The sequence below is a fragment of the Trachemys scripta genome, chromosome 15 (genome assembly GCF_013100865.1).
Source record: "Trachemys scripta elegans isolate TJP31775 chromosome 15, CAS_Tse_1.0, whole genome shotgun sequence".
NCBI lineage: Eukaryota > Metazoa > Chordata > Testudines > Emydidae > Trachemys > Trachemys scripta.
Window position 1 is genome coordinate 6,102,420 of NC_048312.1, and position 143,316 is coordinate 6,245,735.

The following is a 143,316-nucleotide window of genomic DNA, read 5'->3' on the forward strand; positions in this document are numbered from 1 at the left end:
TCATGCTTTAATGTCATGCCTTGTCTGCATGTCAGTGACATTTATAGGTTAAAGCTTGTTATCAAATCAATAAATGCCACTTAAAAGAAACAGGTGTGTTTGCATGGTACACTGTTCCACCAAATGCATGTCTGCTTAGTTAGGCTCCTTTTAGTGAAGTATATAGCAGTGGGTCTCAAACTTTTATACTGGTGACCTCTTTCACATAGCAACCCTCTGAGTGCGCCCCTCCCCCTTATAAATTAAAAACATGTTTTAATATATTTAACACCATTATAAATGCTGGAGGCAAAGTGGGCTTTGGGCTAGAGGCTGACAGCTCGCGACTCCGCCCTGTAATAACCTCATGACCCCCTGATAGGTCCCGACCCCCAGTTTGAGAACCCCTGGTATATAGTGTGAAGCGATTCTTGTAGTAAAACATTTTTTGCTATGGAACTGTAAGGCCTGAAAATGAAAAATGTCAGTGATAACAAATAAGAAAAAGGTTGGATTGAGGGGAGTGATACAGGTGATATGATACTTAAAGAGCTAACATTTATTCAGCAGCGGAAGGAAAGCTAAAGGAATCCAACTAATCTTAACTGTTACAGACTTTCACAATAGAACTCCACTCTCCTTATCCATCCTATTACCATGAGAGCAGCTTCGGCCTTAACTCTGCCAATATGATCACCTGCTTCTTCCACAAACATCTATGTGCTGTCTCCCATGCTGACCTTTCAGTGTGGGAAGAGCTTTTCAGATTTTGGCTGGGAGTTACCCCCTTACACGCCAGGTTAGTTGGCCTCCTCCATAATGCATATAGAAAACCCTCCTCTCAGACTGGTTAGGCAAGTGGTGAGTTGTGATTATTGCTACTGATTGACTAGGATTTGCATATATAAATCTTTTTATGCAAAACAATCCCATTTTTTTATTCCATCTTCCTGACTTCCTACATACTTGTTTGTCTCAGCCAACAATAGAGCTAGAATTGATCATTGTTCCACAGTAGAATCTAAAATGTTAGTGTAGACAAGACTATAGTGAACTCTGGTGGCAGAGATTGTAGCTTCTATATTTGGCTCATCCCCTTTTCTGTATGCCTTCCAGTAGTGCACTAAGTCAGGGGCTCTCAACCTTTCCAGATTACTGAACCTCTTTCAGGAGTCGGATTTGTCTTGCGCACCCTCAGGTTACACCTCACTTAAAAACGACTTGCTTACAAAATCAGAGACAAAATTGCAAAAGGGTCACAGCGCATTATTTCTGAAAAACTGCTGCCTTTCTCATTTCTACCATATAATTATAAAATAAATTAATTGGAATACAAATATGGTACTTACATTTCAGTGTGTAGTACATAGAGCCATATAAACGAGCCATTGTCTATAGAAAATGTTAGTTTGTACTGACTTTGCTAGAGCTTTTTATGGAGCCTGTTGTAAAACTAGGCACATATCTAGGAGTTGATGTACCCCCCAGAAGACCTCTGCGTACCTACCCCTGGTTGAGAACCACTGCATAAGTGACCTGACCGACATTATCACGTGGTGTTTGCTCGCTCGTTCTATCCCAAGAGGGGAAACTTGAGGATCTTTTGTGGCTTATTTATTTACAAGCTTGAACTCAGTAGCATTCCTCAATTTCTAAACGATAGTTTATAGTTACCTTGTTCAGACGGAGCTCTACGAGTATTTAAATAAGAAAGGGGAGGGGAAGCGGAGGTAACAGACACAGTAGCTGCTATGAGTGATTACACTTACCCCATCAACCCAGGGCTTTCCCATTCCGAGTTCAGGGAATACTGCACATACTCCTATGTATTTATTTGTAGCTACGGTGAAGGGTAGAGCACAACAACTGGACCAGAACAGAAAAGACGATAGCGTTTCCTCCCGCACTGGGCATAGTCCTGATCCGTGGCCAGGAATTAAGGGGAAATTGTCAGGGAGCGATTAAAAGCCATTAAAATAAATCACAAAATTATAAATTGTGTTTGTATCTAACTGAAAACAGGATGGCCTTTCCCCGAAACGTCTGCAGCCCAAACAGGGCAGGCGACGCAGGCAGTGGAGTGGAACAGACCAGGTTATGGTCACTGCCCTGCAGCAGGTGAAGCGCACACGACATCAGCAAACAGCAGCAGTGGGGAGTAATAACGGGATCGGCACGTTCAAGTCCCCCCAGCTGTTGTTAGTGGCCGGCTGAGAACGTGGTAACCCCCCCAGACGCTGCACGAACTCCCAGGAAAGTTTCCCCCCTGGCTGGGGAAGGCGGAATCCGCCGCAGCTGGCGGGGTTTGATGTTTCCCGAGCACTCGGGGCCAGGGCCAGTGGCTGAGTTTCGGGCGCACCTTTCCCCGGGGGACCGAGACGCCAGGTTTTCTTCGCCTGGCCTGCGCCACGTGGGGAGAGGCGTGGACGGGGGCGGGCTGGAGGATGCCAGGGGCCGAGGGAAAGTTTGCAGGAAGAATCCACCTTCCAGGAACCGGATAACGGGAAAGCGAGTCCACCCCTCAAACTTTGTTTTTTTCTCCACTCTCTGGCTTGCACCAATGAGGGGGAAGGGGTGGAGGGAGGCCACGCATCCGGCGCAGGGTTACTGCCAGTGGCAGCCCCGGGGCGGCGGAGAGCTCAGCTCGGCTCGCTCCGGAGCTCGGCGGGCGGACGCGGGCAGCCCGGAGACACGGTACCGCTCTGCCTGGCGCGGGACTGGCTTTTCCTGGCGCTCCGCGGGCGGGCGGGCTCTGGGCGGCCCCTGCCTCTGCTGCACCGGGCCGGGGCTCCGGGCGGGCGAGATGCCCCGGGTCCCGCAGCGGGGCTCAGCTCTCCGGCCGGGGCGTGGGGCGCCGGGCTCTGCCTGGCGGGGAACGCGGGTCGCTGAGCGGGCGGGCGCCGGGGCTGCTGCTTTCCCTGGCCTGAGCCGGGAGCCGAGAGACTTAATGAGTCCAACAGACCAGCCCCTCCGGGGGCACCGGCGGGCCGGGGACGGGGACGGGGCAGATCTCCGGCAGGGGAGGCGCTGGGCAGGCTGCCTGGCTGGGGGGGGCACTGGCCCAGCCTCCCCTCTGGGTCTGTGCTTGGGGCAAACAGCCTCCCTTTGTGCGCTACCTCCTGGTGCCTTCGGAGTGCCTGGGCTAACAGAGGGGGAGCATGTGAAGTCTGGCCTTGTGATGGCTCTTCAGGGAGCCCATCCCCATAGCCTCTGGTCTCTGCACCACACACCAACCGCTGCATAGCGCCCCCTGGGGGCGGAAAGTGTCTCCAAGCGGCAGAGGCTCTGATGCCATCTGTATCAAGACAGCCTGCTCCCTGCTGAGAGACAAGCTCTTCCCAGGCCATCTACAATGGACTAAACAAAAGCCGCCAAGTTATGCCCCTGCTCCTTATTTTCATTGATTTATATGTAGATTTAAAATAATAACAATGCCCGTCCACGGCTCCAGGTGCCTGTATGTAGCTAATTGTAAATATAATGAAATAGAAGCATTAAAATAAGTTCCATAGGCACTCAGCCAGCCACCAGTCCCCTTCATCGTCTAGGAAGCACCCCCTCCACTTTCTCCAGAGATCACCCCAAACTGGCCTTCTGCACTGGGCCTGGTCAGTGGCCAAATCTAGGTTATTTTGAACCAAGGAAGGAAGCAAGTTCCAGAGTCTTGGAGGCCCTCCCAGTCACCCCTTCTCTTGTGTAACAAGAGGGAGCCAGTTTGAGTGCAGGTATGGCATGGAGCGGTAGGGTGACCAGAGAGCAAATGTGAAAAATCAGGACCGGGGGTGAGGGGTAATAGGAGCCTATATAAGAAAAAGACCCAAAAATCGGGACTGTCCCTATAAAATCGGGACATCTGGTCACCCTATGGAGTGGGAAGGCTGGTCCCAGGCCGTTTAGGGCTTTAAAGGTCATAATCAGCAGGCAGCCAGTGCACATCCCGGAACCCTGGTGTCATTTGCTCCTGTGAGAAGCCCCTCGCAGCAAGCAAGCTGCTGCCTTTTGCATCAGCTTCACTCTCCAAGGGTACGTCTATGCAGCAGCTGGGAACGGGCCTCCCAGCCCGGGTAGACAGACTGGATGCTAGCTCTGCTCGTAGCATCCACACCAGCTCAAGCAGTGCCAGCGTGACTCTGTCTGCCCAGGCTGGGAGGCACAACCCCAAATGGTTTGAAGGTGCAGCTCCACGGCAATCACGTTGCAATAGTCTAATCTTGAGGTGACAAAAAGCATGGGCGACCGTGGCCATGTGCCCTTATCCTAAAGGAAAAGTCACCTCCTCCTAGCCAGGTGCAGGTGGTAAAAAGCTGACGGGGAGACTGCTGTAATGTGCAGTGTAATCTAATATTTAATGCTTGATCTTCATGCAGGGGCTGGCAGCAGCCTCTTTGGAAGAACCTCTCACAAACTTTCAAGCATGTTATTCTTTCAGTCCATTTTAATCAATCCTGAGTTGTGAACAGAGAACAAATAAGTGTGTATGGGGGGAGGGGGTGACAAGCCTAAGAGGGATGGTGGACAGGAAGAGGTTATTGCTAACTATTGAGCAATTTTACTAGTTAGTGGGTAAACTAGACTTGGATCTCCTGTTTATTTTACATCACTGCCAGTGATTCATGCATGTTTGAAGACTATTTCATAGTTTGCAGTGTATTTATTGTAACAATTTGAGACTTGATTTTTTTTTTTTAATATGTCACCTGATGACATTTTGCATTTGTTTTGTGGCTTTATGGGGCTGTTTTTGGCATAGCATTACTTTCATTTCTTCAATACTTCCTAATTTGGCAGCTGGGTGTAAGTATCGAACTTCTCTTAATGTCATGGAACAGCTGAGCATGTCTATATAAGAAGTGAGGCCGAACCAGTCACCCCAGGCCTTTGGGGAAGTTTGGACCAGCGTGACTCTAAACCAAATGTCCTGTGTTTCTGGAGAAGTTTAGACCAGGATGTGATCTTTCCATGTGGACCTGTCTGATTCATATGGGGTTCACTGAAGTCAATGGAAGGACACCCCACTGACTCCACTGGGTTCAGGCCCCGGTAGAGTAATTGAGTCCAGGAAGTCCAGAATAAGCAACCAACGAGGCAGATTACTAATTGGATTTCTATTGATGAAAGTGAAGCTAAGGATGTGCATTTAGCGATAGGGGTGGAAATGGTCCAGTAGATACAGCAGTAGACTGGGACTTGGGAGGCTTTTGTTCTGTTCCTGCCCTGCCATAGACTCCCTGTGTGATCTTGGACTAATCCCATAGTGCCTCTCTGGCTCAGTTCCCCATGTGTGAAATGGGGTAATAGCACTGCTGTACCTCACAGAGGTGCTAGGAAAATAAGTCCTATCTGAACTCTTCACAGTGGCAACCAGATAAGTATCTAACATAGATTAGTGGAGGCTAATAAAACAGTATCAGAGGGGTAGCCGTGTTAGTCTGTATCCACAAAAACAACGAGGAGTCCGGTGGCACCTTAAAGACTAACAGATTTATTTGGGCATAAGCTTTCGTGGGTAAAAAAGCCCAGAGCTCTCCATGCATCTGAAGAAGTGGGGTTTTTACCCATGAAAGCTTATGCCCAAATATATCTGTTAGTCTTTAAGGTGCCACCAGATTCCTCATTGTTTTAATAAAACAGTGACACCCTGACCCACTCCAGGCTGTATAACCCCCTGACCAAAAACCAAACACTGAACTGCAGCATCTTGCATTTTAATCTGAAATCTCCAATGATCCCAGGGACTGCAAAATTGACCACACCACTGCCATATTTCAGGAGCTATCTTCTTGTGAACGTCTGAAGACGAAATGGTAAATGTTTGACTAGGAGAATTCTGACTTCTGTAAGAGGAATCTTGTTCTTCTTCTTTTAGTACTGGGAATAAGATTTTTCTTTTGTTTATTGGTGCAGATCTCAGCCCATTTGGTAAGATGCAAGATCAGCTAAAGAGATGGAACAAAAGACAACACATAATAAAGTCAGGGAAATTTGTTTTCCTGCTTTTTGGAGCCACAGGCTGTCTTTGTAGCTGCCCTTGAGAGGTGCTAGGGAGAGCACTTGGAAAGGGTAAAGTCCTCCAAGACATGATTTCAACTGCAATTCACTGAGCTATTTATTCCCAGCCAAAGGGGAGTCAGAGGCTACAGGTTATATTGCAAGGCAGGGCAGAAGATGTTCTGTAGCAGCAAAGTTGACAAAGTAACACCAGATGCAGCACCCCCATCTTATCCCATCACAGGCTGGTCTAGCCGGTATTCTAGCCCAGTTTAGGGCCTGTTCCAAAGTCCACTGAAGGCAATAGAAAGACTCCCTTTGACTTCAGTGGCTTCTGGATTAGATCCTTAACCTGATTTAGTTTTAGTCTTCCCTTTCCGCAGCTACAGAAACTCTGGTGTTTACCTTGAACTTTCTCCTATAGCTTTTCACCTTTTGAAGGATTCTTGAGGAAGCAGGATTATCCCTGAAGCCGTAACTGAAGTTTGCTCAGTACAATATGGAGGCCTTAGCCCTGGTGAAAATAAGATATCATCATAGTGACAGTTTCACACAATGCACAATTAACTTGTGGAACTTACTGCCACAGGATGGTGTGAAGGCCAAAAGTATAATTGGGTTCAAAAAGTACAAGAGAGGTCCATCAATGGGTATTAGCCAAGATGGTCAGGGATGTGACCCCATGCTCAGGGCATCCCTAAGCATCTGACTGCCAGAAGCCAGGAAGGGAAGACAGGTGGATCTCTCCAAAATTGCCCTGTTCTGTTCACCCCCCCCCATGGAAGCTCTGGCATTGGGCTAACTGGACCACTGGTCTGTCCCAGTATGGCAGTTCTTCATTCCCAGCACTAAGTCTGCCTGTGTTGCTGGAATCATAGAAGCTCTCCACTCCCCCATTTATTTTAGGATAGATTGTGCTGCTCATTTTCCCCACCCCCCCCCCCCCAAGTCCGCATCCTCATAGATCAGGGGTGGGCAAACTACAGCCTGGGGGCCACATCCGGCCCTCCAGATGTTTTAATCTGGCTCTTGAGCTCCCCCTGGGTAGTGGGGTCCAGGGCTTGCCCTGCTCTGTGTGGCTCCTGGAAGTAGTGGCATGTCCCCCCTCCGGCTCCTACGTGTAGGGGCAGCCAAGGGGCTCTGTACGCTGCCCCTGCCCCAAGCTCCTATTGGCTGGGAACCGCAACCAATGGGAGCTACTGGGACGGTGCCTGTGGACAGGGCATCGTGCAGAGCCACCTGGCCGTGCCTCCGCGTAGGAGCCAGAGGGGGAACATGCCGCGGCTTCTGGGAGCTGCTTGAGGTAAGCACTGCCCGGAGCCTGCACCCCTGACCCCCTCCTGCACTCCAACCCTCTGCCCCAACCCTGATCCCCCTCCCACCCTCCAAACCCCTCGGTTCCAGCCCAGAGCACCCTCCTGCACCCACAACCCCTCATCCCCAGCCCCACCCCAGAGCTATCACCTCCAGCCAGAGCCTTCACCCCCCCACACACACACCCCACCCCTTGCCCCAGCCCAGAGCCCCCTCCTGCACCCTGAACTCCTCAATTCTGGCCCTACCCCCGAGCCTGCACCCCCAGCTGAAGCCCTCACCCCTTCCTGCACTCCAACCCCCAATTTCGTGAGCATTCATGGCCCCCCTATACAATTTCCTTACCCAGATGTGGCCCTCGGGCCAAAAAGTGTGCCCATCCCTGTTGTAGATAATCATGTAAACCAGGAGACTTGGAAAAAAACCATGAGCCATGTGCAAGTCTTTGCTTTAGATTTTTGTTGAGAGAAGTTTGACAGCCATGGTTAGATCTTCCTGCACTTCTGTTTCTGATCCACTGTTACCGTTCAACAAGCATGTGGTGGTCAGAGGCCTCAACCAGGTAGAGTCCATTGTGGTAGGTGCTGCACAAGCACAGTTTTCAATTAAATTCAGTGAGACTCTTTGGCATGATCCATGACGTAAGCATTGCCAAAGCATAGGGAGATGACAAGATCCCCCTCAGCCATCTGTCACAGGTGGGTACAACCCACCCCGGCTACACACTGTGGTGGGGTTTGATCCCTTCTGGCCATTAGTCACTGCTGTCTGGTCTGATCAGGTGGCCGATTGCAACAGCGTATGATGCCATTTCTCCTTTCTCACAGCTCTTCCGTGTCACTTTTTGAAGAGACGTCTCTTTATCGTTCCTGATTGTTTGATGAAATATTTTTCTGGCACTTCCCCATATTTGGGACATTGAAGTAGAAAGTGTTTCTCTGTCTCAGTCTCTCCCTCTGTCACAGTCACTGCATCCAGGGTCATGGTAAATGACAGCCCCAGCTCCAAAGAGATCCAATTGTTTCTATCCTTATATGTTCTCTGTGGGTCATGTACATCCTAATTTTTACCTTTCCTAGCCCAGCTTCTTAAAAACAAACCCTCGTTATTGCTCAGCTCTGAGGATAGCGACATTTGTCACAAATGGAATGATGTCCGTACCCATTCGATGCGCGGTAATATTAGAGAACCCTAATCAAGTTTAACTTCTCAGAGCCAATCTCCTCGTAGGCCTAAATTAATGATAAACAATACTTATTGGAAATCCTCCATAAAGGTCATCTAACTTCCCTGGGTTACATGTTTTACTAATTTTCCATTGTTGGTCATAGTAACTTGGTGCCTGATGGAAATGCAGCCGTTTGATGGATGAGCAGGTCAATTTGGGCCTTCTATTTTTCACCACTAGGTTGTGGGATAAGTGGTGGTGTTTCACCTCTGTCATTTTATTATTTGTTTTTAGACATTTTGAAGTATCTAGTTAGTCTCCCTGCTGTTTGGCAACACACAAGGAACAATTCTCAGACAAGTAGTATAAACAGATTAGCTGAGCCAGGTACCTTGCCCTCTTCAGGGGAAAGGACTTCCTGGCTCTAAAAACTTCCCTAAATCCCACGTTACCTATAGTGTTATATCAAGGGTGGTGGAGGGGCAGGGGGGTGTACAGTACCCTAGCCATGGTGATGGAGGGGCGGGGGTGTGTACGGTACCCTGGCCGTGGTTGTGGAGGGGTAGGGGGGTGTACCGTGCCCTATCCATGGTGGTGGAGAGGCAGGGGGGTGTACGGTATCCCGGCCGTGGTGGTGGAGGGACAGGGGAGGTGCAGTACCCTGGCTGTGGTGGAGGGGCTGGGGGGGTATGGTACCCTGGCCTTGGTGATGGAGGGGTAGGGGGGTGTATGGTACTCCATCCGTGGTGGTGATGGAGGGGCGGGGGGTGTACGGTACCCCGGCTGTGGTGATGGAGGGCTGGGGGGGTGCGGTACTCTAGCTGTGGTGGTGGAGGGGCAGGGGGGGTATGGTACCCCGGCCGTGGTGGTGATGGAGAGGCGGGGGGTGTACGGTACCCTGGCCGTGGTGGTGGAAGGGCAGGGGGGGGGGGGGGTGCGGTATCAGTGAGGTATGTGGGTAGCTGCAGAATGGAACCATCCAGGTTGATTGTCAAATCAGCTGCTAAAATCTTGAGATGATTTCCCCATAACCTGTGAAAGTTGCTGTGCCACCCCAGAAGGCAGCAACACTCCGATCCTGCAAACGGTGTCAGCAGCGCTCAGTGCTAGCCGGGGTATTTGCCAAACAGTCACTTGTAAGATCAGAGCCGGAGTGCCTGGACTTCATACTCCAGTTCCTGCAGGGGCGGCAGAGAGGATCTTGGCAAAGGAGTTAATTTAACCCCTTCCTTCCTATGGCCTAGATCCTGCAGTGGGTCTGTTAACTCAGGCTGTCTTTCTTGTGCAGATTCCTGATCCCCCTCATCCCTTAAAGAGAGCAGAGCACTGTGGAGTAGCCCTCTGGCTGCCAAATTCTCTTGTAAGGGATTAGCTCAAGGGCTGACAGGTTACATTCCACTAAGGTCTGCGGTAAAGGTGGGTCCACACCCACAACAAACAGTGATGCAATAATGATTATTTTAACTGTAATCTCAGTTAAGTGCTTCTCCATGTTGCACCAACAGAACCAGCCCTAAGGCAGTGGGTGCAGAGAAGGATATGGCAGGAAGGGAAGGAGTGGATGGATGCCCCCTATTGCAACAGTGACCTTTGATACAAAACATACTGGGGAAAGGAAAATGCACAAATTGGTCACCAGAACCTTTCTTCCTTGTTCTCCTGAAAAGACCCAGACAAGCAGGTTCTGGGTTAAACCCACCACCTGGTAAAGCAGCCAGGTCCAGGTCAGTTAACAGAACCCCTGGGAGCTGAAAGAGAATATGTCCTGGGGCACTGTCAGTGCTGTGGGGGATACCAGAGAATCATCCTTGCCTGTGAAGGGCATGGAGAAAGAAGACGGCACTAGAAGCAGTAAAGCACAGAGACCCCAGACAGAGCAATCAGGAAAAATGTACCCCAGAAGTGAGAGGCAGAAACTTAAGTTACTGAAATACACTGAGGCCTGATAGGATACATCTGTTCCTGAAAACGTGCGTAAAGCCTTGGTTAAATAACGGTTTGGTTCCAAGGCAAAAGCCTAAATAGACATGAGACCTGTTTCCGCTAAAAACTGTGCTGCTTGGAGACAGATGTAAATAAAGCATTTAAAGTGACTACTTTTTCTTGCACTATTTGTCCTGCTTATCTGTCTGCATGAGAAAATATTTGATTTCCCTCAACCCTATGACAACATGCAGGTTATGTTAAGCAAAGCAAATGACAATGTCTCTAAGCAATTTTTGATCAACAAGGTCAATTTCATGCTAGCCTACAAACTACTTGCTATCTTCTAAAAATAAGACCACACTCTTGTGAACTACCCTTGTGGGAGAACTTATTTGGAGAGTATCCCTAATGCCTCATGGAGCACTAGGACAAATTTGGAAACCTAGATACAATATACAATATATGTGATACCTGTAGTAAAGCATCTGTTAGATGGGAAAGCAGACCTGTGTGTTAACCAGCTTATCTTTGTGGTGTGGTTAAGAATCTGTCAAGATTGGAAGAGATCAAGCATGAAACAGATATAAGTTTCCATTGAGTTGAGCCTCACACGCAGAGATCTGAATGTCAGTGTGGTTCTGAAACCTGAGTTGTAAGTAGATACACATGCAAGTATTCAAAAGGCTGTTGTTGCTTTTCCATTTCAAAGCATTGCTGAGCTGTGTTTTGGGAGGAATTCAGATTCCTGGGATGTTTCAGGGCAGTGGTTTACATTGCTGAACTAACGTTCTGACTTGTGTATTCCCATAGTGTGTTTCTGCAGAGTAATGTTCGCTTAACCAAGAGCCATGTCGCTGTATCTGAAACACTTCACTGTTGTGGGAGATGACCCCGCGCAGTGGGGCAATGACTACAAGAAATGGGAGGAAGAGCAGGTGGAGGAGGAAGGTGGGCAGAAGCCGGAAGATTCAACGATTAACATGAATTCCTCAATCAGACCTCGTTCCTTTCAGGACATGATGAAAAAGCTCTTCAGCTCCCGCAAATTTCAGGTAGGGTTACAAGCAGCCAAGAAAAACCCTGACTCACCCAAGTAGGCCTGTTGAAACAATTGCATTACAAATTCATGGAATTAGAAGAGATGTAAAAGAAATAATAAACTCTAACACTGAAGGGGGAATGGGCAGATAACTCTTTAAAAGACCCATAATCTCCTATGTGAAAATCAGCAAAGCATCTGCTGAACGAGTACTGTGTGATCTGTAGAATCTGCTGAACTGGTACGTTCTTTCTCAAATCAACATGACTCAGTTTGAAGTGGGTCACAGCATTTCCTGAGCTGCTGAGCAATGGAAAGCTCTCCTAATGCTGATCTTTCTGTGAGGTGAAGGCTGAGTGGGAATTCACCCTGAGTTCCTACGTGAGGAGGGATTTCCTAATGAACTCCCATTGCTGAGTAAGGAGAAATCTTTGGTTGACCTGGAGGGACTTCTGCTTATTTTCAAAAAGAAGAACAGGAGTACTTGTGGCACCTTAGTCTCTAAGGTGCCACAAGTACTCCTGTTCTTCTTTTTGCGGATACAGACTAACACGGCTGTTACTCTGAAACCTGCTTATTTTCAGTACTAAACGAGGTCACATGTAAATGAAGCAATTTCATACATTTAAACAGGACTTTGCAAATTTAGTTATAAACTACTTATTGCGGGCAGTCATCTAAACTGGAAAATCAAGGGCCAGATCCTGCAATCCTTACTAAAGCGAGTAATCCACATGATATTAATGAGACTGCTTCCATGAGTAAGGAATTACAGCATTGAGACCGGTAAGTGTTCCTTTCGCTGCAGCAACTGTCTGCATTAGTGATGAGGGCACCTAGGGTCTTAGATAGTTTCCATTTGTGCCTAATCTAAATACAATCAATCCAATCAGCCATCCAGGGCAGCTTTCATAGCTCTGCTAGTTTTCAGGCTGAATGTCCTGGTAAGATTGTACATATGCAGGCTGGATAACTTTAGCATGAATTTGCACTATTTAGGGCAATTGACAAACAAACATTAAACAAAACAGAGTATTTATTATCCTGCTGTTTTCCTCTCCTCACAGATATTGATTGTTTGCTTGGTCATTTTGGATGCTTTGTTGGTGCTCGCTGAATTGCTTCTGGACTTGAAAATCATCCACCCAGACAAACATGAAATAGCACCAAAGGTAAAATGCAGACAAATCTCTGAGTGAACCAGTCTCTCTCCTCCACGGTAGTTCAAAGCCAGATAGCAAGATAGGGAGGCAGACACACAGAATTCTTCCTTCCAGCAGCCACTGGGATTGGGGAACCTCAGATCTATCAAAGTGGTAGTAGTTGGAGGCTACAAAAGATGGAGATCCCGTGCAGGGCCTAAGGATGGCACCCTGGCTTCTGCAATTGAGACCGGACTAATCTACACTTCCCCACTCTCTGGTCTGGGTCCTGCTCTGTAGCATTTGTCTCTACAGGTACTCAAAGCTTTCCCGAGTTGCAGAGTGAAATTACTGTGATCTCTGTCTGCTTTATGACTGCCCATAGAGTTCTGAAAGGCGGCAGTAAAAACTGACAAGACTTTGCTCTTGGGACTGCTCCACACAGCACAGGTCTTATAGCTGTTTGTCTGCAGACTAACGAAGATGACGCTTAGGCTTGGTCTATGCTAGAAAATTAGGTTGGTTTAACTATGTTGATCAGGGATGTGAAAAATCCACACTCCAACCGGTGTGGTTAAGCCGACTTAAGTCCTCGTGTACAGGTCAATGGAAGAATTCTGCTGTCAACCTACCTACTGCCTCTCGGGGAGGTGGATTACCTACACCAACAGACGAACCCTTCCTATCTGTATAGACAGAGTCTCATGGAAGTGCTACATTAGCGCAGCTGTGTTTTAAGTGTAGACAAGCTCTTCGTTATCCACTATTGTTCTCTTAAGACTTGCTTTTTCACTAGGAAAAAAGTGTATTTTTAATTGGTGTTAAAATAAGCAGTGTTACAATCCTAGTGAAGACAAGGCAGTTGTAGTTTTAACCCATGTTAATTGGTTGAAGTAATACTAAATGAGGTCCCTCCTGGAGTTGTGTTAAAGGCCTTGTCTACACTAGACTTTTAAAACATGTTAGCTAATGTGCTGACAACACTGCTGACATCCTAGTTTAGGTAAGGCCTTAGACCATCCAGAGATACTATGCAAATGTTTGGTGGCTTCTCTTCTTTCAGCAAGATCCTTTTGTTACACACATTTAATCACTTTGCCTATTCGCTGTTCAACCAAAGGTGCAGGAGTACTTCTAATATAATGAAGGACATGCATGAGACTAATGTTAATAGCTCTATGGCTTCTACTTACTACCTGGCATTCTTTTCCCAGGTATTTCACTACCTGAGCCTTTCTATTGTAACCCTCTTTTTGGTGGAAGTTGGGTTTAAAATATTTGTCTATCGCCTGGAATTCTTTCACCACAAGTTTGAAGTCCTGGATGGAATAGTGGTGGTGGTTTCGTTTATCATCGATGTCGTCCTTCTGTTTCGGGAACATGAATTTCAAGCGGCTGGACTATTGATCCTACTCCGACTGTGGCGAGTGGCCAGAATTATAAATGGTAAGTTTGTCAGTTAGTTTCAGGGAATTTGCTGGCTATTTTACTTGCTGAACCGTGTGTGTGTGTGTGCGCGCGCGCGTGCACGGGGGCGAAGGGTTCCAAAGACGTATGCAAGAGGCACATTTGCTAACCTGTGTCCTGATCTTGTAGCAAGTGCCATGTGGATTTTGTTGCAGGAGTTTAGCCCGAGTTAGTTTGTAAGCTCTTTGGGGCAGGGACCATCTGTTTGTTGTGGTAACACAGCTCATACGCAGTAGGGACCTGATTTGTGGCAGAACCCAGATGCCCTAACCAAATAATACCCATGTATCTAGCACACTACTCTTAAAACATTCTTAGATTACTCACGCTTGAAGAGGGATAACATATGCTTTGTTTTTGTATTACGTGAGTGTCTTAATAACATGTCAGGGGGGAATAGTGTAATCTCTCTGTCCTGGGATTCCAGGTCACTAGTAAAATATGCATTCTGCCACTTCAGCACTTCCTCTTGTCACTGTCACTTTTCCAGACTGCTGCTGGTGGTGATCTGGATAACGGCCCATGTGTTACTTGGGATCTTTTTCCAGTTGATTCTGGTTTGTGTGCAGTACTATGAAAATATGTACAAGCCTACCTGCCCTAAATATGTCACTCACAAAAAAGGATTTAGAATTGTTTACGTTTTTCCTTGAGATCAACAAAGAAAAAATTAAAAGGCTGGCAGTGATATTTCTCCTCCTCCCTCCCCTTCCAGACCTTGCTGCTACTGTAACAAAACAGTACATATAAAAAAGACACATACCCTATAGCTGGAACCATTTCCTTCCTGCATCACAAAGAACCTATTTTGGCATTAAATATGTGAAGTCCTGATCTTCCCCCATTCAAAGCTAAAACCTCAGACCTACACCTGTACTGTGGCCCCTGTTCACAGTGCCTACAAATTCACTTTACACAACTGCCCATTAGTTGACACAGTTGTGAATCACCAATTATTTAAGACAAAGCGAAGATATGTGTCCATAACATGTGGCTTGCACAGATTTAAATACAAAATGGTCACCTCTAGGAAAAAGGGAGAATAAATGAACTTTGAGGGTAGAAACAGACGCTGACCTTAAGCTGGAGTGAAGGTTGGAGATTAACAGTGGCCTAGAGTGAGTCTCTAATGATGCATATGTAAGTCACTGCTATCAGTCTTAAGATGTAATCTTAGTTGAAGCTAAACGTTTTAGTCCTGTCTCAAATATTTACAAGGAAGGGGAATTCTTATCTTTGGTGTTTTGCTTTCCCTTCCCTTTGATCCAGATCTCCCTAATGTTCATAACAGGAGTCTGTTGTACAAATAAATGAAGCCAGATCACTCACATTTCCTGAATTGCTGGAAGGAACAAGTTTAGACAGGGTGGGGACAGATTCTGGCTTTACCAGGATTCCATAGCTTTCAGGTTGTGTTCAGGCCAGGTGATTGCAGTCATCAGATGCGCACACATGCCCTGGGAGGAGGTGGAATCTATGCACAAAAGCCGTGTAGATGTTTCCATTCTCCTTTAGAGAGGCAAGAACTTGAAAATCAGGGCCGTGAAGTATGCAGAACCGGTTCCAGTACTACTGCATGTAGCAGCAGGTATACACAGCATAGGATGCCAGCTTTTTGATTACACTGCACTGTCACCCAACACGAGGCTCTAGCGGCTAGGAAGAATTTGGTGATGCAGTTCTTCGTAAAGAAAAGGGTGGTACGATAATTCTTGCCTTAGCTATGGGGGAGGAATTATATGCAATGGCTTAGTAAAGGAAAGACACTTGTATCCTGAAGGGAAATGGAATGTCCTCCTTCCAGGGGCATTTAAAGAGAAGTTAAAAGCTTTAAAGAACAAGTGAAACCCTGGTCAAGGCAGCACCCCAGCCTGTGGATCTAGACTGGATGGTCAGTGTTTTATCGGGTTCCAAAAGAGTCCTTGCTCTCCTCAGTTGCGCTTTATGCTAGGTTAGGTTAAGACCAAGGCCATAACAATGGAAAACCTGTGTTTAAAATGGAGGGACAAATTGTTACTCAACCACACATTCCCTTGAGTTCTGCTGAAGGACTAAATTCAAAGTAGAGATTTGAATGACCGGGACCTGGTCATTAGTGGCCGAGTGCCACTTCTCAGCAAGATGTTGGTGTTTGAAGTCCCTGTGGGGCTAATTTGAGAACCGTATTATGAAAAGCAGGACTTGGGGGCAGAAGCAGAGTTTGAGAGGCTACATGGATATAAAACGAAAGACTTGAGCACAAACCACAGATGCTATTAACTTCCTACTGGCTGCTGTTTTACATCATAAAGCTAATCCTCCCTGCATTGTTTCCTAGGAATAATTTTATCAGTAAAGACACGCTCTGAACAAAGGGTGTCGAAGCTGAAGCAAGCAAATCTGCAACTTGCTACAAAAGTCGAACAACTGGAATACAGCTGCACCGAGAAGGTAAGAAGGGTCATAAAAATGTAAACAGCTGCATGAGCTGGACTACAGTCCTTTCCCAGCAACTAGCTATCTAGGACACCAATGGCCAGCCTGATGCTCTAGGCTCTGTTTTGTCCCAGCAGTATGATTGGGGATGTTGCACGTTGGCCATGAAATCTACCCAGCTCCTATGCAGTTGGTACGAGAGCACTTTGGGGTGTCCTATAAACAAAAGGGTCCATTCAAACAAGGTCATGATATTTCCAATTCCCTCTACCACTTCTATTATGTAGGGTAAGCACATATTTGATTTAGCAATGCCTTGTTGAAGAGCTGTGCTGTTTCCCTGCAGGGATGGCTCCCTTTTCAGCAATGGGAGAAGAGCTCTCTGGTTATAGCTTGGAAAGTGTTTGAGGATGAGAGCTACATTAATAAGATTTTATTTCCAACAGGAGCAAGAAATCGAAAGGCTCCACAAGCTGTTACAACAGCATGGACTTGTCCGCCAGCCCCAATAAAAGACTGGCGGTCTAGGGCGAGGGAAATCCGTCCCTGAGGAAGTTCCAGTGCAAAAAATGCTGGTTTGACCATCCCTTGTTGACCTCTAAGATACTTTATATACCTCCGTGCTCTCTTGTATAGTATGGTCTAGATGTAGTTTCTACTTTACTACCCCTGAGATTTAATCAAGAGTCTGGCTTAAAGGTGTTGTTGTAAGACTACCTGTACACTACAGGAGCTTTGCAACAGATTATTGAAAAATTAAACACGCATTCTCCCTTAAACAATGTATTGCATAAACCTTTAATTGTAGAGCTGTACAGTGAATGCTGCACCACATGTAATAAAGTCAGATATTTACAAAGCGGTGAATATTGGGGGTGCAACTTATTTCAAGGAGTTGCTGTTTTTTGCTGCATGTTCTTCATCTGCAATACCGGTAGGAGCTTGCAGTTCAAGACGACAACCAAGATAAGAGTGCAGTCTGAGGAAGGTCATTTAGTTTACAGCTCAGCATTATTCGGTCTCTAAACCACCTCTTGCTCTATTCCCATTTGTCTTTTGTCAGAGTAGCTTCCTCGCTAATCTTTGCTCTGGCCATATTATCCTGTTGCTGGGTAGCACTTCCGGAGGTGCTGTTGTACTTAATTGTGCAATGAGTCCCAGCACGTGTCATTTTGAACAAGAGCAGAACCACATCAGCTACATCCAGATAAGGTAGGTGTCCTCAGCAACAGGCTTGAATACTCTGCAGTATATTATTTCTTCAGTTCTTGCTCTTCATTTTCATTTGTATGTGGGCTGGGGAAAAAGGGAACTGTGTAACTGAAGCTCTTAAAATAAAACATTAACGTAGTGGCGTGTGTAAAAGTTAGTGCGCTACTGAAGAGGATTATGCTCCAAAATAACCTATCACAACAGCTCATTCCAGCTAGCAGGATTGTTCTTTAGACTCAATGCAAACTTGACGAAGGTGCTGGAAAAGGCCCACTCAGTGAGTGCACTCTTACTACATGTGCAGGCATCGTTTTGAAGTGTGGAAACTGATGGGTGGGATTTCAAGAGTACTTGGTGTTGGCAGAACTGCTCTCGTTGATTCCCATGCAAGCAGGTCAGCCAATAACGAGGACATTAGAAAATCCCTAGCCTGTCTGTTTAGCTTTTTTTAAAGAGTTTAATTTCAGCCTTCAGAGTTACAAGAAGCAGCATATTTCCTATCTTTAAAAGCAGGTGAAGCTGAGGGCTTTATTCATCTAATGCTTGGTGATTACTTAGTTTAAGAAGTAGAACTTGAATGGGATTTGGATGTATACTTACGTTAAACAAATGGAAAGAAAAAGTCAAAGGGTAACTTGGCATCAATGGTTGGTTGAGCTTTATAGCCTGGCTCTGCCGGTGTAGAAACATCAATGAAAGTAACAGAACTTGCTATCTGAATAGTTCTTTCACTTCCAAAATTAGTCTGCAATAAAGATACAGATAAGTGTTAGGCTCACGCTGGTTTTATACTGCTGACTTTTCACTAGGGATTAAATATTTAGCTGTCACTGCCACATGCATCTGACGAAGTGGGCATTCACCCCGAAAGCTTATGCTCCAATACATCTGTTAGTCTTAAAGGTGCCACAGGACTCTCCGTTGCTTTTTACTAGTAACATCGGTACTTTGACATCACGGAATTTCCTTTTTGAGATGTGTGACAATTTCACTGGAAACTTGTTTGTAGCAAGGAGTCCACAGTTATGTTTAAGTTGCAATGAAAACTGATGGATACAATACATTCTAACAAAGTTTTATCTTGATCTCTTTCTGACAAACTAAGGGCTTGTTGTCTACACTGCACTTTACAGCGCTGCAACTTTCTCGCTCAGGGGTGTGAAACCCCCCCCCTCCCCCCCGAGCACCGTAACGTGCCAGTATAGACAGTGCACCAGCGCTGGGAGCTATGGCCCTCATGGAGGTGGGTTTTTTTAGAGTTCTCTCCCAACGCTGTGTCGCGACTACACAAGTCGCATTAAAGCGCTGCTGCGGCTTTACTGTGGCCAGTGAAGAAGTGCCCTAAGGGAGACAGAAGAGCAACAATGTTTATATAACAAGGCCTCTGTTATGTACAACTTAAAGGTAATGTATACTAAACCACCATCTTTAGTGTTCTAAATAAAACACATTCTTCCACTCTTAAAATCAAACAAGTTTACCACAGACCTGGGCCAGTATGGTGGTAATGACCGTTGCTGAGACGTTCACGATTTTAGCTTGTGGGTTCACTAAAGATCCATATTTACTCCACTTCACTTCTATTTCAAATGATACTGGGATTTGGCATAGGCCCTGAAAACATTACAAATTGGCTTATATTGATTTTTGTTTCATTCATTTTATTAAACATGTACAATACCCAACAGCTCAATGTGGGAGTTTTTTAAATTACCAGAGTAACTCCATAGTTCCCCTCAATAGACAATGCTGCTAGCCATGTGCTGTGGTACATTATTCATGCATGCATAAAAGCACTTGGGTCCTCACCTGAGGTTAATCACTGTAGCTTCATTGACTTCACTGTGGACTTCAGTGTCCATTTACAGCAGCTGAGGACTCAAGTGTGTGTGTTCTTAAAAGAAAAATTAGTTATTTTCACCTGTTCTGAAGCTTGGATGTGAGTGATTGGCACCCAATCCAATACATCTTGGGCCTGAGAATTTCCAAATGAAGCTACATATTCTGGAAAATTTTGTCCTTTCAGTACATTCAAGATGATATTGGCCAAGAGTTGACATTCTGTACTTGCTGTGATTCTTTCAGAAAAGAAAAGATCAATTTAAGTGAAATCTTGTGGGTTAGCATAGCACTGATTTCCCCTTGCTCTCATACAGTGCTCAATTCTTCTGACTATAGCTGATCTGTTATATACAACTATTCCAAGACAATTCCGTTAAATTACTTTTAAACTAAGTACTCAACACCCACCTCCACTACTGGTATATTGTACAAAAATTCTAGCATCTGAACAGATATTCTAATCAGGTAAATGGAACTATTACTAATGGATTATAGTTGAGAATAGATTGATAAATGCTCAATGGAAAGTTACCCTCTTACCTTAGTTTACAACCAGATATCATATTATAACCAAATAATACTGGGGTTCTGACTCCTTCTACAGCAAGACAGTCCTGGTTAGATGAGCTTTGCAAAATAGTAAGTTGACCGTATGTATTAGAACTCTGAATAATGCCAGATGTAATAGAGAGTTAAGGCATAATATTAAATATTCAGACTTATGAAGTGGAATCCTTAGTAAAATCCTCAAAATGAAAGTGAAAATGCTACAATAATACTAGATACTCTGTAGATAGTTTAGAAACGTTACTAGAATACGTAATTAGAGCCTGATCCTATTTCCTTAGAAGTCAATGGCAAAGCTCCCACTAATTATAGTGGTACAGGATTGAGCCAGTAGATATTTCTGAAATACGGGCTAGTAGGAATGCATAACTGTGGGAAAAGATAATGCTATAAACCATCCTTGACAAATAATCATGAAGATGTATCAACCCAGGCACAAAATCTACTTGCCCACCTTTTACCATGAAGATGGTCAATGCTTATGTCATTCATTGAGCTAAAGTTCTTGCCCTAGGCAAGAAGCTTTTTCAAAGCTGCTATAAACCACATTTAGATGTGAAAAGGATATCCAGGCGGTCTAAATCCTGCCCTCAGAGGCAATCCAATACCATAACCAGGATTTCCACTAAGAGGGACTGGCTTTGTGTTTAGCTGTAACACAAATTACACAACATTAGTTCTTATGTTTTACTTCAATATTTGGAAGCCAGAGACAGTCAATTCATTTAGGATAAGCGGTCTTGAATAGTTTGAAATATCAATCCATACAAGACTTCTGCCTAGGACTACACGAGTGTTTACAGAAATCAGAGCAACACTTTGCCTTAATTATGCACAGGTGTACAGCCACCCGATAAGCCTTCAAAAGGAAAAGCACCAAAGCATTTGGAGGATGTGAACGCACGGCTCTGAAGTTCTGCCTTGCTCATCCATCGAGTGTAAGCTGTGCTCTACTTTACTGGTAATTAGTTCTGATGGAAGTTAATTTAATAACAAACCTTATTAATCTTTCAGCAAATTCTCTATAATATGTTTAGACATTACCTGAGTAAAAGTGATTTCAAAGCTTTGTTGTATTGGAAGCATTGTATTGTTAATTGTCCCCAGGACAAAAGAAACAGCTGCAGCTGTTATTTCTCCTGCATCGGTGTACGTAATAGAATAACTCACCTGAAAACAGAGTTTTCCATATTAATTAGAACAAGTGAAAAATGAGCTAAAAAACAGACTATATAGGGAATCTTTCCACACTTCTCCCCTTCTTTAGGGATAAATGTCCTGGAAGATCACCACCACCATCATCTAAAAACATGCACCTTCTCAGTTGCAATACCCATGTAAAGTCACGTGGCTGTAGAACGGCAGGATTTGAATCACTAATCAGTACATGGCTGATCATTTTATAGTGGCCACATATTAGAAGTCAGACCCACCTGCATGTGGTTTTATAAAATGTTAATGGGTAGGGACTGATGGAGTCTGGGGGGGGAAAATAACCTCTATCTTCTGGCTTTTCCCCTCATCAGGAAGGAACTTTGGGGAAAAGCAAATAAGTAAGCACTCTCTCTCTCTCTCTCTCTCTCTCTATCTCCATTCATCTACTGACTACAGAAGTGACGTTGAAGGAAGTAGTTGTGGTCTAGCCTAGAGAAAAATGTGATACTTACAAAGATGCAAAGAGAGATCAGTATCCCTCTCAATAGATGTAGGAGATAAAGGACACAAATGTAACAAACCAATACATTAGTTATCAGTGTATAGGAATGATTTAATGCTTCCCAGTTTCCTCAAAACTGATTTCCTGACACCATCTCTCCTACTCACTGTCCTATACCAACCCTCAAGTTTAGTTATTTTTAAAAAATGTAAAGAGATGAACTAACATGCATTGTACCAACCCAACTAGCAGTTTAATCTTATTTTGTGTATTCCTTCTTCCCCCAAGCATCCTGTCTCAGATTCATCTTAGATTCTAAGCTCCCGGAGACCGAGACTGTATCTTGTCTATGTCAGCTGCCACACACGAATAGTAAATATTAAGTAGTATTAGATGGATTTGATCCCACGTCTCCATTTTGCATTAGTGTGCATTTCCAATCCAGTTGCAAGATATCATGCTGTATATTGTAAGGCTCTGTTCTCCCAAAGATAAAGTTTCTCTTCACCACATTTTAGCTGGAAGTGTCATGATTTCCAATAGTTTCAGAAGTAGGAGTGAAGTAGGAATGATCTAATACATACATGCCTTTAATTTAGTACAAAGGAAAAACAATTTGTGTACCTACCCCAAGAACTACATTTATGCACACTTGATCATCCAAATACCTGGGGAGCAAAAGGACATCACTACTGTTGAGCAGACTACGAGTTCCACTCAGAGACTGGATAGTTATGGTCTGGACAGTAACATTAACCTGAAACATAAACAAGTGTCATTTCTTAATACTGGGTATAACTGAACTGTTAGGCACATGATCCTGCCTGGATGACTGATACTTTTTCTTGTTTAAAAGAAATCCAACTGTTATAATTCAGAAGTCTTAGACCAGTGGCTTCCTGGAAAGTAGTAGTTTGTTTCCTAGAGACAGCTACATTAGCCAGGAGCTACAAGCATTTGTCTGTACCCTAGAAGGGCATGCTCTAAAACCCTCAAGAGCTAGCCTGAGGTTTCTGTTCCAGAGGGATAGAACAATGGTCGTGTTACATGAATTGCTGAATACCAGTCAGATGTTCCATTTTTAATAGCAAATATGAGCTAACCTAGAGTCTATAATTATATTTGGGTGGGGATTCAATCACCAGAATTAATAAATCCTCTCAGGGAGTAGCTCCAAGCTCTTGAGCACCTTTCACTGGTTAACTGTACCACTGCTGACAGAAGACATGCTAACTGGCTTCAAGAGTGAAATCCCGGCCCCGCTGAAGGCAATGACAAAACGCCCATTGACGTCAATGGAGCCAGGATTTCATCCCACGTGTGTCTCATCTAAGAAATAATGTTACTTACCATCTGACTTGACTTAGGTACCTAGGGGAGGGAACAAAAACAAGCTATTTCAAACAACAGCTAGATCATTAGCTAAAAATAGCAAATAAATAAAAAGATAAGTGGTTAAGACAATTGCTTTGTCTATTTCTTTCTTCTCTACCAACAATTATCTAATATTACAATGGCTTTCACATCAGGGAAGTAACTAGAAATACCATACATTATCCTCACTACCAAAATTAGCGGCTACTCATGACTTCAGAGTAAAATCATGTAGTCCTTATGGTCTGATCCAGTGCCTGTTGAAATCAGTGGAAAACTTCCTAGATTTCAATGGGTTTTGCAACAGGCCCTAACTTTGGCTAAACTCCCACAAATAATAATAATAATAAATAATAAATTCAGCAAGGAATAAGCGGCTCTACGATTTCCTTAAAAGGTCACCAAAACTTGGTGTCTGCTCTTATTATTTCCAGTCTTGCCTGCCTTTTTGCAACACAAACTCTGAAGATAAAGTGAGCAGGATAGATTATGAAAGTTTAGTTGTATCAAAAACACAACTTCAGAAATGGCACCTCTACTTTACATAACAGTTGTTCGTATGTCATACTGCTTAGCTTATTGACAAGAGTTTATGCTGCAATAATTCTGTAGAGCTCCACAGGCTCCAAGATTGATTCTTGCATTCTGCATTAAATCACCCACCAAAACTTGTTTTTTGTTGGCAGAGGCGCACAAAACAGAATCTGGAATGTTTAGGTCCTGGGTTCGTTTGCAATGCTGTCAAGACAATCAAGTTGGGCTTAGTAAATTGAGCAAAACTGATGGAGAGTTCACTGACAGAATAATAATGAATGCTCATGTGTTATTTGTGCAACCGTGGCTAAGTCCAAGGTCCAGTGCTTACAAAATGTCTCCTTTTCCCTTTTTTGGAAAATAACTAAGAAGAAGAGAAGAATAGGAAAAAATTAATTCTTGAAAAAGTAAGTTTTAAACTAGAACAAGAGTGGGGTAGATGGCAGCAGGGCTCTGTCTTGCTCCAGTAAAAAGGGGAACCGAGGGACAGTTATGACCATCCTGTCTTTTATTGGAGCATGAGGAGGCAGAGGGCACAGGTATGGTCCCCGACACTGCTATGCAAAAATATCCTATCTGGGCCCACGAAGTGCATGCGTATCTACAGGAATCCACACACTCAAAGAAGAACATTAATCTCACTCTACCAAAACCCTGGCCTCTGCCAGCTTAGGCACTCTAGCCCAGACCCCCCAAAGGTATATAGCCTCCTAACTTCCAGTGAAATCAAGTTAGGAGCCTAAATACTTTTGAAGATCTAGGCTCCTGGCAATAGGCTCTTTATGAAAGCCTAGGCCTGCATATCGAAAGCGGAAACCCATGCCTCTACAATAAGTCCACTAACTCAGCAACAGCAATCCTAGAATCATACACAAACTCATCTTCCAGGCTGTCTTTTGGTTATCTAAGCCCCCAACAAATAAGTGCTTCTCCTTTCTGAGCTTGAAAGGGGGATGGAGGGAATGGCTATTTCTACAAGGTATGATGGTTATGAAGATTTTTTCCAAATCCCATTTAAACTCCTATATAAAGTAAACTGTCATCATCCCACTTCCCTTAGGAAGTGGAAATTACGTAATTCTAAAGATGTGAAGAGGAGATAGGAAATAAATACCAACTGTCAGCCAGCAGCTGTGTTTCAAAATCCTACTTACTGCTAAAATGCTGAAGTTGGTGTAGAACAGCATACTAAGTGCTTGAATGGTGTTACAATTTCCCACATTTATCATTCTACTGCATTTCACAGCCTGGTTTACTAGAAAACCTGTAAAAAAAGTATTACTGAGAATACTAAACAAGACATTTATAAAAAGCAAAAGACATAAAAATCTCAAGTAAATGCAACACAGAAAGTGAATGTGAAGTAATTCTTTAGACAGCTGTCAATTAAAAGATTGTCTATTAACACCTCCACACAAGCATATGACTATATCTTAGAATCAGTGCCTATTATGTAGCCTATGGTACAACTGTAGATAAAAAGCTTTATCACTTTTATAGTGAAAATCCTCACGTTTCAGGTTAAATTCAAAACTAAGAGTTCACCTTTTCATTAAAATTTTAACCGTCATGGAGGGCAAAACAAAAAAAAAGGAATTTATTTTCCATTTCTTTGACATTTTGACTTTTGTTTAGAGACAGAAAAGAGAGCCACACTTTTTCACATAGTTTAAAGAGGATTTTCATGATGTGATCATCTATTACTAATTAGGTGCATGTATGCTCATTTAGGACATGATCGCATTCTTACTAAACATGATTTCCTAAAAATAGAAATTTACAACAAAATCTACTATTAGACTTAGGTTTGCATTTAGGGCTCTCAGAAGCTTATCTTTCTTCCTTTAACTAGGGATTTCACAGTTTCTCTTACCCCATTATCTACCAGATGCCAATACTTTTATTTGTCATCTAGTATCTTTTGTAACATACACCATCTTGTATTTATCTCTGAAGCATTTTCGGATATTGTTGGTATGAAACATATAAATTCAGGGCCCAACTCTACAACTCTTACTTAGGCAAACAGAGCTTACTTGTGTGAGGAACTTCCTTGGCTTCAGTGGGGACTCCTTCCAAGAGTTGCAGGATTGGGCCTTGTTTCATGTAATTCCATCCCACCTTGCATTATCACCCTCACACTAATTCTATTGCATCCATAAGGCCAAAGGGGCTCAGTTTCAGAAACGGAAAAGCAACCCATTAATGGGACTCAGTGATTTATATATGTGACTCTGAATGGCTCTGTCTACATGGAACACAGTTTCCTGTCTATGACCAAAAGGAACTAAAATAGCTAAGTACTTTTTTTATAAATGAAACTTTACCCAGATTTGGACAGGTAAGTGTGCTAGTTCATTTGAATCATCTATAAATTGGAGTGGCAGGATAACAAAAGCACACACTAAAGAGACGATAAACAGGAATTAGAATGCATTCTCCAACCTGCAGGATTAGCATCAGAGCACTGAGAGGAGACCAGGGGAGCAGGCAATCTCAGAAATGCATCGGCCGTCTGTACAGGAACACCATACTGCCAAATAAAGGGGCAAACCCAAGCTTGCAGATTTTCAGTACGCAGAAAGATTAATAAAATATACAACAAATTTAACCAGAACTATTAACATTGTTTGCTACTACCATGGCTCCAATATACCAAACTTCTCCACCCACCAATATCTCAAGCCAAGATCATGTTACCATTGTAAATTGACTGCTAAATTAAAGATTTGCTACAATCACTGGAAATTCTCCAACTCATCTGCTGTTATAAAAATAAAACAAATCTTCTCAAAGACTACAAAGTCCATATTTTAAAAATTTGCACTGACAACTGGCTAGATAAACCCTACTTGCTCTATTTTAATAGTATCTTGCCATTTTCTTTTTTTCTTGCCAACAATAGCGAAAGTAGCATAAGGAAGCTGCATGTTTCCCAGATGTTAAAAATTCACTTTGATTTTGGAGAAGACTAAAGCCAAATGCTGCACGTTAGTCTTTTGCTCTGAAATGTTTATATTTAATGAAGGACTATAATGAAGTCTGTATTTTTCAGAAAAGTAACTTTAAGTTGATGCAAACAATGTTTATTCAATTATATTCGGAAAGATTAATTAGTGAGAAAGTGTTTTATGATCAAAGAAAGTACATTTAAAATATTGCAAATATAAAAAGAATCAGATTATTTTTACCTCATATCTAGCAGTTTCATTTGCATCAGAGGAATTCTGAGCATCTGATTCAGTATTCAAGAGAACATCAGATTCAGCACTGAAGGTAACACCTTCAAACTGTTTAAGCAAACTATCAAAATTTTGTGAAGTGGGCATTTCAGGAGGAATAAAGGACAGTGCTTGTTTATCTGTGAAAAAATATTTTATAAGTAAGAAAGTTTTAAATTAAAAGTTATAAAAATTGTGTTTAGTAGCATACATTTCCATTGTGGAGACAGGAACATACCCTTATAATTTAAAAATGGGAAGGAAAATACCAGAATAGAATGAATATTTCTCAAAGTTTTCTAGGAGGTATCAGCAGGTATCCATAATTTGGCCCCGATTCAAAAAAGCACTTAAGCATGTGCTTAAAATTAAATACAGAATAAAATACTTTCCTAAATTTGGGACCTTTTAGACCAAAGTCTCGGATTTGCTCATACATTCTGATACCAAGACATACCAATTAATGGATGGTGCTTAAATTACTATTTCACAGTCATGATGAGATGAAAAAATGACAGCATGAACTCTATTTCATTTATGTGAAAGCCCCCACAAAACTGACACTGGAAGAGCTGGAAAAAATTTCACCAGTTGCAGTCACAGCTGGAGCTAGTTAGTTCCCCCTGCAGAAAATATCGACTTTTCATCTAAAAATTTAACCAGTTTTCGTTTTCTGATGACAAATTTAAAATTTGAGAAAAGCAAACACTGTCTGCAATAATCTTCATTTAGTCAAAAGCCCAATTTCCCACTGAAAAAAGTTTTGATGGAAATCTTCAACCAGCCCTAATTAGATCTCAATCCCATTCTCTCTATAGAGAGGCTCTGTATGAGGGCAAAACTCCTTTGATAAACCTGTTAGTGTTTTGGCAGGGCAAGGAGTATGGCACCAGACCCCTCAGCATACAGGATAACCAGTCTTCTTGCAAGTTTGGTTACTTGCAGTTTGTGTCTTTATTTTTGCCATCCAAAGAGTTTTGAAGATGACAACATTGCATTGCTCAGCATCAGTTACAGATCTACTTACAGTTTGTAGCGTGAATGCAGAAAATACTTGGATTGTTCTGATCAACTAACTTAAATATCCTTTCAGGTGGATGTGCTGCAACATCGATTGAATATATAGCTGCTTCCTGACTGCAAAGCTGGCTGTCACCTCTGCAAACAAATATACAGATCCAACAAAGTCAATCTTGACAGTGTTATTTTAAAATCTTTATATGCATGTATTGTTGTAACAGAAGGAAGGCAACAGTGGGGCTGGATAACTGCAGTAAAGATTTGAAGATCATTTATGCACCCTTACAACATTTTATACTGTTTATCCCAGGGACAAACAACAGCAATTAGCCATCCTCCAATATCTTTCCTTCATGGATTTCAAAACAGAGGGATGTGATAATAGCCACAGTTCAAAGTATGACAGCATTTGATGACAATGATATAAAAGATGACAACTCAGATGGGATCCAGTTGGCTTCAGACACCACAATGGCAGATGTGTTAAAGCCTGGACATTCCGAAAGTGCTTTTATTCATACTAGAGAGAAGATAGGGGATGGGTCGGAACGAGGTTGAACGTAGAGAAAGCTGCAAGAGGATCAGGAGAAAATGAGGTGCATGGACTTGAGATAGCAGCAGAATCATATCACTCATCTTCATAAAAAGAATATAATGAACTGCTCACAACACATAGGAGACAAGGGATGAGAAACATCAAAGAGGGGAAATATTGAGTTAGTTTAGGATAGGTACAATGTGTTACCAGGATCCTCAATGAAGATTAACAAGAGAATTTGGTTTTGCAGCGGTATGGTCAATAGTGAGTGGTGTTTTCCATGCACATCAGTGGATGGTAGATGTCACACTCTGAAGAGTACTAATCCCCAGTACATTGGCTGGTGGACTTGAATATGAGATGGTGATTCCTCATGTGCTAGAGTGTGTGGATACTGCAGAGTGGTCAAAGCAGTGAAAGGACATTATCCAAATTAAAAGAAATTGCATATATAGAATTTATATAATCCTGAACCTACATTGCTTTTTTATTAAGTGATGATAGTTAGACATGACCCATTAGGTAGACAGTTGTAAACTATTTCATAAGGTGAACCACATCATGGACCGTATTCCTGCTCCCTCAGGATCCCACAAAGTACCTCCCCCCCATTCATAATTATAACACACCTGTAACAACTACAGCTATTGCTTATATGAATATTACCACCTTTAAAATGAGAAGTAAAAGTGAGATGTAAAATTTGTGGTCATTGACAATCCCTTGACATGTCACAGCTTGAGGGGAAAAAAAGTACAGCTTGATTTTATGCATTTCTAGTTGACAAGAATAAAATATTCATAGCAGAGAAGATTCAACTGTCATTCAAAAAGGCTTTGATTACACCTTTCGGATACAGATATAAAACACCTATACATGGGTGGCAATATGCATTGTGGCAAGAACAAAGAAATACCAGTCCCAGGAGGCTGAATGATTCAAATTTCAAAGCACTGAGAATAAACTCTGCTATTCAGATTGGGATAATTTATGCAGGAAGTGGGTTGAAGAGCTATGCTTATTGTTCTGAGAGGTCACATTGAGCTATTTTAAATTAAGACTCTAAAATGAGCTTTCTTAACTCCTGTTTGAGAGGCTGAAGCCAGTGCAAAGCTACATACTCAAACAGGTTGTAAACAGCAACAAAAAAGAAACAATAATCCAGCATTATATTACTATCATGTTATATTTTGATATTTTACTATGTTACTTTAGAAAGGCATAAGTTGCCAATGAGATGAAGAGATTCTATGCTTGCTCCTAAAAGAGAGAGCAGAGGAAAGCTCACATTATCTAACGATGGCCATGATGCTCTCACGTTCCTAGTTAACGTGACTAGGACTCCTTACAGCAAAGGGTTCCCAAACTAACACTGATGGACTACTGGTGGTCCATGGAAAGAGCCACCTGCTCACCTGGTGCTAACACTCCTAATTTCCAGCTTCTACATTGGATTGATAGGAAGCTGCAAATATTTTACTCTTTTTCTTAAAAACAATGCCCTTAATGTCACGATAAGGCATTGAGTCAGTATTGACACAGAGGGAAAGGTGTAACTTACATCACTCCCTGCAAAACCTGCATTTTCCTTCAAGATCTCCTATCTGAGCAACAGACAGACATGGCCTTGCTTAGTTTGACAGGTATGATGAGATTACAATCCAAGGCACAGCACAGTGAAATTAATGTAGAAGTTCAAACATCTGTTCCAAATAGCCACCCAGTGCTATAATGGATACTAAATTACCTTTGCATCTCCATGTCAAGATGTAGGCTGAAGTCATTCCTGAAGTATTAATAAGAATTTAAGTGCTGGCACTATTCTTGATGTCAAAACAATTAGAGGTTCAGCTCCATAGCCTTAAATATTCACATCCCACTCAAAAGTGATCTTTTACAAACGTACAGCTCCCTTTTTTACTCCAGAAACAGTTCAGTGTAAACAGACACATGTCCCAACAAGAGACCATTATCCACCTCCCTTGGGACTTCTCTTCAGCTGTAAAGAGATCTCACTAAAACTAACTCCAGGCTGTGATGGGGATATGCAAACCCCACATTGGACAGGAAGGGGTTCAAAAGCAGGCATAAACTGAAGCCTCCCTGCCCCACCACATCTGTGAGGCATTTCAGGCCTGGATGAAGAGCCTTAAAAAGAGGGAAGCCCAGCCCAGCCTGGGGAGAAGTGTAAATGAGGACAAAGACTCCTCCATGACCACAGCCAGTCTGAGCAGAAATGGGCATACCCTGAATGTCCATTTCCGAGCTCCTGTCAGTGATTTACTGGTGGGCTTTGAAGCCTTATACAGACGGCTGGAGGTCCCTTGTTTGAAGGCAGGCCTGCTGCTGTCTTTCATTAGTTTCTTTATGATAGTCCCAGAAAGGGAAGATTCCCATGGGACTCAGGTGAAGGCCTGAATCTCCCAGGCCCAGTAGACCTGTGCTGATGACTGCCTAGGTGCTGAGGACTGGATGGCGGGGGAATGCAGTGCCCTGTCACACGGCAAGGAGGTTCTGTGGGAAAACATGCTCACGACGCAGACCCTAGCCTGAATTCATTGAATTCAATAGGTATTTTGTTACTGAATTCAATGAGACTATGATGGGACTCTGCAACTTCAAGCTGGAAAACAAAAAATGTTATTTCTGAACTTACGTGACAATGTGAACTGAACATGTAGTAAAGAGACTGAAATCTGCGGCACTGCAGTCTGGGTCACAGCAGCAATTTACATCACACTGTGCCACCGAGAGGTCACAAACACACAACGTAGCAACTGGAAAGAAGAAGATTTAAAATAAAATTAGGAATGAATTTTAATGCATAACAAAACATTCTTTATATTTTGTTTTCACAGTGTCCTTCTTTAACTGCAGTTAAATGTTTGTATCTAAATCCTAAGGTATTGTTGTTTTTAAAACCATGAATTATTTAAGATACACATTTTCTCAAGCAGTGACCATATGATGAGCAATTAACAAAATCAAGGGCATACTAGAGACCTGATTCTGTATTCCTTAGGAATCCAAAACTCCTAGTGAAATCAACAGGAAGATGTCAAAAAATATGATTTCTATATATTGATATAGAAAAAGTCATATTAATAAATGTTGATCTATTTGTTTAGAGTCTAACATAAATATAAAACATTTTGTTATAACTCCCACACAATTCCAAGGCCAAGACATGCTCCAGGTACAGTAATATATTTTCAATATGAGTTGATTTTTTTCAAGATGTGCTCTTTCTTTCTTTCCTCCTGTTTCCATATAAGCTTTGCAGCTTTATCTTAAAAATTCTTCTAGTTTCAATTAACTCCCTATAGGCTGCACCTGGAGGAAAGCCAGAGCATGCTAAAGCCTAATTTGCTGATGAAGTCCAGCTTGGAGAGGAGCTGGGCTGGGCTTATAAAGCCAGGATGCTGGCAACAGAGAGTTTGGCTATAGCACTCCCTGACAGAAGGGAGGTGAGTTTGAGGCTATAGGGCAGGGGTTCTCAAACTGGGGGTTGGGAGCCCTCAGGGGGTCATGAGCTGTCAGCCTCCACCCCAAGCCCTACTTTGCCTCCAGCATTTATAATAGTGTTAAATAGATAAAAAATGTTTTTAGTTTATTGGGGAGGGGGGTTACACTCAGAGGCTTGCTATGTGAAAGGGGTCACCAGTACAAAAGTTTGAGAACCACTGCTACAGGGCTCTGCAGTTACTCCCTGTGAGGGAGGAGTTTGAGCTGGTACACAGCGGGGAGGACCAGATGATATAGGAAGAAGCAACAGCCTCTGAGTCAGAGACCTACAGTTTGCAGGTACAGGGTCTCTGGACTGGACCCTGGAACAGTGGGCAGGCCTATGTTCCCCTACTGGCCACAAGGGAAACGGCACAATCAGGGCAGTGCTGGATAAGCCTGCCTGAGACCAGTTATGCAGAAGGACTCTGGCACCTCGCTGGAAGGCTGAGTCATGAAGAGGAGGCAGCAGCTCCTGAAGCAAGAGAGGAGCCACAGCTGGCAAGAGCGTGGTGGAGACAGTGCAACCCCAGGAAGGGGTGTTAGCTGTACAGGGGCAATCCTCAGAATGGCCAGGAGGGGGTGCTATCTGTGGTGAGTAGTGCACCCTGTCACTTATCAATAAGATTAGTTGCTTTTTCTTTCAATTCCCATAATTTAGTGTTTCAATTAGGACAAAACCAAAACATTCTTTGGACTGTCACTTTTGGAAGTGAGGGATTTTGACTGACCATATGAAACTGTCAAGTCCAGTTAGTAGTAAAATGGGCATTCTTTGCACATCCATAGTCACTTTAACAGGATTTCAAGGTGTCTAATCATTTAAGCTTCAGAAGTAAGCAAGCAATACTAGTCTAATGTTAAAGGCAGAGAAAGCCAAGGCTTGAACAAGTCTCCAGAGAGTCAGTTGCAAAGCAAGGATTACAACTCAGTAGTGCTAGCAGCCAGGTCACTGCTCACTTTTTTTTTTTTTTTTGGTGCCATTTGCTCTTGTGAGTAAATATAGACTGGAGGAAGGCACTAGAGATTGAGTCTGAAACCTCTGGAATTTGGATCAGTGATGTATTCACCCATGGACTGGAAGGGTCAAAGCCTAGAACAACAGTAAGTGAGGGATAACAGCTGGCAGTCAGGAGACAGATGACTTTTTCATATCTTTCTATTTTTTTAATTTCCATTTGTAAATTTTAAATGTCATTATGGCCCACTGGATGCTCTCTGATCACCTAGACAGTGTCCAACATGCTCTCATTAATGCCTGAAGAGCTCTGTGTATGCTTGAAAGTCTGTCTCCCCCTCATCAACAGAAGTTGTCCAATAAGCTATTACCTCACCCACTGTCTCTCTCAAGTTCTAACAGCTGAATTTGGCACCAGGCTTCTGAATGGGCTATGTAAAACAGGGATTACTTTTGAGGGACTTTTTTAAATTCCTCTGACCTTCGGAAAGGAGTGCACAGGGGCAAACTTCTTAATCCCTCAAGTGATGTGGGGTGAGGATGGGACAGTAGCAGCTATCCAGAGAGACAAATCAGGAGTGAAATGCAAAACACTGTGACCAGTTGAAAGACATTGTCAGGAGGAGCCTCTCTCCGCATAAAATTATTTGTATGGTAGTAGTGTCTAGGAGCCTTAGTCATGGTCCTCAACCCCATCACGCTAAGTGCTGTACAAACACAAAACCAAACACAGCCACTTCTTCAAAGAGCTTTCAGTCTAAGGAAATCCTGAACCCCACCAAAACAACCCTTAGCCTTTAGGTGTATCAGGGGAAAAGCAAACCCTAAAATACATGTTTCCAGTTCCTCATAGGAAAGTGGTTTTTTTAGTTTTTTTTTCCTCTCTGTATGCAGCACCATAAATGTAAACAGAGCTTTACAGAACATGTAAAAATGGCAGGCTCCCGGACCTGGAGAATTTATAATGGAACCCTGAAAAGCAGGATGCAAGGCACAAAAGTGAAAGCAAAGGTGGTATAGGGGCCCTTGCTAACAAGCAGCCCTGGGGTGAAGCCTTCCCCAGAGAAGTGGGGCTTCACAGGAAGGATTTCCAGGATGAATAGGGGGCAACTGGCCAGCAAGTGGTTGTTCCAAGTAATAGGCAAGTATGGAAGAAGGCATGAAGCCAGAGGGGGAGAAGGAACTGAAGGGAGTAGTTAAGAGGCAAAAACCATTTAAAATTGATCTTTTAAATACACTCAGCAGCCCAGTGCTTTAATGGAGGAAGTGCCACCTGGGACTTCAGAGAATTATAAAAAGCAACAGAGGGTCCTGTGGCACCTTTGAGACTAACAGAAGTATTGGGAGCATAAGCTTTCATGGGTAAGAACCTCACTTCTTCAGATGCAAGTAATGGAAATCTCCAGAGGCAGGTATAAATCCGTATGGAGATAACTAGGTTAGTTCAATCAGGGAGGGTGAGGTGCTCTGCTAGCAGTTGAGGTGTGAACACCAAGGCCTGGTCCCCACTAAGCCTCCACTTCGGACTAAGGTACGCAAATTCGGCTACGTTAATAACGTAGCTGAATTCGAAATACCTTAGTCTGAACTTACTGCGGGTCCAGACGCGGCAGGGAGGCTCCTGCGTCGACGGCGAGCACTTCCGGGATCAATTATCGCGTCTAAACCAGATGCGATAAATCGATCCCAGAACATCGATTGCCTGCCGCCGGACCCTCCGGTAAGTGTAGACGTACCCCAAGGGAGGAGAAACTGCTTCTGTAGTTGGATAGCCATTCACAGTCTTTGTTTAATCCTGATCTGATGGTGTCAAATTTGCAAATGAACTGGAGCTCAGCAGTTTCTCTTTGGCGTCTGGTCCTGAAGTTTTTTTGCTATAAGATGGCTACCTTAACCTCTGCTATTGTGTGTCCAGGGAGGTTGAAGTGTTCTCCTACAGGTTTTTGTATATTGCCATTCCTGATATGACTTGTGTCCATTTATCCTCTTGCGTAGTGACTGTCCAGTTTGGCCAATGTACATAGCAGAGGGGCATTGCTGGCATATGATGGCATATATAACATTGGTGGATGTGCAGGTGAATGAGATATTATAGAGATAGAAGCTACAGGTGCTGGGAGCAGGGAGGATTTCCCCCCCCCCCCCCCCCCCCCCCCCTGCATCCGTCCCCCCCGCCTCCCCCAGTGCCCCCCCCCTTCCGATTTTTCCCATCACACCCCTCCCCTCTGCCCCATCCTTAGCCAGATCTCTTCTCCCCCCTCCATCGCTAGCCAGAGCCTCCAGCCCCTGCCCCATCGCTAGCCAGACCCCACCCTTCCCCTCCAGCCCTAGCCTGACCCAGCTCCCATCGCCCGATCCTCGCCCGTCCATCCCCTCCTCAGCCGGGTGCCGGCTCCCCCAGCCGCTCGCCGGGCGGTACCCACCGTCTGTGACTGGGGCCGGCCCGGGCCCGGCCCGAGCCTCCGGAGCCGCTGCCGCAGGGGAGGCGGCGGGCGGAGCGGGGGTCTCTGGCGGCGGCGACTCCGGGGCTGGGGAGGAGCCCACGCCGAGCCCGGGAGCGGCGGGGCGGACGGGAGTCTCTCGAACGGAGGCGGCGGTCGGGCCCGAGGCCTGCGGGGTGGCACTGGCGGCGCGGCTCTGCCCCGAGACCCCCTTAACGGCCGGCAGCGGCGGCAGCAGCAGGAGGATCCCGAGCCTCAGCGTCACTGCCGCCATCCCGGCTCGCTCGCGCCAGCGCCTCGGTAACCAAGGAGACGCCGCGGGGCATCATGGGAGAGGCCAAGCCACCGCCCCGGGGCATGACGGGAAAAAGGCCAAGCCCCCGTCCCGGGGCCTTATGGGATGGGCTCAGTTCTTGTCATGGCGGAGGTCGGGGGGAGCAGGGCCCCCAGTGTTCGTCTCCGGCCTGGAAGAAGGGAGGGTGAGAGGGGGTCAGGCTGCTCATATCTTATTTATTATTTGTGTTGCTGTAAGAGCTAGAAGCCCTTGCCCTGGACCAGGACCCCATTGTGCTAGGTGCTGTACACCTCAGAGCAGCAACATGCTCCTGGCCCCACATAGGTGCACAGGCCCAGAAATTCTTCAGTCTCTGAGTCCTGCAGTTCACACCCAGGCTAAATTCCCACTGACTTCAGCATGGATGGGTAGATTTGGGCATATTGTACTCTGAGGTTTTGTCTACCAGCGATATTAGCATTTCCCACCATTGCAGCTCCAACAATGGTAACAGCTGTAATGGGCTCTCCAGTGTAGACTAGCCACTGGTATTTTAATCACCTTATCATGTATTCTACTCAGAGCTGGTCTATAGGACACATTAGTTAGAAAGGTGGTGACCCATTGACACTAGCACTCCCATCACTGCTACCACCAACAGGCCTATATCAGTGGTAGGGCAACTAGGGAAGGTCTTAGAACATAAGAACAACCGGACTGGATCAGACCAAAGGTTCATCTAGCCCAATATACTGTTTTCTGACAGGGGCCAATGCCAGGTGCCCGAGAGGGAATGAACAGAAGAGGTAATCATCAAGTGATCCATCCCCTGTCGCCTGTTCCCAGCTTCTGGCAAACAGAGGCTAGGGCCACCTGCCAATCCTGGCTAATAGCCATTGGTGAACCTATCCTTCATGAACTTATCTAGTGCTTTTTTGAACTCTGTTATAGTCTTGGCCTTCACAACATCCTCTGGCAAAGAATTCCACAGACTGTGCATTGTGTGAAAAAATACTTCCTTTTGTTTGTTTTAAACCTGCTGCCTATTAATTTCATTTGGTGACCCCTATTCTTGTGTTATGAGAAGCAGTAAATAACTCTTCCTTATTTAAATATCAGGGGGTAGCCGTGTTAGTCTGTATCTACAAAAACAACAAGGAGTCTGGTGGCACCTTAAAGACTAACAGATTTATTTGGGCATAAGCTTTCTTGGGTAAAACCCTCACTTCTTCAGATGCATAGAGTGAAAGTTACAGATGCAGGCATTATATACTGACATATGGAGAGCAGGGAGTTACTTTGCAAGTGGAGAACCAGTGTTGACAGGGCCAATTCAATCAGGGTGGATGTAATCCACTCCCAATAATAGATGAGGAGGTGTCAATTCCAGGAGAGGAAAAGCTGCTTCTGTAATGAGCCAGCCACTCCCAGTCCCTATTCAAGCCCAGATTAATGGTGTTAAATTTGCAAATGAATTTTAGTTCTGCTCTTTCTCTTTGAAGTCTGTTTCTGAAGTTTTTTTGTTGAATGATTTCCTTCCTTATCTACTTTCTCTACACCAGTCATGATTTTATAGACCTCAATCATATCCCCCCTTATTCATTGCTTTTCCAAGCTGAAAAGTCCCAGTTTTATTAATCTCTCCTCATACGGAAGCCATTCCTTAGCCCTAATAATTTTTGTTGCCCTTTTCTGAACCTTTTCCAAGTCCAATGTATCTTTTTTGAGATGGGGGTGATCACATCTGCACACAGTATTCAAGATGTGGGCTTACCATGAATTAATATAGAGGCAATCTTACATTTTCTGTCTTACTATCTATCCCTTTCTTAATGATTCCCAATAAGAAAATTGCTTGGGTAAACATAACTTCAGTGTTTATGCAAAACTCCAGTGACTTCAATGGAGAACATACAAAATGAGGGTACAATTTGGCCCTAAATTTGATCAAATCTCTTGATTCATAAATTGATGCAACTATTTGATGCTATCTTGAACTAAGTAATACTGAATAACTACTAAATAAACACTTAATGCATTATTGCAATTGTATTTTTAAAACTATAATTAAAAATCCCTTTTTCTTAGGAAGAACTCTAGGGCTTTTGGGACACTTTAATTGAATGTTTGTAATTAATTTTAACTTCACCACATCTCTGAGATATACAAGCATTATACCCATTTTATAGCTGGGGAAACTGAGGCAAACTGGTTAATGGCTTACTCAAGCCACAAAGTTAGTTGCATAGGTCAGGAGTTGTTCCAGACCTATGTTCTGACCAATAGAAAACATTACTTTCCCAGTTAAAGGGCCATTAATGACCATAGGCACATGATCAGTGCACATCAGCCACTCTCAAGTTTATTGGGGTAGCTATACAACAAAGCTCCTGCAAAAAGATTCTCACTCCTGTGCATGAGTCATTAGTGGCCACTTTTCCTAATCCCGTATGGTGTGCTGCATAACTGAGGTTAGGCTGCAGGATATTTTGAAAGGTCTGAAGCTTCCTCTTACTCTGTTTTGTCATAATCTGAAGATGAATGTTTTTGCAACAATTATTTTCTGCTTGTGACTTGACCCTGCATCATTATACAGGGCTTTCTTCTTTTTCTGATCAAGTTCATTCCTGTTACGGTAGAACCTCGAGAAACAAACACCAAAGTTACGAACTGACCAGTCAACCACACACCTCATTTTGACCTGGAAGTATGCAATCGGGCAGCAGAGACAAAACAAAACAAAAATACTGTACAGCACAGTACTTTGTTGAATGTAAACTACTAAAAACAGAGAAAGTTTAATTTTTTTTTTTGACAAGGTAAGGAAACTTTCTGTGCTTGTTTCATTTAAATAAAGATGGTTAAAAGCAGCATTTTTTTTCTGCATAGTAAAGTTTTAAAGCTGTATTAAGTCAATACTCAATTGTAAACTTTTGAAAGAACAACCATAATGCTTTGTTCGGGGTTATGAACATTTCACAGTTACAAACAACCTCCATTCCCGAGGTGTTTCGCAGTGTTTCTCGTATGTGGCCACCAGGGGCTTTTCTTGTGGCCAGAGTCTCCTGGGCTGTGATTTTGGGGGGAGGAGTGCCTCCTCCCACTCCTGTTTCTCCTGGATGCACTGTACTGGTATTTGGTTGCTGGGGCCACCAACAAGGGTTGTGCCCTGCCCCTATCTAGAGTCAGCTGGGGAACAATGCTGTAGGTGCAGGGAGCTGGTGAGTTCCCTGCTTTCCCAGGGGTAGTAGGACTCAGGCTTTGGGCTTCACTGCTGGGGTGGTGGGGCAGCAAACTCTGGTTCCAGGGCTTTGGGCTCCAGCTCTGGGCTCTGGCTGCATGACTGCAGACCCCACGCTCCAGCCACTCAACTTTGGGCTCTGTCCCTGGGCACTGTCCTCTGGCCATGGGGCTTCAGACTCCAGTCCCCTGCTGCTTCCCCCAGCCAAACACCCCCATCTCCCCTGGCCCCCACTGCCTCCCCTGACCCTCCATCCAGCTTAATTTGTCCCCAGGCTTGCCAGGGCAGAGTAAGTCTGCTGTGAAAAGTGACACTTGTATGTTTGATAATATCACTTTTCACAACAGACTTACTAGCTAGCAATGAATAAATTATAATGATTTGGACGTGTTTGTGTGTGTGTTTATTTAGTTTTCCTAAAACTAATTCAATATTTTAGGAGAAAGTACAAGAGCAGCCACCAGCAAGAGTTGGTGGCCCCACACTGAGGCCACCAAAAAAAATTGTTCTGAGAACCCCTTGCTATCTTTACGACCACCAGAGGGCGCTTGTAAATAGCACATCAGAATCCTTACAGTGCCACTAACAATATCTGAATAACAACTTCCAGTTGTAACTTTTGTGTGCAAATTCTTAAATTTTGGAGAGGTTTCAGCTGTCATAGTGGAGACGGAAATATTTCCATAGACTAGGTACAGCATGGGCGGCAGCAGTGCCAACTTCTTCACATTGTCCTTTGTCGACATGCTTCGCACCTGATCTGGACAGACCACATGTAAAGTCCCTATGGTCCGCTGAGACTGCCAGCAAGAGGACTAATTAGTGCCAATTGTGTTTGAATTTTGTTAGGCTAACAACTGTCTGCCTGTAACTGTATCAAGACCACAAAATGAATGGTTATCTATTTTAAAAAACAGCCCTCCATTGGTAACAACTGTGAGTCACTACTGATTTAGGCTGGATTTGAATTTATTTCTTATGTGACCGTTTCCTTGAGTCATCCTGCTCCCTAGAAATTCATTATTCTGTTAAGGACACGGTCTCTTCAATGCACTGCACTCTACCTGAAACCCCAGAGCAGCTTACTTGCTACAACTGTATCACTTGGTTAGCCCTTTAATACAGTGTTCTGTTAAAATGTGTATAAACCTACTTATTTCCTTCTATAAGCAGAGGGAGGAAAGCTGATAGACACTGACATTTTGGGTTTTTTTGCTACTTTTATCGTTCTGGGTTTTTCTGAGTTTGATGCAATTGGTAACAAGTCTCTGCATTTCCTTTAAATTAGGTCTAAGGAAAAATCATGGTTCTTTTTATGCTTAGTCTTCACATTTGGGAAAGAAGATCCACAATGACTTAAGATATGGTGCTACTTTGGAAAGTGACTGTAAAAATGACATTGGGGGACACCATCCTTTTTACCTCTCAGTGATTCTATATTGCATGTGCTCATTTTACAATCGCTTTCTAATTGCAGCTTTCTTAGTCAGCTTTAGATCTGAATTAAATCTATGGTTTTGTTGTTTCCCTCCACCCCCTTCTTGTGTATAGAATAGTTGTGTAGGCTGAAATCTGCCCTCCTTCTTTGAAGACAATGTGATTGCACAGGTGATCTTCACTGATACCAATGCACTCCCACCAATTAGATTTACATATGTCTAATGCATTGGCACTTAGTGAACAAATCTGATGATGCACAAAGAGAAATGGAATCCAACTAACTCTCCCGTAGCTGTGTTGACTCTGCAGAGTTAACCTGAGCAAAAAGCAATCACAGCCTGGGTGAAATCCTGGCCCTAGTGAAGTCAACGGGAGTTGTACCGTTGAGTTCAATGAAGCCAGGATTTTGTCACCTTACTGTTCGTTCTTAGAGCACATGGAACTCGGAAGACGTGCATGGAGCAGCTCTGTTTAGTAAAAAGTGCCATTTTTACAGCGTCACTTTTCAGAAGAGAACCACACTTTAAAAATCTCATCAGGATGACCCTGCTGCTGAAGCAATATCTATCTTTATTTTTATTTTTCAGTTCAATTCCCTAGATTGATTATATGGAATTAGCATCTATATGTGCTTCACGGGGAAAGCAGTCTTTATGACCTATGTATGTGACTTATTAAATAAAGGATTGTCTTATTTTCACATGTTCTGTAGACATTAATTCTCACACTGGTATTCTATATAATAGAGGATGTTGAGAAATGTGGCTATCTAGCTGAACAATGTAATTTTGGAGGTTTTGAACAGTATTCTTCTATACATAACTCTGAAACACTGTCCTGCACCTTTTCTGTTTGAAATACTGAAGACATCTATCATCACATGTACTGTAATGATAAAGACTTACATTTACATAGCACATTTCATCTGGAAGGATCTTAAAGTGCTTTATATTCTTTTTTATTCATCTCTATCATTGAAATGCTGCCACTTCTGAAGAGAAACTAGAGAACTGTCTAACACATCATGAAGTGTTTTACCGAAGTTTCTCTGAACCTATAGGAACTGTGACACTGACAGGCCTCTTATTTTAGTTATTTTAATCAAGCTGCTTTTAGACCTCATTAGGTGTTGACAAAAGTGGGCAGCACTGTTATACTAGATAATTTAGTAAACTAAGATTTCCCCCCCCCCCAAAGATGTACACATACTCGAATCCACAAGAAAACCGTATACAGAACTAAAGATAAACACAAAGAAAACAGAAATATAAAACTTCCTCCTACACAAAACAAAGGCAAAATCTACCCAGACTATAAGAGGAACAAAAATAAAAAACCCAGCACACGTTAGACTTGAAAAGCAGGTTCCAAAGAGCATGCTTCAGAGTATATAGCACAGACAAACCAGGCACAATATTAATATTTAGCTCCTTCACAGATGTGCTGGTAGATTAAATTATTTAATGATTATGAAGTGATCTTCACATGGAAGTTAATATAACATGCTAAATCAGCCAGTTAGGTCACAAAATATTGTAGATTTCAACAAATATTTTAAATCTTGATACAAATAAAAAATCATCAAATTTAAAAATATAACTTTTTTGATGTGCATTTAAACATTAATTTGCAATATTTATAACCTAAACACTGCAGGATTGAGCAAGTCACATCAAACACACTGCAACCAGAAAGTCAAACTGACTATAAACAAAAGTTAAATTGACACATCTGTTGTCACTCCCTACGTGACCTTGGGCAAGTCACTTAGCTTGTCTGTGCCACCATTTCCGGGTGATGATAAAGCTTTCTTAGCTCACATGGGTGTTGAGGATAAATACATTAAAGAACGTAAAGTGTTTTGAGATCTACTGATGAAAAGTGCTATATAAGAGCTAAGTGATAGTATTAGTACCTGAAAGAAGTGCAAAAAGAAAACAGCATTACTTTTAAAAATACTTCAGTTCTACCAATCTAATCTCTTATTTAATAGCATAACTAACTGTTTCATTTTTAATACTATGATTTGTAACTTAAATGTCCTTGTAAAAATATTTCTATGCATCAGAGCAAAAGATTCTAAGATTCCATCCAGCCATTCCATCAAGAGACATTTAGTAGCACTGTTACTTAAGTGTAAATCTTGGCCTGGCTCTGTGTGTTTTGGCAAAGTCAACACGTTTCTTTATGCTAGGGTGAAATTGAGGAAACTTGTTAGATGGGGTCAGACACTTTCCTGGCTACATCTTTTAATTTTTTTTTTAAGGCACTTGCACTAAATTTAGAACTGGATAAGGTTCATACTGATATCCATACTTTTGAGGAAGACATTAATGTGAGATAATCTTCCTATTGAATATGCCACATGAAGGACTCTTAACCAGCCTGCTAAATGTTGCAATGTCTAGTATCCTTTTCTTAGGAAAAACTTCCTGCCAGTAAGATCTACTACCATGAAATAGCTTCCCAAGGGAAGTGGTGGAAGACCCGTTATGGCAGACTTGTAAAATCAGAATGGACCAAATCCTTAAAAAAAAATCCTGTATTTGCATAATTCTATCTATAATTCTGATTTCACACAAGTCATGATTCCAAGTAATTCTAATGTTGACCAAAACATACTCCAACTGTGTTAAACCATCAGTTGTCCTCGTTTTACAGGCAAGAAAACTGAAAGAGAAATTGTGATATGCTTAAGATCACACTGCAAATCTATGAAGAAGCTGCAAACTGAACCTAGGTCTCCTGAATGCCTTGTCCTGTGCCTTTACCAAGGCAGGTAAGTAATATTATCCCATATAACTGGTGGAGCAACTGACACCAAAATTAAGTGACTCCCAAGGCTTCACTGAGAGCCGGTAGCTGGGCTGGAATTAGAATTCAGAGATCCTGGATTTTGGTCCAGACCATTAGATTGTGATGCCTTCCTAAATACTTCTCCAATAGGGGCCTAATCCTGTTGCCATTACTCATATGAGTTTCCTCTTTGACTTAGCTACAGATAAAGATGAGAATTTTGTCCTTAACAAAAACAACAAGGAGTCTGGTGGCACCTTAAAGACTAACAGATTTATTTGGGCATAAGCTTTAGTGGGTGAGGTTTTTATCCACGAAAGCTTATGCCCAAATAAATCTGTTAGTCTTTAAAGTGCCACCAGACTCCTTGTTGTTTTTGTAGATACAGACTAACACGGCTATCCCCTGGTCCTTAAACTTATTTTAAACCAAACATTGTTCCCACTCTGTAATAGAAAAGTTTAACAATTCAAGTAGACAGATGGTTCTGATGCTAAATAAAAACAAGTCAAATAAGCCTAAAATAAACTCCATTCTGGTCTAGCACAACATTAGCCTTTAAATAAATACTAAGGAGCCTGGGAATGACAGTACCTTTCTCTGTACAGTGGATGGCATTACAGGTTATATTTATCAAACTTGTTGACGTCAACAAACTCAAATCCCTAAAATAGCAGGGGAGCGGGATAGTAATGTCAGCTGTTCTTCAGACACAAATCAGGTTATTTTAAATGTCTTAGTTGGAGCTGAAAAACTGTGTGTGTCTGACAGTTTATTACACTGCATGCTACCTCAGCTCTTAATTCGCTGCTCAGTTTATTTATCTGGTTGAGAAAACTTCACAGAAATACTTCATTTTGTTTTGCAGCTTTAAATGAATGGGTATGAATGAGTCTTGGACTTTGAGGTGGGAGGATTCAACCCAGCCACTGTAACCATGGGGGATACACTTTGCTCCAGTTTTTGTGCCAATTTTGTGCATTTTAGAATTGTAAGCAAATGTTATTTAGTAACGGTCTAACCTTCTCTTGAGAGTAAAATTATAGGACAGCAGGGGGCGCATTTACAAGTACAATTAGGGCATTTATATGGAGTGTCACCATCAGCAGGGATCCTAATTTTTTCCCATGATTTAAAAAAAAAATCCCAAATTCTCTGATTTAAAAAAAAAAACAAAACAATCTGCGTTTTTCTGCAATTAAAATTAAACGCTGAACTTTAGTGTCCTTAGCCAAAATATATATAGGTATCAATTGAACATGATATTTTATTGATTATATTTACAATTTTTAAGCAAGTTCAAAGCCTACCAGTTCCAGCAATCATGATAATAAAATGATCCATTCACAGTGCATTGTTTCTTTGCTGTTGTCAATGGCCCTGCTGTTCCAGCCTCTTGTTTTAGTTTATTTTCATTGTTTTATGTTTAGCACATTCCATGTATTCTACAATTGTCTGCCTTTGAATGTCATCTAAAGCCTTGCTGCACACAGTAAGAAGAGCAGATTATCATCAATGTGAAATTTGTCCTTGCCAGACTCAGTGACATGGAACGTAGGGGTGATTTTTAACGTTTTCGGCAACTTTTCATAACTGTAATTACGTCTGGAGGCTGAAGTGAAATTTTAGATGCATTAAAACACAAACCCCTATATGCTGTTGAGGAACCTTTATATGCCGGAAGCAGTTTATCGGAGTATGTTTAGCTGTGGAAATGTAAAGCACATTAAAAAAAATCAACCACAAGAAGAGGAGGGTGTGCACGTTGAATAAGTGACACTGGTACTTTCAGTAAAATTTAGTTAATATGATTTACATATTGCAAAAAACAAAATAAAAAAAACTAAAGATTCTCTGTACAAACGCAGATTCCGCGATTTTCTGTGGCAAATGGATTTCTAGGATTCCTGTTGAAACTATCCAGCTCCATGGGACTGATTCGAGGATTGTTATTTTCAACTAAAGATAATTGTGAAATTAGTTGTTTCTTCCATGCCATGAATACTCTCTGGTTCTTTTGTAGCAGCCCAATAATCTTCCAGAACAGAAAACAATAGTAATATTTTACAGGGGTAAAGCACCTGTCATCCTGTAGGATTGTAAGGATTGAAAGACATCAGCAACATTTAGTTACTATGTAAGGCTGTGTGTGTTCTCCCCTTGGTCTCTGTGCAAGGCTCAGATCTGATGTGGACTGAGGGGAGTATGAACTGAAAACTTAGTCTGCCCCAAGGACCATACTTAAACTTGGAACTAGGCCCTCTCCTCCAAATGAATTTGATGCCCCTTCCCTAATATCAAACTAGTGTAGGACAGCCCATTTTGGAATTAATGCCCTGTCATCCAGAAGCCTAACCAGAAAATAGCCAAAGTAGTTTTTGAGTAAGTTTTTAAACGAATTTGTTCTTAGGTTGAAAATCTGCAGCCATACAGTTACACAGCCTTTAGCAGTTTTAAAGTGAATTTTAAAACCCTCAAGATATACCCCAGTTTAAATATTGACAGCCCCCTAGTGCAACAGTAATGCTGTTAATTTCATAAAAAGGTTCCTTTTGAGTTGTCAGTGAGCTGTTAATGTACCATCAATTTTGTCACTCTCACTTGAGTCATCTGGGAATCTGAGTTTCAGCCCCACCTTTGATTTTTCCTTGTTCATTGTTTTGCTGTTTGCACATTCAACTGCTTATATATTGCAGAGACAACCTCTTGCAGATAAATGTTCATGCAGAAATTTGTCACACCTGGAAGATCCAAATCACAGCACAACTGTTATTTTAAACTACAAAGGACAAGATTTTCAGAAGTGACTAGCAGTTGTGGGTGCCTAACTTGAACACCTAACAGGGCTGATTTTTCAGAAGGATAGATGATCAGTGCCTTCTCTGAACGGAAGCAACCAAAATCACAAGTAATTATATATTAATGTTAGGCCCTTTTAATACAGTGATTACTTTCAGATGTATGTGCCTTTTGGAATACATTATTAAAAGAAACTCAATAAATTGTTGCCACTGTAGAAGAAAAGTGTAGTGAATCTTTTAGAAAAGACATAATAGGTTACTTAATATTACTCCATATTTGGTACTGATTTTAAAGAAATAATAAATTTGAGGGAGGTTGTTTCTTTGTGTGTTGTTTTGCCTTCTGGTGTTTGAGCCTTTAAGTTTCATGTTTTCCAGATTTACTTCACAGCCATGCCTGCTATAAACTTACCTGTTTAAAGCTGAAAGTTTCCAAGAGGGGGGACTTATCGAAAAAATAAAAGTATCCCAAAACTTGCAACCTTGTGCTCTGGGTGTCCCTAAACCTCTAATTGCCAGAAGCATTGGGCACTGGCCCCTGTCAGAGATAGTGTTTGGGGCTTGATGGACCATTGGTCTGACCCATTATGACCATTCTTATGCACAAAGCACAAGAGCTGGCAATGCAGAGACCATAAGGTGTCTAAAGTATGGTTCATGGGTAAGGTGACCAGATGTCCTGTATTTAAGCCCTCCTGCAGGTGTCCCGACTCTTTCTTAAAAACAGGCAAATTGTCCCATATTTTCTGTACTGGTGGGTCCTGCTGCTGGCCAGATCCCTGCTCACTAGCCATCTGTCCACCAGTGGTGGGCGGGCAGGAAGGGCGGTGTCAAGTGGCTGACGACGGATGTGGGTGTGTAATGCTGGTGGCGGGGCAAAGATGCAGCATGCAGGGCTGGCTGCTCCCCCTGCTGGTTCATCAGCACCGCCCCTGCTGCGTGCTGGCTCTCAGCCAGCCAGGCCCGTCCTGTTTCCGGCTAGCACTGGCTGCACGCTGCTATGGTGGCTGGTGAGTGTGGTCAGGCGCCAGGCAGCGGCCAGTTATGTGTTGCCTCTGCTGCCCATCCGTCAGCCCTTTACATGCTCCCCCTTTTGCAGTCTTCTCCCTGCTTTGCCCCTTCACTCCCCCAGCCCTGCTGTTTCTCCATCTCCACCAGGCAGGACCCATCCCACTCCCAGCGCTGGGTGGAGAACCAGCCCCTGGTTGGAGTGGTCAGCTCACCAACAGCTGGCTGGCAGCCTCCTTCCTTCCCCCACTGCTTCAGGTTTTCCTGGGGCATCAGCCCAGCCAAAGACATCTCTGGGCCCTGGTGCACAATGCCTCTTTAGGGCTTAACCCCTTCCTGCCCATGCTGTAGCTGGAGGCAGCTGGGTTATGTTGGTAGCCAGCAGCAGGTTGGTGGTGTCAGCTGCCTTTTGACACCGTGCGGGCAGGAAGGGACAAGTTGCTTCCAGCCACACTGGGGAAAGGAGGAGGAAGAAGAGATGAGCTCTGCAAAGACGGGCCAGGTCATCCCTCTTCCCCCCCCCTCTCCCCCCCCCTCTCCCCTGGAAGCAGCTCCTGTCCCTTCCCTTCCACACAGTGCCTAAAGGCTGCTGCTGGCCACATTCTAGGGTGAACCCTGGCAGAAATCTGGGGAGGGAGAGTGGGCAAGTGACCCTGCGTTGTTCCCTCCAACGTGTTCCCTTGGGAAGATGTGGCGCAAGGCACCAGGAGGGGTGGGTCCGTCCCGGGGTCCTAGCTAGGCCTGGAGGGTGGAGAGTGCCGGGCAGGGATGGTCGCATAGGTCGGTTACCCACACTATGTGAGAGAGGTGTACAGGAGTTTGTGTGTGTCATCTCTCCCTGTGTGTGTATGGGGGGGAGGGGTTAGGGGTGTGTGTCTCACCCCTCCCCATGTAAACCCGAAAGCTTTAAAGATAAGCAGCTAAGTAAAAAGAATCCAACTATGCAGTATTTCTTTTTAACAAGGGCTCAGTCAACTCGATGTTAGCCCTGCATAGTTCTGATTGATTACCGTTGAACTCACTTGAATACGAGTAATTTTACCAGGTGTCCCACAATCAGCATAGGGAAATATGGTCACCCTAGTCATGAGCTACAACTATGGAATTACAACTTGCAGCTGCCTCCAACTTGACTGGAGAGGGGGACTCCAATCCAGGTCTTGTCTGGGGGGGACTACAACTTCCAGCATGCCACGCTCCAGCCAGACTAGAACAGCGACCGTTCGTTGCCTAAGGGCGCGCTTTTTGCCGCACTGCACCTTGGGAACTGTAGTCCTCAGCCTGTTGCATACTGGGACTAGGAATCACCTTTAGCAATAGAGGTGATGGGAGCGGCAGACATCTTTTCCCTTTTTATGCAAACGAGTTGAGGCCGGTAGCTCAGGCGGGTCCAGCCGGACGCCCGCACAGTACAGGCGGTCGCGGCGAGGTCCCGGATGCTGGGGGCGTGTCCCCAGCCGGCGAGGCGGGGTCAGTGCCGGGGGCGGGGTTGACCTCACTCTCTCCCCGTAGTCGCGGTTGCCGTCCGGGCCTGACCCCTGGAGCACGCGAGCTGAAGATGGCGGCGGAGCGCAGCGGGCTGCGGAGGCGGCGCCGCGACCACTGCCGGCTTTGACCGACCCGCGCGCCGGCTGCGAGCGGCCTCTCAGGCGGAGCGAGCCGGCCGGCCGGGCCGGGGGAGGCGCTGAGGGGATCCCAGGGAAAGCCGGGGCTGAGGGGGGCAGAGGCTCCGGGGTGCCCCGCGCGGGGACCCGGCTCCGAGGAGCGGAGCGGAGGTCAGGACGCCAGCGCTGAGGGGGAGGAAGCCTGGCTTGGCCGTGGGCAGCCGGGGGGCGGCTGCAGCTGAGGTTCCCCTCGTGCCGGCTGCCGGGCGGCCCGCGCCATGTTCTCGGTGCTGTCCTATGGCAGGCTGGTGGCCCGGGCAGTCCTGGGCGGGCTCTCGCAGACGGACTCCCGCGATTACAGCCTGGTGACCGCCAGCTGCGGCTTCGGCAAAGACTTCCGCAAGGGCATCCTCAAGAAAGGCATGTGCTACGGGGATGACGCCTGCTTCGTGGCCAGGCACCGGTCCGCCGATGTGCTCGGTAAGTGCTCCCGCTGCTTCCCTCCCGGCCGGCCTCCCTCCCCGCTGCCGGCAAGGGGCCGCCTTTCACAGCCCATGTGCGGGTCACTTGCACCATAGACACGGCCCCCCAGACACGTCAAAAGAAAAGGCCTTTGCCAAGCCGGGCTCCCGTGGAGGGGCCGTTCCTAGCCCAGACAAGGCCTTGGAGAAGTGGTGGACTGACTGCTGGGTGGTTAGGCCCAGCCTTTGGTATCTGACCTGTAATTGCAAGGCTGAATGTCTGTGAAAAGCAGAAAGGCAACTGTTCATGCAGTGCTCTTTAAGTGGTAAAAACTGAACAGTGTGGTAAATAACTTTTAACAGCAAAGGTCATTGAAACAGACACTTCCTATTTTCAGTGCACACGATGCCCTTGTCAGTTGAAAGGCAAAGTGACATTGAGACGGGTTTCAAATGTCAGATTTCACTTTCAGCACCCGGTTTACCTTGGTTACACAGTACCGTTTTGATTTATATGCAGGACTACTCTGATTCAGATGTCATCACGAGCAGTGAATAAGTCAGGATAATTGTTGTCAGTCTGTAAATAGTAATATTGTGGGGGCGCATGATCTTTTTCAGACATCATTGAGGTTGAATTTTAATCAAAGTTCAGGGGTTGAGCTGCTCAGCAATTGAATCAGCTTTGCACCATAACTTTATAGTACTAAAAAGATCTTAATGGAGTTCCAGCCTTTTTTGATTAGACCATAACAGTGGGCTTGTGTTGGAATATGTCATGACTTTGTGATATTGGCAGCACTTCAGAATGTGGAGCTTCTGTGGTAACTTGATTACTTGACTATGACGGAGACGTTATTTCAGAAAAATATCTAACTTGGTGATAGGAAACAATGTTTCCGTTCACCTTTAAGAGAGCTGTGGATGATGCTGTGGCTGTCCGGGAGACATGGAAATCCTATCCGTGTGTTCAGTACTCTGCATCTTTTCCACTGGGTCTGAGTCTTAGTCTTTCCCTCTCTTCTCTTCTTCTTCTCCCCTCTTCCCCCCCATTAAAAGTAGCTGTCAGACTGCTGTATCTGTGACCCATATTGGCTGTTTTTTAAAGTTCAGTACAAGTCCAGTGCTGATTGATCACTGAATGTTCAGTCATCCATCTCCCCAGAAATGAAGCACCTGGGGAATTTGTTTGTCAGATAGGTGGACTCTGTGCATGGGAGGGGGAGGAAAGGTGAAAGGAAGGTGGCATTTTCCACTTAGTGGATCTACTGACTCTTCATTTTTTTTTTTTTTTGGTACCATAATTGGTAGCCATACCATATTTGTGTGCTGCTCTTTTCCCAGCCCATCTTGCCTTCCCGCTGGACTCAGCAGAGAATTACAATGCCGAGTTCCTTTGCATTAATTTTTATGGCAACATGATGACAATCACAGGATTGTAACTTTGCTGCAGGGTCAGGCAGAAGAAGAGTTATTATTCAAATTCAAATATACTAAATAGGAAAGCGAAACAGAAAATTACTGGCAGACTAATAGAATTTATAGAAGAAGCCATCTTAATTAGCTTTTTATTTTTCTAACATTAAAATGTACCAATAACTTCAAAATTACTTTATGCTCTGCGGACATCAGAACCCAATATAATTCTAGATGACGTAAAAATTCATCCTTATATCTCAATGCATATTGCTTTAAATCATGGCAATATAGGACTGGAAGGGACCTTGATAGATCATCTGCACTGAGGCATGACTAAATATTATCTAGTCCAGGGGTCGGCAGCCTTTCAGAAGTGGTGTGCTGAGTCTTCATTTATTCACTCTAATTTAAGGGTTTGCGGGCCAGTAATACATTTTAACGTTTTTAGAAGGTCTCTTTCTATAAGTCTCTAATATATAACTAAACTATTGCATGTAAAGTAAATAAGGTTTTTAAAATGTCTAATAAGCTTCATTTAAAATTAAATTAAAATGCAGAGCCCCCCGGACTGGTGGCCAGGACCCAGGCAGTGTGAGTGCTACTGAAAATCAGCTCCCGTGCTGAAGGCGGCACGCGTGCCATAGGTTGCCTACCCCTGATCTAGACCATCCCTGGCAGGTGTTTGTCTAACCTGTTCTTAAAAAGCTGCAATGACAGAGATTTCATGACCTCCCTAGACAATTTGTTCCAGAGCTTAATTACCTTTACAGTTAGGAAGTTTTATTTTAAGCCCATTACTACTTGTCCTGTCCTCAGTGGTTAAGGAGAACAATTTATCACCCTTTTCTTTACAACAATATTTTATGTGCTTGAAGACCGTTTTCATGTCCCCTCTTGGTCTTCTCTTCTCCAGACTAAACAAACCCAGTTTTTTTCAATCTTTCCTTGTAGGTCATGTTTTCTAGACCTTTAATAATTTTTGTTGCTGTCCTCTGGACTTTCTCCAATTTGTCCACATCTTTCCTGAAGTGTAGTGCCCAGAACTAGACATAATACTCCAGGTGAAGCCTTATCAATGCTGAGTAAAGTGGAAGAATTTCTTCTTGGGTCTTGTTTACAACACTCCTGCTAACACATCCCAGAATGATGTTTACTTGTTTTTTTTTTTTTTCCAGTGGTATTATATTAACTCATATTTAGTTTGTGATCCATTATAATCCCCAGATCCTTTCCTCCAGTGGTACTTCCTAAGTAGTCATTTTGTATTTGTGTAATTGATTGTACTTTGTACAAAGTGTAGTACTTTGCATTTGTCTGTATTGAATTTCATCCTGTTTAGACCATTTCTCCAGTTTGTCCAGACCATTGTGAATTCCACTTCTGTCTTTAAAAAAACTTGCAGTCCCTTCCAGTTCGGTATCATCTGCAAACTTTATAAGTGTACTCTCTATGCCATTATCTAAATCATATATGAAGATATTGACTAGACCAGACCCAGGACAGATCTCTGCAGGACCCTATTCAATATGCCCTTCCAGCTTGACTATGAATCATTGATAACTCCTTTCCAGCTAGTTGTGCATCACATTATAGTAGGTTCATCTAAGCTATATTTTTCTAGTTTGAAACGGTCATGTGAGACAGTATAAAAAGCTTTAAAATAGAGATGCATCACTTCTGCTGCTTTGCCCCATCCACCAGGATTGTTACCCTGTCAAAGAAGGATTTGTTTTTCACAAATCCATGTCAACTGTCACTTATTACCTTATTCGCTTCTAAGCGCTTACAGATTTGATAGTTTTGTTATTTGCTTCATTATCTTTCTGGGTACTGAAATTAAGCTGACTGGTTTACAATTCCCTGGGTTGTCCTTAGTTCCCTTTTTGTAGATAGGTACAATATTTTCACTTTTCCAGTCCTCTGGTGTATCTCCTGTCTTCAATGAGTTCTCTGAGGTAATTACTAATGGCTCAGAAATCTCTTCAGCCAGTTCCGTAAGTATTCTGGGATGTATTCGGCCCTGCTGACTTGAAGACGTATAAGAATTCCTTGGACAAGTTAACTTGTTTGTTTTCCTATTTTAGCCTCAGATCCAATGCCATTTACACTGATGTGAGCTATGTTAGTTGTCTGATCACTGTCCGTACTGACCTCCTCTCTTCTTCCTGTGCTCCTCCCAACCCTGTCTCCTTTTTTGTCTTGGTCTCCCACCTCTTGTCCATTTGGCATCTTTTCTTTCCTTAAAATTCTCTTCTGTAAACTCTTCCTATGTCTCCAGACCCTCTTGCATTTGAAGTGTTGCTTTGTTTTTTTTATTTTGGTTTCCTGTTTTCAGAATTTTTAGGGCTAGTTTTTCATTTAATTTGTTTAATGAAGGGCCTTGTACATTTAGTATTATAGTGGAGCAGAATACTAGCACTTTGGTTGGTGTTTGGAATAAAAAACACACCCCTGATCGACATAAGTTTCACTGACAGAAGCACCAGCACTTGTTGGGGTGGTTTAATTATGCCAATGGGAGAGCGCTCTCCTGTCAGCATAGAGTGGCTACCCAGGAGACCTTACAGCGGCGCAGCGGTACAGCTGTGCAGCTCTAAGGTCTGTAGTGTAGACACAGCCTATATAAATATATTTGGACTGTTTACATTTATCCTTCAACTGCAAAGTCTTTTTTTCCATTTAGATTTGATTTTTCCTATTAGTCACTCAGTGACAAAAGTCTGCCAGATACTTTGGCAGAGTAGTTTATGAAGAGCAAGCCTGAGTGGGTTGAATGTGGGTGTGGAGCCACTCCCATTCAGTGGAAAATTTGCATGGGTACTTGGGATTTATTCTTTCTTGGGTCAAAAAAGAGTTGACTAACATCAAAGAGGCTACATATTTTTTCCTCTTTTTAATAGCCAAAAGGTCAGACAGTTTTGTTTTTTAGCATAGAACTGTTCAAATAGGAGCATTGCCAGCAGATCAAGGGACATGATCATTCCCCTCTATTCGGCATCGGTGAGGCCTCATCTGGAGTATTGTCTCCAGTTTTGAGCCCTACACTACAAGAAGGATGTGGAAAAATTGGAAAGAGTCCAGCAGAGGGCAACAAAAATTCTTAGCGGGCTGGAGCACATTACTTATGAGGAGAGGCTGAGGGAACTGGGCTTATTTAGTCTGCAGAAGAGAAGAATGAGGAGGGATTTGATAGCTGCTTTCAACTACCTGAAAGGGAGTTCTAAAGAGGGTGGATCTAGACCAGGGGTCGGCAACCTTTCAGAAGTGGTGTGCCAAGTCTTCGTTTATTCACTCTGATTTAAGGTTTCATAGATTCTAGGACTGGAAGGGACCTCGAGAGGTCATCGAGTCCAGTCCCCTGCCCGCATGGCAGGACCAAATACTGTCTAGACCATCCCTGATAGACATTTATCTAACCTACTTTTAAATATCTCCAGAGATGGAGATTCCACAACCTCCCTAGGCAATTTATTCCAGTGTTTAACCACTCTGACAGTTAGGAACTTTCTAACTTTCAGTTTCGCGTGCCAGTAATACACTTTAACGTTTTTAGAAGGTCTCTTTCTATAAGTCTATAATACATAACTACACTATTGTATGTAAAGTAAATAAAGTTTTTAAAATGTTTAAGAAGCTTCATTTAAAATTAAATTAAAATGCAGAGTCCCCCGGACCGGTGGCCGGACCCGGGCAGTGTGAGTGCCACTGAAAATCAGCTCGCGTGCCGCTTTCGGCACGTGTGCCATAGGTTGCCTACCCCTGATCTAGACTGTTTTCAGGGGTACCAGATGATAGAACAAGCAGTAATGGTCTCAAGCTGCAGTGGGGGAGGTTTAGGTTGGATATTAAGAAAAACCTTTTCACTAGGAGGGTAGTGAAGCACTGGAATGCGTTACCTAGGGAGGTGGTGGAGTCTCCTTCCTTAGAGGTGTTTAAGGCCCGGCTTGACAAAGCCCTGGCTGGGATGATTTAGTTGGGGGATTGGGTCTTGATTTGAGCAGGGGGTTGGGCTAGATGACCTCCTGAGGTCCCTTCCAACCCTGATATTCTATGAAATACAAAAATGCTGGTCATCACTCTGTTTCATGTGTGCTGTGTAATTCAAAGCTTGAAAAAATTACTACTAAAGTATATATCAATCTATATCAGAGACTACTAAAGTATATACCAATCTTTCATAGCAAGATCCAGGACAAAACCCTGATGAAAAGTCATGTCACACTCATCTTGCAGCAGTTGGTAAAGGGGACGGGACTGGGATTACTACCAGTGTTCTTGAGGCTTTATCTTTCCTGTTAATCAAGAATTGATAAGTATCTGTTAAACTTGCAGCCATACTCCCTGTCTGGAAGGGAGAACAAACTCCCCAATTCAGACTCCTCTTCGTGGTTTTCTTTTCTGGGATTTCCTTGGCGAAAAGAAGCCAATTTCTATTACTATCCCTGACCTCTGTTTCTGTTACCTTCATGAGTATTTCCATTGCATGCTGCTGCTATCCATAGTTTTCGTGTGATCGTTGCCAATTTCATGGCTGTCGAGGCTTCCAAATGCTGGCCCAGAGCAGGGCATTACTGTCCAGTGTAAAATTCAAATTTGGCAACTATTCCCTCTGCTTAAAATCTAGAGCTTGGGAGAATGTAGTGTAGTTAGTTAGAACTTTAGTGAATAGTGCTGTATTTGAAACTGAATGTGGCAGCAGTCTGTCTAGTTACAAGGTAGTCCTGCTTTCCATTTTCTTTTTTACACTGTAACATATTACTGTAGGTAGGTTTAAAAAAACTCCCACTTTGTGTCAGTCACTTTACTGGGCAGGAAAAAGGCCCAAGGGAAAGCAATCAATGGAGGATCTGCAAAAATGATCAAGATAGTGTCAAACTATTTTGGTAGATGAGAACAGGAATGTGTTCTCTATCTGATGCCAGAAGGGCATGGAAGGCAATGTTAAGATTTTTGTTTCTGAAGACGTTGTTCAGAGAAACTTGTGCTGGATCAGACCAATGGCATGCCTAGTTCAGTATATTGAGTGTAATCCAGGGAGGTTAGTGGTTGTGTTTAAAAATAAACACATACATTAAAAGTTGTAGACCCATGAATTAGGTGTAACATTTTTACTTAATATATGAAGAATGAGCTAAACAAATATTGTCTTGTCAATAAGATAGTTTCTTTGTAGGTATGTCAGGGAATATGGCTTCTAGCAGACATTTTTCTCTGAGGGATAATGGATATGTCAACAGAACTCTTAAATACTGCTTGGATGTAGCCTTTTGGAAACATGATTCATACATCAGCAAAACAGCTTTTATTTGGTCTTTTTCTTAACCACCGTTTCTGTAACGGTGTTGAACATGATTTGTTGGCCTGTGCTTACAGTTAGACGCATGTTCAGCCACACCCACGATTGACATTCATGAACAATATGCAACTTTCCTTGCATACCCAAGGCATGAGTGTGGCTGCCTGAAGGGAGAACACTGTTCTGTCAATTCTGTGCAAGGAAACAAGAAGCAAAACTGAACGCAGTAGGCAAAGATCAAGCCTTGTCTATGCTGGTGAAACTTTGCAAAAATATCCCACTGTTGTTTACACTAGTTCATCTGCACTTGTTAGCAATATTGGGAGCCTTAGTGTAGACAGGTGACAGCGTTTTAAATACTGGGTCAATTAGATCTGTTCTGTGCAGGGATAGATTACAATGCTTCCAATGCCCGCAGCAGCTGGCAGTCCAGGTACACAAGAACTCCCAATATTGCTCAACACTGTGATGCTGAACTAGTGTTAGCTATGCTGGGAAACTCTTGCAAAACTTCCCTAGTGTAGACAAGACTTCACTGTGTTCCTGTAACTCTTAAATCTGTTGATAAGCAGTTCCTCAAATGACAAGTTTGTGTTAAGCATTTGGAAAGTTCCACTCTCTCCTATCCGTCCTCCCTCCCCCCACCCAAAAAAAATGGCCTCCTACTTGGCTATTACACTGATCCCTGCTCTGCTGTTGAAGTTAGTAAAAATGTTGCCACTGAGTTTGAGAGCTAGATCTGGTCTTGCATGGAAAATTGACCTAAAGGGGATATAAATTCACCTCAGTTCCCGTGTCCAGTTTGTGATGCACCTTGCCACTACTCGCACTTAGCATGAAGCAGTCTTTTCTATGCCTGATGTGATTCAGCTCCCTGAAACCACTAGCCTTTGGCCCCGCATGCACTGACTTCCAGGTCCCCTCACATCTCACCCTCTCTGTACAGGCAAGTGCTAGGTACACATCAAACCTTGAGTCTTTGGAGAGCTCCGTGCAGTATCCAGTTTTTGTCACTGACCACTCCCGATAAAGTGAGAAGTGTATCCACAGTTTGACGAGTACAACTGTGGGTCAGGTCCTTTACAACATCACAGCACTGAGCGAGAATGAGTAGAAACAACAACTGGTTACACATATAAAACAAAACATAAAATGCAATTGTAGATCTATGCTTATTAATGGTTACATTTCCTATTCTAGAAAATAGATTTTCTCCCAAGGATTCAGTCTTTGACAAAGCTGCTGGTTTTCAGTCAAAACCAGGATTCAAGTTTCCATGAATATCCCTATGCCCTACAAGGAATTTCCTCAGTAAATGGATACCAGAATGGTGTGTTTGCTTCTTGTTTCCCCAAAACTCATTGTTTTGACCCCAGACTCCCTGTTTGTTCTCCAGTGTGCTGGCTCCAAGTTGTCTTCCTATCCTTGGATTGACTTGAAAGGAAAATGTAGCTGCCATTGTGTTTGGCTTACAAAGCTTAATCTACATAGGAACCTACGCAAACATGAATATACATTCCTTTGTCTGGCAAAACCAGTTCTTCACTTCTGCTGGGGAGTAACACATTGATATAAACTATAAGGACATATTTTCAGTATATAGACATACTTTTAAAAATCTGTACATACATTTCACAATGATATTAATAGGTTTCAGAGTGGTAGCCGTGTTAGTCTATATCAGCAAAAACAACGAGGAGTCCTTGTGGCACCTTGGACTAACAAATTTATTTGAGCATAAGCTTTCTTGGGCTAGAACCCAGCTCATCAGATGCATGGAGTGGAAAATACAGTAGCAGGTATAAAGGAAGGAAAAAAACCACTCCGGTTTGGCCAATGTGCATGGCAGAGGGGCATTGACTCCAATGTGAAACTGCAGAACTGGAATTAATTTGCAAACTGGTCACCATTAAATTAAGCCTGAATAAAGACTGGGAGTGGTTTGGTCATTACAAAACCTAATTTTCCCCCATACTAATTTCCCCCTACTGTTACTCACACCTTCTTGTCAACTGTTTGAAATGGGCCACTCCCATTACCACTATAAAAGTGATTTTTCCGCCCTTGGTATCCTACTGTTCATTAAATTGTCTCGTTAGACTGACTTTCCACGTGGTAAGGCAACTCCCATCTTTTCATGTGCTGTGTATGTATACCTGCTACTGTATTTTCCACTCCATGCATCTGATGAGGTGGGTTCTAGCCCACAAAACCTAAGGCCTAATAAATTTGTTAGTCTCTAAGGTGCCACTATGATATTAATGACCAGCGCGATCCCAGTTTTCATTTGAGAGCTCTCACAAGATTCTTTATAGATAAATACTATGACACCAATACGTTGGGTGTGGTGAGTTTGTCAGGCCTGATAGCTGTTGCTGTTACAGAATAGAGAACTTTTGCCAGTTGTAATCGAGGGGGATTTGGGGTCACAATGGTTTTTAAAGTATCTTATATATGTTGGCTGAGTATGTGGAGGGGAGGAATGTGCACAACTAACCCATCCGTTGTTAGCTTTGTATGTTTGTTGTTTTCCCCTCCAGTTAATTTATAACTATTGCTGAAGTTTATCCAGCATGCTGAAAATGTAATAACTTCAAGTGGTATTTGCCACATTTTGATTCCCTTGGGTTTGGCACTGCAGCCTGACTTGCTTCATGCTTTGCTCTGAGACTTCTGAGGGTCCTCGATGTACTCCGCCGGGTACATCTACACTACAGCGGGGAGTCGATTTAAGATACGCAAATTCAGCTACGTGAATAGCGTAGCTGAATTCGACGTATTACAGCCGACTTACCCCGTTGTGAGGACGGCGGCAAAATCGACTTCTGCCGCTTTTTGTCGGCGGTGCTTACTACCACCTCCGCTGGTGGAGTTAGAGCGCCGATTCGGGGATCGATTGTCGCGTCCCGATGGGACGCGATAAATCGATCCCCGAGAGGTCGATTTCTACCCGCCGATTCAGGCGGGTAGTATAGACCAGGCCCTTGAGAGGTTGGATGAAGCCAGCTTCACAGTAACTGGTGCACATGCAGTCTGTAATTTGGCAGTAACTCTAGTTTAGCAGGATAACTCCCATAAATGAATGCTGTAGGAGAAGCTGTAATCCAGGGAATCTTGCCCTTCACATGTTTTTCTTTACCCGCTGACGTTATTCCCTTTTGCCATGATTTATGTTCTCCTATACAGAAGCCCTGACTTAACCTTTTGCATGCTTTTGAAAATAGAGTAATACATATGTCCAAGGAAATGGGCTTCTGTAGGTGTTCTGACTTTTACTGAATATACTGACAAAGTCAAAGAACTTAAATTTAGTAATTCTTCTGTCACTTAAGCAACATTTTAAACTTAACTAATTACTGGGTTATATAGGTGTTCAGGGTTTGAGGACATTGCATGTTATGAAATATGATGGAAGTATTAAGTAAACTGAAGTTTAACAATGCTGTTAACTCAAGACAACTACAGTTTTGATTATCTTTTTGTATTGCTGTTCTGTGCCCAAGGTGAAAGCCAGGTAAACAAGGATAGTATAAATCAGTACAGCACATTCCGATTTCTCAGCAGCAACATAACAAGTACCAGTAGATTAGTTTTGAATTTTATTTCAGTGAAATCTGAGTTGATGTGCTATTATACTCCTAGAAGTAAGTCTTATCTATATATCAGTAGCATCTGAAGTTGTCTTAAATTCTTCCTTTTTACTGATCTTGGAGTGTCAATTTTTCAGTCTATTATTCAACGTATTGAAAAATATTCAAAATTTCTTTGCTGAACTTCAGCCTCCTTGACCGCTGAAGAAAAGAAATAAAATAAAGTAACTCTTTAATCTGAAGCTATGTCACATTCCTTTCCTGTACAATAACATACTTTACCCTGACAAGTTACATGTAACTTTCTTAATTTAAAAAACCAACTGGTCTGCAGGACTGCATGGCTCAGGACTGGGAATTAAGAACCTTTTAGTGCAGGTCAGAAACTGCTCAGGTTGTTACTGTACATTGCAGATGTTACTATATAATGGCTCTTTGACTTGCATTAAATGAGCTGATGATCTGTCCTCTTTCTGGAGAACACAGATGTCCACTGCTACATTTGGTCCCCTTGTTGGTGTCTTAGAAGAGAGAGGCAAAGAACTAAATGAGATGGGGGAGAGGGGAGTGAGTTATCCTCATTCCTAATAGTCCTTGTAGGGCAAAGTTGAGGCACACAGGTGGTCCAGTTTGGGAAGCTTGTACTAACAGGATCTTGACAAGCACTAAAATTACTGCACTTAAACAACAGAACCTAATCAATAGTCTTTGATTCTGGAATAATAAACTAAATGTCTTGATAAATCTGTGGTTGCTCAGAATTTTAAGTTGAATGCCATCACCTTTAAGGAAACTGATCTATTGATATCCTCAACCCTCTCCCCCATAGGAATATTTCAGAGTATTTCACTGGAGTCGTTAGGGTTGACATGTTTAACTGGCACCAGAAACAAAAGAGTTAAACTATTCTTAACCTGAATTTATGCCTCTTGTGGAGAGGCTGTTTTTGAAGGAACTAGAAGAGAGGTTTCCTGGGATTCTTTCTCGTGAGCTCTGCTCCAAGTTCTTAGACGGATGATCTTCTGTGTTTTTTTTTTTTCTGCTCAGAGATTTTAAGAGTGGGGTTTGGCTATTGCATAGTGTACTTTAAAACAACAACAACCCCCCCGTTCCCCAAGCAGGTGTCTAAAAGGTTGTGCACTATTTTTGGGAAAAATCTGATGAATGTCGATGAGTTATACAGAATCTGGCTCTAACCTGCTGTTGGATTATGTAGTTCATGCCAAGGTCAATTCTAAATCTTCCACTTTGATTTCAAATGACATCCTATGTGAAGAGCATTTGTAGATGAACAAATTGCATTTTACTGTTTAAATTTTCACTCAACTAGAGGTTAGTTCTATCCTTTTTCCAAAATACATCTTTTACTTAAGCATGCTCTGAAAGAGTGACTCATCATGCAGTATCATGAATAATAGCTTCATCTATTCCCAAAAATACCATACAATACAGAATATTCCTTCAAATTATGACTTACATGCTGAAGATCAGACAGATCCACCAAATTAAATAATGGAAACATTTTCAAATAGGATTTTTCTTATTGGGTATCTGCAATCTATCTTAATATGTCCCTCAGACAATATTTGAATGCAGTGGTGTTAGCATTAAGAAAGGATTGTGAAAGACTGTACAAATATTCTAGCCAAACAGACAGCACTTTAGCATTAGCTGTTAACAAACCACCACACTGCTATCATTTAAAAGCTTTAAAATCACTATGTGGTCAGGTGAGCCGGTCATATCTTATAAACTATTGTAGCTCAACTTTCTTTTGTAGTAATTTAATTCTATAACTTCCTTTTTTATTGTGATTTATCTTAATCTTTTACTGCCCTGTCACTTTAAAACAAGTCTTGAAACGTTTTTGCTCAGCACTTATAGGGTGGCTGGTAGCCTTGGATAGTAATTTGAAGAAGTAAATTGGTTGTGTTTGTAATGTTGTCAATCTGCTACTTAGTTATTACATTTTTGTTTTTAAAGTGTCCCTTGTTCTACCTATCCCTCTGGGCTTCACTTTTTTCCTTCTCTCCCTCACCCCTTGTATCCCCTTGTTTCCTGAGTATGAATACCTTATTGCTCCCTTATATTTTTCTCTCCCACTCCCCTTGCAAAATAAACAAACAACCCCTCCCTACGCTACTTTTGGTCAATATCTCCCCCATTGCCATTGTCCATGCACCCCTTCTGCCATAGGAATTGTAAATTTACCGTGCACCTAATGGCCAAATGACTAAACTTACCAAAGATAATACAGAAAAGGGAAGAAGTGTGGCACTGTCAAGGAATGCACAGCCCTGCAGGCTTTTTGGAAAAAGTTAGGATGGTGGGGTCTTTACTAGAGTCCTCATTGGATCCAGTTCCAAGGTTCATCTCTTGTAGCCTCTGGCTAATAGGTGCCTTGAACTTTCCTCCCTCTACTTCCTATTCCTACTAGGAGAGAGAAAAGGAACATTCTCTCTCCTCACTTTCACATCCCAGAGACTCCAGACGGCTGCTGGAAGTGAGGGACTCTGCTAATTTCCCCCCTCTCCAGCTCCACTGTGCTCTAGCGTTAGCACTTGCCTCTGCTGCTGCTCAAAGCTTGGAAGAGCTTTATCAGAGTGAAACTGACCTGATTCACGGGCGATTCAACGCTGTTCTGAATAGCTACAGTGAGCCCTAGTGCACTTTAACTCTCTCGCTTGGTTAAAGGTGTAAGCAACCACAGAAGCGCTGGAGTGCTCTTTCTGCTGGTGTAGAACACAACATTGCATTGATTTGAATAGTTCACATTTGGAAGCCTTTCTTCAAACACTTTTTATTGATTGATTGATTATTGGAAATTTACTTTCTACAAAAGTTGCCACTCACGAAAGGGACCACCTCACCGTGACTGAGCAGCAAAAGAACACCTATCTGGCGATATTGGATGGGGAGGGAGTTTTTTCTGCATTATCTTCATTTCTGTTCTATTTAAAATCTTCTTTACCCTCTTTCTTCCCCAACACTCATTAGCCCACACAGAGGAAGGGATGGAAGTGTAATTTGTATCCCTGAAAAGCTACTTAACTATCCAAGAAATCTATCTTTATAGCAAAGTCAGTCTCTTCACAGAACATCATTCTAAGTTTTTTTTTTTTTTTTTTAAAGCTTTAGACTTTTAATCTGTTTTACTAGCTGTCAGATGTGTCTGGACCTTTACCCCACAGCTAACATTGGAAATTCACTTAAATATGTGTACTTCTTTAAAACCAAAAATTCCCTTCCAGGTCTCTCATGATATTCTGTTAGAATATCTCTGTCATCTCACTTCATAGTAAAATTGTAAATAACTATTCGGGAAAAAAATGTTTAATACAGAAATATGGTTAGCAAACTGTGGTGTGTTTTTAGCTATTGGACCGTCTATGTATATATGCTAGAATGAAATGAATATCAAACTGTTTGAAACTTTTGTTTTATTAACAGTAAATTGTTTCCCCCCTCTTTTTAGGGGTAGCAGATGGTGTAGGCGGCTGGAGAGACTATGGGGTTGACCCTTCTCAGTTCTCAGGGACGCTAATGCGAACATGCGAACGTTTAGTAAAAGAAGGACGGTTCGTACCAAGCAATCCTGTTGGAATTCTAACCACAAGTTATTGTGAGCTGCTGCAGAACAAAGTACCTTTGCTTGGTAAGAGCAGCAAATATTGTTCATTGTGCATGTCCTCTAGACACAGATTTGTAGATTCAAAATGGTTTTAATGTTTAAACTTAGTACACCAGCACGACAAACCAGGGCCAGCTTTTTAATTTAAAAAGGAAAACGTGAAATGAAATTGCAGGTCTGTAACCAGTGTGTCTTGTGAGCATCTTGCAGAATGGATACAAAATAAGTTCCTACTGAAGTCAGCTACTCACTATATGTTCAACAAACTCCTTCTCAATTTGAAACCTTTTAGGCGTTTGTAGTTTTGTGACTAAACTCAGCCTGAACCCATATTTTTCTGAAGATAGTAACAGGATACTCTGGTTACTGGGTCTCCTTGCCTTACTGCTACTTTTGAGCTTCCTGTGCAGTGTGGGTTTTAGACTTCACTGAATGTCATTTAAAGGGACTGTACGCTAAATGGCTTGTGCTGCACAGTCATTGGTATCCTACTGTATGTCCTTTTCTTTGTGGGAAGAGATTATATGAAGCACAGCTAAAGAAATATGCTACAAATAATGGTTTGTTAAATGTTGTGCACCTAGTATGCCTTTGGATATGTACATTAACTCCCTTGGAAAGCAATGGGAATTATGAGTGGACATGAAGGCAGAATTTGGCTCTGAATAGGCAACCTTGGAAACTGAACACTAAGGGGACACTTAAAAGGTTTCAGACCAAGAGCGAGTTACTCTGCCTGACTCACATGCTTCTCACCTGACCTTAAACTTCTTTGCCAAAAGAGCTCTATGTAAACTATATTTAGCTAGAGTTTGCTGAGCTCAGAAACAGATGTTCACTTTTTATTATACATGTAAAGAATGGGTACAAACCCCAGAAATGACCTTGTCACTTAAGAATAGCACTGCTTAGTAGTTCCTTCGGTGGGTTTCAGTGTTTAACGATACTGGGGCTGTTTGTACAAAACAGTCAAAGTAAACAAGTGATCTACAAGATGGACCACTGGTAATGAGTTCTAGCAGCTCTTTTATAGAGGGAGGCAACTTTGTGCTGCTTGACCTTTCAAATTCTCAAGAGCCGCATATGTTGTCACAAGATCTGCATTCCACACATGGATTTCTAGTTACAGTACCTGTTAGGTTAGAATATGAAACTAATGAACCTTAGTCTTTTCTGCCCTTTCTTCCCTTCAAAGCACTGTAAAGAGTCACTTGTGGTGGGAGTTATTCTCCATGTTTTTATTCTTTAGCCCCCCCACTCCCTGATCTTTTTATGCCATATCTTGCAGTAGTTCCTCTGCTTAAGAACACCAAAGTATGAACTATCTTTCCTTGCTTGTGGCCTGATGCTGGTTTCCTCAGTGCAGAATCCTGCAAATACTTGGACATGAAATAATAAGGGAGAGGGAGGAAAACTGAAGTTATTCCAGGCACAATATTTGTGTTGCAGTGCTATTTTGTCCATTCTGTTTTGGACTCCATTAGTTTCTTAATTCTGGAGTCTAACCGTCTACTTTTTGTAAGTGTAAAGTGATTTTTTGCTAATCTTGCTTTCTTTTAAGCTGACATGATTTTTACTTGCCCTTCTCTAAGGTTTGGGGGAATCAGGGTCCTATATGAACCCAAGAGTTAGGACTTCATTGCTCTTCAATTGGAACAAAGACCTCTGTCAAAGGTAGAAGAGTTAATGGCCGTGTGCTAAATAAAAGTTCTGGATCCTGAGTCTAGCTCACTGTAAACACCAGGGTCTATCAAAAACGCAGCTGTGCTTTGAAATGTCTTCTAGTGGAAAATTCCAATTTTTCACTAATGTATGGTATCCGCACGGCTGCTGGAGATGGTTTTGAATAGTGTGAGAGAACGCTTTAGCTTCAGTTGTACTTCACATTCTTTAGGAAAGATTTGGTTTTTCTAGTTAGAATTACCACCCTCTTTAAGGAAGTCAGTGTATTTCCTTCTCTATGAAGGACCTGGACAGTGTTGGCCCTTTTCCAATATAATATTTGCTGTGGTTTATCTACTGTCACCATGAGCAACCAGTCACAGGTGCTACATTGGAATGAATGAAAACTCTACAATGCCCTCAGCATGAGTGGAATATTTCTGAAATTATCAGGGATGTTTCAATTCCTCCCCTTCTTATTCTACATTTTAATCCATTTAGAATGGTAATTACAAAAGTGTTTCACAAAAGGAAATTTAGTAGGAAGTTAATATACCAAAAACAAGACAAGAACTTTCTTTAAGACCCCCCCCCCCCAGAGATAAATACTGAAGACAATTGCAAAACTATCAGTTACAGAACAAGTGATCATGTTTGAATGAACTTCTGATAGTCCTAGTTTAAAAACTTGGCATATGCTGTTGTAAATGTTACAGAAACTTGCCCAGTTGTCAGGATGTTGATCAGCCAGCTATAAAGTGTCTAAGCAGCTAACCGTATATTGGAGCTAATTTCTTGAGCTTTAAAGCAATGCACTTATTTCTGAATGAATTCTATTAATATACCGTACATTCCTCTTAAAATCTAGACCTCCTTTGGAGCCAGTCTTACAAAGTTTTTTGTCTTAATAGGAAAAAGGAGCACGTTCGTTGCTCTGCCACCAGTACTGGAACAATGTCTACTGACCACTTTCATTAATCTATTTACTAGTTACAAATAATTTGTAGTAGTGAATGAAAGCATGTGGACAACACCTAGCCTAGTGTAAGTGCTACAGAATCCTGCTACTAATACCTTCACACTAATCAGAGTTTCATTATTTAGCTTCAGAGTGGTACTGCCTGTAAAATAAGCCTCCTATAGGAGACTCTGCTGACATAGCAACACCTAAATATTTTGTAATAGGAAATGTACTGGAATGTAGCAGCACGATATGATGAGACAAAGCTGTAGCTGGGGTTGGAAATGATTGCAGTAATCTCAGTGCTTTGTTCTTCCTCTTAATGCATATTCACTTTGTTTTGTATTAATGGGTATTTACTTCTCTCTTTTGCCAACAATGATAGGTAATCTAACAGCTGGCCTAAGAAGAAAATCTGTTGAACAGACAGATCCTATAATGTATATGCTGCTACTTCTAGTCTATCTCCAGTTGATCTAATGTAATTTATTTTTCCCCCCTAGGAAGCAGTACAGCTTGCATAGTAGTTTTGGACAGAACAAGTCATCGTTTACATACAGCAAACTTAGGAGATTCTGGATTTCTGGTAGTCCGAGGAGGAGAAGTAGTACATCGGTCTGATGAGCAGCAACATTACTTCAACACTCCATTCCAGCTGTCAATAGCTCCGCCAGAAGCAGAGGGAGTCGTCTTAAGTGATAGGTGAGATGGGGAATTAATCAGAAACATGGATCAGGAACTTGAGATTTTCTTCCCAAGGGTTCACGGTTCTGGTCTTTGTACTGAAACTTCACATACAGGCTTTTAATAATGCTCCCATTTGAAATGTGAATCCCCTTCCCCACCTGCTTTTCTTCAAGGTAGTGTACGCATTTCTCAGGCTTGAATTTATCAAATCTTATAGGCTGTTGCCATGGTCTAATCTCTGCTCGGGGTAGCAATGATCTTGATTACATGCAAGTGATTACTTTCTGTAAAGTTAGGTGCACACTGAATATAAAGCGTTTCTGATATCCTCACAGGGACTTGTGTATTATGGAACTGTTCTGATGAAAATACAAATATACCTGTTTCTGTACATTGTACACCATAAACATTTCCTAGCAATGACTTCACCTGTCATGCGCTGCAATATCTAGACACAACAGGAAAAATGCAGGTTGTTGTAACCTTCCTGATAAATTCGATTGCTTCTGCGATTTAAGTTGAGCTCTTAACATTATTGCAATTGCAAATAGCTTTTGGCTGCTGCCTCTTTATTTAGCAGCATTTGTAGGAGCCTCAAATGCAAGTTAATATTGGCCTACTAATGATTCAGTATTTGGTGCGTTTTCTTTTCTCCTCTTTGTAGCCCATCTAGGGTCAGGGAAGATGGCATAAAATGTTACTCTATAGTAAGCTTTATTTATTTATTTTAAACTAAAATAGGTTCCATAAAATAATTCTCCTATGTAAAGTACATATTATGCCATTATCTGGAAGAATATTGAAGCATGGAAAAGTAACTGCCAGGCATCCGGCTGCAACATATCTGCAATGAGATGCAAATAAAGATTGACATAGTTATAACACACAGTGCACAACTAGCTAGCAAAGCTGGCCTAATGTATAACACTTTTTTTTTTTTTTTTTCTCTTCCCATTTGACTTAAGTCAAATACAGTGTTCAGGTTGTTGTATACTGCAATAGTGCCTCATTTTTATTGTGGGTTTTCCTTCCCAACCCCCATGCATCATTTGGGACTGATTGGGAATACACTAACTTACATAACCAGGCAGTGAGGTAGTGAATACTTGAGGAACAGAGCAGGGAAGCATGTGACTGCAGCTTGCATTTCAGTACAGTTAAGTTTCCAGCAGCACACTCTGTTCAATCAAAATGAGCAAAACTCCCTTTTGGCAGAACTCCGAGCTCAGAGATGGGAATGTTACAGAAGTACACTCTGTCCAATAGAAACGAAGTCATTTCAAAAGAGAGGACTAGCAGAGGACATGATTTCAAAGCAATCTGTATTTCAGTGCTGGCTAATAATTTTTCTAAACTAATGAAACTTCACTAGTGAACTCTAAAACACAAAATGCAAGACATACCTCCTTGTCTAATGTCTGTCCTTGGGCTATTTTTATAATAAAATAAATGCTTTTTGTTGACTTATTTGGTAATTATTTTATATAAACATTGTACAAGTTACATTTCTTAAATCAAAGATTATAGACTCATTAAAGTGCTCTTTCTCTCTTTTTTTTTCTTTTTCTTTTTTTTATTTCTTTCTTTTTTTTTTTTTTTAATCCGGACTATAGAAAGTGATAGAGCTGTGTCCAGGGAATGCAGTATGAATCTGAAGTTCTTATTCTGAGGTTGTAGATTCCAAATTGGGCAAGGTTTGGGCTTTATAACTTTTAATACCAAAAAAATTCTTTTGAGGATGTTTGGAAATAGTTCCAACTACTGATTGTTCTTTGTGTATGGCTTTAATTATAGGAAAGTATACAAAGAGTGAAGGGAGGAGAGCTGTCATAGGAATTTGAAATCCGTGCACTTTAAAAGTCCTCTTTATTGCACAGTAACAGTACATTGTTCTAATAGTTCTTGAGTGAAATCTAGGTATCTGCAAAAGTAGAGTCCATTACACGAAAAGACAAAAGTAGCTATCAAGAATAATGTTCTTGGAAATTAGAAAAACAAAGACTAGTCATCATGAAATAAGGGAAGTGTGAGATGATCAGCTTTTAAGATGCCCACACTTCCACTCTGACTCATGGTTATATCAAGTCACCTAGTCTGTTGCACTCTTAACATTAATTGCAAAGGTAATTAAAAGTCAGAGTAAATCTCAGTATTTTTCGTCTATCGACTAAGCTTAATGTTAAACTGGTTCTATCCAAGTGAGAGTCAAGTGACCTAAAACTCTAATTCTGAAATGCGAACCTTTCTGAAATTACAAGCTTAAATCACAACCCTGCATCCTTCGATGGTGTGCTATGCATTTTTTTAATCCAAAAATCTCCCGGCAGGATCTTGTCTATGCCAAAATAAATACTTTCTCCTGTGTATTCTGCACCAGTGGACTATCTGGCTACTGCCCACTGTTGGTGATGTACCTAAATAGGCTGAAATACTTTGGAATCCTTCTTGATAAAAGGTGTATCCAGTAAGCAGGCTTGCCGTTTCAATCTTAAATTAGCCTTTCGGTTATAGCCTTGTTCTGCATACTTCAAACTGCAGTACCGCCTGATGGTTACAATGGAGATATACTTGCAAAATATATTAGACTGAAGAACTATCCCAATCAGGCATTTTCAGTGCAATTCTCTGGTGTAGTGTTTCAGATGCCACCTATTTGTGATTATACTTCTGTTATACTGGCTTTCATGACAAACTACACTGCTGTATTTTTCCAGAAAACAGATTTCATAACATCAGTGAATTGCAAAACCTATTGATGCTGTAATTGAACAGGATTTGGTACCATTAGCATAAGCTAATGTCCATTTCTTTGACATGGTGGTGTTCTCTTCACAGCCCGGATGCTGCTGACAGTACTACTTTTGATGTTCAGCTAGGAGACATTATTCTGACAGCAACAGATGGACTTTTTGATAACATGCCTGACTATATGATTCTTCAGGAGCTAAAAAAGCTGAAGGTAACTGAAAATGAAGTGTGTGCCGTTGAATTTCGATACTATAACTCTCATCTAGAATATGAATAATGGGCAAAAGTTGTTACTTCCTCTTAAATGTTCCAAGAATGGCTTTTTTACGTAACAAATTAATACAATGGTGTTCTGATTCAACAACTTTATCTGGGGTGACAGGATTGTTGGGCTTGAAAATACAATACAATTCAGCTGTAAAAGCTGAAAATGGAGTATAAGAACTAGTATAAACCTGTGTAACATCCTTGAGGAAGCTATTTTGATATTATCCTGCATATTAACTTTTCAGTGGCCTTTCATTTTGTGGTTTCGAAAGAGGCTTGTCTGCTGATAGGATCTTATCCCTGAGATACTTTCTGTCTACCAACAACTTTCAGTAATTTAAGTGGCTGCCTTGTAGACAAAGTGAGTCGGAGATGCTCTAGGAATTGTCTGAAGGCTTGCCTGAAATTTTGCTCTTTTGTGGGTAACAAGAGAAATTCTCATTATTTTCCACCAGAAATCTCTAATCTTTCATCCATTTTTCCAAACAGCATTCAAATCTGAAAGGCTCCATTTCAGTCTAAAGCTATGGCTAGGTTAGGCATTGTGGGGTTTTTTTGGTTTTGTTTTTTTTAAAAGGTGTAGTAGACGGGGTTCAACACCTTGAAAAATGTGTTGGTGGGGTGCCTAGGGTTGACCATTATCTGCTAACACTTTTTTAAAACAACATATTCTTAGTCTAGAATGGATATACATGGCTCTAATGTTGCAGGGGAAACGTGAGCTCCACCTATTGGCACATTTGGGTAAGACCGCAAATAGAGATGTGGGTTATGATGGAAAGTTGAGCCAAGAATTGTCAAAGCCTGTTCACTCCCCAAACTGTTAAGGAAATTCAGATATGCTCAGAAATTTGTCCTTTGTCAGATTTAAATGACCACTGTCTACAAAGACAGGGAGGGATAGCTCAGTGGTTTGAGCATTGGTCTACTAAACCCAGGGTTGTGAGTTTAATCCTTGAGGGGGCCACTTAAGGATCTGGGGCGAAATCAGTACTTGGTCCTGCTAGTGAAGGCAAGGGGCTGGACTCGATGACCTTTCAGGGTCCCTTCCAGCTCTACGAGATAGGTATATCTCCATATATTATTTATACCTACTATCTAACTTGCAACAGAAAGATGTTTATTTTCACATCATGTTAATTGTATCACTATTCCAATAATGTGTATGTGCCTGAATAAAATTCCTGTGGTGGGCTGCTCTTGTAAGAATAACTTGTTCTTCCATCAATTTAGAATTCTAATTATGAGAGTATACAACAGACAGCAAGAAGCATTGCTGAGCAAGCTCACGAACTGGCATATGACCCCACTTACATGTCACCTTTTGCACAGTTTGCATGTGACAATGGATTGAATGTGAGAGGTAAGATTTCCTTCTCTTGGGTAACATAAATCTGATGGTGTCAGATGCAGTTCCTTTGTTGAATGCATGCCAGAGTTCCTGAATAGTAAGTGATCTTGGGTATGTTCTGGGAAAGAAGGATGCCAGTCATAATTGGGAGGTAGTGTGATCCAGTGCATAGGACACTGACGAAATAGTCAGACGTGTTCTATTTTTGGCTCTACCATTGACCTGTTGTGTGGCCTTGGGCACAGCATGTCTCCCCTCTTTATTTTCCCTCCCATCCTCTGTCTCGTCTGATTAGATTGTAAACTCTTCTATAGGCATTACCAGAATACATATAATAACTCTTGTTTTTATTTTAGTAGTCTGTTTGTAGAATGCTCCCCGTTCATCTGACATTGTTCAGTCCCTTTGCCCTCTGTGATCTTCCTCTTCCATTCTCTGGAGAGGTCTCTAGTACACCTGGCAGAGTCCTGAGGGTTCCATTTAATAATTCACTTTAAAGAAAGGAAAAAGTCTTCCTAATGTAGTGGGCAAGGCTGCCTTCAAGGCCCATTGAAACCCCCTCCTATTGTTGGGGGGGCTGTTAGCCTGTGTGCCTCTCTCATCATTCCATCTGCCTTGTGGGTGTGACTCTCTAATCTTAACTCCTGCCAGCCAGAGAATTTATTGCTAGCTGTGCAGAGCACCATCATTCGCTGCTTCCCTTGTGACTGCTGGTCCTTTGTATCCACAGGCTTAATGGGAGTTTGTGTAACAAAATACCACTTCACAGAGTAACTTCACCAGAACCTTACACTGCATTCTTACAGCACCACAACCCACAATCCTTTTTAATGGGTTTTGCAGCTGAAGAGTTTGGTAGCATCTTGCATTAGCAAAATAGATCAGTAGCCCTCTGAGATCCTTGCAATATATCATGTGGGTGTGTATACACCTGCATTTTGTATAGTACAAGTCATTTTGTTACTGCAGACACATGCACTACAAAATTATAAGTTTTTCAAAGACTATTAAACCCACTCAGCTGCTTTTCAAATGTGAATAACAATCCCCTTTAAGGGGAGGTATCAAAAGACATTCCTTATTTTTGAGTGATTTACTAGGTCTGAGTTCAGTGATGTACTGAATCAGATTTTAATATATGTTCAGACTTGGAGGGGGGAAGAAAATTCTTTTAAAAGATCATTTGAAAAAGGCTTTCCACTTACCTGTTAAAAACAATGCTGACGGTTCTCACTAATGCTTAAAATAGTATATAGGAAAGTGCTTTTCTTATAGGTATCTCTGATGCCATCAGTTACTTTGGAAAAGGAAGTAGAGGAGTTAAAGGCTTTTAGATGCATGTGTCTAAACATGTTACTAATTTTGAATCTTGACTATTTTCTTAACCAACCCCCCCCAAAAACCTCCATGTAGAATTGTTTCATCAAACTATCCATGCCTTATTTCATTATGTAGTTTCCTCATCTGCTCTTCAGATTAAAACATCTGATTTTCTTCCTTTACAGGGGGAAAGCCAGATGACATCACCGTCCTTCTTTCTATAGTAGCTGAATATACAGACTGATTTGCCTAAAATGTCAATGTCTGTTTTTCATTATTCTGGAGTTTCTAGCTTCGTGTGTACTGTTTCCTGCTGGCAGGATCACGTTCTTTCTTTGCAGCTGATCTCAATGGCCAGTTACTCAAGCCTGTTGCCTCTTATGACACAATTGAGATCCTTTAAGAACCACTATTGTAGTACACTGGTCTTCGTCTGCCAGCAAGAAATGAAGAAACTTAAGGCATGAAGCTTGTCTCTCAAAACTTAGTAATCATTTCACAAGGTGGGGGAAACCAGATCCATATGGTTACTACTTCTAAAATGTGACTAGTTTCAAATGACTGATATTGATTGGTTACAATTCAAAACTAGATTTAATAAATAAAATTGATAAACCCTCCACAAGAGGGTGTATTACTATTCTGCTAGAATCAGCCATTCTCCAACAAAGGAGATGTTACAAAGCATACTTCCATAAACATAATCTTGTTAGTGATAGGTGAGGGTTTGTTTATATATAAACTCCAATTTTCAAGGGGTTTATAGCTGCTGTAAACATTTTGCTCTTGGCATACATGGTGTCAGCCTTAGCCTTTTCTAGTACAAAATTTGAAAAAACAAAATTAGTTTGAGCTGTATGGATGCACAAGTGTTTTGTGATTTCAGGTGCTTAATCGTGATCTTATACATGAAAGTTTTTTTGCAAATAATTCATCCGTAATGGAACCTGGTATCTCTGGATGTTTTTTGGCAGAGGGGAACTTTTTGTTTAAAAAAGGTTTATTAATATATTAAATTGCAACTCAAATTCACAAAAGCCAGAATATTCAAAGTTGAGGTTTAGCATAATATCCTTAATCTGTCTCTGATCAGCATGTGGTGACATGCCATTATGCTGCAATATCTAAGAATGATGGGTTGCATTAAGAACAGATAATCCTCAGTTCTGAACTTCCTTGCTTTTGTTTGCAGAGAACTTTACTGTTAACTAGGCATAGTTTGTGTTAATATTGCCATTCTTGCTTTGTATAAAATAGAATCTGTACCAAATTAATTGGATTGTCATGCTGACTCAAATGTGCACCTCTGCTTATGCTGTGGCGGCAGCAGCAGTAAGTATACAAATGGAAAATAGTTAACTAGCAAAATTTACATTTCAGTAACTGATATTTAGGGTTTTCAGAATGAACCTTCATGATGTTTACAATTATTTAATAGCCACTTTGCAATATAGCATTTCCTTATGAATTTTAGTAGCTCGCAATTGTTTCCCCAATTTCTGCAAGCTCTCTTTCTGAGGTGCATAAAAGCTGATAGCTATAAAGATCATATATATTTTTGGTCAGTTTTTCATTAACTTTTTTTGCTGGTAGAAAAGTACTTGGAAATAAATTAAAGCCATGTTTTATATAAAAGTCAGGTAACGATGTTTAGATGAGTGCAGTTAAACTTGGTCAGTAAGGAATCTCTCCTTATCTGAAAGGAGATTTTACTACCTGGTTCATTGTATTAAAACTGTTAAGTTTTTGAGGAAATGTCAAATTGTTAAAAGATTTTTTTTTTGCTGGAGTTGTACTGTATATTTGCATAATGGTATGTCAAGCTTTTATTTAAAATCACTTAACATGTACCATGTACATGTCATTTTACTATATTTTAATGCATCATGCTTGTAACAGGCATTTCATTTATGAGAATGAGTGATTAATTTGGAAGCTGTTCAGTAATTTATCTGCTAGTCATAAATTGACCTAATTTAGATATATTTTCAATCACCTTGAACTACTTGTCAAAATGCCTTAACTACCCTAACTTGGCCAAAATAGTAGTAGTTTGGTGGGGATATGGGAAGGATTATACTAATGAAGAAAATCTTAATGTTACTTTTTTGTATATACAATATACAAAAAAGTAAGTGAGTGGCAGACAACTTAGCACAAACTGTTTGCAGTCCCTTTTTAATTTTTAAAATTTGAGCAAGCTGTATCTAGGTACACGTTGGTGGAAGGAATGTATTCATGCTGCGGTACAGGGCTTCATTTCTAGTGTTTGAGGAATGTTTCTCAAATCTGGACATTCTCTACACTAAATTCTCCAGTATTTACTGTCACAATTCCTTGTTAGAGCAGACTTGATCAATTACAATCTTTCCCTATTCGTGAACTTACTCTGATATTATGCCCCTGTAGAGCTGGACTGTTTCCTTACTGTATAATCCTGCTTAGCCCTCCCTGTTCACTATTTTCTAGAACTACAAATTAGGGTATGTATGTGGATCAGATAAGTGAGTGGCAAAGGTGCTTTTTTCTCCCCTGAGCTCAGTTGTCACTGTGCTCTGCCTCTACTGATCCAGGGTCTGGAATCCTAGGTCATAGAAATTCAGCTGTCCTGTTAATGGCTGAACTGTCTCACCTAATGGGTCTGATTCTAAATCTTGTTTTTATGTTAATGCAGTTTTTAGTCAAATAGTATATATAAAGCCATTTGCGTCATAGATCTTTTTTTATAAAGAACAAATTTGGATTTTAATTTACAATTTGTAAATTTATCCCTCACTGGACACACCAAAGACCAGCAAAGTTTATAGCTTTTTCCATCTGTTAAAGCAATACTGTATTATAAAGAGTTAATATTTTTATCACATGCTTGAGAATTTTGTTTTTGTTTTAAGATGTGCACTCTAAACATATCAGAACCTAATTTCTTCCTATGAATTTAAGCTGTCTGCGCACAATAAATATTTACAGAAAAGGAAATGATAGGACCCGTGTATTTAAAGTAACCTTAAAATGATGCATGAAGCAGTAATCCTTCCTAGGAATTAGGTTATTGTAATTTTATCATGAGAGGGACACACAGGAAAGACATTTCAGGTGTATTCATTTGAGCTGGAAACATGAAAGGTGAACAGGCTTTCACCAGCTAGAGAGGGTTTGCTCTGTATCAACAGTTGTTTGGTGGGGAACAGTAATCTGAAAAGATGGAACAGCTTTGTATACCAGTAACCTATCACACCAAGTAATGCAACAGCAGTTGCAGGAGCTAGGTGTCTGCAGGTGAGAGAGGCCTAGGATAATACTCTTTTGGAAGGTTTGAAATGTTCCTGGTTCCTTGTCCCATTAATAGCTATCTTTGGTAGAGCTGCAACATCCAGTTTCATTTAAGAGTTGTTACCTTTGCATCCATAAAGAAGGAATGGGAAAAACTATCTAGAATTTGGGACCAGACTGGATAATAACAAAACTATCTGAAGGGGTGTGTGAAAGTGTAGCAAAGATGATGTAAGTATTTTGTAATTGGAATTCATCTCTCTTGGTAATAGGTAACTTCTCAATGGAAAACCAGACTATGAATGTGTAGAAGTTGACTGTGTGTGGTAGTTTCTGACAAAGATAGCTGAGATAACGAAACAAATCTGAGTCTGTATCTAATGAGGATGCTTTTGTGTTAGACTATCATTTTACCTATACTTACCTAAGAGGCAATTATGGGAAGTGGATGTCTGAAGTATGCAGGAATAGTTCTGTAAATACATTTAAATGAACTGTAAAGATATTTAATAAATATAGTATTTATACTAACATGGTTTTAAAGTAACTGACTTCAAACTTATTTTCCATTTATGCAATAAGAGCCCTATTGTGTGTTGCAGAGGAGCCCAGCCACTGAGTCTCAGCTTTGGAGTGTGTCTATAAGATGTTTTATTTTTCACATGTTCCATTGTTCTAGACTTCATTTTCACTTATTCAATCCTCTTCAATAGTGAGTCACCTATACAAGTAATAGCAATCCTATAATCAAGAGATGTAACATCCTTCTGAAGATGATGCTGGTTTGCATTACACACTGATAGGCAAGTTCAAAGAACATGTTTCTTAAATTGCTGAGAGCCTAACCGTTGTAATATCTGCACCTTAAAGAACTACCACCTAATAATCTTGCCAACATAGTTGTGAACAGCCCTCTACCAAGTCATTTGGCTTACCTAAAAGCCAACTTTTTAAAACTGTGTTCCATATGTGCATGAAAGAGCTGTTTGTTCTGAAGTCTCCTGAGTTCTATATTACAACACAAACTACAAGGCTGTGTTCTCTCTCACTCAAATGAACGGCACCAGACATTTCTCTTAGAGTGACTAAATTAACCATATTTATGGTAATACAGAAGAGGTCCACTCAGCTTTGCCAAACAGTCCCAGAGTACCAATTGTATTCCAAAATGTGTACATAAGGACAGTATACTGGCAAACGTTCATTACTTTTGGCATTTGGTAAAGATACATTCTAAGAAACTACACAAACCCCCGCCCTCAATCAAAGTACAAGTCAAATGGAGTTATTCTTTTGATGTATTGAAAAGGCAGTCCTATGTCCTTTCTCATTCAGTGAAGCAATCTTGAGCAAAGAATGACAATGGCGAAGTCTGACTACTGTTTAATAGATTGCTGTGGGTAACACAGTTACCGGGATCGAACAACCAAACTCGTTCTGATTTCTTTGGTTTTTGGCGGGTGAAGAATTACTAAGTTCTAAAATTAAACTTTTTTAATTCACTGCATCTTGTTCCATGCTTCACAAAATGTCCTACAATATACAAGACAAGTAGATTAAAATACTTCTAATTTTAAAAAGATCTATTGCAAGATGCTGTGGAAATGCAGATTGCAACCAGTTTTACACCTAAAAGCTAGTCTTGCAAAAGTTACTGGCCATTTATTATAGCAATAAATGTGTCTGGCTGTGCTAGAATTAGGGCTGTCAAGCGATTAAAAAAATAATTGCAATTAATCACACTGTTAATAATAGAAAACCATTTATTTAAATAGTTTTGGATGTTTTCTACATTTCCCAATGTATTGATTTCAATTACAACACAGAATACAAAGTGTACAGTGCTCACTTTTTTTGATTACAAATATTTGCGCTGTAAAAACCAAAAGAAATAGTACACCTCTACCCCAATATAACGCTGTCCTCGGGAGCCAAAAAATCTTACTGCATTATAGGTGAAACTGTGTTATATCGAACTTGCTTTGATCCACTGGAGTGCGCAGCCTCCCCCCCACCACCCTCCTGAGCACTGCTTTACCGCATTATATCTGAATTCGTGTTATATTGGGTCGCATTATATCGGGGTAGAGGTGTATTTTTCAATTAACCTAGTAAGAGTACCATAGTGCAATCTCTTTATCACGAAAGTTGAACTTACAAATCTAGAATATGTACAAAAAAACTACATTAAAAAATAAAACCATGTAAAACTTTAGAACCTACTAGTCCACTCAGTCCTACTCCTTATTCAACCAATCGCTCAAACAAGTTTGTTTACATTTACAAGAGATAATGCTGCTCACTTCTTATTTACAATGTCACCTGAAAGGTGAGAACAGGCATTTGCAAAGCACTGTTGTAGCTGGCATCACAAGATATTTATGTACCAGATGCACTAGATTCGTATGTCCCTTCATGCTTCAACCACCGTTCCAGAGAACATGCGTCCATACTGATAATGGATTCTGCCTGATAACCATCCATTCTGCAGTGCAGACCGACGCATGTTCATTTTCATCATCAGAGTCAGATGCCACCAACAGAAGGTTGATTTTCTTTTTTGGTGGTTCGTGTTCTGTAGTTTCTGCATTGGAGTGTTGCTCTTTTAAGACTTCTGAAAGCATGCTCCACACCTCATCCCTCTCAGATTTTGGAAGGCACTTCAGATTCTTAAACCTTGGGTCAAGTGACGAAACTATCTGTAGAAATCTCACATTGGTATCTTCTGTGTTTTGTCAAATCTGCAGTGAAAGTGTTCTTAAAATGAACAACGTGCTGGGTCAGCATCCGAGACTACTAGAACATGAAATATATGGCAAAATGTGGGTAAAAGAGTAGGAAACATACAATTCTCCCCCAAGGAGTTCAGTCACAATTTTAATTAATGCATTTTTTTTTTTTTTAATGAGCATCAGCATGGAAGCATGTCCTCTGGAATAGTGGCGGAAGCATGAAGGGGCATATGAATGTTTAATTGCATAACGGGCACTTATGTTGCCGGTGTTGCAAGGTATCTAAGTGCCATGTGAATGCCTGTTCTCACTTTCAGGTGACACTGTAAATAAGAAGCGGGCAGCATTATCTCCTGTAAATGTAACCAAGCTTGTTTGTCTTAGCGATTGGACTGAGTGGACTAGTAGGCTCTAAAGTTTTACATTGTTTTGTTTTTGAATGCAGTTATGTAATAAAAAAAAATCTACATTTGTGAGTTGCACTTACACGATAAAAAGATTGCACTACAGTACCTGTATGAGGTGAATTGAAAAATACTATCTTGTTTGCCATTTTTACAGTGTAAATATTTATAATAAAAAACTGAGCACTATCAACTTTGTGTACTATGTAATTTAAATCAATATATTTGAAAATGTAGAAGAACATCCAAACGTTCAATAAAATTCAATTGGTATTCTATTGTTTAGCTGTATGATTAAAACTGCGATTAATCGCGATTAATTTTTTTGAGTTAATGGCCTGAGTTAACTGCGATTAATTGACAGCCCTAGCTAGAATGCATGGATTTGCTACCCCAGTACTTTGGATGTCATATGTATAGCCTTAATTCTCCTGAAGCAGTGTACTCAGTAGTTCAGGTGACTATAACAACTATGGAGCCTCCAGAACAGTGATTCTCAAACTGGGTTGAGACCCCAAAGTAGTTCGTAACTGTTTTAATGGGGTTGCCAGGGCTGGTTTAGACTTGCTGGGACTTGGGGCCAAAGCCTGAGGGCTTCCACCCTACGTGGTGGAGCTCAGGTTACAGGCCCCCCTACCTGGGGCTGAAGCCCTTGGGGGTTTGGCTTTGCCCCTCCCACCCCCGGGGTGGTAGGGCTCTGGCTTTGGGCCCCTGCCAATTGGGGCAATGGGGCTCAGGCAGGCTCGGACTTCAGTCCCTCCCCCCCCCTTCGGGGATTGTGTAGTATTTTTTTGTTGGCAGGGGGTTGTGGTACAATGAAGTTTGAGAACCCTTGCTCTAAAACACCACTCCTAACCCATTTTAGGGCTATCATGTGTACTTGACAATCTAAAATTCTTAATCCAGCACTACACCAGTACTGAGATGAAAATGAAAATTTCAACTACAGTTTCAAGAGGACATATCCATACAACTGGCTGACATAGAATGGTAATGACAGAGGGTAAAACACTCATGCTTAAAGCTTTATGGATACATATTACATATTTGTTAAACTTCCACATAAGTTGGAATATGTAAATATTTACATGTTTTAACCTGTGACTATAACAGGAAATGATAAAACACTGAATCATTGAAGAGTCTTAACCAGTCCCTTTTATGTATTTTTATTGCAGAAGAGGGAACCTGCACAATCAAACAAGCTCTGTTCACTTGAGCTTGAAACTCTAGCCTTCTTAGGTGTTAAACTCAAAATCACTAACACTAGTAATAGGCTAGAATATAAAATACAAATATCAACAGCAGTTTCTATTTACTGTTCTAATTTCTATGTAATCTAAAAATAGAAAACCCTAGGAAATTTCCATAATGGAAGTGTTGCAACAAGTTTATAAAATAGACCATAGCTATTCATTATGCATGTAAAATACACTTTAATACCTAAAGAGAATGTAAACATCTGTGCAACGGTTGTACAGGCACTACGTATCCCTAGACAACGTGGGAGAGCTGCTCATTGTCAAAATCCTCTTCGGCATCACTAGCTGTGGCCAAACTATGGAGTGTGTGGCTGATGACATCTTGCTCCTTAAATGAAACTGCTCCAAAGAAAAGTGAATGAAACTGGAAAATGCAATATTTAATAAAGTGAGTTTTTGTACACACAAAATATTCCTGGAATTTTGTTTGTTACTGCTGATTAAGTCTTTTTGGCAAGCATATTATTAAAAAAAAAAATAAAAAAAAAAAATTAGTAACCAGTGTAGACTAACCAACACATTTGGTATCTACAAATATTTCCAGCTGTCATTAGAGATGTACCAGTGTATGGTAATTTGCCAGCTGATTTAATTGCAATCATTGTAATTCAGTATTTAAAGCAAATTTGAAAGTCTAGATATGGGAAAACAGTTGGACCTATACATAAGGCTGCCTCAGAGGTTTGAATTTAACAGGGGAAAAATGTGAATATTTAAATCCTAAATATTTAAAATATTCACACATAAATGAAACAGCAGAGATTATGCTTGTCTGCAGCTATGGTATGCATAGGGCACCGTTTTTGAATATACAGCACTCCTATAGATACACTTATGTATGGTAGGAGGACATGAAGACACCATTGCCAGACCTGGTCTTCCCAACCCTCTGGAAACAGGTTGGAAGCAGCTACTGCTAAACCTTTTCAGAATGGTAGAGAGGAAAGGGTCAGGTGGCAGAAGAAATAACTGACAAGCCGCCACTCCTCAACAGGGGAGGAGAAGCAGCTGATACTGTAAGCAAGCACATCTGCCATTTTTGTGAAGACATCTGCTGATGCCCTGGATTTTACTGCTGCATCTTCACAAACACTACTTTTAACAGGTAGTGATAATCGTGGCGCCTTCCACTGCCTTAAAGTAGACACTGAAAAGGCTCTGTGGGCAGGTGTTTGCTGGCATGTATGTGTTCCTGTGAGAGTTCTCTGCACCAAAAAAAAAGGGGGGGGTGCAAACGGGTCAGAGCATGAGGTGTGGGTAATAGGAAGCATACAGGTGTCCTCTAAGGGGTGGAGAAGGAAGAATTCGGCTCAAATCCTGGTATGAGTAGGAAGGGAGGAAAATAATAAATCCAAGAGGAAACGTGGACTTTTAATTTTAAATATTTTCTCATACTCATGTCTCAGAATACTACCTATTCAACTTGATTAAATAGTCACTCAGAAACAACAGTAAGATTGCTCAAAAACACTGAACTGTGACCATGTTGGTCCATGGAAACCAGCAAGCACCTACATGCACAAATTGACTTAAGTGTGGGGGGTGGAGGAAAACTAAAGAGGGAGGGATTAGGGTTCAGGAGCAAGCATAGAACTGGAAATGCTGGTTTCTAGTACCAATTCAACTATAGTGAGGCTCTGGACAAGTCACCTTCCCTCTGCTTCCTCTATCTGTAAAATGGGGACAATATCAGGTGTCGGTGGCTGTTCAGCAATAAGTATTACAAGAGAAAAATTTGATTTGAAAAGACTTTGATTTTATGTTTAAGATAATAGAGATAAAGCTAGTTTAAAAATGCAATTGTTAATATTCCTTTATAGATCAAGGTCTTTTTAGAACTTGCCCTGATGTGAAATGATTTTTTTTAGGGGATTTAGTCTCCAGCCAGTCAGATTTATTTGTGCTGGTTTCCAATGTAGCTTTTACTTTACTGTTGCCTTAACTAAAGCATACTCTCAAATCCATAAAGCAATAGGCATCACATAAAGCTCACTACTTCTCAAGATATCTATAGATCAGGCCAGGTGGACGGCATAGGAATTTACCTGTTACAGGAAGAAAAAATTCTAGTCCTTTATGACAGAAGAACCTCAAAAAGTGAATCAAGCATAAACTGAGCCAGTGATATCAGCCGTACTCTATGTAAAACCTGCAATATCCCATTCATCAAAAGCAGGACTCTGTTGAATTCCACAATTTCATAGCTGTGAAATTACAATTTTTCCATGATGATATGGAGGTCAGTGTTTTGCTGCAAAATCTGCCAATTTGCTGAAACCTATCGCCTGTTATCTTGTTCTGTCTTCGTGCTTTACCAGGACTGCCTTAAGCTGCCTCTTGCTCTTTAGCTTTCCTCACAAGAGGAGTTAATTGGTTTATAGCAACAGAGGGTCCTGTGGCACCTTTGAGACTAACAGAAGTATTGGGAGCATAAGCTTTCATGGGTAAGAACCTCACTTCTTCAGATGCAAGTAATGGAAATCTCCAGAGGCAGGTATAAATCAGTATGGAGATAACTAGGTTAGTAATTGGTTTATAGTCCTTGCTGTCTGTAGGATTGTATAGGCAGTTGGGAGTGGGGTGGTCGTCTAGTAGCCAGAACTGGCATGGGGGCAGCCAGAGAATAGCCCCACTTAGCTGCTTATATCTGGAGAACAGCACAACAGTTAAGGTTTGAGGAATCAGGCAGATACGCCACTGAAGCAGTTACAAGCCAACCCACCTCCTCCACAACTCCTTGGCGCACAGTGGACAGGAAAGATGCTGAGATGGACTCCTATACCACATAATGGGAACGCGGGAAGTACAGCATAGCAAAAAATCCTCACTCCAAAAAAATCCTTGTAAAAATAATTCTGTGGTTGATGAACTTTTTCAAATATGAACTTATAGGTAGGTGTGAAGGAGAATAAAGGGCATTGTGGGGCAGTAGACTGAAATAACCTTGCCACAGAATTTGGGTCCATTGTACTGCAAAGTACATGGGGACCTGTCTATAGGGGAACTGTTTAATTGTAGATTCTACATATATTGAAAATCATACTGTTGCTCTGAACTTGACTGAAACAGCAATTTATATAGAACTGAACACTGTGGTGTGATAAATGTGGCTACATTTAGTAACTAAATACTAGTTTAAGTACTAGTTAAAAGTATTATTTTGCTGTCTGGGCAAAACTCATTTTTCTTTAGCTTACAACGTAGATTTGATTTGGAATTCTTCTTACCTTGTACTGATCAGAATATGAGGGTACTACTGCCTCCACAATTTTAATGTCACCTGCTGCACTCATGTCCAATACTTCTATGTTCTTCATGTCTTTTTTTGAGATTATGGGAATAATAGCTCCTTTTGACAGAGGTTTCCTAGACTCCACAGGTGACTGCGTGTTGCTATGTGCTCTTTCAGTCCAACAAGGCTTTTTTGAAGCTATTGTTTCTTTATTACTATCATTATCTGCAGAGTTGTTTGAGACATTTTCAACATTATCTGCATAGGCCTTCATCAAGGTAGGCCTGAGGGATTAACAGACACGTTAGTAACCTGACATTGGATGTCTTACTAGATAAATAATAAAACCATATAAATAAACAGATATTACAAATGACTAATGAAAAGCATGATGACTCTAGAACTAAGCTTTCATCTAGTCTGACCCTTCCCCCAAGCTAAGCTTCATGGATCCCAGGCAAAACTGACAATAGTAAGAGTGCTGCTGTTTGTTCTGCCGAAAATCCCTGATGCTGGCTCCTCTTGTACTCCTAAGGAGAGGGTATTGCACCAGTCTATTTCATGAAACGGGAGCATGTGTTTGAGAAGGTAATGTAAATCTACAGAAAGCCATCCCCACAAACTAGAAATAGGGAGAGATCTGAAAAGGCAATGAGAAAGATGAAACAGGCAACTCAAACAACATTTTAAACACGTATTGGCTGTCAGAAATTATGGTGACAAGTGCCACCATAGTATTGGAAAGCTAGATATGTACTCTGGATAGGAGCGGCAGCAAGTAGGAAAGAGAGTGTCCTCTCCTCATAATTGGTGCACTGTCTTGGGTCTCAAGTTGTCATACCAGCTCTTCATCTTGTGATCAGGCTCCTTAATCTGAACCTGATCGTCCTTTTAATCCAGGGGTTCTCAAACTTTTGTACTGGTGACCCCTTTCACATAGCAAGCTGCTGAGTGTGACTCCCCCTTATACATTAAAAACACTTTTTTATATATTTAACATCATTATAAATGCTGGCAGCAAAGTGGGGTTTGGAGTGGAGGCTGACAGCTCGCAACCCCCCCCTGTAATAACCTCATGACCCCCTGAGGGGCCCCAACCCCCACTTTGAGAACCCCTGTTTTAATCCAATAAAACATCACTTGTGTGCAAATGCCCTAATATGAGTTATCATAGCAATGAATGCTGTAGAAGAACCAGTACATCTTTTCCCTCACACCTCAAATCTAACATAACTGGAAATTGCAAAAAAGGACAATGGATGTTCAACCTTTAGGAGCAGAATGCCAAAACAATCCTAAATCCTGCATTACCTTTTCTGTCTTTGTGAAAGGCATAGAGATTGCTGAGAGGATTCCCTATTTTCAATGTCAGCTAATGTAGCCAAAACAAAGCTGGCTTCTACCATCATGTCCTCAATACTGAAAGCAATTGGTCTAAAAATATAAAATCAGAGACTGAATTGTATGTGTAAACATATATATATGGGGTTTATTTTTGAGGGGGAGGAAGGAGGCTAGTTCATATACTTCTATATATAGAGAGAGATACACACACAAAGATGCTTGGTATAGAGACTATTTCTATTCACTACTTAGTTAAGAAACATGAGAAACTTCTTTGTTTCCCATTACAGCTTTATATACTGCAGTGAGTAAATACTATGGAATTTTGTGCTTAAAATAATTTAGTACCAAAGGTGCTTCCACACTTGTGGACAACTGCTCAAAGTTCAGATTTAAATAAAAAATGGTTTCCTTAACTGTTCCCAGAAAAGGAGACTGATGGCCTGATATTCAGAGCTATACTGAGCACCTGAAGTTTCCCTTGAGTTCAGTGGGATGTGGGGTGCTCAGCAATTTAGAAAAATCAGACAAATTATGTTTTGCATAAGGTCTATCATATAAAAGTAACTCCTTAAATCTGATAACAAACTATTCAACTTTTGTACTACTGTGGTTAATTACAATCACAGCTCTTAATAAGTGAATGCTATTGGTTATTTTAAAGGGGAACCACTGATATACAGTAGAACACCAGAGTTACGAACTGACTGGTCAACTACACACTTCGTTTGGAACTGGAAGTACGCAAACAGGTAGCAGCAGATACAAAAAAAAAAAGCAAATACGGTACAGTATTGTGATAAACATAAACTACTAAATAAATAAAGGGGAAGTTTAAAATAAAGATTGGACAAGGTAAGGAAACTGTTTTTGGTGCTTGTTTCACTTAAATTAAGATGGTTACTATGCAGAAGAAAAATGCTGCTTTTAAAGTTTCAAAGCTGTATTAAGTCAATGTTCAGTTGTAAACTTTTGAAAGGACAACATTTTGTTTAGAGTTATGAACATTTCAGAGTTATGAACAACCTCCGTTCCCGAGGTGTTCATAAATCTGAGGCTCTACTGTAATGGCTAAATATTACTCATAAACCAGACTGCAGATGAAAATCGGACGCAGAGCTGTTACTAAAATACTACTATACAGGTAAGTTCCCAAAAACTTACTTTCCAGACACATCAAAATGAATTGAGACAGTAGCGCTAGTAGCCTCTGCAAATAATAGTAGACCCTACAAATGGAAACGAAAGGATCATTAAAGTATCTTAAAACACAAATATTAAACGCTACATTTTCCTTTACATTATTCCCATGGATTAATCTTTATGGATTAGGGATACCAATCTGCTGTTACATGTATACATTCTTGCCTTCTATGCCCTGAGATTTTCCCAGAGATAATATTTTCCATATCTAGTATGAGATGCATTATTATAGCTATAGATTATAAAATCTTCAATACATGTCTAATAAATTATTTTTTACTCAAACCTCAAGCTTTTACCAAAAAATTATCCTCACTTCCCTGTTCCCCACCATACCCTCTGAAAGTAAACCTCCAGTGCTAAAAGGAAGCCTGCTTTTATGACAGGTTTCAGAGTAGCAGCCGTGTTAGTCTATATCCGCAAAAAGAACAGGAGTTCTTGTGGCACCTTAGAGACTAACAAATTTATTAGAGCATAAGCTTTCGTGGACTAAAGCCCACTTCTTCGGATGCATATAGAGTGGAATGAATATTGAGGAGATATATATACACACATACAGAGAGCATGAACAGGTGGGAGTTGTCTTACCAAAGCTGAGAGGCCAATTAGGCTACCCCTCATCCAGGTAGTAAATACTACCATGCACCTGAGGCACTGTAAAACAGCTGCCTCAGTGAGAGTCCTGCAGCGCCGTAGTTAAACATTATATATATTACACAAATATCCTACTATCAAGAACATTTTATTCGTATCTTTACCCTCAGTTCTTTAAGGCAAAACGTTACTTCAGAGTCTACTCCAATTTGAAAGTAGTCAAATTCATCTGGATTAAGATGTATTTTAGTGTGCATTGCCTTTGAAAAATCTGTTCAAAAATTACAAGAAAGGCAAGGATTAAAAACAGAGGGTGAAATTCTAGCCCCAGTAAGTCAGTGGGGCCATGATTGCATTCACAGGCCCTGAAACTAGATGTCTTCTGGACCAGCAATTGTAAAAGTCTAACAAATAACTTACAAACATGTATATGAGTATTTATTGTAAATATACAGTATACTGACTCTGATATTGATAATTATGAAATATCAATCACAATATTTACACCTGTTATCTTCCAAGAGTAACCCTACCAGCACAATTACAGTGGAAAACAGTGTATTAGAAAAAAGATTAAAATAATTCCATCTAATCACAAAGAAGAGTAAATCACTTTTTAAACTAATTTTAAGCTTATCAAACAACTAAAAAGAATTAACAATCAAACTGGAAGTTACTGTCTTGACAATGTCATGAGGAAGACTGGAATTCAGAAAATTAAGTTCCATTTAAGAGAGCTGTAAATCAGATGTAAAAGTTGTTTTAGGTAAAATACTCTTGAAATGCTTTGGTTAATGTAATGGTTTGTCTAACCATTTTTTAAAACTATTTAAATTCTAGAATTTACCCTGTGACCTAGAAGTTAAAGACAAATATTTTTGATTATTTAAGTTAGCTTAAGATGACTATTAAATTAAATAAAGCATTTAAAAATATTGCTTAAAACAACTTCTAATGCTGATTTCCAATTATTTTTAATGCACTCTACATTTTTTTCATCCTATGGTTTGACCCTGAAGTTCCTTGTGCAAAGTCCCACTAACTTTAGTGTTGATAAGGTGTTCAATATAAACCCGGTATTCAGCAGCTTTTATTTAAGAGTTTATTTTAAAATGTAAACATTCATTGAAGGCAATTGCTGTGGTGAGTTTTTTTTAAATAGACTTAATCGTAGTTGACAGCTATCTGAAGTATAAAAGAAGGCAAAAAAGTAGTCTTTCACTGACATTGTACAATTGATGTAAACAAGGGAAAATATTATGCAGTTCATTTTTAAGTATTAAATTATATCACTTATAATGAACATTGCAATTCTCTTAGTTACTGTAAAACGAATGAAAGATGTTCTTCACTCATAGGTGCTCATCTTTGAAGGGGTGCAGAAAGAAAATATAAAGACATTTTTATTATGTGTGTGTGTCTCAGAGAGGTGCAGAAAATATTAAAGCAGTATGAATACTGAACTCCTGTGGAAACCAAACTCTTTCAAAGTTAACTGTCTAACAGAACAGTACTATAAATTACTTCCAGTCTCAAGTCTTTTACTCTTCCTGTTGGAATTTTCTTCTCTTAATCTCCATCCATGCACAGTTGAACATGAAATAATAACCCTGTAGTGTTCTATAAGATAGAAAAACCACAATTTTGTAATGTAATTGCCAACTCACAAAATGTAGGACCTATAATAAGCAAATGAAGGCAGGTCTACGGAGGAGGTGTCATCCCTTCCCTCTCCATCTCCAATACCAGGCCATTTTTCAGGGTTTATTTTTTCTATAGACATTCAAACCACAACTAAATCATATATTCAAAGGTATAAATATTGCTTTCGTTGCACAAGTTTATATATAGAATGTGGCTTAATATGTTCTACTAAGCAAATGTTTTATAATACAAAAAAAAAAAGTACTATGTCTCCTTTGTCCCTCTCTTCTTTCTCTTCCTACTGTGCTCTTTTAGTTCTGTTTCTTGATGAATCTTTATGCAGTTTCTTTTCTCAAATTATTTATCCTCTTTAAATGTATGCTTGTTTCTAATAACGTCTCCTTCTTGAAGATGTAATCTATTTTCTCTTCTCTGTTTCGCACTCTGCTCCATTTCTACTACTTGAGCCTCTCTGCCCTCCCTTTCTATAGCCTTCCCTCATACCAATCCATACACCCCCCACTGCTTGCAAAAGCAATCTTTTTCCTTAACTGCACCACCATCAAACTGGATCATTTCAGGAAGGATGCAAAAGCGTGGGGTCTTTCTCTCCAAATGCAGTGGCAAGTGTTTCACACGAGGCATGGGTGACAAAGTACATTTATAGGTGTCCCCCTCAAAACGTTTATGAACTGATTACACCATTGTAAAACTGTATTATAGCATCACTTTCTGGTGCCATGCATGAGAACACTATGCTTTAGAAACAGTTATATCTTCAAAATACTTCCAAATCAGATGTCAGGAAAACACTCTCTCCATCTTATATTCTCACACATTAGTGCACAACATAACACTTCTAGACCAGCTAAAATGTAATATTGCTGTCATACATTCACATTTAGAAATATGCTCACTGCTGATGATGGCCATTACAATGATGTTATTTATGTTTAAATATTTATTTCCTTTTTAAATACAAAATTCTCCTCTTCTCCCAGTTTGTTGCTGTTTCTTTACAGTTATCGTAGAATAATGATCTCAGTTCAAGCATGCAGCAAATTGCGTAATTTTAGCTTGATGTACTGCTCTGGGTGTCAAGTATCAGGGGGTAGCCGTGTTAGTCTGTATCTACAAAAACAACAAGGAGTCTGGTGGCACCTTAAAGACTACTCCTTGTTGCTCTGGGAGGCATCTACTATTGATACCAAAAAAAATCTAACTGATGCACCAGTACAGGTTTCCTCAAAAACTTGTTCTCTGACCTGAAACCCTCTGCACACCTTTAACTTCATTTAAGATATCTAAATAATCAGTTTAACTTTCAGCCCTGTGATACCTTTTCCCACCATGATGCGAAGTTATTATTTTTTTCAATTGTTTTAAAGCACTCTCATCCTTCAAAAATATTGTGAATTAATTCTTACCGATTTCTTCCTCAGTATAACTCTTGAAACAAACTTTCATTGGTGTAACAGCTACAGTTACTTCCTCTTGACAGGTTGGAAAATGAATCATTACATCAGTCAGCAGCCTAAGATGTTTTGTATAGCATGTTAAGATTAATGTAGACAACAAATTACTATCTATTCACATTAGTAACAAAAATTAGTGTCACTTTGCCATAAGAGTTGAAAACGTTGCAAGAGAAAATATAGGTTGTTGTGTATTATCCCCCCTTTTAAATGTGATTTAATTGTATTTTCTTTTCTTTTAGTATGATTATGATTTTATATATTATACTTCAATAATGTATAATAATTGTATTTTAATCTAACCAGTACTGTTAAAACAGTTAATATCTAATTATCATGATAATTATGACAATCTTAATGTGATTTTGTCTTCCTTTTAGTATTAATATATCAAGAGCCAAATAAACATTTTAGATATATTTTTATTATTTTTACTTTGTTCATAAATTTGCAGGTGATGGAAAAGCAAAATTCTTGCATTAAATTTTGTTTACTACAGACAAACAGGTTCAATTGATGGCTGTCTCTCCATATACTGATTGCAAAAAGAAATACACTGATCATTCTTTTCCCAAGAAATCCTGACATATCTCCTCCCATCCCCAACGGCTTTGTGCTGTCGTTGTGGCAACTCTCTGTCCAGAAGAGGAAGGCTGGGACACAGCTCTCTCCAAAACCCCTCAACACTGCTTCCTGAGTTGATGTGTTGTGAGTAATCTCATTAAGTTGAACAATAGAATGTAAGTACTTCGAGGCAATGACCCTCTTTTTACTGAATATCTGTACAGTCTATATAACAATGGAGCTCGGAGCCTTGAGTGGTGTCCCTAGGTCAGACCTACTGCAATATAAAAACTAAGTGGGCAAAAATCCAAGACCACTCCCCTTTCCCCTTTTTTTACATTGAGAATGATTCCTCCCAAATCATAATTAAAAAAAAAAATGACCCATGATAGAAGATATTTTATGCAAGGCAGAGAATTATTAAGACCCTTAAAAATATTCCTTATTGTGTAGCCTATCACGACAGTATCAACTTCATGATATTTTAAAAAAAGATGACCTCTTACTTTACATCCTTTTTACTGTTCTTTTTTTAAAAAAGTCAAGTGTGACAGTTTTTCCAGCTTGGCAAAAACATATCTATTTTACATCATGAACTGCTTCAATTTTTAAAAATAGGTTCATGAAAAATTTAATGGATGTTTACCAATTTGTCAACTCTATTGAATTAATGTTTAATTTTTTAAAAAATCTACTCTGCACATACTGGTGTTCAGAGTCATGCTATAGGTAACATTATAAATATTTATAAACATTTGGCCTTCACATGATGTGTATCCAGTCACTTCCTACTGTGAGCTTTACACCAAGTCTTTAAAAACACTTATTTCAATTCTACAAACAATATCATGTAAAGTCTGTTTTGTGGCTTTATAGACTTCTATTTCTATAGAACAATGAAACAATGAAACTGAGATAGGGAAAATAGGGAATTTAGACACATTATCTATTAAAATTAATGGAAGATATGGACCTAAATCCCCTAGACTGTTTTTGAAATGCTACTAACTTAAATATTTAAAAATACTGGAAGAACTGTAGCTGTTTATGTCAAGCATTCAAAATGGTAGTGATGTGCTTTTATCACAAATGATATTAAGGAGGATCTTCCAACCCGCCTATGCAGCTGTTGTCTTGTTACCAAATTAAATGATGATAATATCTTGTTTTCCTACAGCATTTTCAATATGAAGATCTGAAAGCTCTTTACAAATAGTAATTAATTCTTTTAAGAATGCTGTGTGTTGGGTAAATATTATTACCCCCATTTAACAGATGAGGAAACTGAGGAACAAAGAGATACAGGATCCTATTCAGTGCACACTGCAGTCAGTGGAAAGACTCTCATTGACTTTGATGGATATTGGATCAAGACGGAGCTTGCTACAAAACTCAGTTTGTCTATCTTCAAGTCCTGTATTTAAACACACTAAACAGCAGCTAATGCATTCCAGAATGTCACTGGCATGATCTCTGAAAAACAGCAAGTTTGTCAATATAAGACCAATTGAGATATAACTTTGTCAGGCTAATATTCATTTGTATAGGTAAATACTTTTAAAACCTATATACACTTTTAATGGCTACAGGAACAGACTGCTCTTGTTCACTGTTCTAGAATTTGCTTTTCAGAAGACTAGCTAAAATCTTTCTATATATGTTCAGTTGACATGGCACATTTAAGAACTGTACTTGTAGCACCCTTACAATGCTTGTTCCAAACTTCACAGTCCCATTGGTAAAAATATTTAGCTTTTTTCTACTTTTGCTAATATGATCATTGGATTTTTTTTTCTGACTTGTGCTAAAAGCAACTATACACAAAAAAACAATGGACAATTAAAAACCTTTCTATCTTCATACCACAACAAAGGCCTAATTCAAAGCTCAGTGAAGTCAATGAAAGGACTTCTATTGACTTCAGTGCACTTTGGATCATGCTCTAAGTCTTTGAGGTATCTTCTCAAGACATATTCTCCCTGACTGCAACTCTCGGTTCTGACCAAGTCACTGGTGTATCTTAGCTCCCTTTTGTACACTAGAAAATATGTCTGCCTGATGTACAAATTTGTATTGGACAAAGACTATTAGATATTAAATAATCCTTTAATTATAGCATTTGCACCTGCAGCAACTGACCTGTTGTTGCTAACCTCAGTTTGAAAACTGTATCTTTTGTGAATTAACGAGACTGCTGAAAGCAGGGAGCACTTAAAAAAGAAATCCTAAAAAGAGCGCAATATTTCAGCCAACAGTGTAGAAAGGTTTGGCGTATATATGTTTGTGATACTACTGTTGTTTTTACTGAATGTCCAAATATTTCCTAACTAATGATGACTTCTCCCAAAAGCAATATTTAACCAAAAGATTTCAAACTTCAAAAGAGTGACTTTTTAAAAAACCTACAGATAAGAACTATTTCTTTACTTCGAAGAATTGACTGAGATAAATAAGACTGCACGTCAAAATCCCTGGTATTTTCAAGTGCATAGTATAATTACTTCTGTGTAGTAACCAATGTACATTATAATATGCAGTGTTGCTGATATTACCTCAACCATCTTGTCCCTCTAATGGCTATTATAGAAAGGTTGATATTTCATTTTGAATTAGTAACCATTATATGAATACATTTTTGCTATAACATTCCACTGCTTATATTCTTAATACACCTCTATCCCGATATAAAGCGACCCAATATAACACGAATTTGGATATAACGTGGTAAAGCAGTGCTCCGGGGGGGGGAGGGGGGAGAGGGCGGGGCTACGCACTCCGGCAGATCATGGCAAGTTCGATATAATGCAGTTTCACCTATAACGCAGTACAATTTTTTGGCTCCCGAGGACAGCGTTATATCGGGGTAGAGGTGCAGTAATTTTTAATAAGAAGGTCTTTGCAAACAAGGCTTTGTGAGAGAAAATCAGTCTACTCTGCTGTTTTGGTAACTTTTTAGTTATTTTTCCTGTTTCAAAATATGAAATGCAAGTGCTTTGCTATCATTTAGTGTCACTGTAGCACCATGATTAAATATCTCATATCTTCTCCTGAACTGGGGGAGTAGTGTAGCTGCCACAATCAGGATTTTAATTGCCAGGAGTAATCAGAATATCACAGTCACACTCCTCACTCCTGCCATATACCTCAGTTCCCTTCCCCAGAAGTACACAACAAAGGGTACTATTTTTCTTTTCTCTAATGGTAAAAGAACACCTGTTTCACAAAAGTTCCAGTAATCTCTCCCCTATGCCAATATTTAATGTATTTATTGTGAATATATAAAATATAATAACCATCCTTTAGCATTATTGATAATTGTATAAGGTGAGAGAAGTTGACTATGTAAAAATGAAACCTTACTCAACAGCAATGTTGAATATATACAGTCAAAGCTTATTTTTTGTATAAAAATAAAATTTTGCTCTCTCTTACCTTTGTTAGTGCTGCCACTAAGGAAGAATAACGTGATTCATATCTAACACATTCATCATCACCAACAAAATTGTTCACTAAGTTCAGTTTTAGAATCTTTATAATAGCAATAACGCAGGAGCCAAAATAACCCAGCTCAATTTTCAGACTGCAGGTGGAGTTTGCAGCAATGACAGTCAGACAATCATCATTTTCTAGATTAAATTTACTCAATTTAACAAAGAAGTCATGGAGAGACAATAAATGTTGAATTCCATGCTTGTTACAGAAAGCCACTTTTCAGAGTAGAACTGCACTGTAAGTAGCTATTACAAATTTTGTAATTTTACCTTTATATTCCTTTGTCTAAACAACTCAAGCAAACTCCAGTATTTAACATATTCTGTAGGAGCTTCTGAAAGCTGCTAGTTATACATTATCATCTTTACTCAAAGCTGGATTAATGGCAGTGCTGATGCAGCCGTGACCTAAGGTCCCCAATATGTTGTATTATTTAGTATAGTACTGTGAAACTAATCAAACATTGCTTATTACTATATGACATTTAGGTGCTCAAAATATGTTCATCCCTGATTCTCTTAATTGGACTCTGAGTGCACTACTTCCTCCTATATTATTTCTAAAACAAAGAATATATTGAATTCATTACCTTGATTGGATCTTCAGTACATTAGGACACATAGGCCTTGAAAAAACAGCTTGTAAAGGTTCACATTCATGAAAAGCCAGGTTATGAGTTTTTACAATACCTAAAGATATAGCATAGGTGTAGAAATTAACATATGTTTGCATGTTATCTTAAACTTAACAAATTTAAATTAACACGTTCATTAATCTCTGTAAAAAAAAAAAAAAAAAAAAAAAAAAAAAAAAAAATCAAATGTCCCATTCTGCCCTGTGTGGGAATAGCTTGCCTAAGTATAGGAAACTCCATGAATTTTAACTCAGTTTCCTAGGAATTCTTTCATCGTGTAAAAAGCTGAAGGTTCCACTTCCAAAACTTGTGGGTCTCAGGAGTTCTCTGTGAATCTCAGGTGATCCACAAGAACAAAGTGTCAGGCATGTTAGCTCCCAGAAAGTACATTTGGTGTTTGGGATGTAAAAGAAAGGCAGAGTGGTTGGCTGGTATAATAATAATGAAAAAAAAAAAGAAAATAATAAACTTCTATAAACATTTACTGAATAGCTATCTTAATTACCATTTACTATTGCAAACAAGTATACCAAATACTCTGAGGCTTAGGTTTTATGAAAGATGGTGTTTAGTGCTCTGTGGTGGATAGTGAGAGATGTCACAGGCTCGTTTCCACTATCAATGTATGTGTTGGGTTCTCTTTACTCCACTGTTCAAATTAATAATTTTTATTAATAAAAGCATGAAAGGTTATCAAATAATAACCTTTTGCTATCAGGTCCTCTGTGTATATATATATAGCAAGTTTATAAAAATACAAACAAATTTAAAACAAATTTAAAAAGGGAAAATGATATAGTTACATTTTTCCAAATACACCTCTAAAATGCAAACTTTCAAAATTAAATATAACCCAAACAACAAATGGCAAGAAATCTGTTATTTCAGTGGAGCACGCACATTAAGCTAGCACTAAATCAAACTTGTTGCCTTGAGCCTTAATACATTGTTTCCACTTATTAATATAAAAAAGTATGTTACAAATATTAGAAAATGCATTATGTACCATACTGGCAGAAATAATTATAATGGTACTTTAAGGGTTTATTTTCCAGCAGAAAGTGATTGTGCATCACTGTCTTCTACTGGACAGAATATGTCAGACCTGTTATAAATTCACAGAACCATGTAACTTGGAGATGGAAAAGACTAATTAGATCATCTAGTCCATCTAACTGCCAAAACAGGTGTTTTCCCCTATAATACATTTTCAGTATTTTGTCCCACATAGTTTTTAAATGTGCATGCAGTAGAGCATTCACTACTTCCCTGAGGAAACTATTCCACTATTATACAATAACTCCTTGCTTAACATTGTAGTTATGTTCCTGAAAAATGCAACTTTAAGTGAAACGATGTTAAGCGAATCCAATTTCCCCATAAGAATTAATGTAAATGGGGGGGGGTGGGAGGTTAGGTTCCAAGGAAATTTTTTTCACCAGACAAAAAGCTATACACACACAGAGTATAAGTTTTAAACAAACAATTTAATACTGTGTGGGATATTTCCCAGGGAATGCCTTACTGCTAAATGATGAACTAGCATTCCCCTGAGCCCTCAAGGGTTAACACATTATTGTTAATGTAGCCTCACACTACAAAGCAGCACTAATGGAGGGAGGGGAGACAGCATGGCAGACAGAAACACACACCCTGTGTGTGGGAGAGAGAGAGAGATACGTGTTGCCCCTTTAAATATGCTGACACCACATTCTAAGTACATTGCCTTTAAAAAGATCAGGAAGTTGAGACAGCAGCTGCGGCCAGCTCTCTCTGTCCTGAGCCCTGTTGTATCTCCCCCCTGCTCTAGGTGGAGAAGGGATAGGCATGGGGCAGGAGGACACCCTGACACAGCAAGCAGGCGGCTACTGGGAGCAGTTCCAAGGAAGAGGGCAGAAGCAGCACATGGCAGTGGGGCGAGGGACAGCTGAACTGCCCGCAATTGATAGCCTGCTGGGCAGCTGCTGCACAGGGAACTTAGGGGAGCAGGGAACTGATAGGGGGGTTGCCGGTCCACCCTGGTTCCAAGCCCCCACCAGCTAGCTCCAACGGGCTGCTCTTCCTGCAAGCAATGAACAAAGCAGGCGGCTGCCAAACAGCATTATGAGGGAGGATTGCGCAACTTTAAACGAGCATGTTCCCTAATTGATCAGCAACTTAACAATGAAACAATGTTAACCGGGATGACTTTAAGTGAGGAGTTACTGTACCAGATTTCACTATCCAAGTTTTCCCCTGATATTTCTCCTACATTTTCCCTTTCTTAACTTCATCCAATTACTCCTAGATACATCTCCTTGTACTATCCCAAGACCTCTTCAAAGGTATCAGTTTCTTATACTGTCAGTTAGTGGAGCAACTCCTTTATCTCAGTGCGGTAGTATCCTATGTTTTGGGAATTGAAATTTGAGAGTTCTATTCCCCATGCCACGTGCATTTATTTGAACGATGATCACAGTATAGGATATGCCACCATGGATCGTTCAAAGAATTTGAGGCATAAAATAAATCTTGTTATAGTCACCATGTTTCCTGTACAGGACCAGGTGCATGAAAACAAAGATCATTAATGATTATGATGTGAAACTGCTATTCCATCTACCAAATGCCTATTTTGTAGAACACAACTGTTATGACAAGTTCCCCTAAATAACTATCAACAAACATCAACCTTTTTTAAAAGTAATAATGTTATATACTGTGAGGAAATTAACAAAAATTAATCATCTATCATATGCGTAATTGCAGCCCAAAGAGAAAATCAGTCTGTAACAGCAGAAGAGAACTGAATACACTAGTGTCTTATATTATACAAAACCACTTTAGATTTTATTAGGTTGCAAAGCTTTTTAGTTTGCAAAGTCAAGCACCCAAAAGATAGGAAACGGTTGCAAGAATCGTTTATAATGGAAAATGTTAGGCATAACATTCTGCCAATGACAGAAAATATGTTTAATAATCAAAAGTACAAAGGTGACAAAATATTTACAAGTTTAAAGTACTTAATGTTTCTAAAAAGTCATATACATTTAACCTACCATGTTTGCAGAAGAGCTTAAAAGTTATATGACAATCATTAACATTTGTATAAATGTTGCACTTCTCTACATTCCTTTCTAGTGTGTTTAGACATCTAAACACAGGGAGGACTGACTGTAAGAAAAAGTGCATTAACAGTGTGCACCATAAGAGCAACACAAAGAATGCTAAATAATTGTATGTCAATCACAAATGGAAACATTAAAAAGAAAAGCAATGACAGTTACAGTCAGGCAAATCTACACAACCACACAATTAAAACAAATTAAATTAGCAAAAGCACAAGAGAAAGATGGATCCATGAGTTAGTTCTGTACATACAAATATATTTGTATTTTTATCTCCAAGAATAGTATTTAGTGTACAGCAGCAGCATCAATTTTTTCTAATCTGAGGACCAAATATATTATTTCAAAAGGTCAAAACCCCACAATCAATAGTTTGTGGCAGATTCTCTGCTGTGTTCTGTTTCCTTTGGAAAGCTCAGGTAGTGTAGAGAGAAGAAATAGGGTTTCAGGAGGACTCCTCAATAGCTGTAAAGCCAACACAGCTAGCTCCTACCCCTTCCTTCCCACAGCCCATGGTGCGGGAGGGGGCATGTCAGGGGAGGATAGGGATAGGAATAGTGGCTTGAGTGTGTGTTTCACTCTGGATACCTCCAGCTGATCCATGACTAAAGACTACTGTAACCTAGGCTAGGGTAGAGAATCAAGGAGTCCTATCTAGTTGTTGGTTTCCAGCTTTGTTTTTTTCCCCTCTCCTGGGCTGACCTAGGTGGCTGTGTAGTAGAAGTGAGCCACATTTTACTACCTGCTGCTCTCTTAGTCTCAGGCAGACCCTCTGAAGCTCCTATCCTGATATCTTTATAGCTTCCACAGACAGGCAAGTAAGCAGGGAATGAAGCAACCAGAGTGCCCCTCTCCTCCCACCCCTACAATGTAACAGGTGGCCAACAGGGCAGCTAATGAACAGCTGAAACAGGGATGGGACAGTAATTGCTCAGAGTGTTCCTGGCTCACACCAGCCCTGCTCTTGGGACAGCAGGGTAAATGGCCAGAGGCAATTAGAAACATGGTGCTCCCTACTGCCTCTCTGTAGTGATGAAGCTATTTCAAACACTTCAGTTTAGATGAAACTGCAGGGCATAGCTCAGGAAACATGTCTAATCATAAATAAATACAAATTTTGTTCCTGCCTCAGTTGTCTTGAGGGCTACAAGTTAGAACTTTAAAGGCCACAAATGGTTCCCAGTTCCATAAAGGATGAATTCTACTTAAATAGAGTAATATATCATTCTGTCCCCTACAACACTCACAATTCCATTAGAAAGTTGAATTGCCTTGCTGTTTAAAAAGTCATCTTTACTAGTCCATTAAGATTTACCTTCATTACTAATTTACACGTAAGGTGTAACTGTCTTTTTTTCTGACACAGTTCAGGTTCAGCTGTCCAGCAGTAATGTTGAAAAAACATAGATGAAAAGAAGACACATGCATACGCTGACATAGAAGAATTCACTGATCTTAGAGCAAGCTAAAAATATAATTAAAAATTAATATTTTATTATCTTGAAACTATAATAAAAAATGGATGAAATATATATTTTTATTTAATTCTATACTCCAATATCATATATAAGAACAAAACACATATATGTATGTATACATCTAATAATAAATACAGCAGATGGTTGGTTGGTTGGTTGGATGCATATACATACATCATCATCATGTTTAAACAAATCAGTTTTACTCCTCCTACTAGTTCAGAACTGGTTGATAAAATCTAGGGCCTCAATTCAGCAAAATGAATGCATGTGAATAGTTCCACTTTACCCCACTGGGACTATTTATATGCTTAAAATTAAGCTTGTGCTTAAGGGCATTGATGGATCAGAGCCTCTGGTAGCAAAATCTAATAGTTCCTTTCCCTCATCCAAGTGGGTGTGCATGGGTCTATTAATGCCTATATGAGAAGGCTGGTTTACATTACAAATTAAAAATATAATATCTTCATTTTTTTATCTGATGGCCTGCAATCACCCCAACTTAAGCTATGATCTTTGCACAAGTTAAGTAGGATTGGACTGGTCAGTGCATGACTGGATGAGACCACCACAGAAATGCCAAATTCTGCAGGAAGTGGTATTGACGATTCTGCAGGAGTCAGAAATGAAGAAATGCTGGAATATGGTCTTAAGAGGTAATTTTAAATTAGATGTAAAACTGAGACCCTGACCATCTGTGGCACTGATCCTACTGTCATAGACAAATTCTAGTTTGGCAACTATGAAAAAGCAGGAAAACTATAAAAAGCAGGAACAGAGTTTCCATGATATCATTCACATAGGTAAGATGATACCCAAAAAATGGAGTGTGGCCATGCAAAAAATGAGACGGTAAGGAAGATAATTTGAATTATGCTTTAAGGCGTGTATAGAAAAATTTTCAAAAAGCTACTTAAATTAATGTTGAGACTGTATTTCCCCATAAAAAGCCATTTAAATGATTAAAAAAACCCAAAATGCACTTACACCTTTTTCATTTGGGTCAAACCAAAACTCATCACTAATTCGTGCTATGGCATGTATTGCTCGTCCAAACACTGTAAGAGAAGACAAAAGAAATGTGAAATTTGCATTTTGTAATTTTTAAATAAAAAAAAAGTGATATAACATTGTCTCCAGATTAATTAAAGAAGAGAAAAATTCTAACTTTCCTACATCTATTTTAAAGGAAAGTTATGATGTAATGAGGAGCATAAAGACAAATATTACTGTTTCACAGCAAATCTCTTCTGTATTGCTCACAATGGCAACAGGAATGCACCACAGGTTGAAAAATTGCCACCAATGCTGGGTACTTCAGTTTCAGGAGCCTGACTTGAAATAACCTGGGCCTGATTTTCAGAAGTGCTAAGCACCCACAAACCCAACTGCTCAGCACTTCTACAAATCAGCCCCATGGTACATTAGATTGGGCACTTAAAACCTGAGACACATAAAACCAGTGGTCACAGCTGAAAAATCTGGCGATGGAGCCTTGAAGCCAATTAACAAAAATAAAAAAGCACAACACCAAATCAAGACTGCTATTAAAGGCAAAATTTCCACTGAGTAGGACTCCAGTATTTGACCTATTGAGTCCCTACCTCCCATACTTAACACAAACTTGAAATTACCAAGCTGTATTTGTTTTTATTTTGTGCACCAGGTCAGCAGTGGCGCACTACTCAATTAAGAGAGTTAGTTCTTGAAATACTGTTACAAAGCCATCAGGAAGCACAAGAGCAATGGTTTTGGTCTAGGTCTTATACTGAAATTTGCTATTAGGACTACTAGCTTTTAGGCATAAAAACAGCCAACTTATTTAAAGATTATTGCTGTATATATTGAAAGAAACTTTAAGGTTGCATGGCTGAAATAAAATAGTTTTTGAAACAATATAGGAGTACCGTGATAATTTACATTAATGACTGGGAAACCCACCATAATAATCTTAAAATAACACCACGTCAAAGATGATCACCAGAATAATGCTTCCTTAAGACTGGCTTTCTTTAAAATCAAATTTAAATAAGTAGGGATAATCTTGTATCCAAAGAATTACTAATAATAATAGTTTGAACTTGTATCACACTTTCTTTCATAGATTGATTTTTACAAGAGAGTAAGAACCAGTATGCCCATTTTATAGATGGGGTAACTGAGGCACAGAGAAGTTACGTGCCTTGCTGAAGATCACACAGCAAATCAATAGCAGTCAGAATTAGAGGCCAGATTTTCTGACTCTCCCTTGGCACTGGCAGCTGCAGCACTTCCTTTGAAACACCACTGAAACTAATGTAAAGAAAGATTCTGTTGTGGATATGTAGAGCCCTAGTTGCTCAAATGAGCGACAGAGTCTTTATTTAAAAGCAGCCATTTTACATACCAAAAAGTCCTCCTCTTTCTAATAACATTTTAAAGTCCACCAAATCACACTTTGTCTTAAAGTACATGGCAACAGGCTGTTTAAAGTATATTTTGTATGACCGAAATAGACAGGTCTTAAAACCCAAATTCTAGAGGCCTTTGATAGAAACAACACTATAAGTAGCAGTACTTTTCATCATGTTGCACAAGGGGCTGCGTGTTCTGCATGCATGTGAGGAGACACTGAGCTCTGCTCACAGGTAGGGACAATACGATTTGAACAGAGCTCCCATCAGGTGCTCTCCAGGGAGACCTTTTGGTTGATGAAAGACCTCATGTTGCCGATCTTAGGCAAAACACACTCACAGGGCTCTGTGTGTGTGTGTGGTGGGGAAGCACCTTTCAGCAATATGGCGTCATTGGCCTCCACATGCTGTCACACCTGTTGTTCCAAGAGATCTATGTAGGGTGACCAGACAGCAAGTGTGAAAAATTGGGACAGGGGGTGGGGGGTAATAGGAGCCTATATAAGAAAAAGACCCAAAAATTGGGACTGTCCCTATAAAGTCGGGACATCTGGTCACCCTAGATCTATGTAGCCTTGGCTCCCCACTCTCTGCCCCCGAACATCCACTCTGGAGATCTGTCACCGTGTCCCAGCAGCAGGTCTCAGCGCAGCTCCCTATTTCATGGTCCCAATGATGTGCTCCCCTGGGTGTAGCCCCCTGGCCCTGCCCCTGCCCCTGAGCAGCCCCACACATCCCCCTGCTGCAGCGGGTGCTACCTCTGAGGTGGGTCCCCCCAATCACACACTTCATGGTCCGGGGGCTGGGCGACAGCACCTCAGACAGGCCTTCCCAACCCAGCCTCGCCCCAAAAGGGCGGGAAACCAGCCAGTTGCCAGGGGGGCGGGGCCAACTGCGCCTCAGGAACCCGGATGAGGCTCATCCCTCGCGGTCTGACAGTGACGGGTGAAGCGCGAGGCCTGACGGCTAAGGAACGCGCCCTCGTGTGTACCGACTTGGAATGATCCCTTCTCGCTGCCGTAGACTGTAACCGCCCTTGGCTTCCGGAATCCGTGACGTCCCGCTGCTCCTTGGCCCTTTGCGGAGCGGAAGGGAAGGAGGTGACGAGTGGACTGGAGCAGGATGGTGAGCCACCCCGGGGGCTGGGGGCCGTGAGCGGGAGCTCCCGACCCGCTGGAGAGGGCCCAGCTCCCCTTCCCACCCCCAGTGCGTTGTTGCCCCGGGGCCCCCGTCCCGCCCCCCTCCCGCTCCTGGGCCAGAGGCGTCCCTGCTCCCCTGGGATCGGGGCTACATTAGCCTCGGCGATACAGCAGAACCGGGCTAATCCTCCCGTCTCGTGACGCTCACCGAGAACGGACTCCTCGTCCCAAAGCTTTAATTGTAGGGACAGTTCTGTATCGGGGCCTTGCTGTTCTTTACACTGAACTTGACACAACATCTAGACTAACCCGCTTATTGCGAAGTAACAGAATAACTAAAACTAAGCAACTGTTTATGACACAATCCCTGCCTTTTTATCTCTTGTTCACGTGCATCTTAATGCCAAGTTCAGAAATTCATATTGGGCCCCCAGGAATTTAGGCAAATTAGCAAGGTTCCTCTGTATTTCTTTTGAATGCTGTTTTGTATTAACCATGTAATCTTCAACATTGTTTGCTTTAATAGTATTCATTTATATGAATAACCTTTTTGGGAAGTATATGTGACCAATTTCTTGGAAGAATAGAAATCCATGAAATTGACATCAATAGAGATTCTTGTTTTGGGGGGGAAAATTCTGATCAGTCACTGTTTACTAAGTCAGTCTAATGTGAAATTCAAAAAGATTGGGGTAGAAGAAAAATACTCAAAAGAATAACTGGTTCACTGGAAAGTTACAACCAGTGGTATGAATATTTTGTGAAGTGGTAGCTTGAAAAAGTCTTCCACTATTGTTTCAGACAGTTTCAGGAAAGCTGATTTTTTAACACTTCCTTTCATAACATTAAAAAAAATCATTGGGCTATTCATATGTCTATTTTTTTCTTTTCTGTTGCTTTCTTTTAACATTGTTCATGTTTCACCCTGTTTTTTCATTGCCCCGTCTGCAATCAACTTCTTCATTCCAATAAGGCTGGGCACAGAGTAAGTTTACTCCTCTTGGCTCTTGCTAACACTGGTGGTAGATGATTTGTCAATGTTACTAAATGTTAAAATAGGTATGAATTATGGAATAGCTGCTAGCCAATCCATAGTCAAGACCGCAACTAAATTTCTGTTGAAAGCCAAATTCTTAGGTGCTTTTTGTCATGATTGTTGTGTCTATCAGAGATAAATGTGATACAGTTAGTACAGCAGAAAATGCTGCTTGTTGTAGTCTAGCAAGTTATCTTGATAGATGGAAACTTGAATCTGAATTAGGGGCTAAAATGGTTTCTCTCAATTCATCAGCACATATTGGATTCAGCGAGGTTGAGTGTCTCTGAGAGCATAATTTGGGGGAAGGCGTTACATATGTAACTAGCTAGTGTTGCATGTAAATCTTGTAAGACTTGATTAAAGATCCCACATATTGTTTTGTTGCCATCAAAATCAGTTATGCTACAAAATAGGCCATATTCGGAAATTGTTTTAAAACTGTTTTAGTTAAGATGGTTATGCTATCAGTACGTAGAGGGTATAACATTGTTAAAATGTAAATTTTAAAATTTTCTAACAATATGGGAGCTCAAGTATGTTAGCTCACTTTTTTAAAGTTTGTAGCACAGGAAGTCCAGAATTTAAGTTTCTCCCTCTCTTGCCCTATCCAATTTTTAATATAAACAAAGTGCTGGTGAAAAGCCTAACAGCCCTGAGGAATGAAGGCCATCCAGTGAACAGGTATAACACTAACACTGGCACTAGCCCAGCAAACTTCTCTGTCTTGCCACTGTGCTTCCTTTTTGAGCTGGAGGGACCATCTTTAGGAGTAATAAGCCATCTGTCCACTGGGAACTAGTGGAAGGCCTTCTTATTTCTGAGACTACCAGAAGTAGTAAGTGCTTTATATCACTACTGACTTGGACTTGAACCGGTGGCTCACAGGTTAAAGATTCTGTATCACTTTACCAATTCTTTGAGTTATAATATTCCCCTCTCTTGCATAGTTTGGATACTTAGATCGATTCCAGCCCCCCAGTGTAGACCAGGCCTAAGATGTACAACTTCAGCTACGAGAACAGCGTAGCTGAAGTTGACGCATCTTAGATCGACTTAGATTGACTTACTTTGCGTCCTCACGGCACAGGATTGATTGATGGCCACCGCTCCCCTGTCGACTCTGCTTCCGCCTCTCGCAGCGGGGAGTGCGTTCGGGGATCGATTTATCGCATCTAGGTGAGACGCGATAAATCGATTCCCGAGAGATCGATCACTACCCACCGATCCAGCAGGTAGCGTAGACATAGCCTGCTCAGTGTAAGGGTTTCACAACACTGGTAAAAATGCCCAAGCCCTATCTGCACTTCTGTTAACATTGTTGAGTGCTGCTGCATGGTTGCTGGAATAAAATGCAAAGGACAAAATTTATAATGTAGACAATGTTATGGTTAATTCATAGTGTAGCTACAAGTAGTGATATCTAACTCTTATATTTGTCTGGAGAGCAGCTTATATGTTTGTTTACAATGGACTTATCTACATTGGCAATTTACAGCGCTGCAACTTTCTTGCTCAGGGGTGTGAAAAAACACTCACCCAGCAAGTTTCAGTACTGTAAAGCGCCAGTGTAGACAGTGCAGCAGCGCCGGGACCTACGCTCCCACCACTGGTAGCTATGCCCCTCAAGGAGGTGGTTTTATTTTTAGGGCCAGGAGAGCTCTCTCCCAGTGCTCTGCCGCGGCTACACAAGCCACATTAAAGCGTTGCCAGTGTAGACTAGCCCAATGTTATTACATTTTTGGTATTACCATAAATCAACACCACTACGCTTGAAAGAAAACAAGTAGTATATTGACTTATTTATCAGAATAATAGGAATGCTTGCTTTTTATCCGATGTTCATGTGGCCTGTAACAGTTTTTTCTTTACAACCCTTTTCACACAGTTGTTGCATAATCAAATTAAGCTTGGTTTATTGATACTTTGTCTGCATTAATTTTGTTTCCTAAATAACAAGTTTAAAAAGTCTGTGACATTACATTGTAGGCTACCTTTGTAATCAATTATTCAAATTAAAGGTGTGATGATAGTACAGGTGATTTATTTAATAATGGTGACATCCTAGCTTTGAGATATAGACTAACAGATATTACTTGTTGGTTGATTGCATCACTTGTACTCTGTCAGCACTTACCATGCTTCATAGAGTGTTTCCTTGAATAGTTTTATGTATTCATAGTTCTATTCTGGTCTGGTCCATGTTCAGCTTGCAATGCTCTATTAAAATCAACTTTTTGACAAAGATGTACTTGATACAGTCTAATGGAAGCTAAGATGTTTTATTATTTTGGCTTTTGACAAACTTTTTATTCAGTTTAAACACTGAGACACACTGCAAACTCATTTTAGGAAATCAAAATGATTAAATACTGAAGTAAAGGGAAACTTGAAATAATGAAAGGGAAGTAGCCATAACCTACGCCTGGTCTAAATTTAAATTTTACCACTTAAGGTATGTCTGACAGGAATGTGTCTTTTACGAACAGCCAACATAAGGTGGACTGTAGATGCAGTTACACCAGTATAACTGTGCTTGTACTGGTATTGGTAATGCCATTTCTCAAAACCAGCATAAATTATACAAGTACAAGGACTTTCATATTAAGTGCATCTATTGCTAGAGGGTTTTAATGCCATACCTATATTGGCAAAAGCCTTGTAGTGTAGACAAGGCATCAGTCTGTACCACTGAGACATCATTCACTTTGAGACCCACATCCCAAGCATAAGCTCAGTTTCAGTTCTTTTTTCAATAATTTTGCATCAGAAATGCAGAATTGTGAAACTGAAGATAACCAAACTTGCAAATTTCTTGCTTCTTGATTTTTATTGGCTCCAGTTAGGTTCTGTAATTCTCATCTCTTTTTCCTGTCCTTGACACCTGATAAGCTGGTATTAGTATTAGGAGACCTTCACATCCCACATCGATGCAACAACCTCCCAGCTAAGTTCAAAAAACTGCTGGTCCCAGGAAAGATCCAGCACATCCTCTGCACCGGAAACCTCTGCACCAAGGAGAGCTATGACTACCTCAAGACTTTGGCTGGGGATGTTCACATTGTAAGAGGAGACTTTGATGAGGTAATGACCTCTCTACAAAGACTTTTAAAAACAGTCTGACACTTGAGTTATTTATAACTCCCTTTACACCATTTAAGGAAATTGACAAAATTGAGACAGTTATAGTTACTTAATAAAGAACAGGGTAAAAAGCAAATAAGCAGTACTCTATAGTCATAACCAGTAAAAATGACTTAAGCCTAGTTCTTACCCCATGCCCAAGAAGGACAAAGCTGACTCTTGAATTCATGTAGTTTGGTTTATTTAATTACATTTGATTAAGCATTGTAATAAAATAGTTGAACCTATTTGCCATCAAATAGCCGCTGTTGCCAAGATGTTGAAGTTCCTAGGTCAGATGCAGTTTTGTAATTCTAACTTAATTTTGAAACTGTAAATAATTTATTATTTCAATATTTCTATAAGCCACCTTTAAGGCAACATAGTTGGCTTTGATGCAGTTGATTTCTGGCTGGGTGTGGTATTCCTGCTAGAAGTTTCTGCATTCTTCAGTGAAGAAAAACTTAAGTTGAAGAGGGTCTCTAGCTCATTCTCAGGAGTAGCAGATTTTTGTGTGATATGAATATATAGCAAATAACTTAATTCCCTTTGAAGATGGAGTCTGTTTCAGTATATGTAATCTGTATGTTGTATATTTGTTTTTAATTTTTAGAACCTGAATTATCCAGAACAGAAAGTTGTAACCGTTGGGCAGTTCAAAATTGGGCTGATCCATGGCCATCAAGTTATACCATGGGGAGATATGGCCAGCCTGGCACTGCTACAAAGGCAGTTTGATGTGGACATTTTAATTTCAGGGCATACACACAAATTTGAGGCATTTGAGCATGAAAACAAGTTCTACATCAACCCCGGGTCAGCTACAGGAGCTTATAGTGCCTTGGAGAAGTGAGTTAAAATAAGTTGGACAGTTGTCTATTTACCTAGGTTTTTATATCATACCCATCATTGTTCATTAGCACTAATTTTACAGTAATAACTGTTCTAATACACCAGTTATCAAGCCATATACATACTAACAGGCCTTATTCACACTAACATGAATTTGGTTTTTTGGGGTTTTTTTTTTTGGAAACTTCAGTATTGCATTTCTGTATCACTTCTCAAAGGTTTGGGTCTAGAAAAGAAAAGGTTGAAAACAGCTGCTCAGCATGTGTGTGTTTTTATTGTTGCTGCCTCTTTCCTGTGCGCACAGACTAGGAAGTAATAACTAAAGCCTTCCTAATCTTTGTCAGGTTGACTAGATAGTTAACATCACTGCTGGGGGATTATCAGAGGAAACAGCTGCTGTGCATGAGTTAATTTTTAGGGTTATTTGCTAGATAACCAAAACACATTGTGCTGTTGGTGTCAAAGATTTTCCTACAATACCTTCTAAATGCATTTGCTTAAGATGAGTTTGTTGAAATATCTCGTCTTGTTTTCCAACTTTTTGTTAGATCATGCTTATAAAATTCAAATTCTTTGGAGCAACTCATTAGGTATTTCTCAAAGCTAGATTCCTTAATGTTGGAGTTTTATAATTTCCTGATATTAACAATCAGTTTTTCTTTCCAGCAACATCATTCCTTCATTTGTGCTGATGGATATCCAAGCTTCCACAGTAGTTACCTATGTGTATCAACTAATTGGAGATGATGTGAAAGTAGAAAGAATTGAGTACAAAAAAACCTAAAATGAATCTTCTGGTGCTCTTTACCATCTCATTCCCTCGCCTTCTAGTCAAGTAATTGAGCATTCACAAACCACAAACTGTCTGCAATATTTGATTGTTTGCAGTATTAAACACTTGCTAACTGCTTGTAGCCTATAGCAGTGTAACTAGTTTATAATACATAGCTTCCAAACAATGGCACACTCTTGCTTGTTTTCTATGTATGGTTCAGCTTGTAAAATATCCTGTTATGGTGCAAAATGCCTTAGGTGTACAATCAGTCTTGTTAAATAACTACCTTTAATGTTGTAATAAACTTGTTTTTCAATCAGTCAGGTTTTATTTATATAAAACTTATTTTGAACGATAAACCATTAAGGCAAAGCTACGTGTAACAGTTGAAATTGTTTTGAAATATACTGAATTATTCATAAGCTTGTGACAGTACTCTACTTTTGGTAATAGCATTTACAGAACCTGCACATTTAATGCAATTTAAAGTAATTTATCCATTTTGGGGAAAAAATTAGCTGAAGCCTCTTGACAGCAAAAGACTTGTCTAACGCGTGAAACTTAAACTGAATTAAAGTAGGGTGTGAATTTAGAGTGCAGTTGCTATTCTGAAATATGCCCTATGTGGTGGAATGAGTTTATTGTTTGTAATTAGTTTAATCCACTTTGGAACTGGCACTTTTATTCTAGAATAAGTGGCCGCACAAAATTATTCTGGAATAGCTAAAATGAAGCGTGTGTGAACAAACCTTAAGAAGTGAGCCATAACATGTTTGTTTTAAACCATATTTAATATTTCTCACTCAGATTAGTGTCTAAGTCAAGAGCAAGAGTAAAATGATTTAATACTGTTCCTGAAATTACCTGGATAAAACTAATGTTAAGGTTCTGTTACTTAAAGTACAACTTCTCTATGAAATCAAACTAGTTCTAAAGCACTGCATGACCAGTTTTGGAGCATACACAAACAGTCTTCAATTACTTGTTCCAGTTTAACCAATGACCATCTGATTAGGTTTGCCTTACTTATTCCAGATTTAAAGGAAAAAATAAATCAAGATAAAATGTTAAACTGAGGTTATATAGAAGTGGTCCTGTCTGTATACAAGAGTTTAGATAGTTTAGTTTCACTTGACTTGCTCATCTTTAGAAAGTTGAAGACCATAGTTCATTTATATAGACCCCAAAAATTGATTTTGAAATACTAGGACTTGTGGATTTCCTATTCTCAGCTGAAACTACTCAACCCAAGCTCTACATAGTAGGGTAGCTTCTGTTGCTCATGCCTGCCATTTTGTACTAAATTATCCCACTAAGAAAGGGAGCCATAGCAGCGTTTCTTGCAGAGTATTATTGATGTTTGTTTCATAAAGAACAGCAAGCATCTTTTTCTCTGCATTCTGAGAGTGGCTTGCTACACTAGAATAGCTCACTGTTTTTACAAGAAACTGCTTTTCCACAAAAGAGTGTGATTCTCCTTTCAAATGCTGAGAGTATTTATTGTAGGATTGGAGGTGTATCTTCTTATAACTCAATTTGTTAGACAACTTAGCATGACACAAGCACAAAGCTTTTTCTAATTTCTTTCTCCTCACTCAGCTAGTATAACACTTATTCAACTTAGTCCCTTATCTATTTTACTGTGTTATTCAGTCTGCATTAGCTGACAGCTGAAAAACAGAACTATTGCTAGATTAATTAAACGGCCATCGGGTTATTACTTTTGTTAGTATGATATTACTAGAATATATACATGGGTCTTAAAGATATAAGGGCACAGGTTGGTTGTATCTATTTTAAGTGTGCTCAGTTTATTGGCATGTTTTCACTCAGTTTTAGGAAGGTACTCAGTTGTCTTTGGAGGAATTCATCCATATACTTTTGTCTCAAAGAAAGAACAGTGTCATAATAAAACAATGGCAGTTAAATTGTTTGTTTATACACACAGTTGGTTTTAGAGAAGTTATCTAACATCTTAATTTCACTGAAATCAGTATCAACTTACCCTATTCAAGTAGCATGTATAGAAAGTCTGGGGAGAATGTTTTAGTTAGTTTACATTACAAACATTAATATTTTCTAAGTTAAGTTCAAAATTTGAGCTTGTCTGTTTTATTTGTGCCCATCCTTGAATGAAAACCAAGTCTACAAAATATTTTACATAAGATACACTAACATTTACAATCTTGTTTAGAAATCCTTATCGCACAGCTTACAAAGTGAATTTTATCTTAATAGGATTTGAGACTAGGAAAGGTTGTAAAAAACAGCAAAAAAGCCTGACATTGAGGAGAAATTAGAAAGCCACAGCAATGACTTCATACAACTCTTGAAAGAAAGTGAAGTTTAAAATTCTCACTTAATTATTTCAGTATTGAAGTGCTGAGATTAAACCAAGTTGTCTGGGAGGGGGAAGTGGAAGAGAAGAAAGAGGTCATACAATGTAAGGGAAGCCTTTAACTCTTTCACATGGACAGCACACTTAAATTAATGTGAATGTCCGTTAGCCAGGAGCAATAAAAAAAAATTTGAATGGTAACTTTTGTTGCAAGGGTACTTAGGTTTCAGCTTAGTTCCCCTTTAAACACAATGCATGTGACCAATACAGTTTGAAACAATCTTGCCCCTGGAAGAGAAGGGATATAGATCAAGTTACATGCTCCTGGGGATAGCTGTTTCCAGAAGTCTACTCTGGTCCACTCAGAAACATCTGGAGGGGAAGAAAAGAGGAACACACAAGAGCTTAGTAACTTTTTATAGGAATAGAAGTATTACAAAAGGATAAGTTTCTAGGAAAATGGGATAGGAGCATTGAAATAGGCATAAAGTTCCCTTTTTATATAAGAAATATTGCATAGATTTTATTTGCATATTTGAAACTTAGAATTCTACCATGAAATGATACTAAAATAGAAAAATAACTAATATAGGAGAGAGTCTTTAACTGGTCTAAGAGCATTTTGTTCTTTAGTCTGAATGAATGTCTTAGGTTTCAGTATTTTCTCTTTAAACCAACATAAGTCGGATAACTAAAGCCTTTTACCTTCAAAATATCACAAGATGATCTATCTGCCAGAATGGGATTTCCACATCGTTTCTGATATTCTACTATTAGGGCTGCTGCATCATCCATGCTGTAAAGGACAAAATAAAGTTTGTTTCACAGCTGACAAAACTAATCTCCCTCAATTTCCATAATACTCTACAATGCAGAGAATTTAGACAATGTGCATTTAACTATAAAACAATGCATATAAACAAAGTTTTTGTGATTTCTCTTCTTTTCTAATTCCCTAAAGCAGGGATGGCCAACCTGAGCCTGAGAAGGAGCCAGAATTTACCACTGTACATTGCCAAAGAGCTACAGTAATGTCACCAGCCCCTCCCCCCCATCAGCTCCCCACCCCCAGCGCCTCCCACCCCACCAGCAGCCCTGCCAATCAGCGCCTCCCCCTTCCTCCTGATCAGCTGTTTTGTGGTGTGCAGGAGGCTTGGGGAGGGGTGGTGGGGGGAGGGAATAACAGGCTCAGAGGAATGGGGGCAGGGACTGTGGCAGAGCCAGGGGTTGAGCAGTGAGCACCTCCTGGCACATTGGAAAGTTGGCGCCTGTAGCTCCAGCCCCAGAGTCGGTGCCTATACAAGGAGCTGCATGTGGCTCCGGAGCCACAGGTTGGCCACCCCTGCCTTGAAGGCCTAACAGGAGTTTTGACTATTTTTCTCTACTCCTTTTCAGTAGATAATCCTGGAAGGGAAAAAGGTCTCCCTAAAACCTAGTTATTTACGAAAAGCCAACACCTGCTATATCCTATAGCAGGAGTTTAGACTTACAGTGGATTTCTATCCATGTGTAAGGCTAAATTTTAGTCATGGGTATTTTTAGTAAAAGTCATGGACAAGTCACAGGCAGAAAACAAAAATTCACAACCCGTGACCTGTCCATGACTTGTACTATATAGCCCTAACTGAAACTTGGGCCCTGAGGTGGTGGGCTGGGACCCCTGCTGGTGCTGGGGGAGAGAGGAGGATTGGTGGGGCTAGTAAGCTCCCTACCTGGCTCCACACAGCTCCCTGGAAGCAGCCGGCATGTCTCTGCAGCTCCTAGGGGGAGGGAAGGCTGTGTGTGTGTGTGGGGGGCTTGATGTGCTGCCCCCTGCCACGAGCCCCAGCTCCGCAGCTCACATTGACTGCTAGGGTGGTGGCTGTAGGCAGGGGCAGGGTGCATAGCCCCCTGGCTCCTCCACTTAGGAGCTGCAGGGACATGCCTGCCGCTTTCAGGAAGCCCCCCTGAGGTAAGTGCTGCCCCACACCATAACCCTCTGCCCTAGCCCTGAGCTCCCTCCCACACCTAAACTGCTGCTGAGAGGGCGGGTCCATGGTGGCCTGAGACTGGCCCAGCAGCGGCCGGTGTGGCTGGCCCTGGGGCTGCTTGAGCTGTTTGGGCAGCCCCGGAGCCAGCCGCCGTGGAGGTCACAGAAAGTCACGGAATCTATGACAGACACGCAGCCTCACCCATTTGTGATCACAAAACACTGTGGCGCGTACAGTTGCTCATCTGGGAGAGTAAATATTTGTTTACCGCTGCTAAATTCCATAAAAACACCCCTAGAGAGCCAGTCCCATGTGACCAGTCAGCTCAATAGGCTGTTTTTGTGGAACTTTCAGTAAGCTTACTCTTTCCATCTCAATAGAACACATGTCCAAGTCTTATTGAGTCAAGGAGCAAAATGCCAACTCCTGACGTTTGGTACAAATAACTTTACCAAATCAGTGATCCATTACTTTCAGACCATGCCCCCAGCACTGTAAGTAGAGTGCCAGGGAGCATGGAGGATTTCTTAGTCACCTTAAAGAAAAAACATTTAATTGTCTGTGCTTGTAAAACTCTTGGATATGGTGTGCTGGTAAGTCACTAGAGTCCTAATAAACAAAAACGTTACAGTAAATACTGTAAGAGTCTAACTTCCATAGGAGTTTTTTTTCTAATTTTATCTACAGTGCACCACCATACTACACCTTGTTAACCTACCAGCTCTTGCTGACAAGGTAATCCACTAATTCTTTCACTCTGTGAGTGTTCATCACCTGTAGCTTCAATAATGGGAAGTATTTTGTTTTCAAAAATCCTTCATATTGTTTCTCGTTTATGATGTTGTCCAGAATTAAACACCTAATCTGAAAGTGGCAGAAGAGTTAAATATTTTAGATACAATTAAATTAATTTTCCTATACTGAGCTCTTATTTGTTTGTCAAGGGTCTATCTTACTAGCTTTTTCCCACTTAATGTTTTTACAGCACTTTGAAAATATAAGCTCTCTTATAAAGAAGGTAGGATGATTTGAGGATTAAATATTCTTGTCTCTCAGATAGGGAAGTTAAGTAAACTCACCCACAGTGAGTCAGACAGAGCCAGAAAAAAAACAGTATAGAGCTGTTCTTAGCAGTTTTGTTTGGTTAGAGCCTTGCTGTGTTTAGTTAGTACCATACTACTGATCTGACAGTTAGCTATTCTTCAAACAATGCTGGCCTCCATACATGGAGTGTGCTACAGAACAGCATTGTGTAATCACAGTCATCAGTGAGTCAATTACAGAATAATTAACAGACTGCAAAAATTTATTTCCTTACAACTACTACTGACTTATTTTGGTAACGAACAAAGTGTACTAACAGTGCCCTTCTGTGCATCAAACTTGTGTTTTTCTTTGTCACCATCTTATTAATCAAGCAAAAAGGGTTGGTACAATCCTTGGATGTTTAAATGAGGGAGAAATAAGTAGGGAGGTGATCTTTCTGTATGGCATTGGTGTGACCGCTTCTGGAATAATGCATAAGGTTCTGGTGTTTACTTCTTAAAAAAAACAAACAATTGGACAGGGCGCAGAAGAACTGCAAAAATGATTCCAGGGCTGGAGAAAATGCCTTACGGTGAGCGTTAAAGAGCTTAGTCTGGTTAGTTTATCAAAGAAAAATTGAGATGACTTGATTAGTGTATAAATCCCTTCACTAGGTAAGAATACTGGGTACTAAAGGGTTCTTTAATCTAGCAGAGAAAGGCATAACAGAAACCAATGGCTAGAAGCTGAAGCCAGACAAATTCAACCTAGAAATGGGGCACAAGTTTAATAGAGTGACTAACCACTGGAACAAACTCCCAGTGGAAGTGGTGGGATTCTCCATCTCTTGCCGTCTTCAAAATCAAGATTGGATATCTTTCTAGAAAATAGGCTTTAGCCAGACATTTTTGGGCTCAACATAGGAGTAACTGGGTGAAAGTTAATAGCCTGAGATACACAGGTCAGACTAGATGGTCTAATGGCCCCTTCTCCTCTTAAAGTCTATGAATAAGGAGATTACATTAGTTTACCTGTGATGCAAAGCCTGCTACCTCACCAGTGTCCATGTGTTCATCTACTTGCTGTAGGACAGTCTCTGGGTTACATGAAGATAGGAAACCCTTGGAAAAATTAGTTTGACGTTAAACATGCAGAATTTTTATAGTCTAAAAATTCTCAGGGGAACAAATGAGAAGTTGTTTGGTTTCAGTACATACTATTTGCTTAAAAGCTTTTGTTTTGATTAACTCCTGCAACATGTTCTACAGCAGAAATTATTATACACTTGTGGTCAACAGTTTGGATTTACTCCATTGTGGGAAACGGAGCCAAGGAATTTCTCTCTCCACAAAAGAAAAAAAAGAAAAAATATTGCATAAAGAAATACAAATACAATGTAAAAATGTGTGAAACTAAAAATAGACAAGCATTTCTAAAATGTAGACAAACTAAACCTTGGGTGGCTTGTAGATGTATTCACAAATTAATATTGTGCCATATGAATAAATTAAAAATGTGTGTATTAGTACTGCCAATGCTATCTTGGTAGTTGTAGGAGCAGCATGCAGGGCCCCATGAAGCTTTCACTCCTCCTTTACTCCATAGGAGAAAATGCTGAGAGAAAGGAAAGGGAATAGTGAAGATACAAATTGGCAGCTGGGACACTGCTTTAATGCAAAGAAAAGGTGTGGGTCACTGTGACGTTGTGCAGTCTATATGGTTTTATAAAAACTTGATAAGTCAATATAATGTAACTGAGACAGTTTTAGAGAAAATACGGTAATAAGTGAATGTAAGTAACTGGGATATGCCTCATGCAAAAGGTCTCTTGTAAGGTATCATTACAAAGCTTATAATCTACTGAGTGTGATCATCTGATTTGTATAAATGTACCACTCTTGTATCTAAAACTAGAAATATAAAATGTAACTCTGAGGGCCTATTGTAATTGTGTAAAATGTGGACCATTAATGATGGTTTGGAATCTTGATGACTCCCATTGTCTGCAGATGGCTGTATTTACCTGTGAGTCTTCCTGTATATGTGTGTGCTGGCAAGTGGGTCATGAAGTCTTGCAGTGACATGTGATCATGTCACCTGAACTGGAATCCATCTTTAACCTGGTGCTTTTCCAGTGAGGGGGGGTGGAAACCCAGAGAGACAAAGAGTTCCCGCCTTATGCAAAAGATATATAAAGGGGGGAAGAGAAGAGAGAGGGAGAGAAGCCATCATGAAGAATCCCCTAGCTATCACCTGAGCTGCAACAAGAGCTGCACCAGGGGAAAGAATTGTGCCCAGGCCTGGAAGGTGTCCAGTCTGAGAAAAACTTACTGAAGCATCTCTGAGGGTGAGATTATCTGTATTCAGTTTAATTAGGCATAGATTTGCGCATTTTATTTTATTTTGCTTGTGACTTACTTTGTTCTGTCTGTTACTACTTTGAACCACTTAAATCCTACTGTCTGTATTTAATAAAATCACTTTCTATTTAGTAATTCACTCAGAGTATGTATTAATACCTGGGGGAGCAAACAACTGTGCATATCTCTCTATCAGTGTTATAGAGGGCGAACAATTTATGAGTTTGCCCTGCATAAACTTTATGCAGGGTAAAACGGATTTATCTGGGTTTAGACCCCATTGGGAGTTGGGCATCTGAGTGCTAAAGACAAGCACACTACTGCGAGCTGTTTTCAGGTAAACTTGCGGCTTTCGGACAGGAGATTCAGACCCTGGGTCTGTGTCTGGAGCCAGACGGGAGTGTCCGGCTCAGCAAGACAGGGTGCTGGAGTCCTGAGCTGGCAAGGAAAACAGAAGCAGGGGTAGTCTTTGCACATCGGGTGGCAGCTCCCAAGGGGGTTTCTGTGATCTAACCCGTCACAGTCACAACATGTGAGATGCTCACATCAAATGTTCATTCTAAAGAGAGGCAAAGGTGTCAAGTGTCTCATATTAAGGAAACTAACTAAACTATTAGACAGATTACAAGTTTTAAAAATTAGGGCAAACAAATTTGTTTTAACTAAGGCTTCGCAGCACTATTTTATAGCTTACATGGGACTAGTCCCATGATAATCACACTGAACATTATCACAGTAGCATCAATTTTAATAGCTTCTCCACATAGGTTACTTTTCTTCACATTCTGTTCACCTTAAGCAGGTGTTGAAATTTAACATTTAGTTTTGGTTAATGTAAATTCTCAGTATTGATGGAAGAAGCCGATTAATACGCATTTCCCATGAGCAATAAGCTCCATGCCCTTCTTTTGTGAGCTTTTTTTCCAGCCCAGGTGCATAGAAATGTAAACCACTGCTTACCTGAATCTGTTGCTCTCTCTTCTCAGTCTGGGGAATCAGCAGCAAGCATCCCAGAGCAAAAGCTGTAAGGTCCAACTGTGCATATTGCCTTGCAATTCCAATTATATCTAGATCAGCTAGAACAGGACACCTTCAGATGGGGAGGTGTCTTAATTAATATACTTATCCTTTTCTTCCGATTTTTGAGAGAAAGCTTATATTAATTCCAGGTTGCATGGTTTTATACCTACATTCACTAGTTGCTTAAAAAGGGTATTTTTATATTGGCAATTAACAACTGCATTTAATAAATATTTGTTGTCTCACTCAGCTCTGATGAACCCCATACAACCAGAGGAAGGGAGCACACAGTCCATGCTAATGTGCCCCGCTACCCCCCATTTCTCCAGTGAATTAACAGAAATAGGTTGTTAAAAAGCATCTGCTGCTTCAGTCAGGTATTATTAGATCAATAACATGCTGCAAATTCAGAAATTAATGGGGGCAAATTAGGGAAGTTACCAAAACTGCAGATGTATGTAATACATCAGCTCTCTGTCAGGTAAAAATGCTTTTTTAAAAATGATGTCTGCAAGGGGGGGAAAAAGCCAAACACACCTTCCCCTCCCCTTCCTTATGTCACTTTTTGCTTGTATCTCTCAAATACTAATCCACATAATTAAAAATGCAGTCACACCAATATTTATTGTATACATTGACCCCCAGACATTATATAAGATTGCATTTTTAAAAACTGTTAAAAGAACACTAAGGTTGCAAATTCAAACATAGTTCACGTGTAATGGATAAAAACCCCACAACCCCCTCCCCCCAAATCAATGCTATCATGTGACGCTATTCTGACCCCCAACAAGGGTCATCAGTAGAAGTCAGAACATTAGTTCCATGGCACAGTACCACGTGAGCTAGTGGAAGTAACTAGTAAAACTAGTAGGCTGATATTCTTTATGTGGACCACTCACTAAGTGGGGATGAAACATTTTGCCAGTGGATTTCACAGCTATTTGCTGACAGCAGGGGAACGTGGAGACTGAGGACTTCTGCATTCAATTCCAGATTCTACAAAGCAGTGTATTCTAGTTGTTATAGGCTTTTCCACCCCCACCATTTCTCACCCCTCTGCATTCCAGTGTGGCTGCTTCTTTCTCCTCCTCCACAATGCCTTAGCACCAGAAAAGTGGCAGAGCACAGGAGAGTCTTCCTGCTCTCAGGTCAGGTGCTCCGGCAACTGGGAGGAGCAATTGTCGGGGAAAAAAGTCCTGCTGAGCTCTAGCACCTCTGGTCTGAAGCATGCTCAGTGCAGATAGAATCTTTACAGAATTTAACTGCCAAACAAATCTGAGTTTGTACGAACTAGGATTTTTTCCAGGGATTATAACATGAGCAAATCTGGACAGATGTTTGCAGAGAGGGCAAAAGGCACATACCTGATGCTAGGATGACTGCTTTCCTGCTAATTTGAAGTCCCAGCACCAAAGCATGGAAGCACTAGAGCATTTTAAAAATGTTTGAACATGGGCAAAACAATGCATTTTCCCCTACTCATACTCTCAGAAATAGCTGAACCATTTTGGCTGAGCCTTTAAGGCATACACCCAGCATGGGAAATTTCAGCCTAAATGGTTAAAGTTTGGCAGAGTTAAGGCAAATGAAAACAGGATCCGACAATGGGAAGTGTCAGGCAACCTTAAGTGCAAATTAAGCAGCAATATCAGTTCTGCCTAGAATATTGTTTTAATATATAGTACAACTACATATACCAGTGCTCTAAGTTAGAACCATGGCTTGAATATCCTCTCTTTTGTGCTGCTATTGCAGTCACACCAATATTTATTGTAAATATTGCTATTGCAGTGGTTTGCAGACCCTTAGGGGCCCACTAGTAAATCAAGGAGGTCTGTGAATGGATTGGTCCCTACCAGAAGCAACGTGTGTGGGGGTATGTAGTGTCATGCCTCCAGCACCCCCTAAATACCTCTATATCTCACCTAGCAATGCTGTAATTTATCATTAGTATCAGGTAAGCTATCAGTATTTTAATTTGCTGTGTTTTTTGTTGATCTGTTCAAATAATTTCTCTACAGTAATATTTGTGATAAACTATTAAAGTAACGTGAAAGAAACAAATTAATGAGGGAGGAGTTGTGGATCTGCAGGTTTGTCTATTTAAGTTTAGGGGTCCCGGGGTAAAATAAAATTGAGAACCACTGTGCTATTGTATCTTCTGCCAAGTTAGTAGTTACAAATGCAAGACAGAATTACTACTGAGCATAAGCAAGCACACTTCCATAAATAAACATAGTGCTTTTAAAAAGAGCTAGGTACTATTTTGTTGAAGTCGCCACAAGAATTTCTACAACTAGCTGTGGCAAAATTGAAGGACTTCATTAGAATGTAGACGGATACAGATGAGGGAAAACAAACCATTTACGCATACACAACTCGATTTTGGATAGATTAACTTTGTGTATATACGTCTGTGTTTGATTATTAGTGCTAATACTTTAAAATGTCATGTTTATTCTCTATAAGAATATAAATCAACATGATTTTTCTATTTAACATTTTTCTTGTGCTATAAACTAATGGTCTGGGAAGTTTCTCGTGCACCTCATGCTCTGTAAACATTTTTTATGATTAATTGCACTTTTAGAGTGAGATTCTGTGATGCGCCTCTAAAGGCAGCACAGAACTCACAGCCCAGTGGAAGGGACAGGGTGGCGAAGTGGCTATAAGTGACCTTCGGATTGTCCAGACACTGGGCTTCTCCAGGGGCTGGAGCAGGCCCTGGTATAATTTAGATGCTGTGAGTGGCTGTCTAACTTTTGGTACCTGTTCCTGGCTGCCTATGGACAGCAGTGCTGCCAAGAATCTATAGCACTATGTCCTGGCCCTGCCCCCTAAAAACCTGCAGAGAAGGGGGCTGTCTTAGTTCCTGCCCCACAGGGATTTCCCCCAGTCAGATCCAGGGCATTTAGAGTTTCTTTACACCAATTCAGCCTTTTATCAGGTGCAAAGGGTTGGAGGAGGGGTGAGAATCTCTCGCACAGTATTTCCCACCTCCAATCTTCCAACCAAATGCAGGATGTAACATTTACTTACTTCAGTAGAACAACAAAACATTCACAGCATGCCTCTAACTGCTTAGGACTTGGTGGACAAGAAGCTGAGGAAAAAAAAGAAAGGAGATATTGACAAACTAAAATACAGTACTGCCAAATTATTACACAACCATGAAAGAGAGCTAAGGATAAACCTACCTGCAAGAAATGGTGCCAGAATTACACTTCTCCAAGCTCGGCTAAAGTTAGGAATCTATTGAAAGTAAATATATTTTTAAAACAACACCCATAACATCACAAGCCAGCACAATATAGAATTTTGGAAACTATCAAATTCATTTTTTTAAACAACTCAACTTTCGACTAAGGTAATATCCATTATTATAGTCTATATTCTAGAATTTAAGCTGTAAGATTTTGAACATTGGGTTCTTGGATGTCTGCTTTCTGAGGCTAGTGTCTAAGCCCTATATTTTTCTTTTTAAACTCCCTGGCTCCCAGAGGCAATGGCATCAGACACTAAATAAATCTCAGACCTCCTAGTTAGTCTTTACCAGACTCCTGACTTTGCAGCATTGACCTAGACAAAATAACGTTACCACCAATTTACAAATCCCTCAAAATAAGGGTCTAATAAAGGAAGCAATGACACAATCTTACACTACAGTAGAAAACAACAGTTACATCTAATGGCAATAAAATTTGGTACCATTTATTATGGAGTACTTGTGTCTAGCACTTTCCATCAACAGATGACAAAACTGTTTACAAAAAGGAAAGTATACCATTTTAGATGAGGAACTGAGGCACAGAGCAAATTCCTAAGAGATTTACATACCTGCCATAATGAATAAACCCCAGTAATTGCTATCAAAACTTTCCTGAGATAATGAATCTGAAAAACAATTATTCCATTACAAAATGTCTTAGTATTTTGTAGATTTATACAAGAACCTACAGGATTAAATTATACTTATGCTCTTGACATTAAATTGTGAATTTGCAGTTCCTAAGTTGGACAACCCAAGCAAACATTAATATTTTGTATTACAAAATTAAGAATGTTATCAATGTATCCTGCATCTCAATAAGTTGAATGTAACATTTTATCAATTATACGTCTGTATCTGGTGGTGTAACAAAATACACTCCTACAACTAACTTTGAAAGGAGTCATTTTCCAAAATTCATGATGTAGATCTTGAATGGTTCTGCTCAAGTTTTCACACAATAAATTAAAAAACAAATACAAAACCCCTTGAAGCTTTAGAAATTCTCACTACCAACAGCACAAAAAAATAATTAGTCACAGATAAGACAGCAATAACCCACAGTGACAGACTGTGTGGCATGCTGAGATGTAAATCCACACATGCTACATGCTAGCTAGCTGTGTTGCCCCCGCCACTGTGCACTAAAAAGTTCCTTGGTGCACTTTGATGTATTCCACTTTGAAATAAGCATACATCAAAGAACACTAGGGGACTTTTAGAGCACAGTAGCAGGGTCCACATAGAAAGTTAGTGTGCAGCATGTTAGTGTGTAAATTTATACCCCAGCTTGCAGCACGTCAACTGTTCCGCACATGAGCCCAGTAAGTTTGTATAACATGCATTTTAATTTCACTGTTTAGCAATCAGAGGCTGATGTGCCTAGTGTGTGTTTGTTTTGCATTTGCTTGCAAACACAGTTGCCCCAATGTAGCATCTCTTTAATGTCCCTATGGAACAGTATGTTTCAAATATTACCTAAAAGTTCCTTACCATATTGAAACCAAGTAGTTTCTGCAGTAAGCCACTCCAGAGTTGAGGATCATACACTTTATATTCTAAACTAAGTTCAGTCACCAGTCTGGCAGCCTAAAGCAAAACAAGACAAACTGAATTATTTCATTAAATTACATTATCTTAGAATCCTCTGTAGTTTTCTAGATGATATATCCCCAAAGTTGGTTTAGATACACAAGCAGGATGTTAGCATGTTTAAAAATCCCCACATTTTATTTGATGTGTTGGTGTTTCTTCCATTACCCCATTTGCTCTCTTATTTCCATATTTTGAACTATGCCCCTCTGCTGAAGATCTGACCATTTCCATCTTAAGGGTATAAAAACAGAAGTATTGTCATTGAAACTTTCCTCAGTAGGATAGTGTCCTTTCTGCACATGTAATAATTTCTCCGCAGAAACTTGCCTCTGTCTTCTCCTCAGTTATTTCTTAACTCAACTGTTTAAAGTTATAAATGAAGCACTGGATATTTTAACGCAACAAATCACTGGATGTAAAATTCAAAATGAAGTGTGTAACAGGGTATAGCCAAGGCTCCACTGCCAATTTAGCATAGTCAGATAACTAACAAGTGCTCAAAAGGTATACACCTCTCATCCTTTGATATTTGTACCATTAAAATAGAATAGATTTTTACACTGTGAAATTTTGTAATTTTTTAAAAAGGCCTTGAAAAATAATCTGCAGGCAACTAAAGCCTAAAAATATACAAAACACACAGTATGTAGGCAAGTACACACACACAAATGTATAATATAATTATTCACACATATACACGATCAAATTTACTCTCTCTTCTTAATCTTACCCTGGGTTCGTGGCTATGGTTTTTCCACAGTCCCTTAATCATTCCTTCTTTAGGACTCCTGTGAAAGGATTCATAGGTGTATGGAATGTTCATTGTTTCCAACTCTGCCAGATAAATGAAGCATCGTAGAAAATACCTGCAAAAACAGAAGAGTTGTGATACTTATAGTGACAGCTGTTTTATAATCCATGTAGTCCTTACCGGTTAGGATAAAACTAAATTTAATGCACTACTGGTTAAAAAAAGAAGAAGAAGAGACAATACCAATATCAACTATAGTCTTATGAAATCAAGTTTATTGGACACAACATTTTTGTAGTAATTAACCAGATACTGCACAATAAGAACACCCTACAGCCCCAGGTTCACCTTCATAAAAGGACTGTGTGGTATCCAATGCAAAGTTTGTCATGTTAGGTATCTTCGGAAGGCTCATGATGCACTGAGCATGGTTGTTATAGTGATGTTATAGTAATTGTTACAGTAATGTTATAGGTTATAATTTCATGCTTCACAGGAACAAAGGACGCTGGCCTAGGCAGCAACAAAAGAATCTGTTTGACCAAAGGAAGGGGGGTGACTCCCTCGATGTATTCCATTCTCCCTGACTCTGAAGGGGGGAGGGGGAGAGGCAAAGCCAAGAGGGAAGAAAGAACATGATAAAAGGGAGAGACTTTGCCATGCTCGCTCGCTCTCTCTCTCTAAGAGGTTTATGGACGCATAGTTGGATTTCATTGGAATAATTTCTAATACAGAAAAATATTCAGCTTACTTTACTTTCTCAATGGGTTTCTTAAACAGTGATTCAACCGTATCTGCATCTGCTAAGTAGATCAGACACTTAAGAGCTCTGCTTCTCTGGGCAAATGTCAACTGGTTTACACCAATAGGCTGAAAGAGAAAAGATGGTTATTGGTAAAGTACACCTATTTGCTGAACAGTAACAAAACAGGATTTTTTTTAATAACTTACATATTCAGTCTAACATTCATGGGCTCTATTTAGCACAAATGTTGTGCAGATTAACTTGGACAGGTTTCCTTTCAACCTATAAGAATTTGTTGTCCAGTTAAACTATTTGTTGAACTTCAAGGCACACTGCTGGGCCCACCTGATTTTCCAGGCTTTTAGAATGTTACAGTAGAGATGAAATAGTTATGGCCTGTTGTATTGGGTTTTTTTTTTTTTTTTTTTTTAATTTGCATGGACTGCTGGTTCTTGTAAAGTGGAGAGGGAACCACAGTTGTTTTAACTGTTGGGTTGGCGTTCCCCTCCCCCACTAAGAAAACGTGAGCCAATAGCTTAGTGCACTATAAAGCTACCTAATCAAGTGCTCTTAAAGTTAGTCCTGATACCACCCAAAGGCAAGATCAATCAGCAATAGTTCAAAGTCCTGGAGTTCAAGGGTGAACTCCTGGCCACGAATTAAGTTAGTGGCAAAACTCCCATTGACTTCAATGAAGTCAGGATTTCACACCAAAAGAGAAAAATGATTAAGTATAAAATTGAATAATTTATGTTCATATGCCAAAGCAAGTTACAAAGCCTCATATTTAACACCAATTCCTTTAAAACAGATTTATTAAAGTATAATAAAGATGGGAAATCACTGTTATGTGTTTTTTTTAAAGTAGTCTCTAAACTTACAGATGTGGCAGATGTTGTAATTGCAAAAAGCATTCTTGAGCTGTAATCCATTGGGCGTGGTTGAAGTAGATATATAACTCTGAAAAATATCATTTGTTTTTAATAAAAGTACAGCATTGCATAGACTTTGCATGATAATACAGCATATTCATTTTAGTCCAGACAAATATATTTTACTACCAATATGAGATTTGGATTAACCCTAGATTATGGATATGGCCTACAGCGTACATGACGACAAAGCTGTGGGCCTAGTCATGGAAACCCTTACTTCCATGCATAGTGCTTAATCTCACATGTAGTTTCATTACGAATGAGACTACCTGAGGGAATAAGTATTTGAAGATTCAAGCCTTACGTTCAGAGAAGATACAGATGGGATAATACAAGATGTGCAACATAGTGCTTTTCCATTTCCCTGGTGTTTAGAGAACAATGACTGCCCATTCTGATTTTGCACTATGTGGTAGTCTTACAAACTAGTTTTGAGCAGGTTTTAAAGAGGCAACAATCTAGCTCCTGTAACTTGTAATGACGCAACTATATGAAAGTGCCATCTGTTCAGCCAGATCCAACGTACAGCCCATTTCCACATGTTATCAATTAATTTACAGCATCCACCTGGATGTTTGGCAGGGCAGCAGGATCATGTTTAAAAACACAACGGTACTGTGGGCCCAATACTACATTCCTTGCCTAAGCCAGTGTCCCATTATAGCCAATGGGAGTTTTGCCTGATTAGGGGCTACAATATTTTGTTTTATCTGCTGGGAAGCCAAAAATCATTAAAACTTAAGTTAACAAAAACTGACTATATATCATAAGGAAAATATACCTCCCGAGTTCTTCATCTTCCTGTACATCACCAAAGCTTTGAGTTTTCTATAAAGCAGAAGTGGATAAAAGTAGTTATGGAATGATTTGAACTTGCAGGTTTTGAAGGGGAAAAAAAAATCATTCAAGGGCTAGATTGAGCCTTTATTCAAATCCTGTGTAAGGGGCTGTGCATAGCTGTGCCATCCCAGAAGGAGCACTGGAAATAAGTTTTTGCCTCTGTCACAATTCCTATTCTGCTCTACACCTTGTTGCTCCAATATATATGCTATCCTTTCATTAAGTGCTAATTACTCCTCACTTTGCTGGCTGGTGTTCTGGGGACAAGGAATGTTGAAGCTAAGGGTTTCCCATTTCTTCTCCTTGTCCATCCATTTGCTTGGGATGGACATGCAGTACAGAGTATTGGACAATCAACCCCAACACTGCTCTAACTTGCACTGGGAGCTGAATTGCCCCCAAGCTGGCTCCAGGCTTAAGGATGTGTAAAGCCATCTTTACTATTCCCTACCTTTCTTGGGATCTGCACTAAAGAGAACTAAAAACCAGACCAGAGAATGAGGGTCCTGATCTCTATACAGAGTACAAGGAAAGCCATTTCAAATTGTTATCAGGCATAATAGATTGGAAAGACCTAAAAAAGACATTGAAATGAAGTTGGCCTGAAGTCTGTTTTAGATACATTGCACAGCTCTCTCTTCTCAATGCTCACAACCCTGGTTTGTGAAGTGCTGAGAATAATAGTTTTCTATAAAAAAGCTCATTCCCTACTTACTTCATCTGTTGGTATATTTGGACACAGCCATTTTTCAAGCAATTTATCCCAGATTTTGTTCATATCCAAGTTGTTAATTTCAGCTATTTCGTTAGCTGCTGCATGAATATCTACATACATAGAAAATGCAAATTTATTTTAAAAATCCTCAGCAAGATTCATTTGTAAATCCATTTTGCCCCTCAGAAATTTACTAGAGAAAGTTTCCTAACCTGGATAATCTCTGTTGGTTGGATTTTGAATCCTTTGGTTTATGCTGCTGTGCTCATACAGTAAAGCAATAAGATTTGCTGGCTTTCCAGTAAGTTTCAGATGCTCTGCAGTGCTTAATTTGTGGGTTATTAGCACAGTTTCTGTGGCTGATCTCTGATACTGCATGCGTAACTTCTTCAGCAATACTTCAGCTTTTTCATGCGATTCATCCTTTATCAAAATAGTGACATTTGTAACAAATCTAAAACTTCCTTCCATTTAGAAGCTTGAAAAACAATGTTGACTATTCACTATAACATTCAGTCTGATGTAACAGTTGAACATTTAACTAGTGTGTAAAGCCTATTGCTTTTGTAGTATTTCCTTCTGAGTTTCTAGACCTTTATGTGCCAAGCAGAGAGACAGCTCTCTGGAGCAGCTGCTAGGGATGTAACAGTAGTTTAAGGATTTTAATGGTATTATTCATTGCCAATGTCCTTGGACAATAATGAGCACTGTGGAAAAGCCAGCAAAAGTGATAGGCTATCTCCATTAATTTAATTTATTTAGACATATCTCCTAGAACTGGAAGGGACCTTGAAAGGTCATCAAGTCCAGCCCCCGGCCTTCACTAGCAGGACCAAGTGCTGATTTTGCCCCAGATCCTTAAGTGGCCCCCTCAAGGACTGAACTCACAACCCCTGGGTTTAGCAGGCCAATGCTCAAACCACTGAGCTATCCCTATGTAAGAGTAGATAATAGTAGACTATTACTGTGTAATAGTAGGTAAGAAACCTTATGGGAAAGAGTTTGGATAAAGCTGAAGAAAACTTGGGTTCAGCTATAAACCTAGCAAGCATAATAAACCTTCAATTTAAGAGTGGCTCTAATCTAATTTGAATCTCCGAAAAATCTCACTGTGATGTTTTATGTTCATTGTCTCAGTGACTCCACAGCAAGTTTCCCCCTCCCTCCTCTGTCCCCAACTGCCAGCCCAGAAATTCAGCCTGGAATCTGAGAGTCGAGTTAGGGATGTGCATGATAGATTCTTTCTATCAGCACTAAAGGTTCTGTAATTGGAACCAAATTAATCAAAGGACATGCAGTTAAATAGGAAAGTATGAGAATCTCCCCTTGCCCTCCCCCCCAAACAGACAAAAAAAACAACCCATAACCCATATTTGTTAAGAAATAACAGATAAATGACAATTGGACAGAGAGAGTAATTCTGTAGTAGATGCCATTTTTTCCAGTCAGTCACTTCCCATTGGTGCACTTTATATAAAAAGGGTTTTATTCTTTATACTGTAGTTTTTTTTTTTATTTGAATGAAAAAAGTCTTTGGTGCTTTGATATGATGCACACTTTATAACCCAAATTACAACAAAACAAAAAACATAAAAATCATCATCTCTATATACTCAGGTATGTCCTGTGGCTCTGGTGTCATTACCTTGGTTGTAGTATTCGTTAGCCATTTCTCAGCTAAATAGAGACAGAATTTCAGTGCCTGAATCTGGTCAGGCCCTTAAAAAGAAAACAGTAAAGAATAATAAATATGTTTTCATAAATCCCTTCTACGGTACATAGAGTAACCTGTTTAAAATGTTTTGGTCCCTTCTCTTGGGGTTCAAAAGCATCTAGTTTAGAATATTAAGAAAATGTTTACAAGCTAACTGTTAAGGTTCTCTTGATCGAGTTTTCAGTCAGTTTTCCTTAGCAAGAAAAGATGGAAAATTATCTTACATGTATAGCTAAAACATAAATGAGAAGCAAGTTCATTGGTTTAACATTTTAGGGCTGCTGGAATATTTACTTTCAAGACTCTAAAAAACTATGATTTGAAATTACTCTGGTAAGTAACTTTAGCTTTTAGCCTTACACTTGTTTAAATCCTATGAACAACCCTAACCTAACAGAAATTTAATAGCAAGATAAGTCTCTAACTCTTCCCAAAATGTAACTTTTCACTTTGCTTCCCACTTCTGCCTTTTCCACTTCACCTCAGTCTTGACTTCAAAATATCAGAACACAAAGAAGACTGTCAGTGATTTGTGTAACCCTTGTCCCTTTCTTCTCTACAAATGTTCCTCTTCCTACTCCTAGACTTTTCTGCCTGGAGAGCTGTCATTCCCCTGCTTGTTCAGGGTCTCTCCTTAGCAGACTACTCCCAGCCCTTTCTAACTGGAGGCTCAGTGCCAGATCCCAGGACTCTGCTCATTCCTAGCAGTCTCTGCTCTCCCTAATCATCCCCCAGCATAGTCTGAACAGTACATAACACACACAACCCTGGTGTCTCTCACCACACCCCAACTCTCCACCACAGCCCTTAACTCCGGAAGTCTTCTCCCATGCTTATACCAAGACAGCCACCCCAGCCCTTCCAGCTGGAGTATACTCCTGCTCTTCCCAGGGGGAACCCTCACAACATCCTTTCTGGGAAGCATCTTTGCGGAACCCTGGTGACTTCTGCCACACCTAGGTGGCCTTGTCCATTCACTTCCTTCCCACTTTCAGGACAGCCATCCTAGCCCTTCCAAATGAAACAACCCTGCTCCTCCCTGCAAGAACCCCCTTAGGCTCTCTGCTGAGAGATCATCTTTACCAGAAGAGCATCCCTCACTCCTCTGGCCTTCTCATGGGTCCTCTGGGAGCAGCTCTCCAACAGAGGTCAGCAGGTAGGCTCCTCCACTGCTCCCCTGGCTCTCCAGCTTGGGGGTGCCAGCCAACAAATCCCTCTTGCTGCTCTCCTGACTTCAGCCTTTCCCCCAGGAAACATTTTCTACTTCCTTCCGGTACCTTTCAGTCTCCTGGTAGCAATCAACCCTTTTTGTCTGAACCAGTCAGCACTGACTCACTCGGACTCCCTCTCCTGACTTCCTTCAGGGACTTCCCCTCATTGGATCTCTCCCTGATTCTTTACAACCGCCAGGTGTTGCCTGCCCTCTCAATTGACCAAATGGGGGCACCTGCTCTGGCAGAGGGGAGCTGGACCTACTTCATTCAGTGGGGTCATCACATTCTGACGGGTTTGAAACACGGTTAAAAAACAAACAAAACCGTTGAAGTGCATGCAAAGTTATGGCATGACAACATAAATGTTTATTAACAAATAAATAACATGTAAAACATCATCTCCACCTATATTCAGCAACTGGCATCTTTCCATTTTGCCCAAACTAGGTTTAGGAACAAAAATGGCAAATTATTTGGGGAGGCTAGATGTAGGTTAGTCTCCAAAAATGCTACACAGATGAGGTTAGAAGCAAAACTAGAAAGTTGCCCATCTCACTCCCCACTGCCGCCCCCCCCAACCCCATCAAACCCAAAACAAAAAAAACCCCAAACACATGCATACCATACCTGTTGGAAGTTCTTGTGCAATCTTGTGAGCAATAGCTACAGCCCATTCTGGATTAACTATAGATAGCAGGTAGGATTGAATGGTTTGCACAGTTTTAGTAGTTTCCTTGTTAATCACTGATGAACATCCAGCTTTTGTCAGTTCAAATACTTTTGGCTTCAATTTTTTTTCAAAGACATGCCTGGCTGCAGACATGTATAGGGTATCCAGTGAAACCTAGAAGAGCATCGGGTGCAGGTTAAAATTTGATTAAGTCTGACATGTATACAGTGAGGCCAACAACACTCAAAAGAAAAAAAATGCATTTTTTCCCCCAGGAAAAGAATGAATGATTCTGAAATAAAAATCCCCCTAGACAGAAGCACAGCCGTACCTTCATTAGTTTGGAAATCAAGAGAAGAGATGGGAAGGACTCCTCAGTAAGCTCTGCAGCTGTAAGAAAAATCAGACAATGATCTACAAAAAAAGTCACCCTGTCCCAATATAATTTCCCCCTAAGAAATGAAGTAATTTAAGTTTTTTGCTAAATGTAGGAATCTATTGATGAGACAAAGGATGGTTCTCTGATTAGGGTGTAAATTCCATCCTCCTTTATACACTCCCCGTGTAACCTTGGATAGGTCACTTGTGGGCAGGTCCTCCGTTGGTATAAATTGTCATAGCTCCACAACAATCAAATTACCCCTAGTTTCTCTGTGCCACAGCTTCCCCCTCTGTAAAATGTGGGCAACAGTGCTTCCTAGGAGTGTTGGAAGGATAAATACATTAAAGATTGTACATCTGTGAGGCTTTCAGATAGCACACTGGAGTACAATATATACATAGATAGCTAGAATACTGATCGTACATATAATACTCCAGAAACACTGCGTGGTTCTAAAGAATATCAAATGAAAAGGCAGTCTGGTTTGAGCAGCTGGAGACAGGGAAATCACATGCTCTAAAATATATTGGTGTTCCAGATCCACAGGAGGGGAAGTTCTTTTATAGGCTTCCAGGTGTTTCAATAAGCTCAAAGCCTAGAAGAAAAAAAAAAAAAAAAAAAAAACAGGAAGAAAAGTTACATAAATACTTATTTTTCTGAAGTAAAAAACCAGTCAACATCTGCCCACAAGTTTTGGGTATATTTTTTTTGCCAGGATTCCTGTATAGCTATAGTGTTTTTTCCCCCTCTTGTGAGCCTTTGCTGAGAAACAGCTACACTTCACTATTTAATTGCATCCATTTTGCCCTCTGTACAAACATGCAACTCCAACTGATGCCGGTGGAATTAGGCAAATGGAGTAATGCAAGAATCTATGTTTGAATTAGTTTAAAACTATACAAATAAACAAAGACTGAGCTAGAGGCTGTAAAGAAAGTAACAGTTGCTTATTTTTAATTGTACCTGGTTAAGCTGGATACTTGTGCTATTTTCATCAGCTCTTTGTATCACTCTCAGTACATTTTCTATAGTTTCATAGTCATATGGATCAAGCTGTTCCAAGAAACAAAACAAGAAAAGAATGGATTCAAATTCAATCTTCATGGTTTTTCAAATTTTATTTTCAACTAAATAGGCATAATGATGAAGAACCCAAGTGCTTCAAAGCACCTTCTTATTTACTTCTGGCATTTATTACTTCCATTCTGGAAAATTAGATCACTACTCATACCATAATCTCAAAACCTCACAAAGTGGTCATGGCATTCCAGAGAGGCCAAATTATGTCAGTAATGAACAAACAGAAAGAAGAGGAGAGAGTAAGCTCCCAGGATACACTCAAGTAGATGTATATTTTTAATTGAAACTTTTGAAGAATTTCTAGTTTTTTTTTGTTTTATTTTCAATCAATAGGGAGAAGGGGGGAGAGAGAGAGAGAAAAAAGAAAGAGGAACTAACACAGTGACTCTTGTAGTATTTTCTTAATTAAACTAACAAAACATTAACAGTAGTAACAAAGATCTAAATGACTTCCATTCTATAGGCATCCGAAGAAGTGGGCTGTAGTCCACGAAAGCTTATGCTCTAATAAATTTGTTAGTCTCTAAGGTGCCACAAGTGCTCCTGTTCTTCTTTTTTTAAAGATCTAAATGTAGTTCTTAAGATTCCTTTATAGCTATCTAATAAATGATAGCTATCCTCTCACTCTGATGAATGTGGCTATGAAAGTAGTGTTTGAAGTGACATGCATGCTTTGTAACTGTTTTACCTTGTGCAGTATTCCACTGAGGCTAATGACCAAGTCTTTTGTGCTTTTCAGTAAAGGAATTATTTTTACTGATTTGGCCAGTAGTGTGGAATGAGGCTGCTTCACAGTATCCCCTGCAGAGTCTCCTTCAACTTGATTTGCATTAGCACTCTGGAGAAGGAGTGTTTCAATGCAAAGCTGCAGTGCTGCATCACTGTCCAACATGAAAGTTCTGAAAAGGGAGAAAATGTTTTCATTTTAAATCAATATGATTAGGGTGTGGATTTCATTATGAATAAATTCACAACAGCCAGAATTACTTATACTGCATTTTACGAAGGTGGATAGTTATTTTTCGAGTTTGTTTATTCATAAACAGCTGATATTTAAACTGAAACAGAATCATATAAATACATTACTTATTGTGGCAGCAATAACACAATTTTAACTTGCTTCAGATATTACCTGCAGTATTTCAATATAAGGTCTGTGTCTACATTTGGATTCTGTACCAGGGTTCTTATGAGTTCTTTCTTTCTTATTGATGGCTGTCTAAATACAGTCTGGAAAGAAATCTGCAGATAGAAAAAAGGGGTAGTCTAGTAATGGTGTTCCAAATATTCTTTCACAATCAAGGAATTATTTTCAATATGCTTGGTACTACTCATTTGCGCTCTTCTATTCCAACCGTTAACTTCTGTTCTCCCTCTATAACATAGGAATGTTTGTTTGAGCTCCAGAAGTGGTGGTGCTAGAACCTCATTACTATGGGCCCCATTCAGCAAAGTATTTAAGCAAGATTCTTGCATGGATCCTTCAAGGTGGTAAATTTACCACAAATTTAAGTTCAGTGCACATCCTGAATGATGTGTGTCCATGAAAAGCAGTAAATTTAAAAAATATGTATTTTTTTAAATTTAACTCATGAAACTGCTCTTAAGTGAACTCCAACAAATATGAAAAAACTGTCTCTCATAAAACCACATTGGCATTTTAAATTAAGAATGTAACTGATTAAAACATTTAAAAGTATACTCACACCAAGTTTACTAAGCTGGATACCCCACTCTGCATCAATAATTAATTCCTTGAATTTTTGTCTCTCTCCTGCTTCACCATAGTTACTAGCAAGCTGCGCTCCAACCAGAGCTACTGCCTTAAAAAACAAAACAAAAAACAAAAAAAGGTGTGAATGAAAAGCATGGTCTAGTGGCTAGAAAACTGGAAATCATGAAATCCAGGTCACTGCATGACCTTGTGGAAGCCATAACTTCTGTGTTTCAATTTCCCAATCTGGAAAATGAGAATAATCATCATTACCTCCTCTTCTTCACATTAAGAACAGAGTTCAGATAGAATGAGATGTCACTAGAAACTCCTAAAACATAACTGAGTTTTTTTAAAATACACATATTCTCTGTCACTCTTTCCTTCTCCTTCCCCATTGCCTTGTTATCTTTTAATCCTTCCCTTCTTCCTTACCTCAAGGCCCATTCCATTCTTTAAAATTACTGCTTGGAAGACTTTTCCCCTTTAAATTATTGCAGGTGCAATCTTATTTCAAATTTCTCCAGAACACTTTCAAACCTTAGTGAGGGCAACTCTAATGCCCTGCTACACTATGTAGTTAACGTCTCCAAGCAGCACTTTAATAGTATGTATATGGCAAGATAAGTATACTGCCTTTTCAGGCTTACCAGAATTTTGTTGTAATTTTGCCTTGTGTTGTTTATGACATTCCAGAGTTTTTCAAACATATCTTCCTTGGGCAAAATTGTGCAGTAACCCAATGCCAGGTTATGATCTATCAGACGACAGTTGAAAACCTACAGACATTAAATCCACAATAAGCATACTTTAGAAACTGCCAGTTAAATAAATGTCCAGTTGTTATACATATCGAGTGTCCAGTTATACAAAGGTCTATAGGGCCTTTTAGTTAAGTGAAAAAATAAGATTTTTATAATTTAGTAGGGAACATACAGTAGTGCTTTCCAAGTTTATTCCTAAAAAGCAAAAGGATTATTACTGAAGTAAATTTAATAAAATGCTGGTTACTAGTCTTAAAGGCCCAACTGACTTTTGTATAACTGGACACTGTTGTATAACTGTACATTACTGGATTCACAGGTAGCCTTTTAAAACCTTGATTCAATTTAAGAAGGTTTTTAGAAATAAGAGAAAAAGATCACTTAAAATGAAAAGTACAGTAAATAGGGACAGAGAATGCATATAAATCATACATGCCATTATTATTTTATTTCATTAGCACCTGAGGGCTCCAAATGAGATCAGATCCCATTGAACTAATCACTGTACATACACATAGTAAGAGACAGGCCTCCCTTTTACAATCTACATAGACAAGACAGCCAAAGAATGGGAATACTAATTCTCTCTCTTTACAGATGGGGAGCTGAGGCGGAAACATTAAGTGACTTGCCCAAGGTAACATTAGATGCCTGTGGCAGAACTGGGAACTGAAACCAAGTCTCCAGGTCTCCTGATTCCCAGTCAAGTGCCTTAACCACAAGACCAACCTCATCATTTAAAGCTGATACTATGCTCATTTGGGGCCTGTACAGCCTACATGTGGGAGTGAAGAAGTAATAAAAGAATGCAATAGTGAGGCTCTGGAGGGAGCCCTCTAGTATTCTTCAGAAGAGAGGGACATGGAGTGACGAAAATGGACTAGAGGGGGGTTTCTCAGAACTCAAATCAGAGACAGGAATGCCCCATGCAGTGGTTCTTTCTGTATATATAAGAACGGCCATAGTGGGTCAGACCAAAGGTACATCTAGCCCAGTATCCTGCCTTCTGACAGTGGCCAATGCCAGGTGCCCCAGAGGGAATGAACAGAACAGTTAATCATCAAGTGATCCATCCTCTGTCGCCCATTCCCAGCTTCTGGCAAACAGAGGCTAGGGACACCATCCCTGCTCATCCTGGCTAATAGCCATTGATGGACCTATCCTCCATGAATTTAGCTAGTTCTTTTTTTAACCCTGTTATAGTCTTGGCCTTCACAACATCCTCTGGCAAGGAGTTCCACATGTTGACTGTACGTTGTGTGAAAAAATATTTCCTTTTGTTTGTTTTAAACCTGCTGCCTATTAATTTCATTTGGTGGCCCCTTGTTCTTGTGTTATGAGAAGGAGTAAATAACATTTCCTTATTTACTTTCTACACACCAGTCATGATTTTATAGACCTCTATCATATCCCCCCTTAGTCGTCTTTTCCAAGCTGAAAAGTCCCAGTCTTATTAATCTCTCCTCATACGGCAGCCGTTCCATACCCCTAATCATTTTTGTTGCCCTTTTCTGAACCTTTTCCAATTCCAATACATCTTTTTTGAGATGGAATGACCACATCTGCATGCAGTATTCAAGATGTGAGTGTACCATGGATTTATGCAGAGGCAATATAATATTTTCTGTCTTATTATCTATCCCTTTCTTAATGATTCCCAACATTCTGTTTGCTTTTTTGACTGCTGCTGCACATTGAGTGGATGTTTTCAGAGAACTATTCACAATGACTCTAAGATCTCGTTTTTGAGTGGTAACAGCTAATTTAGACCCCATCATTTTATATGTATAGTTCTGATTATGTTTTCCAATGTTCATTACTTTGCATTTATCAACACTGAATTTCATCTGCCATTTTGTTGCCCAGTCACCCAGTTTTGAGAGTCCTTTTGTAACTTTTCGCAGTCTGCCTGGGACTTAACTATCTTGAGTAGTTTTGTATCATATGCAAATTTTGCCACTTCACTGTTTACCCCTTTTTCCAGATCATTTATAAATATGTTAAGTAGGACTGGGCCCAGTACAGACCTTGAGGGATACCACTATTTACTTCTCTCCAGTCTGAAAACTGACCATTTATTCCGTCTTTTTGTTTTCCATCTTTTAACCAGTTACCAATCCATGAGAGAACCTTCCCTCTTATCCCACAACTGCATATTTTGCTTAAGAGCCTTTGGTGAGGGACCCTGTCAAAGGCTTTCTGAAAATTTAAGTACACTATATCCACTGGATCCCCTTGTCCACATACTTGTTGACCCCCTCGAATAATTCTAATAGATTGGTGAAGCATGATTTCCCTTTTACAAAAAACATGTTGACTATTCCCCAACAAATTATGTTCATCTATGTGTCTAACAATTTTGTTCTTTACTATAGTTGCAACCAGATTGCCCGGTATGCTTACCTTACAGTATGCTTACCTTGTGTAATAAGGCCAGGACAGCAGCGACAATCACTGAAGTGGACTTTTGTTTCATAGCAATAAGAAAGCTTTTGGCATCAGCTAGCATTTTGCCATCATGTAACTATTGGGAAAAAATAATAATAATAAAAAAAAGCAGACAGGAAAGTAACTGTTAAGGGTTAAAAAAAAATCACTTTTTCAAATTACTACTTTTTTTTGGTCACTTAAGAGACATTGACTAACACGGCTACCACTCTGAAACCTGTCATCTTGCAAGTAAATTGTTATATTTTCAGAGTGAATTCAATGCTTGAGAAACATTTCAGACTGAGAGCACTGGACACAGAAGTCCTCTGTTTATCCAGAAGAAGGATGTAGTTTGGATAGTGTAACCTGCACTGTTCCCCTCACCATCCTATGGCAATATCCCTCAACCCTGATGGAAAAGAGAAGCCACCTCAGAAGAGGGAAGATAGTGGCAGGGTATATTTGTTATCAACACCCATTCAACCCCTGGTCTCCCTAAAGAGTCTCTCAAGAGTCCCAGTTAGGATAGTGGTTTTGCAATGTGAAACCACTGTCCACTACAAGGGGAGACCACCAGCTTGTTTCACACAGGCAACTAAACAGATCATCAGATGGTGATGTGATACACATCCTCTCACTAGAAGTTCATCTCAATACCTATTCCTCAGCCATATTTGGTAAATTTACTTTCAGTGAAATTCAGCATAGGTTTTGTCCATACCTTCTCACCCAGGCACATATCCATGTTGTTTGATACACAGTGCTGAAGACAGGATCCAAACAGACAAACTGTTAGGTGCAAGGCTAACTCACACTGACTGCATTCCATTAGATTCTGGAGCAGTGCACAGATGGGCGTTTTGACTGGCAACAGGAGGTTCTGTCCTATGGAATGTTTCCCCAGAAAAAAAATGATTAGCGTATATATTAAGGAAATTTGAATGCCAAGTCTAATTAAGTTCTTGAAATTTACATTGAAGGCTGATTTCTCTCTCTCTCTACATTAAGGTATTATTTGTTAAAAAAATAATGATAATGGTGCAGATGATATTGGTAGGTCAATTTTAGCCTCCTTTACAAACTTGATGTTCAGAAGTTAATGCCTTAATAAAAAAATCCTCTTTAGTTTAACAATCAGATGTTGTTTGTCAGCTGTGGACTCTTGCAGAGACAATCAGTCTTTTCTGAGCAGTTCTCTTCTCTTCTCTATGAAATGACCTACAGGGTATTATTACTACTAATTAGCTGGTCATCTGTATCTCAAAGTGCTTGGAAGGTTAGTAACATTTTCTCCATTTTACAGATGAGGAAACTCAGGCGCATAAAAGTAAAAATTATCTGCCCAAGGCATGCAGGTGAGTGGCAGATACAGGTCTCTTGACTTCCAATCAAGTGCCCTATCCACTGGACCATGTTGCCTCCTTAGTATAGTATTAGACGATTGCTTTTCTGTTTCAAGACCTCTTGTGTGGGTTATCATAGAGTTGTATTATGTCAATCTTCTTGTTCAATCAGTATGTAAGGTCCATTTTTGGACAGTTATGTTCATTTTAGATATATACAAATGGGCCTGTCCAAAAGTGCTAGACACATACATTAGAGCCTCAGAGTTACAAACACCTAGGGAATGGAAGTTCTTCTGAAATGTTCAAAGTTAAGAACAAAATGTTATAGTTCTTTCAAAAGTTTACAACTGAATATTGAATTAATACAGCTTTGAAACTTTACTATGCAGAAGAAAAATGTGGCTCCCCCCCCCCCCCTTTTTTTAAGTAGTTTACATTTAACACAGTACTGAACTGTATTTGCTTTTGTGTGTGTGTGCACGTCCCTCTGCTGCTGCCTGATTGTGTACTTCCGGTTCCAAATGAGGTGTGTGGCTGACTGGTCAGTTGGTAACTCTGGTGTTCAACTATACAAATAAAACCCTTCCATCTTCAACCCACTCATCCACATTCAACCCATCCCTGGGGAAGTATCTAGCTTTGTAACATGCCCTGTAAGATAACTGAGGGAAGCAGGGGTACGATTCATATTCAAGAATGAGAGATGAAGGATCATCTTGTGGTTAAAGTACTAGATTGGAACTCAGGATAGGTTGGGTTCAATTCACAGTTTTGTTACAAACTTCCTACATGGTAAACAAGTTGCTTAGGCTGTCTGTATTGCAGTTTCCCATCTTCTACTTGTATGTTACTCCTCTTTCTCACCTTTTGCCTGTCTTGTCCATTTAGAATGTAAACTCTTCAGAGCAGGCAAGTGTGTTTGTACAGGGCCTGCAACAAGGCCCTGAGGCACTATTGTAATGCATAATAATAAATTATTAATAATGGACCTTCCACTAAGAACACCCTGTCCCCAGATAAAAACCTATCTGAAGATAGGCAGCTCAAGCACCTAAGTTGATCAGCTGCTGGAATAAGACATGAAGCGATGGGTTCTCTAAGATGCAGAGGATTGTCTACTATGCAGAGCTCTATAGGTCAAAACTAACACCAAGCAATAAAACAGAAGGAAGGGCAATCTCTAGAGCACAGGTACAATATAGTCCCTGCAGGCAGTACCGGTAACTAAATTAAAATCTGTGTTGTGCACTGTTTTTAAGTGGTCCAGCTTTAGTTTATAACAGAGGGTTGTGGCGATGTATGGGCGTAAAAATTCCATATTAGTGGGAAGTCTTAACCAATTATTTAGCATTAAATAGGTATATTCTTGCTTTTGTGGGATTAAATTAAACCCTTAGTAACATTTTAGAGTATTTTACTCTTGTGCTGTTAATAGGTCTTCACAGTACCTTTAATAAATGGACAGTTTGCCAAGCTTACAGAGTCCAAAGGATACATCTTTTTATCTGCAAATAAGACAAATATTTGTGAGCAGTGCACTAAGATCTTAGCAAAGTTATAAACATTGGAAATTACTATTAAAATATTATACTTTGAAACCAATACAAAAATAAAGCTAGATAATAAAGCTAGATAAATAATTATGTTATGTTATAATTAAATTAGTGCCCTGTTCTGACTGAGAGAGTTAGGATCTTTTCTGTGATTTTCTTGTGTATATAACAGGGGAACCATTTTCTCATCTCTGCCTGAAGAAATATAAACAGATAGTTTCCATTAACCTTGCAGGAGCTATTTGTAAATTCCTTTGCCCGGATGGGACTATAGATCTCAAACATGTGAGGGAAAAAACAAAAACAAAAACCACCACAGCCAAACACAATTTTCTTCATACTCAGAAAGTTTGATTTTTAGCGTACTAGTCAATTAGCATATCATTTATAAATAGATCTGACCCTATCCAAGAATGCTTATAGATAAAAAATGAAATATTTAGAATACAATGAAATATTTATACAATGAAATATTAAGAAAACGAAAGTGTATATTTACCATTCTACACAATAAATAGTTTTAGAATATTCAGTGTTTCTGATGCATAACTGAAAATACAAGTCTCTTGACAAAACCTAATACAATACAAATGTCTATTCATAATTGCTGAAGTTATCAAAAAACTATGATGGGGAAGCTTGGGGAATGATATCGGTTTAAAAAAAATTGTGTACTGAATGAATTATTTAAATTCCTACCTAAAAACAGTTAAATATGAAATGGGATAAAGACTGTACACTAACTCATAACATTAAGGAAAAAAGGTTACCAGCAATAGGCACAAGGGAAGAAATAGTTTCATATGCAACTGGGAGCGCCATCTGTGGATCAAGAACTATCCCATCTTCACTAAAGAAATCATCATAAGTCCATTCTTCATAAGGATCCTTATCAGCTCCAAAAGATGCTGCCTAAATTAGCACATTGCAAAAAAATATGAACAGGAAATAAAATGCTTGTGAAGTTCCATAAAGGGATCAGCTAAAAAGTATGTATAATTGTAAAACTAATAAATTGCATGACATTACAGATCAAGTTTCCAAATTCAGGAAGAAAAGATGCTCATGTTTGAAAATGTGTCCTCAAGATACTTGTTTTTGCTGGGCACTGGGAATGAAAGACATTCTTCTTATGTGAACATAAAGCCCACTAATGTTGAAAGGGAGAAATTTTTTAATTTGGCTTTTAAAAACAGTGCATTAAAGTGTATTCATTTATTGTTAGCATTCCAGAGAACATCTGCATTTCCTAATACTAGTTTTCACAAGAACTAAATGGAACTGAAAATTAACCATTTAAGATTGGACTCAAATCCCAAATCAGGGGCTAATCAAAAGCTCATTAAAGTCAGTGCAAAGATTCCCATTGACTTCAGTGAGTTTTGCACGAGGCCACAAGTGCCTTTATTTGTTCCACCTGTTTGGTCTATGCTAGTTAGACTGTAAGATCCTTACATTTTTCGCAGCCTAAACTGCTGTTGGCTATCAACAAACAACAAAAAACAGTAACAAAGGGATAGGTCAAACTCTTGAATGGTACCTTAAAGTTGTTAACTGATGGGAGTGTCTCCAAATTCTACATGTATTTATCAAAAAAACCACCACCCACACATCCATATAGATATCATTGTACAACCTCACCACTTTTTTGTAAAAGATTTTTCAGAATTAGTGTTCTATGATTTCAAGCAGTCTTGGCAACGGAAATTAATAGACATTACATTAAGAGTATTAATAATGGTACACCAACAGATGTTTTGGGAACACAAGATACATAATATAAGATACGATAGCTTTTGTTCTGAGATATAGGAGACATGAGGCAGATGAGTTGATAATATCATTTTGGTCTGGATGGCAGTAGCTAATTAGCACCTATCATTAAGTATTCCTCGGCAAGTTGACAAAGATGCACAAACAGTGAATATTTAATAAACCACCATAAAAGAAAAAATTAAAGCATCAAATTGTTCAAATTTGAAGATGTTACCTTTGCTATAAATCCGTAGTTTTCTATTTGGCATTGCCCGTAAATTTCCTTAGCAGCCAATGTATATTTACATAGCTCCAGAGAATCTAATAACAGATCTGTGAGAAATTAAAGTTATTGTCATTCTTTTATGTAAGTCATATATTCTCTATTATAAAGAAAATCACCATTTGGTGTCACCCATTTTTACAGAGGTATGCATGCATAGAAATTCACTTTTTGTTTTCATATTTCATAGAAAAGTGATTTGTCTGAAAATCTACTTTCCAACATGAACACAAATAAGAAACTATGATTCTGGATTACCTGGACTGCATATTGTAGCTGCTTGGCATGCCATCTCATTTATCACTGCTGGAAAGTTCAGTTCTTTAGGTGTGATCATTGGAACATCAGCTCCCAACATATGACAAAGCTTTTGACAAGCTAAAAACAGCAACTTCCCTGTTTGTTCATTACAGTGATGTTCATATAAATCTCTAAATGAAAAGGAAAAAAAAAAAGGGGGGGGGCATTTATGCTAGATTTTTATTTAAGATAAAAATCAACTTGTCTTTCTTTTGAGGAATATATATTAATCCAACAACATTTAAGTAAATTAGCTCACCAATAGGTGATGTTGCTGGGCCTGAAAACTGAATAAACTGATAGGCAAGAAAAAGGACAACTAGTGCTTACCTTGTATACAATTACTGTCTGTTGTGAAATTAGTTATAAATTATTTTAGTTTAACTTCCATTTTGTGCCACTTTCAGGAAGATAACTGAAAAGTAACTGAGGGCCCTAACTTAACAGGTATGCTGAACAAAGAGTTCCAGCTACCGAAGGCAGGATAGCTTAGGGTTTGGATGGTTTTCATGTATTCCTGGGACTCAAGAAGCTCAGCTATATATAGTGGCTGGCTAATATTGTCGACTTGAATGATTCTTCATCCAGTACAACAGTATTCAATTGCTAGAATTAAAATACACACTCTCGCTCATCTGTGTTACTGAGATCCTTCACTTAGGCTATCTTCACCAGAAATGCTGCAGCTGCCCTGCTGCAGGGCTTGTGTAGATACTCTCTACAGCGAGGAAAGGAGTTCTCCTGTTGCTGTAGTTAATTCACTTCCCAGAGAGGTGGTAGCTAGGTTGATGGAAGAATTCTTCTGTTGACCTAGCATTGTCTATGCTGGGGGTTAGGTCAACTTAACTATGTCGGTACATCGCTTAACTTTTTAGTGTAGACCTAGCCTTAGTAAAGAGGATGGCATTAATAACCAAGTTATGGAAAAACACACTGGGAGACAAACAATCCAAGGTGAACCTACTCTTGCAGCCTTCTATGCAACACAGTATATTGCTTAAGTGGATCGGCTGTGTGGCTCCTCTTCCCTCTAGTCAATCTTGCCTTTGCATTAGAGCTACCAGCTATTGCAGAGTACCAGAAATAGTTTACTGCCTACTTCTTACTTTAATACTAACCAGTCCTAAACTCTTCTAGAATTTTACCTGCATATCTTTAGTGCCTCTTCAATTTTTCCAGCATCTAATGACCTCAGTGCCAGCTTTGCCCCCAACTCTTGCTCTGTTGTTTGCAGAAGCAAAGCTAGTTTGTAAAGTCTTGATTCAGTGGAACGGTTCTTTGTTTTACTATCATCTTTGGAATTTGTTGCTTGCACTTTTCTAGATTTTGCCATGGATCGGATACTTTCATAGGCTTTTATGTGCTCTTCAAGGAGCTGAGACATCAACAAAGGATTCCCATAATCCTTGACTGAAATAAAGATATCAAAATCCTCCTGCAACAAAAAGTCAAATAGAACAGAACCTTCTTATTCATGTGACTTACTTTAGAAATTTGTTTTCTTTAAGTTTTTACTCTGGTTCCCTCATTCACAGATGAATTTGATCACAAAATAGAGTTTACTAGTTCACATTGTTTTCACTAGAAAACCCACTGTAGATTAAAGAATATAGCTAATTAGTATGAAACCAAAACAAAATAAAAGAGATTGCATCAAAAAGTGTTTTAACTATGTAATACTTCCTAATAGATCAAATATATTGCAGTCTACTATGCAAAAGGTAATCAATTCTTGGTAATATGCAACATTACCGCACTATTAGAACATCTTTGCTGAGAAGTGGGTGGAATTATTAGGATTTTTGGCAAGATTATCAGATTTTTGGATCAGTGAAGTGAGAACTGGCAAGACGATATTGTTTCTTGATAGTTTAAATATATTACTAGTGTTGCCTGATTTAGGAGGTTAATATTCTTAATTTGGACAGTCTGGGTTATAGGCTCGCCAATTAATCTAATCAGAAGATAATAAAGTTCTTGTCCCAGAATCAAGCTACACAGAGTATGCAAAAGACCCTCAGGGGTATGACAGGACGCTCACACTGGGACCAATATTTCTTAAAGATTTTATTGGGATAAACGGAATTATAATTAAATAGTAATTAAATGGTAAAATAATTAGAGTTACAAATGCAGTACTATTATTCTAAAAATACATATGATATACTATAAAGCTTTTGATTAATATACTTACACCCTTTCTTCATGACCTGGTGATAAGAGTCAAAGGACCAGCCTTGCCTCAGGTTTCACATTTTTTGAGTGGGAGATACAGAGCTTAGAAGAAGCTAAAGAGCAAAAGCTATTGAAGCTAACTTAGAATTTGACTTAACTAACTGACTGACTTAAAACTTAAAATTAAAACTAACAGACTAATAAGCTAAGAACGAAGAAGCTTGGAGCTTAGAAAAAACTTAGTAAACAAGCTCTGAAGCTCAGAAAAACAAAAAACTTAGAAGCAGCAGCAGCTTAGACGCTTAGATGCCTCCTTGGCATGGTGGATCACCCCTCTTATAGGGCGTGGGTGCTTGAGCCCTTCTTCCATGTCCAAACTTAGTTTTCTTACCCACCGAAATGTTGGGGTACACTTATTTTATAGGCAGGTATGTTTGTACGTAATAACATGTACATACATATTAATAACATTGAATTATTTTTACATTTGTTATTTTTGTTTTTCCGGTTATTTTGGTTCTTTCCTTGTGGTGTACCTGTTTTGTGTACCTTGTGGTGTAGCTGTGATTTACAGAGGACATGAACTTCGAAAAGCCCCCTATGCCAACCTGCATATCTATTTAAGTTAAAGGTTACAGCCATATATGAACCTTATGCTTAACTTTTTACTATTTACCTAGTCCCAAACCTATGTATGCTAACTTTGCCTTAGCTCAACATGCAGGATATGGCCTGTAGGTCCCTTGCGTTACA

General features: G+C 40.2%; 6 protein-coding genes and 1 long non-coding RNA gene across 9 annotated transcripts in view; 4 read left to right on the plus strand and 3 right to left on the minus strand.

Annotated features, from left to right (window-relative positions):
* The first annotated feature begins 2,514 nt into the window (after positions 1-2,514).
* HVCN1 (hydrogen voltage gated channel 1) lies at positions 2,515-17,297 on the plus strand. The gene is made up of 6 exons (XM_034790987.1): positions 2,515-2,673; positions 11,186-11,427; positions 12,482-12,586; positions 13,771-14,002; positions 16,341-16,453; positions 16,885-17,297. Exons 2-6 carry the CDS (start codon positions 11,224-11,226, stop codon positions 16,948-16,950), a joined length of 720 nt encoding a protein of 239 aa, XP_034646878.1. The 5' UTR covers positions 2,515-2,673; positions 11,186-11,223; the 3' UTR covers positions 16,951-17,297.
* TCTN1 (tectonic family member 1) lies at positions 17,218-35,617 on the minus strand. The gene is made up of 15 exons (XM_034790986.1): positions 35,289-35,617; positions 31,060-31,180; positions 27,873-28,003; positions 26,816-26,985; positions 26,070-26,157; positions 24,779-24,888; positions 23,067-23,087; positions 22,345-22,473; positions 21,104-21,229; positions 20,628-20,710; positions 20,033-20,173; positions 19,572-19,728; positions 19,139-19,264; positions 18,251-18,395; positions 17,218-17,734 (listed from the first exon to the last, which is right to left on the minus strand). The coding sequence occupies exons 1-14, from the start codon at positions 35,578-35,580 to the stop codon at positions 18,252-18,254; spliced, it is 1,839 nt and encodes a 612-aa protein (XP_034646877.1). The 5' UTR covers positions 35,581-35,617; the 3' UTR covers positions 17,218-17,734; position 18,251.
* A 135-nt stretch (positions 35,618-35,752) lies between these two features.
* LOC117888131 lies at positions 35,753-46,320 on the plus strand. The gene is made up of 4 exons (XR_004648273.1): positions 35,753-35,785; positions 38,177-38,399; positions 42,923-43,040; positions 43,926-46,320. It is a non-coding gene; the product is annotated as an uncharacterized LOC117888131 (long non-coding RNA).
* A 1,914-nt stretch (positions 46,321-48,234) lies between these two features.
* Positions 48,235-73,973, plus strand: PPTC7 (protein phosphatase targeting COQ7). Its single transcript, XM_034791155.1, has 6 exons — positions 48,235-48,950; positions 62,712-62,891; positions 65,994-66,192; positions 69,013-69,136; positions 70,426-70,555; positions 72,049-73,973. Exons 1-6 carry the CDS (start codon positions 48,749-48,751, stop codon positions 72,105-72,107), a joined length of 894 nt encoding a protein of 297 aa, XP_034647046.1. The 5' UTR covers positions 48,235-48,748; the 3' UTR covers positions 72,108-73,973.
* A 5,305-nt stretch (positions 73,974-79,278) lies between these two features.
* Positions 79,279-101,534, minus strand: RAD9B (RAD9 checkpoint clamp component B). The gene is made up of 11 exons (XM_034790723.1): positions 101,450-101,534; positions 99,286-99,356; positions 98,136-98,285; positions 96,752-96,866; positions 93,669-93,768; positions 88,976-89,082; positions 86,069-86,175; positions 85,272-85,336; positions 84,075-84,197; positions 82,759-83,047; positions 79,279-79,895 (listed from the first exon to the last, which is right to left on the minus strand). The coding sequence occupies exons 1-11, from the start codon at positions 101,481-101,483 to the stop codon at positions 79,764-79,766; spliced, it is 1,293 nt and encodes a 430-aa protein (XP_034646614.1). The 5' UTR covers positions 101,484-101,534; the 3' UTR covers positions 79,279-79,763.
* A 95-nt stretch (positions 101,535-101,629) lies between these two features.
* On the plus strand, positions 101,630-107,935 carry VPS29 (VPS29 retromer complex component). Of its 2 annotated transcripts, XM_034790731.1 has the most exons (5): positions 101,632-101,816; positions 102,804-102,815; positions 105,759-105,950; positions 106,603-106,838; positions 107,508-107,935. In XM_034790731.1, exons 1-5 carry the CDS (start codon positions 101,814-101,816, stop codon positions 107,623-107,625), a joined length of 561 nt encoding a protein of 186 aa, XP_034646622.1. In that variant the 5' UTR covers positions 101,632-101,813; the 3' UTR covers positions 107,626-107,935. The 2 variants fall into 2 exon arrangements, with proteins under 2 accessions (XP_034646623.1, XP_034646622.1); XM_034790732.1 differs by lacking the exon at positions 102,804-102,815 and having other exon boundaries at positions 101,630-101,816.
* A 197-nt stretch (positions 107,936-108,132) lies between these two features.
* The window catches only part of KNTC1 (kinetochore associated 1), a 73,693-nt gene continuing 38,509 nt past the window's right edge, over positions 108,133-143,316 (minus strand). Inside the window, exons 34-64 of one of the 2 annotated variants that reach the window (XM_034790725.1) lie at positions 141,534-141,823; positions 140,347-140,519; positions 140,041-140,138; positions 138,821-138,962; positions 137,946-138,002; positions 135,873-136,036; positions 135,141-135,245; positions 132,608-132,736; positions 131,950-132,066; positions 131,376-131,485; positions 130,932-131,142; positions 130,127-130,216; positions 129,587-129,758; positions 129,113-129,171; positions 128,739-128,955; positions 126,829-126,902; positions 125,396-125,606; positions 125,184-125,293; positions 124,410-124,456; positions 123,575-123,653; positions 122,700-122,818; positions 121,928-122,063; positions 121,096-121,191; positions 120,171-120,227; positions 119,531-119,585; positions 119,373-119,436; positions 116,271-116,400; positions 113,982-114,071; positions 112,643-112,788; positions 110,660-110,750; positions 108,133-110,326 (exon numbers count right to left, since the gene is read on the minus strand). In XM_034790725.1, coding sequence (XP_034646616.1) covers positions 110,303-110,326; positions 110,660-110,750; positions 112,643-112,788; positions 113,982-114,071; positions 116,271-116,400; positions 119,373-119,436; positions 119,531-119,585; positions 120,171-120,227; positions 121,096-121,191; positions 121,928-122,063; positions 122,700-122,818; positions 123,575-123,653; positions 124,410-124,456; positions 125,184-125,293; positions 125,396-125,606; positions 126,829-126,902; positions 128,739-128,955; positions 129,113-129,171; positions 129,587-129,758; positions 130,127-130,216; positions 130,932-131,142; positions 131,376-131,485; positions 131,950-132,066; positions 132,608-132,736; positions 135,141-135,245; positions 135,873-136,036; positions 137,946-138,002; positions 138,821-138,962; positions 140,041-140,138; positions 140,347-140,519; positions 141,534-141,823 — 3,663 coding nt within the window. In that variant the 3' untranslated portion in view covers positions 108,133-110,302. Of the gene's footprint in view, positions 110,327-110,387; positions 110,751-112,642; positions 112,789-113,981; positions 114,072-116,270; positions 116,401-119,372; positions 119,437-119,530; positions 119,586-120,170; positions 120,228-121,095; positions 121,192-121,927; positions 122,064-122,699; positions 122,819-123,574; positions 123,654-124,409; positions 124,457-125,183; positions 125,294-125,395; positions 125,607-126,828; positions 126,903-128,738; positions 128,956-129,112; positions 129,172-129,586; positions 129,759-130,126; positions 130,217-130,931; positions 131,143-131,375; positions 131,486-131,949; positions 132,067-132,607; positions 132,737-135,140; positions 135,246-135,872; positions 136,037-137,945; positions 138,003-138,820; positions 138,963-140,040; positions 140,139-140,346; positions 140,520-141,533; positions 141,824-143,316 lie in introns of those variants that run through there. The other variant, XM_034790724.1, reaches the window with a different exon arrangement.

Excerpts from the sequence above, each read along its gene's own strand:
- HVCN1 (XM_034790987.1), top strand. The coding sequence starts at position 11,224 with ATGTCGCTGTATCTGAAACACTTCACTGTTGTGGGAGATGACCCCGCG. Across the intron at positions 14,003-16,340 it reads AGTGGCCAGAATTATAAATG|GAATAATTTTATCAGTAAAG; the intron begins GTAAGTTTGTCA and ends ATTGTTTCCTAG. Across the intron at positions 16,454-16,884 it reads AATACAGCTGCACCGAGAAG|GAGCAAGAAATCGAAAGGCT; the intron begins GTAAGAAGGGTC and ends TATTTCCAACAG.
- TCTN1 (XM_034790986.1), bottom strand. The coding sequence starts at position 35,580 with ATGGCGGCAGTGACGCTGAGGCTCGGGATCCTCCTGCTGCTGCCGCCG. Across the intron at positions 24,889-26,069 it reads CTCTGATGCTAATCCTGCAG|GTTTTCTAGTAAACCAGGCT; the intron begins GTTGGAGAATGC and ends CTTTTTTTACAG. Across the intron at positions 22,474-23,066 it reads TACCTAAGTCAAGTCAGATG|GTTAATGTTACTGTCCAGAC; the intron begins GTAAGTAACATT and ends TTTATGTTTCAG.
- PPTC7 (XM_034791155.1), top strand. The coding sequence starts at position 48,749 with ATGTTCTCGGTGCTGTCCTATGGCAGGCTGGTGGCCCGGGCAGTCCTG. Across the intron at positions 48,951-62,711 it reads CCGGTCCGCCGATGTGCTCG|GGGTAGCAGATGGTGTAGGC; the intron begins GTAAGTGCTCCC and ends CCCTCTTTTTAG. Across the intron at positions 69,137-70,425 it reads AGGAGCTAAAAAAGCTGAAG|AATTCTAATTATGAGAGTAT; the intron begins GTAACTGAAAAT and ends CCATCAATTTAG.
- RAD9B (XM_034790723.1), bottom strand. The coding sequence starts at position 101,483 with ATGAAGTGTGTGATTGGGGGGACCCACCTCAGAG. Across the intron at positions 93,769-96,751 it reads TAAGCTCTTCTGCAAACATG|GTATTGTAAAAACTCATAAC; the intron begins GTAGGTTAAATG and ends CTATATCTTTAG. Across the intron at positions 84,198-85,271 it reads CATTTTGATGTGTCTGGAAA|ACCAATTGCTTTCAGTATTG; the intron begins GTAAGTTTTTGG and ends TTATATTTTTAG.
- VPS29 (XM_034790731.1), top strand. Across the intron at positions 105,951-106,602 it reads TAAGAGGAGACTTTGATGAG|AACCTGAATTATCCAGAACA; the intron begins GTAATGACCTCT and ends TTTAATTTTTAG. Across the intron at positions 106,839-107,507 it reads GCTTATAGTGCCTTGGAGAA|CAACATCATTCCTTCATTTG; the intron begins GTGAGTTAAAAT and ends TTTTCTTTCCAG.